General features: G+C 34.4%; 9 protein-coding genes across 19 annotated transcripts; 4 read left to right on the forward strand and 5 right to left on the reverse strand.

The window, feature by feature from the left end:
• Positions 1-663: 663 nt before the first annotated feature.
• LOC112274756 (uncharacterized) lies at positions 664-4,647 on the forward strand. 5 transcript variants are annotated; one of them, XM_090246071.1, is made up of 4 exons: positions 664-1,079; positions 1,261-3,674; positions 3,959-4,007; positions 4,282-4,647. In XM_090246071.1, the coding sequence occupies exon 2, from the start codon at positions 1,376-1,378 to the stop codon at positions 3,464-3,466; it is 2,091 nt and encodes a 696-aa protein (XP_090102197.1). In that variant the 5' UTR covers positions 664-1,079; positions 1,261-1,375; the 3' UTR covers positions 3,467-3,674; positions 3,959-4,007; positions 4,282-4,647. The 5 variants fall into 5 exon arrangements, with proteins under 5 accessions (XP_090102197.1, XP_090102196.1, XP_090102198.1 ...); XM_090246072.1 differs by having other exon boundaries at positions 939-1,079; positions 3,944-4,007; XM_024504487.3 differs by having other exon boundaries at positions 939-1,079; positions 4,399-4,647.
• Positions 4,648-18,344: 13,697 nt separating this feature from the next.
• Positions 18,345-25,528, forward strand: LOC112275047 (protein fluG). Of its 2 annotated transcripts, XM_073530123.2 has the most exons (18): positions 18,345-18,623; positions 18,758-18,811; positions 19,374-19,636; positions 20,017-20,274; positions 20,451-20,517; positions 20,813-20,926; positions 21,070-21,187; positions 21,289-21,445; positions 21,715-21,810; positions 22,078-22,126; positions 22,311-22,861; positions 23,061-23,233; positions 23,389-23,509; positions 23,691-23,867; positions 24,036-24,181; positions 24,365-24,553; positions 24,745-24,959; positions 25,117-25,528. In XM_073530123.2, exons 3-18 carry the CDS (start codon positions 19,454-19,456, stop codon positions 25,317-25,319), a joined length of 2,817 nt encoding a protein of 938 aa, XP_073386224.1. In that variant the 5' UTR covers positions 18,345-18,623; positions 18,758-18,811; positions 19,374-19,453; the 3' UTR covers positions 25,320-25,528. The 2 variants fall into 2 exon arrangements, with proteins under 2 accessions (XP_073386224.1, XP_073386225.1); XM_073530124.2 differs by lacking the exons at positions 18,345-18,623; positions 18,758-18,811; positions 19,374-19,636 and adding an exon at positions 19,811-19,860.
• A 576-nt stretch (positions 25,529-26,104) lies between these two features.
• Positions 26,105-29,340, reverse strand: LOC112275351 (uncharacterized). 3 transcript variants are annotated; one of them, XR_016500175.1, is made up of 7 exons: positions 28,713-29,340; positions 27,867-28,059; positions 27,563-27,694; positions 27,331-27,431; positions 27,032-27,170; positions 26,734-26,795; positions 26,105-26,475 (listed from the first exon to the last, which is right to left on the reverse strand). XR_016500175.1 is itself a non-coding variant. In XM_090246382.1 (5 exons), the coding sequence occupies exons 1-5, from the start codon at positions 29,327-29,329 to the stop codon at positions 27,152-27,154; spliced, it is 1,062 nt and encodes a 353-aa protein (XP_090102508.1). In that variant the 5' UTR covers positions 29,330-29,340; the 3' UTR covers positions 26,922-27,151. The 3 variants fall into 3 exon arrangements, 1 of the variants encoding a protein (XP_090102508.1); XR_016500176.1 differs by having other exon boundaries at positions 26,734-26,800; XM_090246382.1 differs by lacking the exons at positions 26,105-26,475; positions 26,734-26,795 and having other exon boundaries at positions 26,922-27,170.
• A 29,864-nt stretch (positions 29,341-59,204) lies between these two features.
• Positions 59,205-62,049, reverse strand: LOC112274814 (uncharacterized). 2 transcript variants are annotated; one of them, XM_024504586.3, is made up of 6 exons: positions 61,528-62,049; positions 61,012-61,073; positions 60,512-60,647; positions 60,226-60,298; positions 59,910-59,975; positions 59,205-59,809 (listed from the first exon to the last, which is right to left on the reverse strand). In XM_024504586.3, exons 1-6 carry the CDS (start codon positions 61,815-61,817, stop codon positions 59,600-59,602), a joined length of 837 nt encoding a protein of 278 aa, XP_024360354.1. In that variant the 5' UTR covers positions 61,818-62,049; the 3' UTR covers positions 59,205-59,599. The 2 variants fall into 2 exon arrangements, with proteins under 2 accessions (XP_024360354.1, XP_073386454.1); XM_073530353.2 differs by having other exon boundaries at positions 60,250-60,298; positions 61,528-61,968.
• A 6,520-nt stretch (positions 62,050-68,569) lies between these two features.
• On the reverse strand, positions 68,570-72,620 carry LOC112275132 (S-locus-specific glycoprotein BS29-2). The gene is made up of 2 exons (XM_024505190.3): positions 71,167-72,620; positions 68,570-70,843 (listed from the first exon to the last, which is right to left on the reverse strand). The coding sequence occupies exons 1-2, from the start codon at positions 71,521-71,523 to the stop codon at positions 69,545-69,547; spliced, it is 1,656 nt and encodes a 551-aa protein (XP_024360958.1). The 5' UTR covers positions 71,524-72,620; the 3' UTR covers positions 68,570-69,544.
• A 13,300-nt stretch (positions 72,621-85,920) lies between these two features.
• Positions 85,921-89,891, reverse strand: LOC112275232 (protein SUPPRESSOR OF FRI 4). Its single transcript, XM_024505413.3, has 7 exons — positions 89,524-89,891; positions 88,801-88,907; positions 87,950-88,079; positions 87,054-87,538; positions 86,713-86,882; positions 86,446-86,499; positions 85,921-86,325 (listed from the first exon to the last, which is right to left on the reverse strand). Exons 1-7 carry the CDS (start codon positions 89,712-89,714, stop codon positions 86,248-86,250), a joined length of 1,215 nt encoding a protein of 404 aa, XP_024361181.1. The 5' UTR covers positions 89,715-89,891; the 3' UTR covers positions 85,921-86,247.
• A 1,573-nt stretch (positions 89,892-91,464) lies between these two features.
• On the forward strand, positions 91,465-93,388 carry LOC112274719 (SEC12-like protein 2). The gene is made up of 3 exons (XM_024504423.3): positions 91,465-92,180; positions 92,377-92,708; positions 92,969-93,388. The coding sequence occupies exons 1-3, from the start codon at positions 91,668-91,670 to the stop codon at positions 93,345-93,347; spliced, it is 1,224 nt and encodes a 407-aa protein (XP_024360191.1). The 5' UTR covers positions 91,465-91,667; the 3' UTR covers positions 93,348-93,388.
• A 4,774-nt stretch (positions 93,389-98,162) lies between these two features.
• Positions 98,163-103,418, forward strand: LOC112275154 (putative xyloglucan glycosyltransferase 5). 3 transcript variants are annotated; one of them, XM_090246094.1, is made up of 6 exons: positions 98,163-98,215; positions 99,110-100,318; positions 100,674-100,982; positions 101,387-101,677; positions 101,947-102,060; positions 102,179-103,418. In XM_090246094.1, the coding sequence occupies exons 2-6, from the start codon at positions 99,611-99,613 to the stop codon at positions 102,836-102,838; spliced, it is 2,082 nt and encodes a 693-aa protein (XP_090102220.1). In that variant the 5' UTR covers positions 98,163-98,215; positions 99,110-99,610; the 3' UTR covers positions 102,839-103,418. The 3 variants fall into 3 exon arrangements, with proteins under 3 accessions (XP_090102220.1, XP_024361017.1, XP_090102219.1); XM_024505249.3 differs by lacking the exon at positions 98,163-98,215 and adding an exon at positions 98,283-98,450; XM_090246093.1 differs by lacking the exon at positions 98,163-98,215 and having other exon boundaries at positions 98,505-100,318.
• Positions 103,419-104,467: 1,049 nt separating this feature from the next.
• On the reverse strand, positions 104,468-105,440 carry LOC112275156 (uncharacterized). Its single transcript, XM_024505251.3, has 2 exons — positions 104,971-105,440; positions 104,468-104,803 (listed from the first exon to the last, which is right to left on the reverse strand). The coding sequence occupies exons 1-2, from the start codon at positions 105,209-105,211 to the stop codon at positions 104,649-104,651; spliced, it is 396 nt and encodes a 131-aa protein (XP_024361019.1). The 5' UTR covers positions 105,212-105,440; the 3' UTR covers positions 104,468-104,648.
• Positions 105,441-144,179: the final 38,739 nt, after the last annotated feature.

The following is a 144,179-nucleotide window of genomic DNA, read 5'->3' on the forward strand; positions in this document are numbered from 1 at the left end:
GCAAAGGAATGATCACAAACTCAAAACCTCCGAAAGTGGGATAATATTACAGGTGTTCCGCACCTACTTGAGTCATTCGCATTCACCTTCCACGTTGACACTTGGGAACTGATTGACTGCTTCGAAATGCTCGAGTGCCGTAATCGAAAAGCGACTGCGATCGGTGCAGCTTTTCATCACATTACTATAACATCCTCTTCCTGGAACTGTTTTTGACTGAGATGAACTTCTGTACTGCACGCACTGAAAGGAGGATTTTGTCGTAGGTTTTGGAGCTGGTGCGGTGTGTGTCTTGCAGTACAAAACGCAATGCTTCTGCCCGCACTGCGATGCATGTGCATTGCGTGAAATCTTCAAAAGTTCGTTACTGCACTGTATGCCTGCCGTTTCCTCACCTAAAAATAATCCACCTACAATTTATCGTCTAGGTGCATATTTCTGAAGAGAATGGGATTCGAATCAGTGACTCCCAATCATGCATGTCACTCAGAACGTTATAATAACTCTGGCAATCTTCCATGTTTCAAATGCACCAACCCTGCCCGCATCAGGCGCAGAAAAGAACTCACGAAAGTGGATATTGAACTGGGTCGAACAATTACTCTCTGTTCCAAGACTCATATAAATTTGACCTAGAAGTCTAATAAAAGGAAGAGATCGCTGGTTTGGACAGGCTCGAAGCGTCCATTGCCGCAGGCAGTAACATGTCTTTGCAAGTCTTGACACTTCGAACCCCAAATTGCAGCATGATGCATCCAGAGTGAAGTCGATGAAGATCTCAACATGATGCACAATCAGAGAGGATGAGTTCCCATCAGTCACGGCGGGCGAGACTCGAGGAGAGCATATATTTTCAAATATTGGACGGTTAAAGGACGATCTTGACGGAGATACTCAGTGTTGAGGGGATGGGGGTAATATTAGAATGATTGAATTGAAGGGGACAGGCTCGACTGGGGCTCATCTTCTAACGAAAGCGGTTGTTCTTATAGACGTCAAAGTCGCGGATGAGGGATTCTGCGTGTCCCTGTTCTGGGAATTTGAACGTGTGCTTCGTCAACTGCACTAAAGCATTGGAGGTAGGTGTGGGTCGAGAGCTTGAAATTTTACGCGTTTGTGTTTGGCATTCGTGGTTGGGAGTTGCTTTCGTGGGTGTTGTAGATGTCGCAGCTTTTAGGAAGTGGGGTTGTGAGAGTGGGTTAACTTTTGACGGAGATGGTACGCAGTAAGGGATGCGGTGTGCCTTTTGTATGCTTTTAGGAGTTCGAATGAAAGTCAGTCTGAGACGCGAACAACTTGCTTCACTCGGAAGGTCAAGAACTTGGTAGGAATTGTTCTCTGAAGAAGCAATAGGAGGGAATTTCGTGCTGCAGCGATGGCTGTTTCGGCGTTCAAGTCGACGACTCGTAAGCAATATGACATTCGAGGGGTGGAAATTGAAGATCCAAGTGGAGGGCGATTGGGGAATCGAAGCCCCTCACGCCGCCGCTCCATGTCGCGTGCTCCTAGCCCTACCCGTCGCGCGACGTCCCGCCAACCTCCTCCCACGCGCCGCTCAATGTCCAAAGCGCCCAGCCCTACTCGCAGGCGTTCAATGTCTAAAGCTCCTAGTCCCACTCGCGGTCGCCGTGGAGTGTCGCGCAATCCGAGCCCTTCTCGTCGCGCAATGTCCAAAGCTCCCAGCCCCACACGCCAGTCCACAGCGAGAGCTGCTAGCCCGGTCAGAACTAGGAGACTTTCGCCATCGCGAAATCCTAGTCCCACTCGTGGACGCAGAGGAGTATCGCGAAATCCAAGTCCCACTCGTGGACGCAGAGGAGTATCGCGAGGTCCAAGCCCAACTCGAGGTGCTCGTCTAACCCCAGCCTCTCCGGCAAGAATTCAAACTCGTCCCACTAGCCCTACAAGAGGGCGAGAGGCCTCTGTAGGGCCTCGTCCCCGAGTCTCTTCTCCTCCAAGAGGAAGTACCGCTAGGGCATTCGGGCATGTGCACAGAAGATCTCAAAGTACTGCAGATGTGGCTCTCGCTCAGTTCCAACCTGATTCTCCTGTCGCCTCTGATTCTCCGACGATTATCACTACCCGTCAGAGTGGCATCGGGCTAAGGGCTTCGTCTCGGATGCTTCCGAGCGACTCTGAGAGCGAGGTTGAGCCACGTTATGCGCGGAGATTAGACAGAAGTGGAAGTTTCAGCACCCACCGTGACAGCTCTGATAATGAGAGCGTTCAGTCGTCTAGGTCGACGAGCAGAAGGCATCCGAATGGATTGCGAGAGAGGATCTCGCGGAGAACCTCAAGCACGCAACTGGAGATGCGTAGGTCATTGACAAATCTTGAGATTTCGGACACATCTACACCGGTTTACTATCAGAAGCCTAAAACTGCTGGTGCGGAGGATCATCATCGCAACGTTGGAAAAATTGATGTAGACACTCAAGTGGAGGGCAGAGTTGAAGAGAAGACTATCCAGGAGGTGCACACACAAACCAAAGTGCATACATTATGTTACAATTGTCTGTATGATGTGTCTGCTTCTACGGACGTTCCCGCAGATGCCACATCCCCGATCGGACCTTTAAAGCTGAAAGTGGCCGGAAATTCGACGGAAGCTCCAGCACCTGGAGACGTAGATTTCGTGGCCTTGTACAATGCTAGATGTGCTGAACTTCGGAGAGCCGTGTCTGATGCGAGGAATGAGCTGGGGAATGTGAAGGAGGAGGAGCTTCGAAAAGTGATCGAAGCAAAGCTGGAGTTATCAGAGAGGAAGGTTTCGGAGTTGTGGTCACAGTTCGCAACGGAGGAACAAAGATGTCTACATCTGGTGAAGTCTGTGAAGGACATCAAGGAAGGTTCTGTGGATCCCGTAGACGTGGAAGCAGACGACATTGACCTCAAAGTGACAGTCTTGAAGAAGGAGGATTTAAGGCCTCAGCAGCCTCATCGGTACTCCATGGAGGATATGGATGAGTCTGACTTTATTAGACAATCGTTAGATGAGGAGGCAGCGCGGTACTTCGAGGAATGCGCCATCATCGCTAATTTCGATGCGAATGTGGTAGATGTAGACGACATATCATTGTGCAGTGACGGAGTAAGTGACGGCGAAACGACGGTGTGTGACGACCCAAGACCGTCGTCCAGGAGGCAGAGCTCGGAGAGTCAGGAAATAGTGTCAGTGAGGAAGGAGATAAAACCCCTCGATAACGAGGGAATTGCGCTGCCATGGTTGGATTGGGAGCCGGAAGTTGATCTTGGAAGGAAGGAACGGATTGAGAAAGCTGTGTGTGACTTCCGGGAGTGGAAAAGTGCGTGGGCTCGGAAATCAGTGCAGTGGGGAAAAAGCTCCAACCGGGAGCGAGGGAAAGATGAAGGTGTCGTTAATGTTGACGAGTTCTTGTTCGAGAGAACTCGATTGCAGCCTCGCATTTCGCAAGGCAGAATGCTTGTCTGTGGTGGAAAGCGGTGACTTTAGTGAATGTTGAGCTGAGAAAAAGGAGAAGGGACTGGATCATCTAGAGAACTCGTGTGTATTATATTGATAGCGAAACCTTGTGATGCCTATCAGCTAATGATCCCTTTGGTTTTGTTTCCCTGTTGGTTTATAAGGAGTGTGCAACATCTGTTAGAGAAGCATCCGTGGCAGCTGCTGTCAATCGATTTCACACTTTCGCTAGGTATACATTCTCAGGTTTAAGTGTTTTCGGGTCTCTTCCTTTTCTCCCTTAATGATTCTTTGTAGCAGTTCTAAGGAGGCCTGTAACTGTGCAGAGGGCGTGACGTTGAATTATGTGAGAGATCCTCTCCCGCTTGAGAGTCTGTTTAGGAATATGCATCACTCGTATCTAGAGACCATGACCTGAGAACGGCAGTTCCGTGTCTTCCGTTATCGAGGTTTATGACCAGTTTTCCGAGAGCAATTGATCAAACTTACGTGGGTTTGTAGCGTTGTCTTGTGAAGGTCGAGTTTTTGAACGTTTCAGGAGAAGTGGGGATCTGTCCATGAGTAGGTACAATACCATCTTTGGACTACTATGTGTCTTATTGCCGAGTCTGAACATCTGGTGTGTGTGTGGAAGATACTGCAAACCCAGCTTCAGTCGTTCGTAACCAATATATTTTACTTGTAGCGAGTACATTATCTGGCGGTGTGTGGGCCTCTTTTGTTAGTTCCTTCGTTTGTTAGTTTATGATTGTTATTATTATTAGTATTATTAGTGTTAGTATTGATCGCCTCCTTTTCTGCTAAACTAATCTAACCACATTTGTGCCTGAGAAAAACAGGTGAAGATGTCGAGAAAGTTCAGCATATACACCACGCTGTGCTTTGATTACACTGGTGTATGCGTTTAGACGATGGGGCTTGAAACCAACTAAGCCTCGTTGGTTTCTTTCATGCAGTGTCTTGTGGAGATACATCCTCATTACGAGTTCTTGTCAATTTCAAAGAGAGGAAATGGTAGAGTGGGATCATGAAAGACCGGCTAGAATTGCTTGATGGAGCAAGCAGCAGGCAGACTACATGCAAGTTGTGTTGATGACCTTGCTCTTTGCCTTACCCTGTAAGAGATCAACTATGTAATTTATTGTACCACTAGCCAGCTGGCAACTACATAGCATTCTGAATTGGAAGGCTATTCATTTGTGCAAGTTGTTTTGAAGCTCGACTTCATTCCCTCCTTGTCATGCAAATAGCCATATTTCATTAATGGTTGTACAAAATATTTTCATAATTGATTATGACCTCCACAATGTGATATGTAGGCTAATTCACATCGTTTTCTTAATAAGAACCAGCTGTGTGCTAAACTCTTGACAAATTGCATACTAAGTGTATAGAATGTCGCATCCTGAAACTTGACTCCATGTTTTGATTTATTAATCTATTATTATTATATTATTATTATAAAATGATGTAAATGGTGTTACACACATGTGTACTTTACGACCTACATGTTGGTTACACGATTAATTCCTAACTTCAGAAATACAGTGGCAATTTGAAGTTGGATACGGAGGAAACCTAATAAAATTGCAAATTTTGTGGCACGTTTGATCTTGAATGAGGTTACTAAAAAATGGCTGCATGTTTGCGTGCCATGCTGCATAGTTGAAAATCAAGCCAAGTTCCCGATGGTTGGTGAATAATCAGCACCCCCGGGACGTAGTTACAGGAGCTTGCCTTCCGGTTCCTTGATCCTTTCCACCGACAGTATGAAACCCCTGGAATTGAATCGTGCAGACTTCCACTCTAGTGTCCAGCGCGGTACTTTGCGATGCGACTTAGCCAATGAGATCGACAAATTTAAGCATGAGCACATATCCCCACGAGCATGTCGCCATCGCAATATGTCGACATTTCTGGCATTGAGAGACGCTTGGATTGGACCAACGAGTAGGCCATGGCATCACTCCCTGATTCTACGACCATCTATAAATTGAGCATGGACCCGCTGTAGTTTTCAGACAATACTTCTTAATCGAATGCTACAGCTGTGGTCTCCATCGTTCAGTGTCTACCTCCCCGTCCTGTACTCCACACAAATCCTACAGCTCATCGGCTCTTTAGATCAACAGATCAGTGTCACTCGCAGTTTAGCCGAGTTTTGCATTCTCATTCCGCGATGGAGCACAGTGCAAAGTTTGACCTTACTGGTGGATATGCAGTCATTGGTTGCGGCACCGAAGTTGGGTGGAGGTAGGGTGTTCTCAAAATGGCCTGCGATTGATTCTGGACGCGATAGATCCATGGCCACAACGGCTCTTGTGAGATTGTTTCTGTCTCGATACCGTGATTGTATATCGATTAGTTTGTTTCTATGCGTTTCGGAGACGCGACCAATGATTACGTTTCCACCGCTAAGCACATGAATCGAGGTCCACTGTCGCCTCCTCACAGTTTAACATCAGAGCTCGCGGATCTCGCATATCTTGCAAATTTGTCGACGCAGAAATGGTTCCAACGATCTTGGATCTGTTGTCACTTTGACGGCGTCTTCTTCCACTGTTTGCCTGGTCAACTGCGGCTGAAAGACGAATGAACAAGCGAACGAACGAAAAAGTGAACGAATATGTGAGTGGATGAATTAGTGCGTCTGAGTAACTAAATGAATATATCAACCCATGGATGTATTGATGAATTTGCGGAGTCTGTTGTGAGGTGTAGTTACAGTATGTAGTATTCTTCATTACATTACGAATTGGAACTACTATGATAAAATTTTAATTAATTGATAACTAATAATTAAATTTTATGGTAACCATATACTTGAAATTACATGCTACTAACAAAAATGATAAGGCTGCCACGTCTTTGCTTCTGCCCCTTCGAGCAGAACTGACGGCTTATTTGGAAGAGTCCAGAGTGTGGAGGAAAAATCCAGAATGTGGGACCATCAACCAATGACATAAAATTGTATTTATATCTATTGATCTCTCTATCAATCTCGTTTTTGGAAAACCTGAGATAAAGCTGCTGAATCCAGTCAAAACAGTGTACATTGTTAACAGACTGAATGTGAACCTTATTACACTCTTCCTCATCCACTGAGAGCTTTCAACATGCGTAGGCTTCAGGCCCACTCGGTGCTGCAGTGATGCTGAAGTCTTGCCACTTGCACATTCGTTGTCGTAGTTGTGCATGTGAAAATTCTCGCCTGTCGTGGTTAATGTTCAATCTGAAACGCCACGAGACCCACAAAGGACATTTGAAGCTTGGAGCTTGTGAAGTGAGTTCTCCGCTCAGCCTCCTAGTTCATCAGAAGTGGAAAACCCAGAGATCCCAATTAATTGAGTGTTCCAAATCATAGCAAAACATTCAAAATATGTGTGTATGTACATGTCCCCATTCGCAAACCTGAAAAAGCAGCTGAGAGTTGTGTGGTTACAGTCAACATCATTATACTTATGCCGAGGCACACGATACGGAAATAGAACCTCGTGTCCGTAGCGGAAGGCTGATAGGTGGTTACAATCTAAATGCCAGAAAACTTGGGAAGCTTTCGAGGTCGGTATCATTTGATGATCCATCAACATCTCAGTAAGGAGCTGGAGACCATTTTGGAATGCATAGAACTGTCCTAACAACTCTTTGTCGGGTTCGAGGAGATGCCTGTATACATGAACGAATTCATCTTGTGCAGCAGGTGCAAGTTCAAGCCATCTGTTTGAACCAAAAAACGGTCTTGGAAGTCCCACGGATTGTTCATGCATGTATCAGTATGATGGAAGAAAAAGTTCGGGTGCACAGATGAGAAACAGTTCTCTGTCCGACCATCACTTGGCCTTCACCTGATACGATTTATCTCCATGGGATGAACCCATAAATTCATTGAGACACATCTCCGAAACCGTTTAAAATAATAACTTCGATGAGGAAGGACTTCGAATCTGCCAAGATGATCAGGAATGAGTTAAAACGTCCACTTGAATGTATGCTAAAATAATTCCATCTGGCACTCAAGATATACTGAAGCTTCTGCTGTAAGGAGATCCGACCGTGTGTGCCTGTGAGTGTAAACGTAATACTTTTTCTTCTTCCTCGCTGGCCAGGAGAAGCAGAAGCTCACAAGCCTTGAGAAATCAAGATTTTACAAATGTTGAAGAGACTAGAAGAAGGAATCTGATACATGGAAATGTTCGTAGAAGTCGACGTATAATCCTGATTTGTACCTAATCGACCCAATACATCAATGATGATTTAGAACTACAAACTCCAAACTACACGTCAACCTATTAATCAGAGTTACACAAGCTGCTTCTTTCCCGACAGACGTTGCAGCCAATTTAGATATTGATATGACTTTGTGTGCACAATCTATTTCACAAAAGTCTTTGCAATTAGTGAAATAGACTTTGTGTGCACAGTCAGTTTTTGCACACAAAGTCTATTTTGGAGACTATTTCACAAAAGTCTTTGCAATTAGTGAAATAGACCCTGCAACCAATTTTAGATTTTGGAGACTTTGTGGTTTTGTAAATTATTTAGAAATTATGACATTTTTGAGCTAAGAAATATTTTTATTTATGAAAATAATTAGAATGCCATTACTATTGCAAAGAATCCAACACACTATAGTTGTACAAAGCATTGGAATATAGAACATTATTTTATTAGGCAATGTATGAAACAAGGACAAATTGGTTTGAAATATTGTTCCATAGAAGAGTCTCAAGGACATGAACCGGAAGATGTATAAACCTGAAAAACCTATGTTAAAAGAAAAATGATAAAATAGCAATAAAACAGTATGTATATTAAAAGAAAACTGGAATGGCTATTGCCAAAAGTTAAGAAAATCAGAAATTCTTAACTCTAGACTAAAAGCAAGAAAAGAGTTGACAAGAATGAAGAAGGCTTCATTCTTGCCTATATATATATATATATATATATATATAATCTAACTAGGAGCTATACGGCAATGTTCTATAGGACCTTTAATATGTATTGACTTTGTAGGACACATGCCTTAGCTTACAAGACAAGTTTTTTATGTGTGGGCTATATAGTTAACTTGTTCTTCAAGCTACCAATATATGTAGGACATGGCCAACTTGTTGACCACGTTTTTAACCTAAAAAGTCAATTAAAGATACCTATAAAATCAAAGCAGCATCTATGAAGCTTCTAGGAAGTTTTTATAAAAGATATTATGGAATTAATATACTTTTATCTATTATTATCTAAATCATATAGATAATTATTGATTTACATGTGTATGATCGTGACATTACCTCTCTTCTAGGGACAAGTTCCACGGGAAGCACTCTTCATATATTGAGGAAATCCAAGATGTGACAAATTGTATTTGCTACATACTTCGATCTTTATTCTCTTCAAAGATAGTTGATAGATCCTCTCAACTATAGATAGTATTCCATAGTAGGGCAAAAAGACCATCCTATTATTTGGTCATTGTTAAGACTTTCATAATTTTCTTCAAATATAACATTTGAAACATCGTCAAGAGTTGTTCTTACTTCCAATAAAATGTCAAGGACAAGAACTCGATGAAAAAGTAATTCAGACAAGTGAGCCTTCACTCAAAGAAAGGTAACAAAATATATATAAACAAGTATGTATATTGAAAGAGAAACTAGAATGGCTATTGTTAAAAGACAAGAAAACTAGAGATCCTTGAAACTAGATTGGAAGCAAAAAAGTAGTTGACAAGAGTGAAGAAGGCTTCACTCTTGTCTCCATATATACTATCTAACTAGGGACTACATGGCAACGTTCTATAGGACCTCCAATATGTGTTGACTTTGTAGGACACATGCCTTGACTTACAAGGCAAGTTTTTCTACGTGTGGGCCACATAGTTAGCTTGATCTTCAAGCTAACAACATGTATGGCACATGGCTAACTTGTTGACCACGTTTCTAATCCAAAAAATCAATTAAAGATACCTATAAAGTCAAAGCAACGTCTATAAAGCTTCTAGGAAGCTTTCATATTAAATACTATAGAATTAACTTATTTTTATCTACTTTTACTTACTTCCACCTATTTATATATGTAATTACTAGCTTACATGAATATGTCCGTGATATAAAATTATCAAACATCAGGAGTCTCTTCCAAGGTCGTGATAACAAATACGTTGTAGCTTGCCATCTATTTGAGGAAGGACATGTCGTTTTTGAAGATCTTCATCTCGATTTTGTCATCTTGAAGGTTGTAACAATCACAATGTCTAATCAAGTAAGTCTGCAAATAAAAGCTCTTAAGTTGAATCTACTGGTTATTGGTTCTCCATCTCCTTAGTATCACAAATACACAAAAGCTACAAAGAAAGATAGAAGGTAGAATGTAATCTTTCTTAGACCTTGTTTCTTTTATAGAAAAGATTTACTATTCTTCATCTTGATTTAAATGGATGTCATCAATGAAAAGCCTCTACCACCTTTGCTACATTTGCAAGATTCTTTACTAGTTCTTATGTGCATTTACTAATATCATATTTGCTCCAATGAACAAGATATTTCAATTTATATCAGCGCCACTTTGAATTTAGAACTTCTTCTACTTCAATCTCTTCATTATTGTCAACTTCTATAAGAGGAAGTGGAGCTTGTCTTCTTCTTAGTATGTTCATAGTCTTGTATGGTTCAAGAAAAGACACGTAGAAGACAATATGGATCTTTATTGCCTCTGGTAGATGTAATCAATAAGCAACTGGATTGATTTGTCCACAAATAGAAAAAGGTCCAAGCTTCTGGTACTCCAACTTATCACAATAATGAGTAGTCTTGATATTACAATAAAGCAAACATACCTTGTCACCTACATTGAATTGTGATTATTTCTTTCAATAGGCATTTGTGTCGATCTTTTATCGTTCTTGATCTTCTTTTAATTACACCTTCATTGTTGCATGTAACTTTGATAAATGATTTGCCAAACCTTCTGTCGTATGATTATCAACTTTTAAAAAGTTTTAAAGTATCAAATCATGGATGGTAACCATAACTAGCAAAGAAAGGTGTTTATTGTGTAGAAGAATGCATGATATTATTATAAGTAAATTTTGCCAATGGCAAGAGGGTTCTCCAATCATCTCATTAATAATTGATAGTACACCTTAAGTATTGCTCTAAAACTTGGTTTACGTGCTCTATCTATCAATCAATTTGAGGATGAAAGGTTGAAGAAAGTTTTATGTCTATTTATAAAATCTTAAAAAGAGTTCTCCAAAATCTTCATACAAATTGAATCCCTTTATTTGATATAATATCTTTCGATAATCCATGATATCAATAGATATTGTCAAGGAAAAACTTGGCAATTTCTTCACTTGTGATTGATTTTATACATAGTACAAAATGTGCCATTTTGGTAAAATAATCTACTATCACAAGTATAGAATCACACGATCTTGAGAGTGGAAGATTTGTCATAAAATCCATAGAAATAGAAGACCATGGTTGTTTTGGAATAAGTAATGGTTGAAGAAGTTCATAAGGTCGATGTCGAGGAGTTTTTGACCTTGAACAAATATCACATGATTGAACAAAGTCTTTTATAGCCTTTTATATTTGCAGCCACCAAAAAACTCTAGATATTAGCTCCAGAGTCTTGTTGTATCCAAAATGTCATACTGTAAGAAAGTCGTGATGAGCTTGAAGAACATGTAAATATGCTTCTCTTTCTAGCACATATAAGCATCCTTCGAAATAAAGTAGGTTGTTTTTAAACTCAAATTTAAAAGTATCTTAAGATTTAAAAGAAATATTCTTAATATTATGAATAAGAAGATCAGAAGACATACTTGATTCAATTTTTTTGACAAAAGTTGAATCAATAGTCAATGCTGATTTCAGTACTCAAAGATGAAATTATTTTGGTTTCAATAAGATTGTCTTCTATTGAAAAGTTGCATTTCCTTCTTTAAGTGCAAGATAAGAACGTTTGGAAAGGATATCAGACAAACCTTGTTGTTTTACTAGCCGATAAGTGATATTGAACTCAAATCTTGACAAAGACATGCTCGAACGAGCCTGGCCACGATTCAAAACACGAGCAGCCATGAAATACTCAAGGTTCTTGTGCTCTATATATACTATGATTGGATTGGAAGTGACTTCTAGATAATGATGCTATTCTTGGAAAGAATCCATAATTTCAAGAAGTTCTTTGTCGTAGATTTTGTAGTTAATCTTGGTTATTAAAAATTTCTTGAAATGGAAAGCTATTAGGTGAAGTTTATCATATATTTCGATTTGTGATTATACAACACCTAAAGCAAAGTCCAATGCGTTTGTTTTTATAAAGAATTCCTTAAAAAAGTCAATACAATATAAGATTGATGTAGAATCAAAGGCTGTCTTTAAAGCTTCAAATCCTTCTTCAGCTTCTTGATTCCATTGAAGTTTATCTTTATAAGTCAAACATATAAGTGGAACTGCAGTTCGAGAAATGTTCTTGATGAAGATCTAATAGTAATTAGCAAAGCTCAAAAAACATTGAACATCTTAGACCGTTTTTGAGATCTTCCAATCCGTAATAGTTTGAATATTTTCAGGATCCATCATAAGTCTATCGTTTGAAATGATGTAACCAAAGAAGTCAACTTGAGTAGTGTAGAATATACATTTTTCTATCTTGGCATAGAGTCCCCTATCTCTTAATTTTTGTTATACACGACAAACATGAAGTTTATGTTCTTTTATATTCTTAGAATAAATCAAAATGTCGTCTAGATAACAGACAATAAAAACATTCAAAAACTCTCAAAAAACATCATTCATAAGATGTTGAAAAGCTGTTGGTGCATTTGTAAGTCCAAAAGGCATGACATTATATTCAAAATGTCTATACTTGATTCGAAATGCATTCTTCCATTCATCTCCTTCTTTGATGAATACTAGATTGTATGCTCTTCTTAGATCTATTTTTGTATAGATTTGATTTTTTATTCAACTGATCAAGAAGTCCAGATATTAAAGATAATGAGTACCTATTCTTGATGGTGAACTTGTTGAGTCCTTGATAATCAACACATATCTACAATGATCTATCTCTTTTCTTCACAAATAGAATTGAAGCTCCTGGTCGAGATTTGGAATGGCATATGAAGTTCTTGGCTAGATTTTCTTCAATATATTCTTTGAGTTTGGCCAATTCATTTTGTGATAAATTGTAGATTGGTCCAAATAGTGGTTGTGCTCTTTCTTGAAGGTCAATTAGATAGTCATAGGGACGATGTTCTAGAAAAGTATCCACATTTTTTTTCTCAAATATGTCTTGAAAATCCTAATATTGGCTTAGAATACGACTTAAAGTCTTTATATCATTCGAGACGGATGTGGCATAAATGACACAAAGTGATCCTTCTCTTGCAGCATCCAACAAAGCTCTTGCACCTACAAACATAGGTTTATTAGTATTAGACTTGTGATTTTTTACTTGATTAACTACACTCTCATTTATACTTTTAGAAAAGTCAAGAGTATAAGAAATCTAATCTATTTAAGGGTTGTATTTTTTATAACCACGATAAATCTAAAAACATAGGATTAAAAGAAGATCTAATGATATTAAATACCACAAAGCTATCATGAATATTAGATATTACTTCTATAGGAACTATTTCATGAGTAACATTTCCAAAAGACAATGGGCAACAATCTATGACTTCTATGTGAATACATTTAGTTTTCTTTAATAAAGATATGTTAAGTCTTTTAGCAAATTCTTTATCTAAGAAACATGTTGAGGCTCTTGAATCTAACAAGGCAGAGGCTTTGTAATGTATAGGTCCTAAAATAATATTTAATATAAAACAAGGAGAGGATTTTGAAGAGAGAATAAGACTTTGATTAGGTATTATACAAGGTTCCAGCCACACAGTTCCTATTGTAGTTGGATAAACTTGTTTTCTGATATATTATCTTCTTTGACATTCATACTCTTCATTTTATAATTGCATCGCTTCTTTGGACAATGTTAGGCAGTATGCTTAGATTCTCCACAATATAAGTACAATCCTTCTTCATGGCAATGAGTCTTTTCTTGCTTAGCAAGAGGTTTGAAACATACCACATCAATTTGTATATCCTCTACTTTTGAATATATGTATTGAAGAGGCATTGGTGTTGCCATTGAATTATAGTAATGTTGAGGCCTACTTGTCTATCTCTCAGATTGAAATTCAAACATTTAATTGTCACACTTCATATCAAAATCAATTGCTTGATTCAATGTTTGAAGATCAAGTAAGTTGAGTATCAATTTCTTTACCTTATATTATAATCCATAAAGAAATTGGCTAATAAGTGCAACATCATCCTACTTGATATCAGTTGTAAGTTCTCAAAATTGTGAAACATATAATGTTATGGATTGATTGTCTTATTGTAAAATACGGATCTTATTGCTTGCAATACGAGTTGTATTATGTTCTCCATATATAGATTGAAATTCCACTAAAAAAGCCTCCAAATTATCCAATATTAAATTTTGTCGTTCAAGAAAAGATAAAAATCATGATAATATTGAACCTGAAAGAAGTGTACTAATGAATCTAACTTGTGATCTTAAAGTTGAATAGCTTTGGGATAGAAGTTCAATCACAAGTTGTACTTGATTGATAAGTCATTGAAATTTGGATCTTGTATCATCAAACTTCTCAGACAAGTCAACTCATGGTTCTTTAGTAATGGAAGGATATTCTATCGTAGGAAAAGAGATAAATTTGGATACATATATTGAAGCAGCTCCAATCATATCTATATCATCACTTCTTACCATTCTTGTTGATACTTGTGGTGGTAAACTAAGTTGATGCATTGCAAGCATTAACTCCTTCAATTACTCTTGCATTTGTACCATTGTACTCTTCATTTCAACAAGCTCTGCCATGATAATACTTAAAAAATAAATATCTAATATTGCTCAAGACAAGCAGAAGAGGGGACTTGAGAACAAAGAAGATACTAAGAACAATATTAATTTAAAAGACGATAATCTATAACTTTTGATATACTTATGTCTTATCAAGAAAAAAAGATAATCCATTTTAAATCAAGAAAAGACAAAGCTCTAATATTATAAGTGTATTCTTATCAATTTGTCAAAGACATGAACTAGAAGAAGATGCATAAATCTAGAAAACCTGTGTTAAAAGAAAAGTGAAAAAATAACAATAAAATAATATATATATATATATATATATATATATATTAAAAAAAAATTGAAATGGCTATTGTCAAAAGACAAGAAAATTAGAGACTCTTAAATCTAGACTAGAAGCAAGAAAGGAATTTACAAGAGTGAAGAGGGCTTCATTTTTGCTTATATATATACTATCTAACTAGGAACTACATGGTGATGTTCTATAGGACCTCTAATATATATTGACTTTGTAAAACACATGCCTTAGCTTACAAGACAAATTTTCTATGTGTAGACCACATGGTTAGCTTGTTTTTCAAGCTACCAATATATGTGGGACATGGCCAACTTGTTGACCACATTTCTAATCTAAAAAGTCAATTAAAGTCACCTATAAAATCAAACCAGCATCTATGAAGCTTCTAGAAAGCTTCTATAGAATATATTATGGAATTAACCTACTTTTATATATTATTATCTAAATCATATAGATAATTATTGATTTATATGTGTATGTTCATGACAAGTAGATTGAAATAGATATCTCTACAAAATCTCTCTTTAAAAATAAATTTTTAGCTTTGAGAGATATGCTAGTTCTTATTTTAGTAGAAAACCAAGTCTTATTTTTAGAAAAAGAATATTGAATATCTCATATTTTATATACCAAAAGTTGTGATTTATCCAATATATAACAAAGACTTGAGAGGTATTCACTTTCTAGTTTCTATTAGATTCTTGTTTATAATAGAATAATATTCATCTAGTTTTTATAACACGTCTTAATAACCTATTCAGCAATTTGATCAAACAATTCCTACAACAAAAGTTATTACATTTCTTAGATTATTGTGTAAATCAACACATAACTTTTCCAAAAAATATCCACCTCAAGTCACTAATCTATCAAACTATCTTCATTTGTGGCTCTAGAAAAATAATCTAGCTATATATGAGAGGTAAATTTGTACCTACATAAGAACCAACATCAATTCACTATCTACTACAAATAATAAGCTCAACATTGAAAGCCTTAAATCACATCCAACAAAGACCATGGAAAGCCCCTCCTTGGTCATTAACATAGATTCAAAATTGAGAAGTGAATGATGCAATGCAAATGCCGATCTTGATTGATTTGCATGCAAGGCATGGTGGTATTGCCTTCTTGGTCCAACCAAGGAGCACTAAAGCTTGCAATATCCCCAAAGCTTTGATATTCATACATGAATTGGAATTGTGTCAAGTAACATGATTTGATTTAATAAAACAAATAATCTTTTTTTTGTTATTATATATTTGGAAATATTTAGATATTTTATTTATTTATATTTTAAAATTCATTTTTTTTTGAGCATGGAATAATTTTATCCAATAGCAATTATATGGTCATTTCTCATTAAGAGTCATTTTTCATTTTGTAGTGACTATGTAAGTAAACATGGATTTTAAATTATTTCTCTCCACTTCTTGGTTTGAATATAATAGTACAGAGAAAAACAAAATTGAGATTTTTTTTAGCAAAGTCAAAGAATAATTTTAAAAAAAATATATAATTGTTCTATAAGAAGAATAGTGTATGGCATAAATTCATTCCATACTTGCGCTAAAACATAAAACTTTTTCTATAAATAAAAAATATATAAATGATTTCATTGATTTAAAAAAAAATGGATAGAATCCATATTTAAAGCATTTAACATAATATAGGATATAGATTGATTAGCATATTTTAATAATAGTAATAAAATAATTTATGATACTTTATGCTTTTTATAATAATTTTATTAGTAATAAATAAATAATATGAAATGATAATTATTGACTTAAAAAGCTATTTTTTTAATATAAATAAATTATATTTATATGCACACACAATTTGATTTATTACATTCATATTTGATTTTTAAAATATATATGAAAAAATGTTATAATTCTTGGTTTTGAAAATGCTGTGCTTGATACATGGTATTAGTTTTCAGTATTATAACACAATAGACCACAAAAACATGTCATAAAAATTAACATTTTACAACTTGTGATAATTTTACTTAGAGTTTTTATTTTTTATTTTTTATTATTATTATAATTTTTTTTTTAAAAGTACATCTACTTTATTGAATCTAAGTGTTATCAATGGTGTCACCATCTCTCTGTTTCTTATTTTAAAAAAATAATTTAGTTATCCAAATGATGCAAGTTTTGATATAAAATCAATAATTTAATTAATATCAATTGTTATTTAAATTGAATTTAATTCTATTATAGATACATATAAATATACAACTATTTTTTTATAAATAGATAAATGTTATAATACTTTTAAAGCTTCTTTTTAATAATGCTATAAAATTTTAGTAATTCTATTATTCTATAAATATTTATAATATTAATAATAAAATCCTAAAATATTTATAATATATATATAATAGCACAATATATATTTTTTAGACAAAAGAATGTTTATTATGGGATACAACTTTGACTCCTATTATTTTAATTTAAGTATATTATATTTAATAGAAATAAATATTTGTTGCATACATTGATCTCAAATATTATGTCAATCTATTCTAGTTTTAATTTCACAAATTTTTGATTATTATTATTACAATAAACATTCTATTGTAATTTATCTGAAATATTTGTTCACTCACAAACAATCACTCATAAATAAGATATCTATATAATTTGAGTTATTTAGAAAACAACTTATTGAATATAGTTGTTTTTATCATGGTTGAATTTTTTCAAATAAATTGTATTTTTTATATATTATATTAGTTTCAAAATTAAAATTAAACACAAAAATTTAGTTTTTATACAAAATAAATGTTTAATATAATATCTTTTATAATAAACTCTTTAAATAGATATTTATAATAGATGGAAGACATGAAACAAGACATAAGGATGGATGGAATTGATCATAAGATGGTAATGTAGGGTGTGGCTTTAACAACTCCTTATATATATAGAGAGAGATATATAATACTACTATTATATTTATTAATTACTAATTTATTTAATTTTTTTTCTTCAAATGCTTGTTTAAATTAAGAAAAAAATTAGAATCTTAAGTGACAAGTTATTAAAACTCAACAAAAGAAATTTAAAATTGTAATTGAAAGTATAATTAGAATCAAAATTAGAGCCATTTTTTATTTGTAAATTCCTTTGTCAGGTTATACTTGTTTAGTAGTTGTGGGTTTTATTTTTATTTTCTATATTTAAATATTTATTACATGATTTTATTATATAATATAAATATTTATTTCATTATATTTTTATTAATAAAAAAAACTCAAGTGATCTATTAAAGATTTATTTATTTATTAATTAACAATAATTAGCATACACTCATCAATATATAATTTAAAACTGTGCACACCAGAAAACTCAAAATCATGTACAAAAGCATATTGTATAGAACAAGATTCAAACAGTTTCTAGATAGGCAGCGTGAAAAAATCCCAGCATTAGAGAAAAATCGGAATCTGAAAGACAACCATGAAAAGTAATTTAAAACGTTACTAGGTTTGTGTGAAAAGGGATCCGCGAACCCTTTACCCCCCCCCCCCCCCACAACCCAGATTCAGCTCCTGCTGAGCGGGAACCGCGGCAGCGTCAGGACGATGGAATGGATCATTTCGGATTGGGATGAGCAACAGCGATGACGATCGACGAAATGGGTTTGGTCCGGCAGGGGTCGTAGAGAAAGATGCAGTACCAAAGGTGTAAGCTTAGGGAAAGAAAAAGCAGGCAGGCAGGCAGGCAAGCAGGGGAGGGGAGAGGAGGGGAGGTTGCGACGGAGGCGGAGGAGACTGAACCAGGGGCGTCAATTTCTTGTCTGTTTCGAGCCCACCCGAGTCGTCGGGGTAAATGCGTGGTATCGCATGCACGGTTGTGCGAATCGTTCGTGCGGGACCGACCTATCAGAGCTCCACCTCTGGCACGGGGAGAGCAGTAAATGCAAGGCATCGGCCGACTGGGGCTCTGTTCCGCTCCCCAGGTGAGGTTTATTTTGGCCTCCTTCGCATGAGCTAGCCCCCGCAGCGGTATTTGCGATGCTGGTGACGTGAGGGGGTGACTTCCATTGATAGATCGCTCCATTGATTCCTTCTCACAGGTGGCTTGCACTGTCAGGAGCTGATGTGTTGCCATGATCTCAACCAGCAGCAGCAGCAGCAGGAAGTGCAGGTAGGTCGATGCCACAGCAGGCGCGCCGAGGTTGGCAGGTTGATTTGGCTCTGGGCTGAGTTGGGTTTCGTGATCGTCTCTTCCCGATCCGTGGAGTGCTTTCTTATTAGTCTCCTTGTGTTGTTTGGGTTTGCCCAACAATCTTTCTGTTGCTGGAACTCTTATTTCCTAGCTTGGGTGCGGCTGCTAAATCAACATTGAGTGGTTAGTAGTCAAATGGTTCCTCGAGGAGGAGTAGGAGGAGGAGAGAAATTAGGTGTGCGCAAGGTGATTGAGGAGAATTGTGAGATAGTATTGCTGAGGAAATCTTGAGATTAGGTGTTTGACGAGCGTTTAGGGGGTCTCATTGGTGTCTCTGGCTTGGATCGCAGGAGAGGAATCTCGAGCTCCTCTCAAGACATCCAATCTGTTTTCAACTAAAAGTTCGTTGCATCTGTACAATATAATCAAGCCTGGAAACGACACGAATCACACTGCATCTAAAAACGATCCAGACCTAGCTCAAGGAGTTTGTTGTTTAGGAGATTCGTGACTTTTCCAACATTTGTGAGAGTCTGCGCAGATTCGCGGAAATCGTCATCTCTTGGTGAGTAGCAGATCTTGTCCTCGGCGATTACTGGGTGGGAAAAGAAGTGTAGGAAGATGGCGAGCACACTGGAGCAAGATCACGAGAATATCCGGCAGACATGCCTGCAGGTGCCCCTTGTGGACTCGCATGCACACAACGTGGTGGCTCTCGATTCCCACTTGCCCTTCTTGCGATGCCTTTCTGACGAACGTGGCCATGAAACTCTCTCCGGTGTGCCCCTCAGCCTCGCCTACCAGGTTTATTCCCCACCCATTCATTGCCGATCCCTACTCTTGCACATCTCTAGAGCTTGGCAAACATCTCTAGCATGCAGAAAAGGGGTAAACGTATCGAATTTCATAAGATATTGTGTTTCTCACAGTGGATTATGTCTTGCATTCTCTAGGGATCAAGAGATCTAACTTATACAGCTTCACATTTATCACGAGGCTTTTGGTCTACAGACGTGGAACTATAGCTGGTTAATTATCTCGTTCAGGCTCAACACTGAACATTTACCCCCCCCCCCCCCCCCCCCTTTTTTTTTTTTTTTTTTTTGTGGGTGTTGAATCGGAGCATCAGTATCTTTCAAATTAATCAGATTTCTCATCCCTTTCATGTATATTGGTGTTGACAGAGGAGCCTGGAAGAACTAGGAGACATGTACGGCGTTGAGCCAAACGAGGCTTCTCTTAAGGCGCACAGGGAATCTATAGGCCTCGAAGCTGTGAGTGAGAGATGCTTCGGTGGTGCAAACATCGACTATGTCCTTCTGGACGATGGCTTGACTATGGATCGAATGCTGGGGTTGGGTTGGCATCGCAAGTATATTCGTAGTGTGCATAGGGTTCTGCGAATTGAAACTGTTGCGGAGGCCGTGCTCAACCAGCCCGTGGTAAGCAGTTCTGTTCTCTGCAGTGTGTGCTACAATGTGGTTGAGGCTAAGTGGAGCAGGTCGTCATCTTTAACCCCGAGAAATCCAGATTTAGTCCGAAGTTTCATGAATTCTTCATTACACCTGGAAAATTTCGTCACCTAATTTCTCATTATGCTGTTGCTTGATGCTGACAGAGCCAAGGTGGATTTGCAACTTGGACGCTGAGTAGCTTTGACCACCGATTTGTGTCGACACTAGAGTCATATCCTTCATAACTTTCGTTGTTTGTTTGTGTGTTTCTTTTGTTTATTTTTGTTGTTTTTCTTTTTGTTTTCCCCTAATGTTTTTGTACTCATGGAGTGGTTTGTTGAGGAGATGACATATGCTTTTTCTTCCTTGAAACACAGCATTGCTAGTTATAACCACGTGAAGTGCCATATAGGGGTAGTCAGTGATAGCTCGCTACAATTCCTAAGAATCTCCTGCCGAAAGTTTCTTTGGTGAATGAACTCCTTCTTTTGCCCGAAGTTTCATTTTCTTTAACTGGAAGGATTCACACTTGCGGAGAAGGTAGTTGCGTTCAAGAGCATATGTGCGTATCGAAGTGGACTTCGTATCAACCCCTTGGTCTCTGCGCAAGCTGCTGAGACTGGCCTCCATGAAAATCTCCGTACGTGTTGTCTTCCTGGACCTTAAAAATTAACTCTCTGCTTGTAGAGATTTCTGTTCGCTGCGTGTGGGCTACAATTTGATATACTGTTTATGATTAGTCAGCTGAATCAGATACCAAGTACTTTAGTGTTGGATATGCAGAAAACCATCAGGCAGGGCAGTCTGTCATAGTTTCCAACAAAGCGTTTATTGACTTCATGTTTGTCCGCGCACTTGAGGTTGCTACGGAGCGTAACATTCCCATGCAAATTCATACTGGGTACTATTTCTTCTCTTGCACTTTGGGATGGTTTGTTGCCGCATTTACGATATTTGTAAGCCAAAAGGTGAAGCTCACACACGTCGTTGTGCGTGTTCTAGCTTTGGCGACAAGGACTTGCAGCTGGAGCTGGCAAATCCTCTACATCTTCGTGCTATTTTAGAAGATCCGTTGTTTGCAAAAAGCCGCATCGTGCTCTTACATGGGTCCTATCCGTTCATGCGTGAGGCGTCGTATCTTGCGAGCGTCTACCCCCAGGTTTTGTTTCAATTCTTCATTTTGAAAAGTACTGTCGAATGCACGTTGGTATTCGTAGGCATTCAAGAACTCTGTATTTGTACGATTGTGTGCATTTTCCGAAGCATAATTAATCTTAGCATCCGAAGCAAGACAACATGCACTAATGCAGTAGTTCCTCCAGTGGCAGAAAGTTTCTGGTTGAAGATATTTGCAAATTGCAATTTGTACATGTGGGATGAAGTATTTGTACCCGGAGTGATTCTGGCTTAGACACCATGGATTGACAGGTGCACATCGATTTTGGCCTTGTTGTGCCTATGTTAAGCGTTCGAGGGATGCGGTGTGCTCTCAGTGATCTACTTGATCTGGCACCTGTGAACAAGGTGAGTTTCTCCACAAACCATGCTAATAAATAGCTCGAAAATTAGAATTACGGTAATCCTCATGCAGAGTGATGCGTGGTCCTAACGAAGAAATCCCTGGACTTGCAACTTTTTGGTTGTAAATGAGTTGGTCTGATTTTTCACGAGAGTTTGCTTCGGCTTTTTATTGAGCTCTAATTTATGCAGCTCAAATAAAAATTGGGTCAACTCTCAAGTGGCGAATTACCGGTATTTGATTTGTTGAACTGGTTCCAACTTGTGTTGCAGATAATGTTCAGCAGTGATGGATACGCCTTTCCGGAGACGTTTTATTTAGGTGTGGACAAATGTGCATGCTTGTCAAGCTTTTGATACAAGACCGTGATTTCGTTTTACCGAGTGGGAAATTGAAGCTTTAATACATTGATTACAGTGGTTAAATCATTATAGGCTCTTGCATTCTTCTGTTGTGTTGCCCGTCTTTGGATATCTAATAACCTGTGTAATGTGCCGACTTGTAGGGGCAAAGTGGTCACGCGACATACTAGCTCGTGTGCTCTGTGAGTCGTATGATAACGGCGACTTGACGCTCGAAGAAGCAATTGCAGCTGCTGAGCTGATCTTGAACCGCAATGCAATTGAATTTTACAAGCTAGAAGGAAATTCTCGTGCACCGTTTTCTTCTTTAGCTCGCTCACATTCAACTGAAAGCCTTCTGAGACTGCAGGAGAGTCTCGCTCCTCCTTTAACAATTGAAAAACCTCCGTCCTCTTTTGAGTTTAGATTACCGGGGAGGTCGCCGCATCCTAATGGCTCCGCTCACCCAAACTCAAAAGATGTTTATAACGAGGCGAATCCAACTCCCAAATTTGGCCCAGCTCCCCAGTTCGTACCTAGAGCTACGGCAGCGACTTCGTTGGCTCCAGTGGCTCCCGTAGCTCCCGTGGCTTTAGTGACAGCCGTGCCTGAAGTTGTTGTACCTGTTGCTGTAATAGCAGTTGACGAGAAACCTCTTGAAGTTAAACGTGTTCGGTTGCTTTATGCGGACACATCAGGGCAACTTCGTTGTCGGGTATGTTTACCGCTCTTAGTCAATCAAAACCTACGTATTAATCAGATGCGTGTGGGTATCAGCAACATAAAATATGGTTAAAAGCAAAGCATGTCTCCAACACGTAGAGGTCGCATTGGTTAATCCATTCTTGATCTGTTTGCTGCGAGTTAATGAAATGTTCAAGCATGTTAAATTGAAGTCTTATATTGTGATGTAGGTTGTTCCCAGGAGGAGGTTCGAGGAGGTGGTGGTGGAGCATGGGGTGGGGATTCCGTCATGCATCATGGGCATGACGGCTCACTCAGATTTTGCTGCTCTTGGTTCTGGATTATCATCAGTAGGTGAAGTTCGTCTAATGCCAGATCTTAGCACAAAGATCACGGTTCCCTGGTGAGTTGTACTGAGGTCCTTGCTTTCCCGTAGATAGTAGTTCTTCATTGTTCCATCTGTTTTTGAGGTATGCATAGTTTTATTACTAGGCAATCTGTTGCTCAGACAAATGCCAGAGTTCCATGCGTCTAGTTTTAACCCTAGTGTTGGTGCAGGTGTTCAGAGGATGCATTGGTCTTTGTGAACATACATGAAAAGCCTGGACTTCCATGGAAGTGTGACCCTCGCAACACGCTGCAACGCCTCTCGCAAACGCTTCGCATGAGCTACAATCTAGTGAAAATGCTTTCTCTTTCTCTCTTTTCTTTCCTTTATTTTATTTTTGTTTTTTGCTCTTCTTCTTTGGTTTTGCTTTTTACAGCATATTTGAGTTTGGAATGGTAGTGTTATGAAGTTAGCCGTTTTTGACACTGACACTGAGACTTCCGAACACTCCTGTTTGGTGATGTTGCTGTAGGTGATGCGGGCAGGCTTTGACATTGGATTCTACCTTATCAAACAATCTTCTGGATTCCAAAACTTTGAATTTCTGACCGCAAGCCCATTTTCATCTGCAGCTGGTGTTCATGCAGCTTCGTCCATTTTGGCCGAGATTTACGATATATTATCATCTCTCAACATCCACATTGAAGAGGTAACTGAAAGAGTCGCTACTGGTCAACAATTCTAGATTTGAATGTGCTCTAGTCTCTTTAGGGCGCCGAAAATCTGCATCCTGCTGATTTCGAAAACAGAGCGATCAAATTTGCTGTTGAAAAGATGAATGGATAACTTCCACTCCTAACTTTGAGGTTTTTGGCAGATGCACTGTGAAGGAGGAGGTCAATTTGTGGTGACTGTTGGAAATACCCACGTTCTTACTGCTGCAGACAATTTCCTGCTTGTCAGAGAGACTGTGAATGCAGTTGCTAGCAAGCACTCCTTGCGTGCTACGTTTGTACCAAACTTGTATGCAGTGCTCATCGTTTTCTTTGTCGACTGATTTATGTACTGTATCTACCAACTATGAATGCGTAGATTTACCACAGTATTTTAGGACTTGAACCGTGAATCTATCAGCATTTTGCAATCTTCAGTGCATTGCAGTCAAGTGTATTATAGTGGACTGGTTTGTTTGACTTCTGTTGCTAGGCAAGAGGCTTCAGGCATTGGCAGTTCACGCGTCCGGTTAAGCCTGTGGCAAGAAGATTTAAATGTGGTCGGATCCATGGATACTACGAACGACAAGTATGGGTTATCTCAATTCGGGCAAAGGTTCCTTGGAGGAATTTTCCATCATTTGCCTGCCCTTCTTGCGTTCACTGCGCCACTCCCAATTTGGTAACTTATTTCTTCCGTTTGGTGCATTTTGTGTTCTGGAACGAATATATTTTACTGTGTTAGAAAAAATAGGTCACGAGCATGGTCTTCTAGAAGAAAGTACATCTTGCTGCTAGTCCTAATTAAGGAACATACTTTTCATGCTCACTGTTAGCTAAAGGAGTGACCCTGAACAATTTGGGCATCTACAGCTATGATTCAAACAATGGTGCTGGCTACCACTTCTGGGGACAAGGCAATTTGCTAGCACCTCTTCGAACGACTTATGGTGCTAGCCCCAACGAAGTGAGCAGCCTAGAGTTGAGACAATTCAACGGATGTGTCAACCCCCATTTGGGCTTAGCTGCCATCCTCGCTGCAGGAATCGATGGCTTACGCAAGCACATTCATGTCCCCAAGCCCATAGGTATAAGCCTTCTCAAACTCAACTTCAAATTCCGAGTTTCATTGAAACGATGTAGAAACTGGTATGCATGGATTTGTTTCAAATTTAATCACATGATTTAGTTTACGCCGTTTGATTCGCTAACCGATTGATTTGTGCATTGATTGGTCAAATACAGACATTGAAGAGTTGGATAAAGAATCAGTCAGGCTGTTGCCAGCGGTACTGGAGGAGGCCGTTGCAGCGTTGGAGAGCAACAAGGTGATGCAGGAGAGCCTAGGAGCTGCACTAGTGGTTGCCATCTCTGCTGTGCGGAAGGACGAAGCATCATTCCACAACAACAACAATGAGTCCAAAAAGTTGTTGGCTGCGCGCTATTAGTACGAAACTTTTTACGACATTTTAGGCATGTATTTTTGAGCTGCGGATCAGAGATTACTTACAATTGATGGACTATTCCTATCTCCTGGTGATGGTTTTTGACCTTACATGAGCTCCCAGTGGGGACGATAAACCTTGTATGTTTGGCTCATGGAGGAATTGAATGACATTGAAGCCCAGTATCAAAGAGAGCTTTTGCTATGCTTCTACTTTTATGTGTTTTTCTAACAAATCTTCTAAATTCTTCTTCTAACTTCTTTGACTTCGCTTGCCATGTTGGCTTGTTGGTAGATTTTGGTAGAAGTCAAGAGAAAAGATCAGTTGATTTTTTGGAAACAAAACACTGTTCCAAAAAACTAGTATGAGCAGCTTGCTTTTCTAATGAAGTACGTTTAGGGTGTAAATAGCCTACTTGATCCCCTAATTTTTTTCATTGGGACTATACTAAATAGAGTTTTTAAAATTTTAATTTTTTCTTGCAATTTTTGTCTCTTCTTGTAATTACTTCTTCTCAATGTGCTATTCATTCTTACATTTCCATTATAGAAGCAATCCAAGATTTGGCTTTTTTTTAAGTGTCTATTCTGGTACTTGGTTATAAGACACTCCTAAATAATAACACATAATCTAACCAAAGTTTGGAATTCTACTCAAATTTTTACCTATCATTTATTAAAGTCTACATCCCACTCTAATGTTGTGCTTCATCATCTGTGCTTAAGTTTAATATATACGGTTGAAATTCTAGCAGTCAGATCTTTGTAGAATGAATATTGTGAGCCTCATTTATGAACATTCAACGGTAAACCTTTTATTTTAAAATTAATTATATCACCAAAGGCAACTGGAACTTGCGAGCAAAAATTATTCATTGTTCACCTGCTGAGAAGGCAAGAAATGCGCTACCCCATTTTCAAAAGATCTAAATAAAAAATAAACAAGTTCTTTGAAATTGAATAAAATAATATCGAACGCTGGTGCAGGAAGCAGGGGCTTGGGAACGAGAAGCATACGCTGTGATACAGCTTCAAACTCAGGGCATGAGGCGAATGCGGTAAGAAACACAGCAGGATTGAACGGCCATCTAGACTGAAAGTATTGCTATGTGCAACGTGAGAACCCAGTTGTTGTGGCACCGTTCTCTGTAGTCTGGGCACTGCAACGACGAACATACGAAAGTTCTCTGAAGCCTCAACTTTTGCATTAATTACATGAACCAAATACTCATTGATTTCAAACGAAGCATCCTTGCGTGCAGAGTGCTCAATTATACACAATATTAAACAGATGATAGAGTTTCCAATCACAACCGGTAACATGAAGCGAATGTACATGGATTCTATTGCTGCTAATATTACACAATCGTTTAATGCACTCATGGTCTTACGACTGTTCAACCAAATAGGTCTCGTACCTTGATAAGGGATAGTATCCGACTGTTCAAACCAGAGAATCCATCGCTTGTAACGCTTCAAGCTGCTCTAGCAGACACAAGATTATAAAGAAACATAGAAGGTGAGGGCAAGAACAATCGTCCCGCAGTACATGAACTTTGATCTAGATATAGCGGCCTCATTGAAAATATGCCAGCAGAAATCAATGATGGACAATATAGAAATTCATTAACAGCCGGAAATATCAGGTGGTTGAGGATTGAAGCATAAAACATTGTGCTGCATCTTCGCTTAGACTTAAGAATCATTCCATAATACCTGCAACAAAAATGCTTAAGAAATGTCCAGACTCCAAAGCCACCATTGCGATGGAATCCAATGCACCAGATGGAACTAACATCATCTTCTCGTTTTCACACATCGAGTCTCACAAAAACGTTACTTTTTATTTTTTTTCCTGCGAACATTCAGTTCACATGCACGTTTCAATTTCCAACGGAACTTTTGGAGATACATATATATATATATATATATATATATATAAACTTATCAAATAATGAATTGAACTACGTGAATTAACCATAATGAACTACCGTAGTAATAATGGTGATAACTACCTCGTCACGATTTCCACGCTGGGACCATAAACAATTTTACATCGCTCTTCAAATGAGTCGACAAGGCGAGCTTGCACTTCACTGAAAAAAATATTGGCCACCTACATGGACATACGTAGATCAGTCCATAGTATACGTACAAAAATTTGTTAACAAAATGCCTGATAAATCATATCATATTAGATCTGAATAAGCTCCTAGAGAATAGTCTAAAAAAGCAGAGAGTACATACCTTTCGATACAAAGCTGACTTGAACTGGAAATCAACCACAAAAAAGAGATGGCAAGAATCGGGAGTTGGACCAGGCTTGAAATGCCACTCGTTATTTAAGAAGTCGAATAGAGTACTTTGTGAAACTGTTGTCTGGTTTACAAGACAGTTAAATCACGTTTCAAAAGGATCCATCAATGTTTGAACCAATTTTAGACATGTTCGGAAATCAGAAATACTTCGCAGACTTGACGAAAGTGACATTCTAATTTGAGCAACAGTCTTTGTGTCACGTACAACAGGTAGGAAGGGTATGCGAGAGCACCTTAATCAGGTCGGGAGGCTTAAGTTCGACATGAGAGATGTAATTTTCAACAAAAACCTTGAATCCAATCTCTAACTCTGCGTCCATTTTGTTGTCTTTGCGACACAAGACCTTTGATTTCAGGCACCAAGGTACGAAATCCGCATACGTATCAACGCCTGCCACCACATCGAACACCTGCTGCGGTGTGTGCCTACAGACAATCCCTTTTTTCTTTCAGAACGCAAGAGTAGTGCATAACAATAAAATGGCTGCCGTGCTCCAAATTTCGACATCCCAGGATACAAACATCATTGGTACACCTGGGCGCTGCAACGAAACTCTACGAAATTCTAACAGAAATCTATGAACAGTGCATCAGCCTAACCGCGCATTTTTTTTTCTTTTTACCCCTATTAGGTCAGTAATAGCAAACAAACACACATTCTCTCCACTTCAGTCGGTGCGAATTTGCCTTGCCATAAACCGTGTAGACAGAGCCTTCAAAGAAAAAACTGTGTCTAAATGCATTTCATTGCCATGACTCATACTGGCATTCTATCTGCGTCACAACTCAACAGATTTGTGACGGTATGAGTCATGACGGAAAGATGCAGACCGTATCAGAACGAATATGGTGTGTCGCGGTTATGCAACAAATGAGGAGGTGATGCAGCTATTGCTCTCATGCCATGAGAAAGCGAGATTAAATCCCGAATGTGGACCATAACAAAACAACCAGTAAAAGCTCCATACGTGCTCTAATTGCCGAGATATTTGCAACGAATGCGTCCCTAAACGTCCAAGTGATATGGATTGCATTACACACATCAATCAATCAATCAATCGGGCCAAAATAAAATGTACCCAATAACACGATCCTCTTCGAAATGCTTAGCCAATCCACTCTCCTCATCCCCATCGCCAGCACTCAAAAATCCACGCTCGGGTGGCGCTCGACAACCCCAAGGCACCCCACCAGGCAACGCCCTTGGCAGCATTGGGACCACCTGCCGCAACCGCTGGTCAGGTCTCGTCACCCTCAACTGCATGCCGGAAAGTCTGAGCCCCCGAGGGGAATCAGACCCGCGAAGGCTACGCTCCAGCAGCCTTCCCACAGATCGCACCAGTGCCCCGCCCCGTCCAGGCGGCGCGGCCATTGTGGCTGCGACACAGCCCCGCCTTGTGTACTGCACTGCAGCAGCACTGTCACTTTCACTCACGATGACGATGACAGCAGCAATGGCAATCCCACAGCAGAGCAGAACAGGGTGGTTGGTTGGTTGTTCTGCAACAAGTGCCCACACCCAACAACTCCACACTCTCTCGCTCCACCCTAAACTACTATCCCACTCTAATAATCTACACACCAGTTGACAGGGGGTGAACACACTAAACAGCCTACCAGCCCGCCTCCACCCAAAGCTGCATTCTGTAGAATCTCTACGGATGATGGGCGTAATGTGATCCTTACAATTGTCCATTTTATTCTCCAAATAATAACCTTGCCGATGTAATTCAATCAATTAGTTGCATAATGACTAAACATAAACCATTGCAAAGTATTTCATGTAGAGCAATATTTTGTAAAAACATAATAGGACATCCAACCTTGGTCTCTAAGCTAAATGGTAGCAATCTTAATGGAATTTAGTTATTTAAATACTCGATTAGATAACGATTATCATTGTTGGTACCATCTTCCATAATTACTATATTTGTGTTCAAATAGACACATGAAACATCAAAAAATCTCTCCATAGCATGCTTTTTTAGATCATCAATATCATAATTTTGTGTAGATAAAATAGACATATTGGTAAAATATTCATCTTCAAGATTTCCATCTTTATTTAATCTCAAATTGACATCTTGAATCAAATCATTTGATATTGGACTTACTTTCATAGATTTTCGAGGAATCACTATACTTCTAGATCTACAATAATTGATCCATTTCTAACCTACAAATGGAAACCATCCTTAAACATATTAAACAAAAACATTGTATCATAAAGAACTTTTCAAATATAACAATCTTATATAATGTATATCTTTAAAAGTTCTTCAACAAATATACTTTTCAAATGCATATTTTTGATCAACTTGTACACTTTAATATGAGACCAAATATATGATTGTTGCAAAGAATAATATAAATAATTTATCAAAAATCTCTTTTAAAGACTATAGTAATTCCACCAAATAATTTATTAGTGATATTTATGTAATAGAGAATTTTATCAATTGCTTCAATACAATAGCAATGTTATGTTGGCACTTTATTCCAAATGATAAGAATTATCTTATTTAGCACGTCTACATATGCTATAATAAGGTAATGATAAGATAATTGTATTGTTGACACATATGAATAGATAATTGGAACCATGTTTAAAAAGTTGTGGAAGTATCTAGAATTGGAGTTAGGTTAGTAGACTATATAGGATCCATTGTGGAACCTTCTAGAAATGGCTTAGGACGATTATTTAGGTAGGACCTACTATAAAACCTTCTAGATGGATTTTAGGACGGTTATCTAAGTGGGGTCTATCATTTAGGAACATTCTAGAAAGTCTAGGATGGTAGAACAAAGTATAAATAGGACTAGCTAGGACCTTTTGAGGCAGCTTGTCAAATATGGCTTTGGACCCTTTTTCTTAATAAAATTTGAGTTTATATCTTTCTATTCTCTTCTATTTTGTTCTAATTCCGGTTCCTCAGTTTTGTCCTTTATGTCCTATTTTGTTTAGGTTTGTTTAGTTCTATTTAGTTTTATTCTGGCCCATTTTGTCTTACTTTGTGAGGAGGTTTTATGTTGCTATGAATTAGAAGGATCTTCAACACTTAAGATAGATTGGTCCTATTTTATTGATAACATAGCAAGTATTAGACTATTCTTTGGTAGTGTATCGATAGTCATCGTCTAGTTTAAAGTCAGTTGTTGTAGTCACATTAGGTACTATATTGAGGCTATTGTGAGTTACTCTTAAAAAGTCAACCAAGAAGTGAGAAGGCATACAAAAGTGAAGTCTAGCGGGGAATTATAGCATGGAAGATATCATCGAATAATCTCAAATGGAGGTTAAATACAATACTTCTTAGGCCAAATAGCTACTTTGCAAGGACAAATAGAAGCCTTTAGAACAAGGGAGTTGACATCTACTAGGCTGAAATTTAGTAAGCTTAATATATACTCTAGGGCTTCAAAATAAGAAAATGTATGTTAATAGCTCTTTAACATACAACAATACCTTCAACTATTTGGGATAAATACTATTAAAGGAATTTATTTAGAATAGGAATAAATAAGGATTTTATTTAGAATTTGATTAAAAATTTGATTAATATTTCATTAGAATTTCTTTAGGATTTATCTATGATTTATTTAGAATTTTTTTTTTAATTTTTTTAAAATAATTTTTATTTTGATATTTCTTTAGATTTTTTTATTATTTCTTTAAATTTTTTATAGAATAATTTATGAATTATTTAGAATTTCTTTAAAAAATTCTTAAAAATCTAAATTTAATTTGATCAAGATTTGATTAAGATTTTTTAGCTTTAATTGAGGTTTATTTAGGATTCTATTAGAGTTGTTAGGACCTTGTTGTTGCAATTCCAATTTTACCTTCTATAGTCAAGTGTCCAATTTATTCTTAAGCAAGACTTAATATAATACGACATATTTGGTGAATCCAATATAAAAAGCTTAAAGCAAAAGGTGTTTATTTTATTTTATTTTATTTTATTTATTTAAATTATAGAGAAGAAAGATAAGAAAGTTGAAGAAGGAGCTATGGATAGTACTTCAATTTGAACTTTTAATAGAGTTGCAAGTGGAGGTATAAGTAGAGGTATGAATGTAAGATAAGATATATATTTTGATTCTAATTTTGAAGCATATTTGAAGCCTTTGCTTTATTTATGCAAGAACTATAGGTTAAATATTGTAAAAAGGGTATGAAAAATAAAGCTTTATAGGCGGTTGCAGATAAGATTGATTAGTTTGAAGAGAATGAAATTACAAAATATTTCAAGTATTATTTTAAAGAAATAAAATTGAAGCATGTTTCTAAGAAAGAAATGGTTTAATTATTTAAATTAGCTTTTTCTCCAAAAATAAGAAATCATAACAAGTCTGTTATAGGATATTTTAGAGGTTTATGAGAGATTTTTTTTCAAGTATTGAAAGATGAATTGTTTTTAAAAGATAGTGACTAGGTTACAAAGAAGTCATTTTTGAATTGATTGAGAGTCCAAAAAAGGATCTTCAAGCAATAAAATAATTGAAGAAGCTTGAAAGACAAAATTTTGGTTTATTAAATAAAGAGAAGAAATTATTAGATTCAAGTAAAGAAGAATTTTTTCTTCATGTAGTTAATAGGAAGTTGCAAGAGAAGTTAAAACATTTGCTTAAAAATAAAGTAGAAGATGAAATATAGACAATAAATTAGAAGCAAGTAGAAGACATAATAGTTTGCTTGAAAAACAATATATAAAAAAGAACATGATAGATATTCAAAGATCATTGCAAGCATCTAAGATAAAAATACCTACTATCTATCATATTTCTATGATTTAACCTTCAATGGCTTCATCAAAGAAAGAAAAAATGAGCATCAATGTAGAATCATATAAAAAAATAAAATCATATGTAGAATGAAAGATTTACAAATAAAATTTTCAAAACTTAAAAAAAAAATGATTATTCATTAAGAATATCAATAAGTGTCAAGGAAAATAATTCAATGAAAGCTAAAAAACAAGTGAGACTTTTTCAAAGAAGTATGAAAAAAGAAAAATAAGAAAGTACGTATATTAAAAGGAAACTGAAATGACTATTGTTAAAAAATAAAAAAACTATAGACTCTTAAAACTAGACTAGAAGCAAAAAATAAGTTGATAAGAATGAAGAGGGCTTTACTATTACCTCTATATATACAATCTACTTACAAGCTATATGGTGACATTCTATACGACCTTCAAAACATGTTGACTTTATACAATATATACCTTAACTTACAAAACAAGTTTTCTATATGATGTCGAAGTAAAAAGAATTTGCCTTAAGAAAGTATTGGACTTCTAGCTATTACTAATTGTTCAACCAAGCTTCAAGATAAAAAAATAAAAATAAAAAATACCAAGTTTATATATGAAATTATCTCTATAGAGATAATTACATCAATACATAAGCCCTAAGTACCAAAGTTCACCAAAAATATAATAAAAATATTATAAAACCTTGTATATCCTTAAGGTGAATTTTTTTCAAACTACAACAATTCATATCTCACGATTGGACCATCCAAACAAACAAAAATTTTACATGAAGTACTAATATAATTTTAAAAACTACTGCAACAAATTTCAACTGTAAATTCATTGTAAAACTTGAGATATTGACAAAATCCTAATAATAGCTTCAAATCCTTGCTTACATACACTTGTGTGAAAATTTCTTCATATCTCACAAAATAAGTACTCAAACACCATAAAATTTTTACCTATAGCTTTTTAACCTAATAATACTCACTTTTAAAAATTTTGAGCCAAAAATTCATCCAAAAACTCAAGATATGGGTCCAACCATTACTATCAATAAAATGACTCACTTACTACCTGTGAATTACATATATTGTCTTCAATGTTCTATAACTTCTTCATATAAACTCCAAATACATAAATTCTTTCATAAGAGATATAGATTTTAAAATCATCCTTGCAGACACTTCTCTTGATCTCCAAAATCTATCATAAAACTCCTTGTATCCTCAAAATAGCAATAGTATGTCTTAAAAAGATACCTTAACTTCAAATGACTATAACTTCATCATTTTAATTCTCTAAAATTTTTATACAAATTTTAGCTCAAATCCTAAACTTTACAATTTTTACTTTTTATTCTCAAATTCTCCTTTTGAAGTTGCAAAAATCCTTATTATAGTCGTAGATAGCTTGCTGAATATCTATTAGGCATGGGCTTTGACTAATAGAGATAAAGATCTTTACTTTTAGCCTTCATCCATCCATGCCTTGCTTTCATCCTTCTAAATAAGCTTCTTAAAGGTTTGAATCTTCATCTTAGAGGTCCAATCTTTTCCTTGAATTTTATACTAAATATTTAAATTCTATATATTTTAAATATTATAATCAACTTAAGTAAATCTCAAAATAAATTTTTTTATATCAAATCTCCTTAAATTAACCTACTAACTATTCTAAAGTACATCAATACTTATAAATATATTATTTATTTTAGTTAACTTTTATGTACTATAAATAATTACAATATATCAATAAGCACGATATAGTTAGCTTATTCTACAAGCTATCAACATTTGTGGCATATACTTAACTTGTTGACTAAGTTTCTAATCTACTAAATTATTATAAATATATGTAAAGTCAATGTAGCATCTATGAATCTTCTAAGAAGCTTTTTAAAAGATATTATAAAATTAATCTATTATTATTTACTTTTATCTATTAATATCAGCTATGTAATAATTATAATCAATATATATCTATGACATTACTCCTCCTTCTAGAGACAATTTCTTTGAGGATCGGTAATCACATATTAAAGAAGTTTAAGGTGCAAAAAATTATATTTGCTATGTATTCTAATCTTTGTTTTCTTTGAAGGTAGTTGATAGGTCTTCTCAATTATTGGTAATGTCTCATTTTAGGATGGAAAGACCACCCTATTATTTGATCATTGTTGAGACCTTCATAACTTCCTTTAAACAAAATATTTTTAGTATCACCAAGAGTCATTCCTACCTCTAATAATATCACCAAATATCAAGATTCTCTTCTTAGGTTGTAATACTAAATACATTGTATCTTGCTATCTATTTAAGGAAGAACATATTGCTCTCAAAGGTCTTCATCCCTAATATATCGTCTTGAAGGCTATGATAATTATAATATCTCATCTAATAAGTCAACAAATAATGGATCTTAAATTGAAACTATTGGCTATTGTTTCTTCATCTCTTTAATGCAATAAATACATAAAAACTACAAACAAAGATAGAAAGTAGAATGCAATCTTAAATACTTGCATGGCAATCCAAAGGTTTTTGGTTGATTAGAAAACAAGATTTATAAGAAAACTAGAAAGAAATTCTTTAATCATAATTTTTAATGATTTGAATTTATAATAACTTTGTAAAGATTTTACAATGTTAGGATTTTTTTGAGGTGACTTTAGATTTTTTATAAGTATAAAAAATCTATACTTTAGAAAATTTTGTGAGATTGATAGATAATCTATAAGTGAAATTTTATGATTAGATGATTATTATTATATTGAATATAAGTTATATATTTGAGCATAATCAAATAACTTATATAAAGATCATTAAATTTTTAAAATGTTAGAATCTTACGAATTAGAGTTAAGAGAATTAGTGAAGATTTCTAAAATTTGCAATAACTTGCAAGTGAAATTGAGATAAAATTTTGCATATTAAAAGTAGACATAATTTCTAATAATTGTAAAAAGTTTGAGAGCTATTAGAAAATAAAATTAAGAGATATTGGCATTGAGAGATTGGAAAAAGTAGCTAGTTGATATTTAAGTAGATTATAAGGTTTATTTTGTATTTACTAAGTTCAATCTTCTTCAAATTTTTTAAGTTTATTTTGAATTAAATTATTGAAGGATGTACAAATTTTTAGTCAAAATCTACAATTAAATTATTAATTATTAAGGATTTAATTTTTTATAGGATTGATTAAAAATTTAATTAGGATTTAAATTAGGATTTGATTAAATTAGAATTTAAATTAAGATTTAGAATTTAAGATTTGATTAGGATTTTGTTAGGAATTTTTGGATTATATTAAGATTTAATTAAAATTTACTTAGGATTCATTTAGAATTTCTATTTTTAATATTTAAAAAGATTTTTTTATTATTTTTTAAGGTTTTTTGTTTTTATGCAAAATTCTTTGTGATTTCATTACAAATTCTTTAGAATATTTTTATAATTTTGTTAAGAATTCTTTTGGATTTGATTCAAATTTCAATAAAATTATTAAGCTTTAATTAGATTTTATTTGAGATTCTATTAGAATTCTTAAAATCCTATTATTACAACTTCTAATTTATTTTCTATAACCAGATGCAATGTACATTTTCAAGCAAGATATTCAAATCTAATTATCGTATATACAAATCACAAGAACCTTAAGTATTTTGTATACTATAATGAATATTTAATAGTTGAGAGTTTATTATAACTCATTAGAATTGATTATCTTATGTTTTTATTATAATTATTTTATTGAATACTTATTAAATGATATATTAAGCTCTCTCAATCAATCCTATATAATCGCTACAACTTTCACATTACCATATATGCAATACTAATCAATTCAAAAGTTTTTACAAATCAAGAAATTCTATATTATTTTATATTATTATTCATCTTTCAACAAAATTTTATCTAATAATAGTAATTTATTTATAAATAAAATTGCATCCACATCCTAAATTCATTCAAATTCAATTATTTGTTTATCTATTTAATATAATTTCATCTATATCTTATATTCATTCAAATTCAATTATCCAGCTATTTAACCTGATTTCATTCAAACCCTAACATCATCCAATATTAACCTAACTTCATTTGAAGTAAAAGTTTATCCTAGTCTACTTCATCCGTTTTGAATTTTTTCACCTAAGGTAGAAGACTTTGAAGTTGAGTTAGAATGGAATAGGAATTCCGAACTGCTTGCACTCAACTCCACATGATCCTTTGACTCCATGTGCAATTCTAGTTCAAAGTGTATAGAGCATCCTTGGCTAGCCATTCGAGTTCATTATTCAATCAGTGAACCTCGCTTCATAGCAACAAGATGGAATGAACAACCATGTGCATAGGAAGACAAAGTGAACACGGCTGGTATGACATGAGAATAGCGTGACATGGATGAGTATTTATCAAATACTAGAAGCCTTCACATCCCTCTGATACTGAGTATGTTAAAGTAAATGGAAGATAAGTTATAAGGTAAAATATATTATCTTAGATAAGTTACTAATGATCAAAGGGTAGCAAAAGGATGAAGAAAAGTTATGAAGGTGGCAGCTAGGATTTTAAGTGGCGGCTAGGATTATAGATGGCAGCTAGGTTAAGAGGAATCTAGGATTTAGTTGGATAAAATTAAAATGAATACTAGCCAAAAAGGATGTAACCTCTACTTATAAGTAAAGGGTGTTGGAAGTGAGAAGTATCTCATTCCACACTTCTCTTAAATCTAACCTTGCTGATTTCTACTTACTTGTGTCTTGCTTATTGTGTTTCTTCAAAAGGTTATGGACCTACACACACTTTGTTGTGCTATTCAAGTAAGTTGAAGTCATTTGCTGGTTGTTCTTCTTGTATGGAATAGATCTTATGGTGTTTACTGATGTTAGAGATTGTATGATCTAATCTGGTGTTTTGACTTGTGGAGGTTCTGATTTGGGCCTTATAGATCTCTTATATCAGATTGAAGGTTCTTAATTCCTAGGATTGAGTGATTAAGACCTTATACAAAGACCTTGATAGTGTCTTTGATTTTGTGGTGAAAAAGTGAGTTTTAAGAGTGGAAGAACTAGATGGTGAAATTGATTGGAGTTCACATACTTGTTAGAAGCTTCAAAAGTTGATTTGGGAGTGTTTGGAGTGAAGAAACATTCATTTATTCACAAGAGGGCATTTTGAGATTTTGCTAGTACAAAATTATTTTAGTGATTTTAAACACATAGAGACTCTTTTTTTTGATATTTTTTGATAGACCTCTTCTAAGATATGGCTTCAAGTGAGGGTAAAGATTTGAGAGTGATTGAGAAGTTTAGAGGTGACAATTTCTACCATTGGAAGGTCAAAATGAAGCTTTTGTTGGCAACTTTGGACCTTTGGGGCATTATAGATGAAAGTAAAGAGCCTCCAAGCACACATGCTAATACTAAAGAGAGGAAGGTCTTCACAAAACGTGAAAAGAAGGCTTTTGGCATGATTGTCACTAATTTGGATAAAGCCAACTTTTCTCACATCATCACTTGCAAAGGACTAGCAGAAGCATGGAAGACTCTTTGCAACATATATGAGAGCAAGAACTTGTCTAATATTATCTTCACAAGGAGGAAATTCTTCACTTACAAGATGGAAGAACGTGAAGACCTCATGGCTCATGTCAACAAGGTAAAGGCCTTTGCTAATCAACTTGCTATTATTGACAAGCCTTTAAAAGAGAGTGATATTGTCATGACCTTACTTATGAGCCTTCTTGAGTCCTACAACTACCTCATTGTGGCATTGAAATCCATCAAAGTAAAAGAACTCACAATGGATTATGTGACGGCAAGACTTGCCCATGAAGTGATCAAGAAAAAAGATAAAGAGCCCCAAAGTAAGAATTCGGCTCTCTTTTCAAGGCAAGGCAAGGGGAGTCATCTCAACCAATGTGGCAATGTGAGAACTTGCTTCATTTGTAGAAAACCAGGTCACTTTGGTCGAAATTGCTACAAGGCTAAGAAAGGAGATAGAAAAAGTATAAACAATACTCGTGATGAATATGGAGGTGATGATTATGCATTCATGGCAAGTGAAGGTACTTCCATTGCTTCCATGTCCAAGTAGATCATTGATTCTGGTGCCACCAAGCACGTGACTCCATACAAATATTTATTTGACACTTATGAAGAGATTTCAACAACAAATATCCTCATAGGAGACAATGGTATAGTATAAGCTATTGGAATAGGCTCCATTGTTATAGAGATTTTTGTGAAAGGCCAAACCAAGAGGATCAGATTGAAGGATGTCTTACATGTACTAGAGATGAAGAAAAACCTCCTCTTGGTGAGTAAACTTGTTTCACATGGTTGTAAAGTACAATTTGATAAGAATGGATGTTTTGTGAAATCATTGAAAGAAGATCATATTGCAAAGGGCTTTAGAGATAGCAACCTCTATTTCATCAAGTGTAAGAAAGTGAATAGAGTTGAAGTGGTAGCATTTGTTGAATTTCTTCAAGGTTAAGATAAGTTTGGCATTTGGCATCGAGGCCTTGATCATTTGAATGCCAAAAGCATGAAAGAGCTCCAATCTATGGTAAGTGGCTTATATCTTCATCATATAAGCTACAATGCTATGACACTTTTCTTCTGAAGGTTGTATTCAAGACAAACAATAAAGGGCCTCATTTCCAAGTAGAGTTGCAACACGTGCAACCAAGTTATTGGAGATTGTCCATTCTCGTGTTTGTGGACCTATGGAGATGCCATCAATAGGAGGTGCAAGGTATTTTGTCACATTCATTGATGACTTTTCAAGGAAAGTATGGATTTTCATTCTCAAAGCAAAGAGTGAGTGTTTCACAAGGTTTAAGGAGTTTAAGGCACTTGTAGAGAAGCAATATGAATGCAATATCAAGGTATTACATACAGACAATGGAGGTGAATATATATCAAAGCAATTCAATGATTTCTTAAAGTTGCATGGTATTGTAAGACAAACCTCTACTCCTTACACTCTACAACAAAATGGAGTTGTTGAAAGAGCAAATCGGACCATTGTGGAAATGGTAAGGAGTATGCTTCATGCACAACACCTTGGACACGAATTTTGGGCGGAAGTAGTGGTGAATATAGTATACACAAGAAATAGGTGTCCTACAAGTGCACTTACATCAATGACGTCAGAAGAAGCTTTGAGTGGCAGAAAACCTTGTGTTTCTCAAATGAAGACCTTTGGATGTATAGCATATGTAAAGATACCAGATTGTATGAGATCAAAATTTGATGCAAAAGGTACAAAATGTGTATTCGTTGGATATTGTGAAGGTACAAAGGCTTATAGGCTCATGTGTTTGGAGACTAAAAAGATCATCAAAAGTCATAATGTTGAGTTTTTGGAGCACAAGAGTGCTTATGAGCACTTGGAGATGTATCCAAGTGGGAGTAATGGTGTGTTTGTGGATATATCTTGAAATTCAGCAAAGAAAGAAGAAGACAAAGACAATGATGGTTGTAAAGGTGGAAATGAAGATAAAGAGGCAAAGAAGGTGGACAAGAAGTCCTCTACAATTGCTAAGACCAGTAATTGTAGAGCATGAAGATGTTGATGATGATGGTGATGAGGATTATGAACCTTTTAGTGAAAAAAGACTATCTTCAAAAGAAAAGAAGATTGGAGGTGACTATGGAGTGTAACAAATTGAATCTTCTTCAAATGAAAGGAGATAACCTTTGAGAAATAGAAAAAAATGTGATGAATGGTGGAAGGACCATATTTTTCGTCAAGTAAGTAAAAAACATGCCAATGTTACACTTCTTGCTGATCTGTTGAATTTTTATGATGCAATGAAGTCCACGGATGCTATGAAGTCGGAGAATGCTATGGAAGAAGAGTACAAATCACTCATGGACAATGGAACATGGGAATTGACTCAACTTCCACGAAATCGAGTTTCAATTGGTTGTAAGTGGGTGTTTAGAACCAAAAGAGATGCAATGGGAAATATTGTGAGGTATAAGACAAGATTGGTTGCCAAATGCTATTCATAAGTTGCTGGTGTTGATTTCAATGAGACATTTTCTCCCATGGCCAAATTCACCACCATTAGAATCATTGTGGCAATTGGAATAGCAATGGACTTGGAGATGCACCAAATGAATGTGAAGACGGCTTTCTTCAATAGAGAATTGGAAGAACACATCTACATGGATTAACCTCAAGGATTTATTGAAGAAGGCAAACAAAACCTTGTGTGTAAGTTGAAGAAATTCTTGTATGGGCTTAAGCAATTATCAAGGGCATGGTACCAACGTATCGACACCTTCTTTGTGAATGAAGGATTTGTGAGGAGTGAAGCTGATCATTCCATATATGTGATGCAATCAAAAGCCTTCTAGTTGATTGTTATTCTTTATGTTAATGATTTGATCATTTTGACCAATACTTTGAAAAAGATGGATTGGTTGAAGATAAAGTTAGCAAAAGAATTTGAAATGAATAATTTGAGAGAGCTCCAGTATTGCTTAGGAGTAGAATTTGTGAGAGATCGAGCTAAAAAGATCATTATATTGAGCCAAAAGAAGTACATTGAAGAAGTATTGAAATGGTTCAACATAGAGGAGTACAAATCGATTAGAACACCTTTGGAGGCAAATTTGAAGTTAATGAAGCTCATGAATGAGGAATTTACTGAAGTTGAAGAAGAAATGAAAGATGTTCCATACAAGGTAGCAATAGGCTCACTTATGTATGCAATGGTTGGTATAAGGATGGATCTTGCATATGCGGTGAGTGTTGTAAGTCAACACATGTCTAAAGCTGGACCAATTCATTGGGCAACCATTAAGAGGATCTTGAGGTACTTAAAAGGTATTTTGAACTTCAAATTAAGTCTTGGAGGTGATAGTATTATATTGCATGGATATTGTGATGCAAATTGGATTGGAGATGCAAATGATAGAAGGTCAATAATGGGATATGTATTCTTTGTTGGAGTGGGAGCAATTTCATGGAATTGTAAGAGACAACCAACAATAGCAAGGTCTACAATGGAGGCAGAATACATGGCAACAAGTCATGGTGCAATAGAGACAATATGACTAAGACAAGTTTTAGAAGACATTGGACTTGTACAATTCGAAGAAACTCCAATGAAAAGTGACAATCAAGGATGCCTTGCTTTTCTCAAGAATCCAAAGCATCATTCAAGGACGAAGTACATTGAAATTCAATATCACTTCATACAGGAGAAGATTGAGATGGGAGTAATTGACATAAAATATTATACAATGGAAGACATGCTTGCTGATTTATTCACAAAAGTATTAGTGAAGGATAGACATTACAAATTGACAAAGGGATTAGATTTATTAATCTTTGACCAATAGCAAAGTGGAAGTCTTAAAGTAAATGGAGGATAAGTTAGAAGGTAAAAGATATTATCTTAGATAAGTTGCTAATGGTCAAAAGGCAACAAAAGGATGAAAGAAAGTTACGAAGGTGGTGGCTAGGGTTTTAAGGGGCGGCTAAGGTTATAGGTGGTAACTAGATTAAGAAGAATCTAGGGTTTAGTTGGATGAAAGTAACATAAATACTAGCTAAAATAGATGTAACCTCTATCTATAAGTAAAGGATGTTGGAAGTGAGAGGTATCTCATTCCACACTTCTCTTGTGTCTAACCTTGTTGATTTCTACTTACTTGTGTCTTGCTTATTGTCTTTCTTCAAAAAAGTAGCTATATGCAATCAAGCTTTGGCTGTAAATATCACGTCCCTTGATACTTGGATATTAAGTCGAGATAAAACACACTTGTACTTATCACTTCACCACATCTTACTTTCACAAATCCAGCAGCTCGTGATAACAAGGAAGGAAGAAATAAACACCGGACTGAATAGCTCAAGGGAACAAAGCTCGGTCAACATCCAATCGATGCTTAGAAAAATGACAAGAAAAGGGGACACAGTAATGAATTAATTAGATTAAGACACAACTAGTGAAAAAAAATGACAGAATCTCAAATGCCAAAAATAATCTAGCCACAAAACTAAAACACATAACTTGATCTAGAGCTAAAACAGCTTCCTATCAAATGTGCACTCCACAACTACCACCAACGTCCACCAAACATCAAAACAAAGAAGAAGCAAGGTGAGTAGAACACAATGTTGCTGTAAAAGATGACCACGCTTCTACAGCAGAATCCTACAAGTTTAGAAGATCGATGGATCCACCCACAATAAAGATTTTTTTAGTGGTGTCGCAATTCTACCTTGAATAGAAATAGAGAAAAAAATGGCCGCTAGCACCAAGATGGGAAGAAAGCCAAGCTCCAAATACCAATACTGCAGCCGAACTAGAGCTCAAAAACTCAGGGATTGATTTGCAGCACAAGTAGAAGAGGACAAAACAATGCTCAAGTGACCCTCTCTAGATCCAAGAATGAAGAAAAAGTATGCCATTTTTTGAAAATATTTAAAAATACACAATAGTAAATAATACACACACAAGACTAATAGTAAGTAATACACACAAGAAGGTTTCTAAGGAGGGAGAGCTTCACACATAAAAATCACTTGATTTGATTGTATCTAGTATATAAAAGGAGAAGGGGAGAGGATAAACACTCCCTCTCTACTATATTCCAAATATTATAGCTATAGTATTTATTGTAGACTACAATAAATATTATAGAGAAAGTCGGCTACATTTAATGCTCTCAATATTCCTCCTTGCTCATCATAATATTTACATAATATAAAATTTGTATAGAATTATGATCTATACTTTTTTGTAATCTTACAAGATCAAAAATTGTTGCCTTATTAAAACCTTATCTAGGAAAACCTTATTGTATTTAAGGGCAAAACCACAGATGAAGGAAAAAGAGTACAACATCATTTTTTTCATTATTTAAAGAGTTCATTAACTTTCTTATTTTAAAAAAGTAAGTCACCGCATACCAATGCTATAAGTAAGTTGATGATGGTTATACAATGGGAGAGCTTTGGTGAAGAGATCAGTAAGATTATTTACACATTCAATTTTCTTAATTATAAGTGCTTGATCAGTAATCAAGTCATAGATATAACTAAAATACTTTGGATCAATATGCTTTGTCCTATCACCTTTAATGAAACCAACTTATATTTGTACAATACAAGCACTATTGTCTTCATGCAATATAGTTGGAGAATCATCATATGAAAATCCACAAGTTGTTTGAATGAATTTATCAATTGATCTCAACCAAATACATTCTCAAGATGCTTCATGTAAGACAATAATTTCTACATGGTTGGATGAAGTTGTAGTTATTTTTTATTTCTATGATACTGCAACTCCATGTCTTAAAAATACATATCATGTTTGAGATTTAGCTGTTGCAATATCAGATTTATATTTCACATCACAATATCCAACCAATTTTGGATCTGTGGATTGTGTGTAGTATAATGCCAAGTCTTCAGTATCTTTTAAATAACGTAATAAATATTTGATGCTATTTCAATGTCATAGTATTGGACATGCACTATGTCTTGCAAGAACACTAACTGCAAATGCAATATCTAGTTTTGTAGATGTAGCCAAATATAAAAGTGATCTAACTACTATAAGGTATGGATATTAATCTCCTAATATTTCCTCTTCTTCCTCACATGAACGGTATGGATCATGACCATCACGACCACATCCAACCATTGGTGTGGATAATAGATAAGCATCAATCATATTGAATCTTTGTAAGATTCATCTAATACACGTTAGTTGATAGAAAAAAATGCTACCATCTGTGAGATGCATAATCTGAAGACCAATGCAGAAAGTTATTTTTCCTAGCATTTTCATCTCAAATTCACATATAAATAGGTTAATAGGTACAACACATGCAGATGTACTGTCAACTAGGTTGAGATCATTAACATATATAGCGATGATCACAAAATCAGTTTTATCTCGTTTGATAAATAAACAAGGGATTAGTGGATCACTTACAAACTTATATGTAATTAAATAATCTCGAAGATGTTGATATTATATGTGTCCGGATTGTTTTAAACTATACAAGGCCTCACATAAATTAATAATACAATATTGTCTTGGAACAGGTGCATTTTGAATGTCATTAATGGGAACTTTTGTAATTCCTAGTGCATCATTGAAACCATCAGGTATTTCATCTGCAATCTGTTTTAGATGCAAAATCTTAGTAACTTCAATTTCAACTAAAGATGTCTTGAGATTGGAATTCATTGTAAATATTTTTGATGCTTCAAATATAAGTACTTTATTTCTTTGTTGATTTGATAGACCTCCTTGAAGAGATAATGTGCTAGTTAATAAATCAAAAATATGAATAATACTTGGTAAATCAAAACCAATATATATGTCTTCTTGTTGATGAGTTTCAATGGTATGCCATTGAGGTTTTGGTACTAGAATCCAAGCACGACAACCAAATACTCGTAAGTGAGATACATTTGAAACATGATCCAAAATAAGCTCATGTAATGAAACAATTTCAAAAAAAGAAAGGCAAAGGTGTATTAATGCTGTAACATATAAAATTGCATGACTCCACATAGATGTAGGTAAATTTGCGTGAAGGAGGAGTGGCCAAGTAATGATTTGTATACGCTATTGGGATAGAGAGAATTTACCTCAAGAAAATGTTGGGCTTCTGGTTGTCACTAATTATTCAATCAAGCTTGAAAATAAGGAAAGCCCTAAGTTTATATATAAATTTTCCCTTTTTGAGCAATTGCACCAAATACACAAGCCTCAAGTAACCAACAACATCCAAAATATGATAAAATCCTCTAAAACCTTGTATATTCTTATGTGGAGATTTTTCCGAACTTCAATGCTTCATATCTCCTAATCCGACTGTCCAAACAAATTCAAATTTTACATGAGGTACTAATGTATTCTTATAAACTTCTACAACAATTTTTAACTACAAATTCATTACGAAACTTGAGATATCTTGAAAATCCTAATAGTCACTTCAAATCCTTGTCTTTATATACCTATGTGCAATTTTTTTCATATCTCACAAAATATAAGCTCAAATTCCACGAAATTTGTATGTATAGCTTTTTAACACAAAAATTTATATTCTCCAAAAATTTTGAGCCAAAAATTTGTTTGAATACTCAAGTTATGGCTCCAACCATTACTACAAATAAAACCGCTTACTTACTACCTTTGATTTGGAAGCACCGCCTTCAATTCCTTTGAACTCTTTTATATGAACTCCAAAAGTAATAATTCTTTTATAAAGAATGTAGGCCTTAAAATCGCCGTTCTAGTTGCACCTTCCAATCTTCAAAAGCTGCTATAAAACTCCTCGTAGCCCCAAAAGAGTAACAGTATGTCTTAAATTAACATCTTAATTTCAAACGGCTATAACTTCTTCATCCTAACTCCAAATCTTCTTATTTTTGCACAAAAATTGTACCCCAAATCCTAAACTTTACAATCTTAGCTTGTAATCTCCAAATGCCCTCTTTGAAGTCGCCAAAATCCTTCTTAAGGTCGCAGACAGCTTCCTCAAAGCCCTTTGGGCATGGTATTTGATCAATAGGGTTGAAGTTCCCCATTCCTTGCCTTCATCCGACCATGCCTTGCTTTCATCCCTCCCAATTAGTCTCCTACTAGTTTAAATTTTCATCCTTAGGCTTCCACCTTCTCCCAAGGCTTCATACTAAACATTTAGGTCCTATATATATATATATATATATATATATATCAAAATCAAAACAAATAAAGAAATAAAGTAAAGTTTCTTATACCAACTCTTTTTAATTTAATCTACTAGCCACTCTAAGATACATCTAGATTTATTAACATATAATATGTTTTAACTAATTTTTACATATTGTAAGCATTTACAATACGACAATACTTTATAAATGACTCTGTAAGTCCATTTTGAGCATGTTCATATAGAAAAAAATATGTCAACTCAATTCCTGTTGTAGTACAATAGTCTTAAAAAGACTTTGATGTAAATTCTTTTACATTATTCATATGCAATGTTTTTATAGGATAATCAAGAAAATGTATATAAAAACGAATAATCATAGATATAATATTGGCAAACATCATGTTTCGAGTTGATAATAATGAGATATGTAATTGTTTACCTGATGCATCAACAAGGACCAAAAAATAACAAAATGGTCTCGATATTTGATTAATAGGACCACAAATATCACCATACAATCTTTCAAGTATGGATAGTAATTCTTATAGGAGTTTCCAAATTGAAAGACCGAGTAATCATCTTACCTTGCATGCATGCATGATATAATTCCATAGAGTCTACATCCTCAAGCTTTAAATTGTGCCTAGTTATATATGAAATGATTTTTTTAAATAATGTAGATCTTGGATGTCCCAATCATCCATACCAAAGAGAAGCACGACTCTCTATGATAGATGATGCAAAATTAAATGTAATCGGTGGCCGAATCGCAATTCAGTATAAACCATTTTCTGTAGCAAAAGCTTTTTCAACAACTTTATGGTTCTTTGCAAGAACCAAAATCTCTTTACAATTTAAAATGGCGATCGAGAGGTGATAACCATTGATACGCACATCTCTGTAGCTGATTAGACTCCGAGGTACTAAGGGTGTAAATATCACATATTTACATTTTATGATGGAACTCGTAGGTAATTTTACCATTGTTGTGCCCTCTTAGAAACAAAATGCATTTGTTCCAGCTATGGTCATCATATTTTTAGTTTGCCAAGTTGAAGTTTTTTCAATATAAAATCAATATGCAAAATCAATGAGTGCATCATTTGATTCATCATTAGAGGTTTTGTCATTCATACAAGCCTTTAAGTCATGAGTATCAATTGAATCCATGGATTTATCCATGGTGTGAATTTCACAAGCCTTAACTTATAGTTTCTTATTTTCTTAGAATATTTTAATAAAATATTTTGAAATACAACACGCATGTGCTAAATGTCCAATCATTCTATACTTATGGTAAGAATGCATCTCTAATTTTTATTTTCTACTATAATTAATAGTAGAATATTTATTCTTTCTATGTGGATAGAAATAGTCATGATTATGACTATTCTGATACTTATGAGCATGTTTTCCATGTTTATATAATTTTTTCTTAGACTTTGAAATATTAAGTGCATGAGATTCTCGAACTATGTTTCTAATAGGACGAGCTTTCGCATTGCATAAGAGTAGCTCATTTTACTTCTCTGCAAGAAATAAATAAGACATGATATTAGAATGACTCTAAAATTTCATGTTCCTATATTATTGTACAAGCACAACAGATACAGGAAGAAATATAGAGAGAATTTTTTCAATCATTTCTTCTTCAAAGATGCTTTGTTCACATAATCATAATTGTGAGATAATACTATACATTTCACTATTGAAAGCATTTAAATTTGAAAAATCCAAAACACATAAATGTATCCTATTATGACATGTACGTGGAAGGAAAATGGTCTTTTGATGATCAAATCTAGATTTAAGATTCTTCCAAAGTTTTGCACAATCTTCCATTTCTAAATATTGATGTTGTAATGTAGGTATAAGGTAACAACGAAAGAGAAGAAGTGCTTTCCAATAAGTAGCAAGAAGAATAGAAATACTTATTATAGGAGATTCTTCAAACATAATAGCATCCAAGAGTTGTTCTATAAATAAATTTATTTTTGTCATTTTTTTCCATAATAGATAATTGTTTCTATCTACAATCAATGGTGGAAATAAAAAAAGCTTGAAAATATTGGGATACAGTGGTAATAGTTGGAACCATAGTAGAAGTAATTGAAGATGTTGAAGCTCTCATTATAAATAAATCTGTAAAGAAAATACAAGATCAAGAAGAAAAGTTAAGTAAAATGTACCTTAAAATATAAAGTCAAATAAAATAATAAATTTGAATTTGAAAATCAAAAATATTAATTTATTTTTATTTTATTTTTTTAATAATATTATGGATTGTGGCAGCAGAGTAGTAGTAGGACGGTGGCAGCAGTTAGCAGTGGCGACAACAGTAGAATGGTGAGGCGACGATAGTAGGGCAATAGTAGCAAGTGGCAGCGATAGCGGCAGCAGGGCATTGGTGGCAATGGCAGTAGGATGGCAGTGGTAGCGATAACAGCGGTAGTGGCAATGGTGGTAGGGCGGTAGTGGCAGCAGCAACAGCAAAGCCGGTGACAGTTGGCAGTTAGCAACAGTGGCAAGGTCAGCGGTTGTTTGGCAGCAAGTAGGAGGCAGAGTAGGGAGGCTGCGCTGGAACAAGTATTTTAAGCAAACAAGGTAGAGAGTAGAGCAAGTACTCTAAGCAAGTAGCTAATGTGTGACGGGCCAGCAAGAAGTGCAATAAGATCATGAATTAGACAGGGAGCAGGAGTAGCAACAAGTTTGAAGACTAAAGCAAAAACAAATGTGATAGTATGTAGAAGAAATTCGTACTAATAACGTGTTGAAAATGTTTAAAAAGATACAAGAATAATAGTAAGTAATACATACAAGAGGGTTTCTAAAAAGAGAGAGCTTCACACATAAAAATCACTTGATTTGGTTGTGTCTTGTATATAAGAGTGGAAGGAGAGAAGATAAATTGTTCCTCTCTACTACATTGCAAATATTGTAGCTATAGTATTTATTGTAGACTATAGTAAATATCATAGAGAGCGCTGGCTACATTTAATACTCTCAACACTATTGAAGGCAATGAAGCCTTTTTTAGACTAGTTCTTCTTGAAAGAAATAGATTTTCTCTCTTTTGATGGTGCCAATCAACAAAAGATCTAATAGTTCTTGTGCTTGATTGTTAAGTGTTGTGATCTAATACATCTTCTCTTGCATACTTTTTAGTGCCAAGTTGAAATACAATCAACCTTAATTTATTCTGAAAAGGTTTAGTGACAATATGTCAAGTACAAGAATTTTATGAATATAAATAAATAAGTGAAAATTTTTTCAAAAAAAGATAATAAAATGAAAATGAAAAAATATACATATTAAAAAAAAACTAAAATGGCTATTGTCAAAAACAAGCAATTAGAGATCCTTGAAATTAGATTAGAAATAAAAAAAGAAATTGATAAGAATAAAGAAGGCTTTACTTTTATCCTCATATATATTATTTAAATAAGAGATATGTGGCAATGTTCTATAAGACCTCCAATATGTGTTCAACTTACAAAACATATGTCTTAACTTACAAAGAAAGTTTTATATATGTGTACCATATAATTAGCTTGTATTACAAACTACCAACATGTGCAATATGTGGCTAACTTGTTGGCGAAGTTTCTAATTTATCAATCAACTACAAACATGCATAAAGTCAAAGTGGTATTTATGAAGCTTCTCAAAAGCTTTTCTATAAGATATTATCAAATTTATCTACTTTAATCTACTTGTACATATTCATATTATCTAGATAATTATTAGAATAATTTTATATATTTCCAAAATAATAATATTTAATTATTAATCAAAGGTATTTTTACCTTCTTTTAGCAATTTTTTCTTCAATATTCTTTACTTAATTGATCAAATACTCAATAATTTGCTATAAATATATATAACGATAAGATAACTCAAAGTCCAACTCAACTTGTAATTATCCTAGAAAACTATATGAAAATTCTTACAATGAGGCATATTTCTACAACAAGCTTAGTTTCTCCACTAATTTAAGATTTCTACATTGACTATCCTTAAATTATTGATTTTGGCACTGCGAGTGTATTTTTTTGTTCTAAAGATTGTACAAAGTTTTTAATATGTCTTTGTTAAGATTTGAATTCAAATTCACTTACTAGTCAAAAAAAAAAAAAAAAAAAAAAAATTATTAGATGCTCTTTTTAGATGTTTTTGTCCTACATCAAAAGAAGAAGATATAACTTTTGATCAATAATGAATAATTATTTTAAAGTTAGAGCTATATATCTTTAAATAATGAATCAATATTGATTGTTGATTCAAATTTTTTTAATCAAATTCAATCATGTATGTTTTTTGATAATCTTATTCAAGATATTAAAAATAATCTATATAAATTTTATAAAATTTCTAAATTTTAACTTAAAAAATAATCTACTTTATGTCAAGAGATACTAATATATTCTAGAAAGTAAAGCTCAATTTTTTGCTCTTTACGCTCCTCACAATTTTCTAGCTAGAAGACATTTTGGATACAATAAAACCTTAGAGTTATTATTTGAAGATTTTTTGTGGTTTTAAATGTAAAAGATAATTAAAAACTTTGTACAATCATGTAGTATTTGTTTAAAATCAAAAACTTTTTATCATCAATTTTATGGACTTCTTCAACCATTATCTATAACAAAATAAATATGGTCTAGTGTTTATATAGACAACTTCTAGTAGAAATCGAAGCATAATTTAATAATATTTAATTTAATTTTTAATATATTTTTAAAATAATAAAATTCTATTAAAACTAATATATTTTTTTCCATAATTATTTATTATAATGCACTTTAATATATTTTTAACATAATAATCTTTTTTAAATAGTGATGTAGACTTTTTTGTGCAAGTAAATCTAATATGCTAAACAACAAACCTATGATTTCTTCTCCTTATGGATCATTACATTGACTAATTGAGAGCTAATAAAATAGTTGATATTAACTATTTGTGAAAAATCTATTGTTTTTCAAATGACAATATATGAGTACATTTTGTAAAGACATATTTTATTCCATGCACATTGTTGTATTTTTCAAATTAAAAAATTATATTAAAGTATTTAATATGTTAATGTTAAATTTAACACATATTTCTTTACTTCAAATTAGTTATGTTATATATGCTCATTTAAAATAAAAGTATTATATACATTGATTGAAACATAAAATAATCATATAAATTTATAAATATTATAAATAATTAGTATATATTATTTATTACAATTATAGAATCAATACGAATACCATTATAGATTAATGGCTTAAAATTCTAATTTCATAGTTTGTTTGTACATAATCTTAATATCCTTGAACACATCCTACAATACAATGAAAAATATCCCTACCATATTCTGCCATAATATAGATTAGTAAAAATTACAATTTCTTTGTTGATCTAAATAATTTGTTGGATAGTTTTTTCAAATTTTCAAATTGTAATACAAATCTGTAAAACAAAATATCTCATATCTTTCTTAATATTAGAGACATGAAAACTCCTTAAATCAAGTTTTAGACACCACACAAAGTATTAAAAGAATTTCATAATATTTTATAGGCATGACATAGGAAAGTTTGGATTACTTAAAGAATAATATTGGTAAAAAAATAAGTATTGAGATGTATTTTTATTTATAAAATTGTATAAATTTTGTCAAATGTATTTTAATATACAACTTTGAGATGGTCTATAATCAATATATCCTTTCACTATTTATTTTAAATGGATTCTTGGTTTAATTATTATATTAATTGGCTTATGTCAAATGAGATATTTAGTCTTGACTTAAGAAGATTTATCAAACCAAGTAGAAGGTAGAACATTGAAAAAAAAAATTCTATAGAAAGAATTTGTAGATTTTTACTTAAAGGTATTATATACTTTTATAGATGTATAGGAAAGATCACTATTGATTGTTGAAAATTAAATACACAAGAAACTCGTGATTTCTTTGAAAGATGTGGAATTAAGTTATCAATGACTACTATTTATAATCTTGAAGGAATTGCAAAAAATAAATGTGATCATCTACCAATTATAAAAGTATTACTTAAAGCTTGTAATGAGAAGGTTATAAAATAGCCTTGAATTTTTTCATATTTATTATGGACTAATTGAACAACTCATAGTTAAATAACAAGATATATATATCTATTGAACAAATGACAGTTCAAAAACCAATTATGCCAATTGAAGAAAAAGTACCTACTTGAAGTGTGTTATCATCGAAAGATGAATTGACAAGAGAAGGACTTTTAGCTATTAGGATTCAACAACTTGAGGAAAGACCAAAAGATGTGTAAATAGCATTAAAAAGGTTAAAAAGGATAAGGTTACAAAATAAGGCATAATTTGATAAACAACTTTGATTAAGACCTAAAACAATTGAAAAAGGTGATTGGATTTTGGTCTATTATAATAACTTAGACAATTAACATAATAGTTTTAAAAAAAATTCTAAATAATAGTTTGGACCATATATAGTAATAACTATTCATGATAATACATCCTATTTATTATAAGAACTAGATGGAATGAGGTTGAAAATACCAATTGCAAGGAAGCAAGTGAAGATATTCAAATAACATGTAGAAATAAATATAAAAGACCTTATTGAAGATATAAATCTTCCAAGACAAGAAGATGATTTTGATATAGAGAGAAAATATGATAAAGTAGATTAAGATGAAGATATAGAGAAAAAAATTAAATAAGATTTAGAATAATTGGTGCATATCACATGATGCACATATTCAAAGAGAGTGGATGTTGTATGGTAATACAATCATATGGTAAAAAATAAAAATATAGATGTTATTATAGAAGAGCCTAGTAAAAAGATATAATAAAAAAATAAGAATAAATAATAAGAAGGTAGTAAAAAATTTAAAATTAATGATGTCTTTTTATTTTTTAAAAAAAATCTATTTATTATATAGAGATATAAATAAACCAAATCAAAGTAAATGAGATGAGAAATTGACATAAGCATGCTTAAAAGAGACCTTAAAGCACTTAAAAGTAAAAATTACTTCAAATTACTAAGAATTAATACTCCAAAAAGACCAATTGTGAATTAGGATCAAAATCAAACCTTGAGGTACAAAATTATGCATCTACAATAATTCTAGGATTTTTTGATTGATTAGAAAATAAAATTGGAGAGTAGATAAGAAAGAGGTTCTTTAAGCATTAGTTTTAAGTGATTTGAAAGGATAACAACTTTTTAAAGGCTTTACAAAGTTAAGGTTGTTTTTGAAAGTTTTTAGATTTTAAAATATTCAAAGAATTTATACCTTGGACATTTGTGTAAAATTTTTAAGTGATTTCTAAGTAAATTTTTGTGATTATATAATAATTATTGTATTTAATTTGTATTGGAAGTTTGAGCTTGATCTAATAGTTTGTGCAAAGTTTATTGAAGCTCTAATATATTAAGGTCTGAAGAATTGGGATTTAAAGGACAAGATAAGGTTTTTAAGATATTTATTAATCTGTTAATTGGATTAAAATAAAATTTTGTGCATAAGTATTAAACTTAACTTCTAAAAATTGTACAAAGTTTGAAGCCTATTAAATGGTAAAATTAAGAGATTTAGGCTTTGGAATATTAGCATCAAGGTTGGAGAAGAAGGCCGGCCAACACTTAAGCAGATTTTAGGAATTACCTTCTATTTGGTATATTTGATCTCCTTCAAATTTTTTGTACTTGTTGCCAATTGAATTATCAAAAAGTTTAAAAACTTTGAATCAAAATCAATTGTTCAATTATCAATTATTAAGATTTCAATTTGCTATAGGATTTGTTAAGAATTTATTTAAGAATTAAGTTTTGGATTAAGAATTTATTAGGTTTTGATTAAGATTCAAGATTTCATTAGGATTTGATTTAGGATTGAATTAGGACTTGGTTTAGAATTTGGTTAGGATTTAGTTAGGATTTATTAGGATTTTATTAGAGTTGATTTAAGAATTTATTAAGATTTAATCTAGGATTTGATTAGGATTCATTAAGATTTTATTAGAGTTGGTCTAAGATTTGATTAAGATTCATTAGAATTTCATTAGGATTGGTTTAAGGTTTAAGATTTGATTAAATTTTAATTAGGTTTTGATTAGGATTTACTTAAAATTTATTTAGAATTTCTGTTTTTGATATTTCTTTAGAATTCTTTATTATTTCTTTAAAAAAACTATTTTTAATATTTTTAAGATTATTATTATTTCTTTAAGGTTTTATTTTTGTATTTCTTTAGGATTTCTTTATTATTTTTCTTTGAGATTAATTATGATTTCTTTATGTTTTTTTGTAACTTCTTTTTAATAAAAAATATTGGCTAAAATTTGATTAGGATTGTTGAAGATTATTTAAGGTTTATTTGAGATTCTATTAGCCTTGGTAGAATTTTGTTGTTGCATTTAAGAAAGTTGATCCAAATCATCCAAACATACTACATGTTACTTCAGATGTTATCATAAATTTGTATTTTCTCCAATTTTGATGTCTTTAAGCTTGTTAGAGAGCAACCATCAAGCAGCTGCTATTTAGGAGATTCCAACCCAAAAATTGTTAATCGAACAAAATAAACAAAGACAATCCAAGACCTCCAATAATGAGTAGACTCACAACCAATGATGTATTCTAATTGTATTGGATCCATGCAAAGCGCCCTATCAAAGCTCTAGAAAACAATTAGCAGCATCTACATCCAAGACCTAGAAGGCAGTAAGTTCATGGAACATTTTTAGATATTCAAATCGCAATATTTAACTTGCACATAGTATAGTATACATTCCACTTGTGCATAATATAGTATATAATCAACTTGTACATAGTATAATATATATTCAACTTGTGCATGGTATAATATACATTCAACTTGTGCATTGTATAGTATACATTCAATGCTAATCTGATGAGTGCACAGTAGTACAACTAGAATCATGAGTGTCGGGACTTTGAACGACACAAGAACCGCTGCTGCTCCAAACCAGATCTCAAAGATTTCGGAGCCACTGCTTCGTCCTCGCCTACCCACCTGCTCAACTTTGTGATCTATCCGTTTGTTCTAATCTTGCGCTAACAAGAAAGCCCAAAACTAATTTTGATGGACGCCCTCCGCTCACCTCTTCCTGCGAAATCTGCTTCCTCTCCGCCTTCTCCCAGAAACATGCCTCTTGTCAAAAGAGCTCCCCACCGCTTTTGCTGTGGATTTTGCACCCCTGCAGTGGATGACGATGTTAATACCCTTGCAATCGCGCTGCACCGTCCGCCACTCTCAATTTATCATCTACACCCCTCACAGACCTTGTTGGGCTGAGCTATCGAACTCCATCGTCTACCGCTCCGCTGTATCATCGATATCCCATGACAGACGTGGTTGTCGTGATTAGCTGTCGAGTTGCATCGTCCAAGTGGGATAGTGGTGTTAAATTGATAAAGTGGGGAAGGAAGGGATAGATATTAGGAAATACATTATCTGAACCTTTAGAATTAGAAAAATATACTAAAAATAGTAAAAATTGGACATACTATTTCTAAGCAAAAATAGAGTAAGAAAGACTTCTAGAAGGGTCCCTAACAATCTCTCTTAAGGATGTGTCAAACTTAAAAAAAAAAAAAAAAAAAAAAAAAAAAACCACAAACTTGGAACTTACTTTGTTGGATCAGTTTGGGTTGCATAAGTTCCGGTTAAGATGGTTTTGAATCAGGTAGGTTATGTCAACAGTATTAGGTGGACAAGGTATGGAGCAAGGCAAAGCGGCAAAAGGTGTGGTATGCAATAGACAAGGAAGTTGAGGAGTGGCAGATCTGATGAGGGACATGTATGCTACTTAGAGAGTTCTTTTTCTTTTTTCTTTTTTCTTATTTTTGCTCAAAGAAGAAGTAGAGATTACAAAGAAAGTAGCAATTTGTGCTGGAATTGCATAGAAGATCAAATTGTGATTTAGTTTTAGAGGGTGAATGGGAGAATTTAAGAAAAAGAAGGTGAGGGTTATGGCAAAAAAAATTGTTTGTCATAGGCATAGGAGTAGATCCAGATCAATAGAGAAGATTGCCGATTAGGAAGAGAAGGGGGTGCTAATTTAGATGAGCTTAAGTTGACTAAAAAAGAACCAATGGCAGTGCTATGATGGGTTGGTGTTGACAAATCTAAGTTATACGGCTGTTTCAAAGGACTCAGTGAGGTGAAGGCATACATATCAAAGGAAATTAGAGCGGTTGTGTTGCGGGGACATAGAAATGATCTGATAGCAACAAGGGCAAGATATGACTTGGAAGTTGATGATTATAGCAAATCCACCATGATTTGCCATGTTACAAGGTGATAGTTGATTTCCAGTAGTGATTAGACAGCAAGTTTTGAAGGATTCTTGTACATATTTTTGGTGTGAGAATAAGCAATGATGGTGTTGTGATCAATGTTATAATATGGTTTTTTTTCTAAAAAAAGTAATGTATTTAAAAACTCTCATGACCTAATTATTGGGTAGTTTAAATAATTTATTAATTAATTAAGATAATATATATAATAAATAAATAAATAAATTATAATTAAATAAATAATTATATAAATAAATATATATATAATATATATAAAAATATATAAAATTTTGATAAAAAAAACCATAGGTAAATAATGGTTAAGAAATAGAAGACATCTAGTCTTATGTAAGTGAAGTTACTCCATCGAACTACCAAACGCAATTAAGATGGGTTGATTTTGCTGACATATATATATATATATATATTAAAATTTAAAAAATTAATATATTTTAAAGAATAAATTTTATTTTTTTAATCTTGAATAAGTTATATATAATTTAATTTAGCATAAATATTATCATACAAATAAAGTATTAGATTTTAATTTTTTTTAGTTGTAAAATAAAGACTTAAATATTTTTCTAGATTTTTGATGTCAAACATTTTTTTATCATAAAGCTTTTACAAACTTAAATTTTATATAACAAAATTGTAGTTTCTTTTATATGTTTACTTTTTCTATCTAATTATTTTGCATGTAAATTTTTTTTAATACTTATATATATATATATATATATATATAATTATTTTCATTAGTTTTTTATTTTTAAAAAAATATTTTATAGATACTAATTCAACTTCTCATTGCCAAAAAACTTCTTTTGGATGATCTTTAGAATTCTCTTTGAGCTTTAATGAATTTCTCATTTACTTACAGGTTTGATAATTAGCCAAGTTTCATTGTAAAGTTCATAATACTTTTGATGCTAATTAAGTTAAAATTTAAATGCACAAAAATAAAAAATTTTATCTTCTATTGATACAATAATACAATAGGTGTATTAATTCACATTAGATATAAATATAAATATATATTTATACAATCTTTAAGATGTAGTTTGATCTAATTCAATTATATTTTGATACTTAATTTAAATTTATATATATATATATAGTAATGTTACATAAAATATAATTATTTGAAATAATTATCATTTAAGTTAATTTAATGATATAAATTTTTTTAATTTAATCTACTCAAAACTCTTTGATTTGATTGAGATGAAGATTTTTGCATCTTGCTCTTATTATTAATTAGTTGACTTTCATACATTACTATTGTATATTTGATGCCCTTGGTAGCTTTTGCTGAGATTTTATTGATTTTTATCTATTGTTCTTATCAATGATTATTTGTTCTTATACAAATGCAACTAATTAATAAATCAATGGGATTAATATTTTTTTATAAAGATATTTATATTACAAGATTAACTTTAAAATACTATGATTTTTTTTAAATCACAATTTCATCTCATTTTGAACTTACAAATTATTTCAATAAAATTCATATTAAATACACTTATTTGTTTAAGAAAAAATACATACCTATATATATATATATATATATATACACACACACACACACACACACACAAGGAATTTAATATAGACTTATAATTTTTTTAGTTAAAAATATTATTAAAAAAATTGTATCAAAAATATTCAAAAGTTTATTCAAAAGTTTATTCAAAAGTTTCTCTTTGAGACTTATCTTATTCATGATACGATATGTTATAGTAAACAAATAAGTACATAGAACTATATTATTTCATTGAATATTCAATCACAAAATAAATTTAATTACAACATTTAGAGTAATTATTATACATATATTACATGCATTTGATATTGCACAATTGCATACTATCCTTTAATACAAAATTAGGAAACCACTAGGTCAACACCCCTTGTGCCACTTACACACAATAAATCTCTTATTTATACTAAAAAATTAAGAATATATTTTGTAATAAAAGATTTGTGAACTTTGGCTTATGGTATTCTTTTATTATATATTGTTATAAAACTTATTAAAAAGTCATAATATATTTTTTATAATACTTTTATTTACATTAAAAAGCTTATTGTATAGCTGTCCTAAAATGTTTTAGTATAAATTCAAGTATTTTTTTTTTTTGTATGTATGTGGAGGCCCATGGCACACAAAGTGTCTATACAATGAAAATGAAATAACTACCTAATAATTTCCTAAAATCATCATATAAATCAATTTATAGTATTATCTCAAAATCAAAATATAAAAAGATTTAATAATACAATTAATTCATGTTTAAAATTTGATTTTGTATAACCGAAAATTATAAAATTTGACTCTTTTCATTAACAAAGAAACACGTAAAGTTTGCAATTAATTTATTTTTTGATTCTTTACAAAATTAAAAAATTAAAAAAATGTAACAATAATGTTTGCAAAATATAACCAAATCTAATCCAGTATCTTTTGTTCATATATTCACATTCAAAGTTTGTTTTGAATTTGTTATATAAACACCAAAAATTCTTAAAATTATACGTAATAAATTCTAACCTAATTTTAAAATTCCAACAATTGTCAAATCTGCATCCATAAGATTTGTCTTATACTCATTTCTTTAGGTGAAATTTATTGCTCATGAAATTGTTGTAAAACTACAAATTAGAAATATGAGTAGGACTTGAATGATCAAATAAGCAATGGATAACTTCTACTTGTAGAGAAAGCAAGAGACAAAAACATACAATAATGACAGCATTTACTCTGAAGGGACCAGTAACATAGATTTAACTGCAGATGAAACACTTAAATTGCCACATACCAAAATCCAAAATGTGCATCATTTTAGATCCAAGCAACTCATCATCTTTGTTGCACAAGGTCAATCCTGTTAGAACTGATGTCCTAAATGGCAAAATGTCAAAACAATTGGCACGCTCCGAAGTGTCGAGACAAAGTCATTAAGTGATTACAGATCCTGTAAAGAAACAGAAACGAACTACAATCCTGCCATTACTTGAGATAGCCAACAAATTCCACTGCTTCTGTAGCTCAATAAAAGGAGCTAGAAGTTAATGAGTAGGTGACATTCAACTCCAAGACAAGACAAGCAGCCAAACTATGAAACATGATATTCAGCAAAACCAACATTAGACAAGATGGGTCGGCTTAACTCTTCACTTGGTATTAGTAAGGGCTTTGGTGATGAATGCATTGATGTGTTCTAGTGCCTTTTGATCCTCTTCCTCTTGGCTTAGTCCTCCAGCACGTTTGCCTTTCTTAAGGGAGTGGTCACCGCCCTCCACCACATGCACCTCGTTCATCACAGATAGATTCTTCAGCACTTTCTCAAGCTCCGTTAACGGGCACATTGAGTCCTTGCTTCCCTACAGCGCAATCCATCATTGAAAAGGGGTAAGATGGATTTTACTTTCACTTGAGTAAAAACTGTGCTTGCCAAAGCATTGTCCATGCAATAAGCTGCACCTGAACAAATAAGACCGGGGTTTGGAGCTCCAACAGAGTTTGGTCACGAAGCGCGCCGTTCGCTCCCTGCAGAGCAGACAAAGCAAAGCGCACTCCGTGTTATGCAAAGCATTCAACAATGCATTCAATCCATTCCCCAGTCACACCACTATCAATGCAATGTCAGATCGAACCTTGGAAAAGAAAGCGCTCGGTTCACTCAACAGCACCAAAGAAGATTGAAGCTGATAATGATAATCATACATAGCCTCAGTTGACTTCTGTTACGGCACAATGTATTAGCCATGCTTTTAAGTGAAGTATTGCAGATATATACCTTGAGGGGATAGCCTAGACATACCACAGCAGCCACGTCGGTGCCCTCCGTTCCTGCTATTATGCAACTCACCCTGTCCATCATGACGTTGAAGGTTAGCAGACATCGCGGGACCAGGAATGTCCGACTAATTCCGTTGCTAAACAACAGGAATTCGAAGTTTCCTCATTCGAAGACCAAAGCATACTCGATCGAAGCATAAACCACCCTCTGAAACAGCAATTGCAGTCATGTGCATGACATTCCCAAGATAAACGCTCAGTATAATAGCACCCCCTGAAAGTACCTTGAACCCATTGATTTCCCAACGAGCACCAACGGGTGGCCAGGATGCTGTGAGACTGCCCTGCTGATTTCTTCCCTGTGACTCTCCACTAGCTTCTCGGCCTTGGGAGGAGCCCCTTTCTTGCCATTTGCACAATCTGTAAAATGAATCCAGTCAGCGCTGGGTTATGCCAACTGCACCGAGAATCTTCAGTCAACATAATTAAAATTACCCTATTGTGGATACAAAATTCCCAAATCAACTTGCATCTCAGATTTTGAGTAAAGCTTGAGCTGAAAGGTTTGTTTTCAGTCAGACATTTGTCAATGACAGTAAGAAAGTCTTTTCGAGCAATTGAAAGAACGGTAATCGGACCAAACAATAGGTGGAGGCAGATACAGAAGTATGGTCGTGTTGCATGAAGATTAATGTATGCACATACGACTAACAAATCGTATAGTCTCCAAACACGCAGAGGAGAGTTTACTTAAAGCCAAATGGTTGTCAAATAAGCAACTTACACGGGTAGTCGAAGGTGACGACCTCAACCGCGTTAGTTGCCTCGGCTAACAGCTTCTTCCATCTGCCATAGATTCACCACTGAATTCATCAAAGTTTAGCTTGAACCCTAAACTCGAAATAGAACAAGTCGCGTTCTATTCTGCCTCTTAGCAAACATCGCTTATCTGCTCAGTGCTTAAGCTAGATAATGTGTTGACACACATTGACATCACCCGCTTTGAGAGGCAAACAAAGGCATCGGTACAGGCCAACTATCGAGTAACTACATCGTTTTCTCTATTGCAAATCTGTTGGCAGAGGTAGAACACCAGAATGGGAGCAACAGGAACCACTGCATGGAATGTCATAACTCAGATACTCCGAGTGAAAGCTTGCGTCCAAGAAAAGGTTGCTTCTGCTCCTCTAATTCTGAGGGACATTTACGAAGGCCACTATTGGTGATCGGCAAGCGCGTTGTCTGTTCGAAGGCATGGAAACGCATCAAGACGAGCATGGCGATCACAGACCACGCGCACCTGACCATCCATTCGTGAGAGGAATTGGCTCCTGCACCGTGCGCGAATACGACGAGAGGGGCAGCTAATTTATGTGGGTTACTCTTCAGCTCCGCTACGCTCCCGGATGGCTCTCCCTCACCCTGCTTCAGTCCATCCTTCTGGTTCCTTTTGCTCTTTTTACTTGGCTGTTGAACTACACTCTTCATGAGCGCCTCCTTTCTATTGCTTCGGCTCTTCGACGGTGCTGCTACTGCTGCAGCTTCTTCCGGAGGAGGAGATGCAGCTCTACGACGCTTGGGTCTCGCCATTGGGCTTCAAAGCACTGCACAGTGGGTCCACATTTGAAAAAAGGAGCCTCAATTAACGAGCGCAACCGGGACGTACTCGGTCGATGTTTCCTCCGTCTGCTACTATACTCCGAAAGTTGGTAACTGAATCATTTCCGGAGAACCTCAACGCGCGATCGCACACTAAATCTTCAAGCTTTATTCTACATTTCTACCGAAGCTGCAAGAGCCTTCAACTTCAAGTCTTCCACTCCACCGCCATAAATGCGCAAGTCCCACTACGAAGAAGGACTTCTTTGTCCATTGGATGTCACGTGGATGAACTTTTCAAAATCATTACTTTATGGGTGACTAATGGATGAACTGTCTAATAGAACTGGGAGATTTGCAATTCAATGTGAGAATCAGTATACGACATGATCTCTATTGGTTAAACTTTGATTATCTTGGTTATGAATAAATGTGGTGGATCTAAAAATGTGCTAGAATTTATTATAGTTAATAGTATAGATAAATCCCTAATAACTGTCTCATAAAAGAAGGTAAATGACTACAACTATCTAATTGTTTCGATTGACTGAAATTGAGATGAAGCTCAATTTCAGTCATTTCAGGGATTTCAAAGTTGAGGCCTTACACCTGCTCCCTTGACTAGAAAGACCCACTTAGTTTTTGTGCATTTTTTTTAATTTTTTTAATTAAAGATAATAAATTTATAGAAAGACCCACTAAGTTTTTGTGCATTTTTTTAATTTTTTTAATTTTTTTAATTAAAGATAGTAAATTTATAGAGGATCAAACAATTGGCAATAATTCTAAAAAAAAAATTATTTCATTCAATATTTTTTTAAGTTTAAGAATTATAATTTTACTGTTTATTTATTTTTTCAAAAACAATAATTAATTTACATTACATATATATATATATATATATATATTATAATTAAATATTCTATTTGTTTATAGCCTTAAGAATCAAGTTAATTTCTTAAAATGTGCTCATAAGTTTCAAATTATATTTTTTATTTCAAAGTAACACAACAATTTTTTGTAATGACTTGTGGTAAGAAATGTTAATCATTTAAGGCTTTGAAAATATTCTATCAAAAAAATTTTAAAAAAAAAAAAACATATTTTTTTACAATAAAATATTCAAAAAATTCTACATTCTTATGTTTATAAATGCAAGGATGTCTATTTATGAGACAACTTTACTACACAAGTAACAAGGATATTTTACCAAAGCACTCACCAAGCAATTCTTCTAATCTAAATTCACCAACTAAATCATATTTTAAATTTTAAAAAATTCTTTAGAAATTACTTAGTCATATTTGTTTTACAATCTAAATAAATATTATAACTATCTTTTCTAATCCTTATATTCTCTACAAAAATTATATTTTATTTTCTTTCATATATTATAAAACAAATTGACCATCCATTATATTAAACTTCTAAATTATTATTATTATTTAATGATAATATAACATGCAAGATATGGCAATATAAATAAAATCTCACTTTCTTCACATTCAAATAATATTTTCTAATTTTTTTTAAAAAATTAAATGACTTTAATAGTTCTATTACTAAAAAGTTCCTATTTAAATGTTAAAAGATAATAATAATAAGCTACAAGTAATAGAGATAAATATAATTCTATAATTAAAACGTGTTAAAAAAATAAAATTACAATCTACATCTTTACGAAGAAAAAAATCTATAAAATAGCAATTAATAAAGTAAAATATTTGTTGAATATTAGTTGTTCTAAATCTTAAAATATTTTTACTATGAATGAAGTTAAAACTTCTTATACCATTGGTAATATTTTACATCCAAGAAAGAAAACCATCTAGTTATTTGTTATAATTAAATTATATATACCTAATTCTTAAAAATATAATTAGTATACTATTTTAAAAAATATAAATCCAAATAAACTTTGCTAAAGAAAATATATTTCCGTACTACTAATATATATATATAAGATTAATATAAACTAAAGTTGTTATTGTCAAACTCATAGAAATCAGATAATCTTCAATTCAGATTATTATCTAATAAAAAAATCAATAAGATTAAAAGTAAGCTCAATTTTATTTCTATGCAATCTTGCTAACAAGAAGGCCATAAAATAGAAAAATATTAGAAACAAGCTTTTATAAAACAATGACATATCTAAAAGATACATTGAATCTAAATTTTTTGTAAAGATTTTTTTATATTTCTAAAAAAAGATATTATTTACCAAATATGATTCCATCTAAATCTACTCCTTTATAATTACTTCGATTTATTCAAATAGTATAGGCATTTGTTATGCTACCTCTTTTCCTTTAAAAAAAAGTTCTACAAAATAAGGTCTAGTAGATTTATAAGTTGATGAAGTCTAAGATCTATAGAATTGTGTCTGTTGCAAAATTAAACCTATACTCTATACAAAGATGGTTGATAGGTTTTTAAATTGTTCATATTATCTTGCATAAAGTTAATATACCAACTGGTTAATTTATGACTATAGAAGTCATTAAACTAATTTAAATTAATATATTTAGAGGGTTATCAAATATTCTATATACTTCTAATAGTATTTTTAAACACCAAGACTCTCTATTAAGGTTGTGGTATTACATATTTTATAACTTGCTAGCTATTGTTTGAGGGATTTGTTATTTTTAAAATTCTACATATTACTATTAAAATATAAAAAATTGAAACAACTAAAGTGCTCAATTTTATACTTAGCTAACACATAATTCTAAAAATAAATCTATTGTATTTTTTTCTTCTATCTAATCAATATAAAATCTATTAATGAAGTTTTTATGAAATGAAACTAATTTATAAGTAATATAATTAGTCCTTTTCTAACAAATATTTCAAACCTTTGATAATTCAAAATATCACAAGATTAATCGATTTTGATATTACAACAAAGTAACCATACTTTGGTATATATATATATATATATATATATATAATTTTGGTATTTTTACACTTCTGTAAGCTATATTATTGTAAAGTTAAACCTTCATATTATACTTGTAAAATCCTTTCTTCTTTGATTATTAATATATAAAATTAAAAATGATCTAGTTGTAAAGAATAACCATAATTGCCAAAAAATAATATCTATAAAAGAGAAGAATATATTATAATAGTATATATAAATAAATTTGATAACAAATAATAATTTATCATATTTAAATAATGATAGATAGTATATTATAATTACTTGTTTAATATATTATTTATATATTACATTTTTTATTTTTTAAGATTATTTTTTTAATAAAAATTTATATTTATTTATAATATCTATAAATAATTTTCTAAAATCTTTATACAAATTTAAAACTTTTAATAAAATAATATGCAAATCATAATTCTATAGTAATGATAGATATTAATAATATATGTATATACATATATATTATCTACTAATATATTTTTTAAAATTTTAAAATATATTATTTTAGTTATTAAATTATCATTATAAAATAGAGTTATAACAAAAAAAAAATTAAATAAAAAATTATATTGAAAATAAATTCTTATTATTTTAGAAGAGTTTAAATATTAGAAAAGTACATACAATCAGTGTTGTAAAACCCTTGTTGACAAATAAGTACCATAAGATCTTACAAATATTTTAATAAATTTCAAAATTTAAAACAACTAAAAATCTTGTCAAAAAAAATATATATTTTTATTTTATCTAAAGAAATTGTTTGTATAGAGCCATGTTATACTTAGAAGTTATATAATCAAAATTAATTTTTTATAAATATTTTTAAAATAAAAAATAATCTTTAAAATTAATTTTATTATAATAATATTGATGGCTATTTGTGATATTAATTAAAAAAATATTTGTTGAAATATTTGGAAAATAATAATGAAAATTATAAAATAAATTGAAATTCTTGACTTAATAACTTATAGATGTAATTTTTCAAGTTTCAAAGTAAGAGATTTGATATTAGTTACACACACTATATCTTTCTTTTGATGTAGGATAAAAATACCTATATAGAACATTCTACAAATATATACATTGTTTTTGGAGACGAAATATAGTATCGAATTAAAGTTGTGACAAAGATATAATTCAAAGTACTAAGTAATGATTTTAGATATTTATTGATACAAAATACCTAAGGCATTGATAATTAAGATTAACTATAATTATAATAAAAATAAAAATAGATACAAATATCATTTTAAATATGAATCTATAATATTATATATATATATATATATATATCATAATTAGTCTTGATTATTAAGAATTTTCTTAATTAATAATCAATAGAACAACGTCTTTAATTTATATTTATTTGTATTAAAACTATACAAATATAAAAAAAATATTTAAGAGTCTAATAAGATAAGGATAGAAAATATATGGTTTTTAATTTTCAAACAAATCTTTTACCAAAATATCAAAAAAAATAATTAAAAAGATGATACACAATCATTATTAAATGGTGTTATACAAACATGTAGCCACAAAGTCTTTTTTTAGTTGAGCAACCTTGGTTTTTATATATTGTCTTCTTTTATAAATATATTCCTTGTTTTCTTTTCTTCTTTTTTTTCTTTATTTTAGATGATATTAGATATTATGTTTGGTTTTCTAAAACATAAGAATACTCTTTCTTCTAGATTTAAAGTTTTGTTTTTTATTTTAAGAAATTTAAATTTTATAACATTAATTTGCATACTTTCCACATTTAATTATTTTCTTACTTGCTAGAAGTATTTATTGCAAAAGTATAAAAGTTTTTGAGGTGTTAATATGCAACTTTATGTTCAAAACTCAATAATCAATTGTTTGATTTAATCTTAAAGAATCAAACAAGTTGAATAATATTTTCTTTATATTATGTAATAATTTATATATAAAAATTATAAAAATAATAAAAAACTAATATACATCATTTCACTGGACATTCATTCTAAGTATCAAAATTGTGATACATATACAAATAAAAATCACTTTTTCTGTTATAATATTTTTATTTTTACCAATTGTGCTATAAGTATAATAACTTAAGAATTTGATATAAGTACAAAAAGCTTTAAATAAATAAATCAATCAACTACATTGTAGAACCGATTCATTTTAGAATAAGATAATTCAAAATCTCTAATGTAATTTGATACTTTCATAAATATATAATTAATCTCTTCTTTATTAAGAAAAATTGAATTTAATATTATGTTTGTTAGTTGTATCAAAATGTCAAGATCATAAATCCAGATATACTTCTAAAAAGACAAAGTATTCATATATCATCAAGAAAGAAGAGAATAAATTAAATAAGATGTTTAATTATAAGATAAAAAAAAATTTGAGTGGCTATTGCAAAATACAAAGTAATACAAGAATCTTGAACGAAGACTAGTCTACTTTGGTCAACTATATATACTAACTAATAAGAATGTCATGTTGAAGTTGCTTAAGAACCATCAAGCTTGTATGTCAAGCATCCATTTTGTTGGTTGTTTTAATAATAATTTTCTCAAAATAAAAAATATTTAAAAAAATTCATAATTACAAGACATGTCTAAAATAAAAATAAAAATAAAAAATAATCAATTTTATTAGTGTCGGAGAAGCATCTTCAATGTGTTCTTAAATAAAATATAACCTACCTAACATATTTCTGCAAACTTATTTATATAATTTATATAAATTTATATTATGTAAAAAATTGTTATACCAAACACTATAGGTATTGGTTATCATTCTAAAAAGTAAAAAAATATATATCAAAAGTGATTACTTTGGTCTTCTCTTATTCCAAAAACAATGTTGTTAGATCCCATCTTAATGCTTTAAAAACTTAAAATCCTATCCCAAATAATGGATCCTTATGAAGTAAGCACAAAAGAATATTCTACAATAACACTTATATACCAACTATGACAAGTCTTATATTCCTTCCCTTGTTTGAGTTGTGATCTTTTTCTTCCCAAAAAAAATCACACAAGTTATTTTATATGTATATTCTTCTTCTACTTTTTACATGTAAAAGACAATTAATTCATTTTGTAATTATATTCTCCAACTTTGATATTCTCAATTAAAGCACAAGTTAATAATTACAATTCTAGGTGCCGGGGCAGGTGATGGCTCTCCCATCCACTCCATTGCCACCTCGTATTGAAGTGCCCATGGGCATAGGTCACATCTTTACTTTTAGGTCGCCCTTTCTCCCAAAAGCTCACAAAGCACGGTGAGGGTTGAGTTTTGACCCTCACACCAAACAATTTAAAAAATATATATCATACATAAGTATGATTATTAAAACTCAATTACGATTTTTACATGACCATATTCAAAACATACCATTTTACAAACTACTTATGGAGTAATGGTACAGAGTTGTACAATATTGCTAACACTTTTTGAAACAGGCATGCAACCAATTACCAACAACTTGAGTAAGCATATCGTTTTGTTCTTTTATACAAAGTGACTAATGAAGTAACCAAATTTCACATACATGAAATCAAATCAACACAACTTTCCACATCAATTTCAAAAATGATTAATATCAGAAAACAACTAACTGGAAATTTTATATCACTGTGCTAATAGAGTTTGAGTTAGGTAGAAATAATTCTTGAAAGCTCAACTAATCAATATAAGCATATTCCCCTACAGTCTATCGTCTGTTATGACTCCTGCACTCTCCCACAGCATGCAAGAGCTCCACAAGATTCAGCCAATAAAGCCTATATCCAGCGAAGTCAGGTTAAGGAGAATGATGTAACTCTGCATTCTTTCAGAATTATTACACTTTCTAATCCTCCAACAATCAGTGTTGTGACATAACTCATGGATATTCTTGAGAATGGTCCCATCTGCTGCGAATCTACTCAATTCCTCTTACAATCACTAAATGCATGATCCCTAGACTAAACCTGTCCACCTTTGTTCATGGTGGACTAAAAGAATGCAGCCAGAACACATTTCACCTCCAGGGAGGTAACCAGCAACGTACCCATTTCGCCTATCCTGACTGACGGATCTACACGAGGCTCCAGGGACGAACTACTATCTCATGCAATGTCCATGGTCGTCCTGTCTTTGCCGTGGTCCAACAGAAGACCTGCGTTGAAGATGTGGAGACTGGTGTGCAGTGCTCCCTTGCGCTTTCAATCGTCAGTACAGGGAGTCTCATGCGGTGGATCACCAGCATCAGACGTCCGGATTCCCAAGCAAACAGACCGAGTGCATGAGAAGACTACTACCGGATTCGCATTCCAGCATCATGACCTCGGTCATCAAGGCCGAAAGGATAGAAGTCTACTTGCTTGCACCACAATACCACATATCATAATCCGGAGCACCTGCTTATGAGATTCTGATAAGGCTTTTTATATCTAAACACAGATTCACAAGCTTTCGCATATGGGATATGGATTCAAATCCGGATCACCGTCACCACGACGGAGAGAAAATCTCAAAGTGGGCAACAAAGACTACAGGGAACGGGCACCTCCATTCGTGTCTCTCTAGCCATGAGCATTCTATGCTTGTACTTCTCGCAGAGCCCCCACAGAAGCACCATATTCGCACAAGAGATGACTTCCGCAGTCGCCACAGCTACCGAAAAATCCTTTCCTTCATGCACGATGTGATGTCATTCAGCTTCTTGACAGCGATCTTAGTATTTCCGAACAGGGTACCAACCTAGACAGGGCCCGGTCGGGACATAGCCGAGCATCTAGGCGAAGTTGCTGGGACTCTCAACTAGTTGTTTGTACGTGAATTGAGGCGGGCCTAATTGAGGGGGTATTAAATCAAACTCCTCTCTCCCAGCTTCCTCGAATAACTTTTTACGCAAATAGTATAACCACCACGCTGAACCTACAAAAAGCAGAAAAACTAAGGCCCCGAAGACACCTGCGAATGCTATTGCCACACTTCGCCGCGAGGATTTAGCATCAGGCCTACCCCCTGATCCTGTTCCTGATCCGGGACTAGGCACAAATCCGGGGTTCAAACCAGTAGTACTAATTCTTAAAAACAACGTTTGGAGGTCGTCCTTACTACCCGTCTGGTGGATCGTCTGCACCGCATCGTCAAGGTTGACAAAGCAAGCTCCCAGATCAGTCGTCGCATTCCTTCTCACATGTAAGGCCATCGTGCAATTGCAGCTATTTTTACAACGAATTTCACATTCCCACTCTTTCAAATCACTTGCGGTGGTATCGTTTAATATATCCAAAAACGTTTGGCCAGTAACTTTGACGAGCCTGTCCCCCGAGCATCCATTTATATCATTGGCAGGTAAAGCATGTGCACGTTGACAGCTGAAGCTACCTGTGATGATATCAAAACCTTCAGGGCATGAACACTTGCCGTTTCCAGTACATATACCATAAGATCCACACTTTCCAGGAAGAGAGCAACTATCATCGCTCTCGGGGTACAGCAGTTTCGTGTCTGCACTATTGTATTTTTTCAACCTCAAGCCTCCGTCGGAACCCAACCTCGCATAATCCCATTGTGCGTTATCCAAGTTTGCGATGCTTCCATTGGAAAGCAAAAACAATTTATTATCATTCTCACCATAGGCATCAAGTCCATTCCACATTGCAATATACTGTATGCTCTCCCCGTTACTGGAATGCTGTGGTAACGATGGGAAAGTTCGATACGGAACACGTCGAGTGCCGTTGATTTTAAAATCGTGAGCTAGGACCACAGTCTCCGGGGTCACTTGCATATAGAAAATGTCTCCACTAGAATACTCCCGATCCAATTGTGCCGCAGTCATCCATGAGTTGACTGTGAGTTTCTGTCCAGAGACGAGGGTATCGGTTGGGTAGTCAAAACTTTTCCATACTATGGCATCTTTCTCCTCAACATAACGATTGGATATCGAGAGGCATCCCCTGCTGTCTAGTTGTAGGTCGCTGAAATAACCCTTGCTGAGAACATCTTTTGAGTTGCTCCATATCTCCCGGTCGCTTGCAGTCAGCACTAACCCACCCTTCTCCGAGAATCGAAGGATACATACCTGAAGAATTCGTCAAATCACAGACAGTTCAAAACTAAGAACCGCATAAGACCAGCATCAATCACCGTAAAGATCCTCGTCTCCTCCCAATCCACAACACATTCGAAAACATGTGGCGCAAAGTTCACAAGACACGATCCTGACTCAACAACTCGACAAAACATGTAAGCAGAGACAGATCCCCAGAAAGAAAACTAAGAGCAGGCTCTCTCTCCAGCAAGAGCAGAGCATCGACGAACAACGTCGGTCGAAAAAAGGAATTAAGTTATGTATTACAGAGCCGGAGCCGATTTGATGATAATAGTGAAAGAACGGAGGCTTACCAATGGTTGATTATTCAAATTTCCTCCCACACCATCCGTGCTGCCATCGAAGCTTCCATTGAAGTTGGCAACCCAGACGGTTAAGTTTGAGGGAGAATGCTGCACTGCAGCCACACATGGAAACCTTGAATGGCTTGTAATCATAAGATTGAAGGAAAAGGTCCCATTCACGAGAATAGTTTTCTTTCTAATACGTTCTTCGGGACTTTCAACTACGCTCCATTCACCATATGCAGAACTCGAGCCCGGTAGCACAGGGCTCGTTGGAGTAGTTGTCCCTTGAGCCCGAACCTCGAGCGTGCGCCCCAAAAACATGCAAGATAGCAGAAGCAGTACCAGCGGATCCTTGAAACCCATTCTGCTCGACCAATTAAAACTTTTTAAAAAATAAAATAAAATAGTGATCTTCGTTTCACTCGATAGTAGTTGTGAATGTAAAGATCTTGAATGCTGCCTTTCCCGGATCTTTCATCTCCACGGCTGCACGACAGACTCTGTTGTCCCGAGTATTATCTACCTCGAATGCTGCTAAGATCGCAAACCCATAAACATTCAGGGATGCCTCCCGATCCACATATACGACCTCCGACAGAGAGAAACCTGTTCCCTCGTGAATTGACAGGATAAGGAATCAATGCACTCCTCGCGCTACCAGGAAATGCAACACAGTAAATCAATCCACCTTCTTCACATAATCCGGTTGGTACCAGCCTTGTGTGCTGCTATCACGGCAAGGCACCATAGATGGTGAAATGAGACGCAGGTAGGCCAAGTAAAATCCAGGCGTGGACAAGAAAACGGCGCGACCACTTAGAAGGAGACTATCCCGAGAACAGCTGCTTCTTAACAAAACAGAGACATCATTTCATGGCATGAGAATAAACCTCCCAATCTGATCCATAACAACAACAACAACCTCCTGCGCCGTTGATTCTTCCTAGCGAAACACAAGCGCCACACGCTGCAAGCTCCTTCCGACTCGAAGTGAAACGACAAAGATATTGCAACAAACCTACGCGCAAGTAAACGCAGACCAATGCCTCTTCACACACCGGGCACAGCGCGCAACCCTGTGTTCTTCCTCACACGCTGCGCGTCACTCCAGGATCTAAGCACTGTCGCGGGGCATCCAAACACACCGACCGCATTCCTCGACCCCAAGGCTACAAATATGCCCGAGTCATCACTACTCTGAACCTAACGCGTTGCTTGCTGCGACGCTCTTCAACGCAACTCCCTGTCGCAACATGAGATCCTTAGTCAGCAGTGGTGTTGAGCCCTAGCGCCCTCCCCGTATGAAGCGCCAGCAGCGTCTTCTGCTGCTACTGCTCCTGCTAATAGTGCTTCTGCAGCATACCTCCACCTCCATGGCCACACACACACAAACACACACACACACACACTCAGCGTCACGCTGCTTGCGGCCTTGTCCGTCACCCTGCTCGCCGAGAGTGACGCCGGGATCACAGCAGCCGACCTCACCTTGCCGGCCCCTCTATTCGCAACCTCCACCCGGTAGAAAAAACCAGTGATCGCGTTTTACACTGGTAATACCGGGAGCCCGGTAACCGCGATTGGGGGATTGACGTGGCATTCCACGATAAGGCGGGATGCATCTAAAGGTCCCAGCTGGCACCCCTTCGCGCCATAGTTGACAATCGTGCCTCACAACATTACACTGTTCAGTGAATCTACATTTCCGGGTCTCTTTCAGATAGCATTGCTTTTTGCAACACCATTGCATTTATTGTGTTGTGTTTGTGCAGCAACGCCGTTGTATTTTCAAAATACCATACAACCAATGGCGAAAACTTCACCTCAAATTCTCTGCCGGAATTTGTTCCAAACTCCCATCTGCTGAAAAGCTTCAGAAACTGAAAATTCAATGTGCCATCCATTCTATCGTTGGATTTGTGAAGAACGTAGCGGTAACACTTGTTCCGGGTGTGTCAAAAATGAGTAAACTGTTGGGAAACATTCGTATGTCGCGAGTCTGAGCCAAAACTCACCACGGAGAACGAACCCACCTGATAAAGTTTCTAGTGACTGTAGCTATTTTTGTCTGTTGGTGAGTGTGTTGGAAACTTCGGATGGATTCTACAGGAAACTTTGTAGATTTCAAACCATTAATTCTGGATTCAAAGCGACGTTGCCGATCTAGACATATATATATATATATATATATATATATATTTATTTATTTATAATGTGTGTGTATTTGGGCTGCCTCCGGAGATGATTTTGAACAGAGCGGCAGAGATTCTGCTGATTCTACACAATGGAATTATACACATCCGTGTATAAATAAATAAAATTGCGTGTCTTTCGAGATGATCGTCGAATCTGACCACACCCTCATCATCTTAAAAAGGCGACATGGGTCCCAACGCAGGGACCGAAAGAGCGGCAGATTTGCATTCGGCTGGCAGTAAAATTCAAGTGCATGCGATCGCCGGATGCGGAGTCGCCGATGGTGCACAAACGGACGGGATTGCGTCGCCCTGTACCAACAACTCCTGGCAGTGTCTGGATATGTCGATGAGTCCTGGATTTGAGGGAGAGGGGAAAAGAGGAATGGTAACAACCAGGACCAGCACCGAGTAATATAGCTCTTATGGTGACATAGCCATAGACTTAGGTACGCGAAGGCGGGGGGCCGAGACGAGCGGCTTCGAGCCCGAGGGAGGTGCAGGATTGAACTGTGTGAAGATGCGCGCCAGGCAGCATTGTCGGAGCGACAGGCGATGCAGGGATGTGGTCACGGCGTGCTGCCCATCTCTAAGCGAACCTCATTAACAATCCCGTTGCCAGTACAAACTCCTCCTTCTTCCTCTTCTTCTTTCAGCCTTTGCTGTGCGTTGCTTCGCTGATGCGTTGCTTTACGGTGACGAGGAATGCTCCATCGAGGCTGCTGCAGGATCTGCGTGCAGACGCGACGGGCCCTCGCCATCGCGCGTTCGGTATTTGGAAACTCGACTGAAAAAAAACTGGGGGTGAGTAGGAAAAATGTAGTAAAAAGTGGAGTGAAGCAAAACAAAAAAAATAAAGAAAAAGATAATCAATGGCGCAAAATTGAAATTTCGACACTCAAACCCACTCGCTGGTAGACACAAAATGTTGCGTTGTTTGTTCAGTGAAAAATGCCCAATTTATAAAATTCTTGCTTTCAGCGTATATGTATTTGTAAAATACCTAGATTATACTTAAGTAATTTTGCAAAACAGCTTCATAGCCAAACTTTGTAGTATTCAAAAAGGTCCAATGCCAGCTCTTTTTAATTCAAACACAATATTTTTATCACATATTTTTCTTCTGATTGTACATAATGGATTGGGCAAATTAGTTTCACATTAATTTTATTTTATAGTATACACGTATAAATACAAGCTCATTAACATTGTTTTTTCTTTTTCTTTTTCTTTTTTTCTTTCTCTTTCCCCCGTGGTCTATTTTTGCATATATGCAATCAAAGCCTACTTGCACACTATGTGTGAAGATTGTGCCATTGTTACCATCCAACCTAAAGAACTATTAGATGCAACTAATTGTACATAAATTATGGATATATATAAATATATATATATATATATATATATATACATATACAAGGGAATGTTAAAGCAATCCTATGTTTTACTAAAGCAACCCACCTCCTTTGTTCCTAGCCATGCTTCCTAAGTTCCCATCTTTTTTTCATTTCAACCTCATTCCTTCATTCTTGTCTTGACACCCAGTTTCTAGTTCTCAATCCAAACTCCATTCCTAGCTTTCATCACAATGATATGAGGGGCTGCAAGTGCGGTGTGGCATTTATTGGGCAAACAAAGGCTACAATGAGGATTGGCAACTCCTACTGAATAGCAATAATGACACTTCTTGCCCATAAAACCTAATGAAAAGACAAATACTAGAGGCCTTCCCTCTATGGATATTAGTGTTGGATCCACACTTTTGTCTATGTTTGAATAATATCTATCATAATTTTGCAATTGCTTAAAGGAAACTTGCAGAAAGTGAGTTATTGCAAGGTATGTAGATGGAAATGTGTCAAGGACACAAATTGGAAGAAGATGCATAAAATCATGGAATTTGTGTCAAAATGAAAGTAACAAAATAGAGGAAAGTATGTATATTCAAGGAAGAACTGGAATGACTATGTCATGGACATACATTGGAAGATTCTTCGAATATTCTTCTAGAATATTCTCTAAAGATTCTCTAAAGATTCCTTTAGAAGATTCTAGAAGAGTCTTAGAATATTCCCTAAAGATTCTCTTAGAAGGTTTTAGAATATTCTTAGAAGGTTCTAGAATATTTTGATAGATTCTAGGAAGTTGCTCGAGAAGTTTCCTAATTAGTAGAAGTTGTTGGAGAAGCGTCCTAGTTAGCGGAAGTAGCTCGAGAAGCTTCCTATTCAGTAGTATATATAGGAGTCGAGGCTGAAGGGTTCTTCAGTCTCGACAACACATCTCTTGGAGTTCTAGCTCACCTTTCTGGTGTTGTTCTTGTACTCATCTGTTTAATCTAGTTCTGCCACTTCTTCTTGAACTTCTTGTTAGATTTCAAGTCTGTATTTTGTGTCCGTGACAGTTTGTCGAGACTGCATTTTCACTGGTATCAGAGCTAGTTCCTTCTTGTTAGAGAGTGGATTACCCCTCTTCTTGAAGGTGTGCTAGTGTTTTAGAGGTTGCGGATTACCCTCCTCTAAACTGATATCTCTTCTTTCTCAATATTGGAGCCTTATTCTTCTTGGAGAGAGTGGATTACCCCTCATCTTGGAGTCTTAAGGCGTTTTAGAGGTTGCGGAGTACTCTCCTCTGAACCAATATTGTCCTCTTGTCAAAACTCTTTTTTCTTCTTTCTGAAGGTTAGCCGAAGGTTAAGACGTTAAAATGGCTGAAAGTTTGGAATCCAAACTAGACACCATCATAAATGCTCTTGCCTCGTTGTCACATAGGACAACAGAGATCGAAGGAGTCATGGTAGGACTCCATAATAATGGAGCATCTGGGATAGCGCCATCTAAAGCATATCAGCCTCAAACTTCTGCGCCAGAAGAAGCAGTTCTACCTTCAGTTCAACAAGATCGAGTAGTCCTACAACGAAAGGAGCCTCGAGTTAGTCTTCCGGATAAGTTTGATGGAACTCGTTCCAAGTTTCGAGGTTTTGTCAACCAAATCAGGTTGATAACAATTTTACAGCCCGAACGTTATCCGACGGAGGAAGCGCGTGTTGGGCTTGTTGGAACCTTGCTTACAGCACAAGCTCTGTCTTGGTTTACTCCCTTGTTCGAGAAGCGATCGCCAATCCTGAGCAACTTTGAAACGTTCTTGGAGGCGTTTGCAGAAGCATTTGGCGAGCATGATAAAGTTCGATGGGCTACAACAAAGATCCGATCGCTACGACAAGGAACACACTCTGCATCAGTCTATGCCTCGGATTTCAGACAATTGGCAAGTGACATTAATTGGGGTGAAGAGGCGTTGGTGAGTCAGTTTTATTGGGGCTTGAAGGATGATGTGAAGGACTTGCTGTTATCTCTTCCTGATCCTCAAACGCTCAACGAAGCTATTAGCCAAGCTGTAAAGTGTGACAACCGCCTATTCCAACGTCGCCAAGACCAACGTCCAAGACACCAAATGACTCGTTACGACGTGACTATGTCTGCAAATAGCTTAAACTCACATTCGGAGGCAACAGACATGCAAATTGACACGGCGCGTGCCCGATCTCTTACTCCAACAGAGAAGAAACGGCGTATGAAGGAAGGGTTATGTTTGTACTGTGGAGAAGAAGGTCACAAGGTTGGAAATTGCCCAAAGAAGCAAAATTGGCACCCTGTCAAGACTAGAAGTGCGATGATTCCGGAAAACGACGACGCCCAGCCACAGTAGGAACCGTGCGGCTGGACAATCTAATATCACGACAACAATCAGGTTCCTCCTTCTCTGTCCAACCTGCCCGTTGCTTTACAATTCTTTTGTTTTTAGGCCCTCAAAAACAAAAAACTTTAGCTTTATTGGATTCGGGGGCATCTACTTGTTTTTTAGATGAAGAGTTTGCTAAACGCCACAAGATCCGTTTAGTACAGAAGTCCAAACCTGTTCACGTAGAGGTCATAGATGGACGACCCTTATTGTCAGGCAACGTTACCCACGAATCAGAACCTATAGAAGTGGTGTTTAAGGACCATAGTAGTCACGTTGTTTTTAATATTATTAGAACCCCATCAAGCCCTGTTATCCTTGGTCTTTCTTGGTTAGAAGATCATAATCCGTCCATTGATTGGAGGCTACGAAGGATAACATTTCCTGAAAAAAATAATAATAAACCTATTGGTAGAACCTACATGAAGAAATCCATGTTTATTGGAGCGAGAGCGTTCCTAAGATTGTCCAAGGAAGGCGCACCATTTGTCATTTATGCAGCTCCAACTAGCGGCGAGAATATCTCAACATCGAATATACCAGAGCAATATAGGGATTTTGAAGACGTGTTTCAGAAGAAGAACGCCGATATACTGCCGGAACATCGACCATATGATTGCGCCATAGACTTAGAGGAAGGAGCGCAACCACCTTTTGGTCCAATATACAACCTATCGCAGACGGAGTTGGCAGAATTGCGGAAGTACATCGATGAGAATCTAGCCAAGAATTTTATTCGACATTCAAAGTCGCCAGCTGGAGCACCAATCCTATTCGTGAAGAAAAAGGATGGCTCACTGTGGATGTGCGTGGACTACCGAGGACTCAACAAGGTGACCAAGAAAAATCGCTATCCCTTACCTTTGATCTCCGGCCTCTTAGATCAACTTGGACGTGCAAGGATTTTTACAAAGATTGATTTAAGAGGAGCCTACAACCTTGTGCGAATCAAAGAAGGAGATGAATGGAAGACAACCTTTCGTACAAGGTATGGCCATTTTGAGTACAATGTCATGCCTTTTGGTCTTACCAATGCTCCAGCGGTCTTTCAACATATGATGAATGACATCTTTCGGGAGTACCTCGATGACTTTGTTGTCATCTATCTGGATGATATTTTGATATTTTCCAAGAATGAAGAAGAACATGAGAAGCACGTTTGTTTGGTTCTTGAAAAACTACGCGAACGAGGACTCTACGCCAAGTTGGAGAAGTGTCAATTTCACCAAAATGAGATGGAATTTTTGGGCTTCATTGCGACTACAGAGGGCTTGAAGATGGATCCAAAAAAGGTAGAAGCAATTATATCTTGGGAAGTTCCGAAGACAATTAGAGATGTTCAGTGTTTTCTTGGATTTGCTAACTTCTATCGGATCTTCATCAAGAATTATTCTCAAGTTGCTGCACCACTCACGCGTCTAACAAGCAAAGACAAGCTCGAATGGGGATCACAAGCAGCAAAAGCATTTCAAGATCTCAAGACGGCATTCACTACGGCTCCAATCTTAGTACACCCTGACTTTGCAAAGGCTTTCTATTTAGAGACCGATGCTTCAGATTTTGCTTTGGGAGCTGTGCTTTCACAGATGGGCATAGATAAGAAGCTTCACCCAGTTGCGTTCTATTCACGGAAGTTCTCTACTGCTGAGATCAACTACGAGATCCACGACAAAGAGCTGCTTGCTATAGTGGATGCCTTCCAAGAGTGGTGTCACTTCCTCGAAGGAGCTGCACATCCAGTGACTGTTTATACGGACCACAAGAATTTGGAGTACTTCATGACAGCTCGAATTTTGAATCGTCGTCAAGCTCGATGGAATATGTCTCTATCACGATTTGACTTTATTATCATCTACCGCCCTGGAAAATAGCAAGGATTATCTGACGCATTATCGAGGAGATCGTATCTTGCGCCAAAGGCTGGAGAAGCAGCGTTTGATCAACAATGTACAACATTGTTGAAACCAGAAAAATTCAGGATTTTTGCTACTGTTGCAACTATCGATGACGGCTTCCTAAGCGAGGTACGTACTGCGACCATTGAGGATTCTATAGCTCTTGACATCAAACAACATGTCGATAATGACAAGTTTAAGGTGGAGGGAGATCTTCTGTATTTTGAAGAGCGGTTGTATATCCCGAAAGGACCAACTCGACTCCGAGTACTTCAATCTCGCCACGACTTTCCAGCTGCAGGACATTTTGGATTCAACAAGACTTTGGAGCTCATTTCACGAGATTTTTGGTGGCCCCAAATGTGGAAGGATGTGAAGGAATTTGTCCTTTCTTGTGATGTTTGTTCAAGATCCAAGATCCCTCAACATCGTCCGTATGGACTTCTCCAGCCATTGCCTATTCCGCACCGACCATGGTCTTCAGTTTCTATGGACTTCATTACGGACCTACCGCCATCGAATTCATTTGACAGCATCTTTGTTGTGGTAGATCGATTTACCAAGATGGCGCATTTCGTGCCTTGCAAGAAAACATCGTCAAGTGAAGACACCGCAAGACTCTTTCTTAATAACATATATCGTTATCATGGCCTACCAGATGATATCGTGTCGGATCGAGGTACTCAGTTTGTATCCAAGTTTTGGAGGTCCCTCTTTGAGATATTGAAGGTGGATATTAAGCTCTCTTCGGCTTTTCATCCTCAAACTGACGGTCAAACGGAGCGGGTGAATCAAGTTTTGGAGCAATATTTACGATGCACCATCAACTATCAACAAGATGATTGGACTGCATATCTACCGCTTGCTGAGTTCGCATACAACAACACTCTTCATGCGTCAACTCAACAAACACCATTCTTCTCCAACTACGGATACCACCCCAAGCTCGATTTATTGAGTTCTTCAGCAAATAACAACCCAGCAGCTGAAGGATTTGTGAAGCAACTATCGGAGCTTCAAGCGACGTTGAAGCTTCAATTGCAATCTGCCCAAGAGAGTTACAAGGCATCTGCAGATCAATATCAAAATGAGGCGCCTACTTTTAAAGTTGGAAGTAAAGTATGGCTTCTTCGACGGAATATCAAGACCAAGCGGCCATGTGACAAATTGGACTATCGGAGATTAGGGCCATTTGTTATCGGGAAGCAGATCAATCCGGTGGCATATCGTCTGGAGTTACCAGCTACTATGAAGGTACATCCAGTCTTTCACGTGTCTTTGTTGGAACCTTATCGAGAGTCAGCTTTTCCCCAAAGAGTACAAAGTCCGCCACCAAGTATCGAAATTGAAAACCATGAGGAATACGAGGTGGAAAAGGTACTAGATTCACGGCGTAATAGAAGAAAATTGGAGTATTTAGTGCATTGGAGTGGATACGACATCAATGAACGAACGTGGGAGCGTGCCGAAAATCTTGCCAATGCGCCAAAAAAGGTACAAGAATTTCATCAACGATATCCTCATAAACCTAAGCCGATTCAACGATAGCTTCTTGCTGAAGCTTGCTCATCAAGTAGCATAAAAAAAGAGGAGGGCACCTCCAAAACCCATAGTTCGATAGTGTAGAACTTTTTTAGCAACTATAGTTTGCTCTCATCATTTTAGCCTTTAGACATGGATAGTCAAGATACTACACTTGTTATGTCATCTCAAGCGACTAGCTCACGAAGACGACCGCGAGATGAAGAACCGCCTGCACCACGACGACGTCGGAGGATACCGAGCAACAGATCGCTAGTAATTGTATTTGAGGTCGAGCCTGCCTACGACGGTCAGCCAGAAGGTGTGTTTGGAGGACAGTTTCAGAATGAAGACACAGAAGTCCACACTTGGTCAGAGGTTGAAGGTGTTGGTCACTACCGTTGGCTCCAAGGGCCGATGAATCATTTGCCTCGCAAACAACAATTGGAATTCATAGCGGATGTGATGCGACAGATTTTCATTTTCTTGCGTTGGTATTGACTGATAACAACATTGCTTCTCGGAGACCTCGAAGTTAGAAGAGGAGGTGATGTCATGGACATACATTGGAAGATTCTTCGAATATTCTTCTAGAATATTCTCTAAAGATTCTCTAAAGATTCCTTTAGAAGGTTCTAGAAGATTCTTAGAATATTCCCTAAAGATTCTCTTAGAAGGTTCTAGAATATTCTGATAGATTCTAGGAAGTTGCTCGAGAAGTTTCCTAATTAGTAGAAGTTGTTGGAGAAGCGTCCTAGTTAGCGGAAGTAGCTCGAGAAGCTTCCTATTCAGTAGTATATATAGGAGTCGAGGCTGAAGGGTTCTTCAGTCTCGACAACACATCTCTTGGAGTTCTAGCTCACCTTTCTGGTGTTGTTCTTGTACTCATCTGTTTAATCTAGTTCTGCCACTTCTTCTTGAACTTCTTGTTAGATTTCAAGTCTGTATTTTGTGTCCGTGACAGACTATTGCCAAAGACTAGAAAACATAAGACTCTTGAAACTAGACTAAAAACCAAAAAAAGAATTGACAAGAGTGAAGAAGGCCTCACTTTTGCCTCTATATATACTTCTTAACTAAGGAATATGTAGCGACATATTATAGGACCTCTAATATGAGTCTAACTTACAGGACACATGTCTAATTTGCAAGGCAAGTTTCCTAAGCGTGTGCCATATGTCCAACTTACAATACAAGTGGTTAACATGTCGACACGTGGTCTCCTTGTTGGCCAAGTTTTCAATCTATCAATCACCTATAGACATGTATAAAGGCAAAGTAGCGTCTATGAAGCTTCTATGAAGCTTTCTACAAGCTATTATCATATTTATTTATTTTGACTTACTTCTACATATTCTTATTATCTAGATAATTATCAGGATAAATATGTATGTCCGTGATAATATGTTCAAAGATCAAAACTCTCATCACATTTCTTTTTGTAATTTTTAGACTGAGTAATTTTTTACAGAATATGTCAAAATTTCTAGTGTCATCAAGTTTGAAGTTACTTTAGAAGGTGACTTCTTTCATTTGTCATTCTTCCTCCTCTCCATCATATCTCCTTCTCTTTGTTCCTTCTAGTAAAGATCTCCAATGGAAGCCTCATACTTGTGTTGGTTTAAATGCTCAAAGCCAATAGAATTTGACAATTTATTTGATTGTTTTGAGAGAGTCTTCTCAGTATTGCTACTCTTGACCATGCTATGCAAACTAGAGTTTTTGGAACTTTTTTCAACTATGTCACTAGCATAGAGTTCCAACATGGTCAGGTCTTTTGTACCTTGGACTTCATGACAATGCACATCATTCAAAGATTTAATTAATTCTAGCCTTTTTAGACCAACTTTTATGAATGCATAATAGAACAAAAATTGAGCCAACTACATATATAATAGCTACAAAAACAATCAGATTATGTTAGAAACATAACTTTAGAAATACTCATTTGAATTTTTTTCATTCAAAATCAGAAGTAGCAACAAAAGTGAAAATTGGTAGTTATGGCTAAGCAATGTCCTTATTGCTATTCAGTAGAGGGAACTACCAATCCTCACCATAGCCTCTGTTTGTCCAATAAATACCACACCACATCATTGGGATGAGAATGGAGAATGGGGTCGAGATGAAAAAAGACAAGAATAAAGGAAGCATGGCTAGGAATGAGGGAGGTACGTTGCTTTATTAAAACATTAGGTGACTTTAACATTTTTTTATCTATATATAGAACCCTAAAGTTCAATCAACTCACCTAAAAATAATTTTATATCTAACACATTACAAAGTTCTAACCTTTTAATGCCACCAACTCACTTATTTAGCATAAGGTGTAATATTCTACTTATTATGTGATCAAATCACACTTAACTGTATTACTATTGTGGTGTTTATATAGTTGTTTTTAGTATAGAGTTGAAAGATGCATATAGTTCTTTAATAACATTACTTACTTTAATAGAAGACCTTATTAGACTCTTCCATGCAAATATGTGTTTTTAATTAAAAACATAAATATATGAAAAAGATACTAATCATAATATCCAAACATTATGAATTCTTCAGAAATCTCTTAATAATCCTAAAGAGTGAAGAAAAGATAATATTAAAAATGTATTAGACATAATATTGTTGGATTATTTTAAAAAAAAAATACATTATGATTATTTGATATTACATATGAGAATTTGTTCAATAATTTCATTAAAAAATGCAATAATAATTCAAAAAATTATCATCACATGGATTTGGCTCTTATCAAAATTCTTGTACATGCCTCAATTATAAATGAATTAAAGGATTGTTAAGCCAACTTGGATCTCCAAAAGCGCAACTTGCCTACTTGCCAATTTACGTATTTATAAATGTTTGTCTATAAACAAGAATGGACAATAAAACAAAGATGGATTTTGGAGGGTTTTTGTAGCAATTCATAATTATCTAAACATACAGTATTGCACAAAAATTTCAATAATCAAAGATAAACTGTTAATAAAAATAAAGTTTATTTATCTCTTGTAACCTGCAACTTCTATTGTATCATTATACTCTTTTCCAAATTAGGCTTGGCATCTACAAACCTAGTTTTTGTTAAATGTAAAAACCATAAGTGTTGTCAAATCAGTAAAAAACTATCAATTTATCAAATTGAATATTAAATGGAAAGACAGCATTTTTCACAACATATAATATTTACATCTTATAATAGATAGTATAATAAGTAAAGATTTATGTGTTTAAGTCAATTTATTTTCATATTTCGAAATGTTTGACAAGATGGACTCATGGTTAAACATTCAACCACTTCTGAATTGTTCTTAAAAATCTCTACAGCGTTTCAGCAAAGAGAACACCCTATTAATGTTTTTTCCAACAAAAACTTTAATCAAATTTTCTTTTGTATAGTGTATGCAAATGGATAGATAAAATCAAAATCATTTAAAAAATATTCAATAGACAAGTTAATCCAAAAAGTATTATTTCTTTAGTTTTTTTAAAGTCAGTATTAATTTCTTCTTAAATTGATTGATGTGTATATTTAGTTCTATAAACAGATTATAATCGATTCAATATCAACCTAGTTTTAATTTTAAAATAGTATAAAATCGAGGGTTTTTAAATTACATATTGACAGTTCAATAAAAAAAAAAAGAAAAAAGATACAAAATCTTTAGCTGTAACATAAAAAAAAAGATACAAGATATTCATTTATAATTTAGAATTCATTTTTAAAGTGCCATTAAAAAGAAAAAAGAAAAAAATGTAAATATATAGATATATTGTTTGAATTAACTCAAGATTGTTTCAAAATATGATCTATGATGTATTTACCAAATCAATGTTCAACATAACATTGCTAATAATCTATGCTAATGTTTTAGTATCTTGTCTAAATGTAGCAGTTAGATAACAGAGTAGAATACAGTGGATATTTTTTCAAAAAATTCCAGTGAAGAAAATACTAAAAGGTATTTATTAGGAGTTTCTGAACTTCTACTATTTGTTCACATAAAATTTAAAACATACCACCAATTGTTACCACAAGTCGTATAAGTCAAACTTTATTTTATTTTTAAACACATTCTTCTAATTATACATGAGAGTTTGTATTCATGTATATATGTAAGTTTGTATGTATGTTTTGCAAGTGTATCTTCATTCTTGTATTTAGATTCTCTGTAGTTTGAAACAAAATACGACATTGTGGTTCCGAGTTACAGTGTTTGTATTGTGATTCGATATTATAATTTATTTTGTTATAAATCACTAGGTTTCTTTAACATACTACTGCGAAAGCAAGAGCCCCCCAAGTTTAGTTATAAGTAGAGTTATAATGAGACAATATTACATCCTCCTCTTCAAGAAAACTGCAATTCAATTGTTCACAAGACTACTGACTGATTGGATACCTAAAGCATGAAATCCCGTACCAAGGTGAATTCCTAACCATTACCGACCTACACCACCTTCGTTGACTTTAAAAACTAATTTCAATAACGAGTTCAAAAACTAGAAAGAATACCAGATTTAGAGCGTGAAGCTACACGAACTGCTGAGAAATGAAGGATATGAATGCCGATCCGCTATCCACACTTCTAACTGATTTCAAGTTCGAGATCAGGATAGCGAATTCGAGCTAAAACCTGCAGTCCATTAATTTGAAACTGTTCAACACTTACCACCACCATCTCATGAAGCTAGTCGAGAATGATGAATAAAATGACGAAGTGGACGGAGTACAGCGGGCCCACACAGACAGCTTTCACTACCTTGCAAAATCAAGTTGTTGGCACATCAGGGACTTGCTTGTGGTCTACTAGCTAAGCTCTGGCAGCCTGGCATTGCACAACAGCAGATGAAACCCCTTCGGTAATCATGAGAAAATAAACACTTCGGGTGACAGCGGGATAGCAACACTAACTAGTCATATTTAACTATCAATTTTTATTTTCTTCCTATTATCAAGATAATCGAATGCTTTGATATCATCGCGTTGCTTTCAAAGATACAAATATTATCATCAGAAAACCAATCAAATGGTTCTGAGCTCCGAAAACGTCTGATGATTAATCCACCAATACTACGACAGAAGCAAGACGCGTTTGGCGATCTAAATGGAATAACATAACCTGAGAGCAATCTATCACATAGGAACTCGTAAGAGTCCCTGCACCTAAAACCAATGCTGCATAAGACAACCACATTGGAATAGTAAAATTACTTTAAAACATTAAACTAAAGAAATGAATCGGAAGAGGAAAACCTAAACCTAAATATATTTATTAGCCACTGTCAAAGTCCACCACTATTATTCGCTCAATCAATAGAAGGTATATTCGTCCTAAATTCCTTAGTGACAGGCAGATTCAAGAAAAACCAAAACAAAAAAAACAAACCCTTTTCACAAATAGGTCTGAAGGTAAAACAAAGAAGAAAGTGTTACGCTTACGTAGCAATCGACTTAGCCGAACATATTTTTTCATAGAAGGTAATCTGCTTCAGCTTGATACGACTAAGTTCTACTCTCAAAAATTAAAATACATCTTGGGTTGAACACAGGGGTGTAAAAATCAGTGGCAGCTGACCTAAGCAGCTCATGCTGCAGTGACACACAAATTTCATTGCTTCAAGCCAAGAGAACTGGTCCCATGATAAGAGAAAGACTAATTTTCTATCTGTCACCACAAATCAACTGTACCTGAGCCTCCAAATCGAGGAACGAATGCTAAGAAACAAAAATCTTAAACATGAAAACTCATGCGACCAGCCAGCCTGCCTTCTAAAATCCTCTTATCAATTGCAGCATCAACAGAACTCATCTGTAGACAACAGCAACACGTGTAAGTTACAGCTCAAGGTCCGTTTAAAGAATACAACATAAATCCAAGACAGTTTTTGTTTAAATATCAAGGAATTTCAAAAACGTGGGATTCACTTACCTGAATTGTTTCGTCATGAACCTGGTACTTCTGCAAAGACAATCTCCGCTCCTCCTGCAAACAATTAAGAAAAGAGTAAGGAAACTCAGAGCACATGATAGTCTCTATTGTAAATTACGAAAAGGTCAATTTACAGGAGACCTCTAAGCGAAACCAGGTTATGTACCACACAATCGAATCTACATAGACTATGCTGCTGTCATTACACTATATCGTCGATGGGTCTGCAACATTCAATATTAGTATTAGAAATAGAATAGAAAATACCATGGAGAAAAACTCGTCGTCCCAAACAAGATAGACTTCATTTGTGCCACCTGCGACCCCTGGTGGTTTGTTTGAGATAACAGGTGGGGGCCCTATCGATGGTCCGCCAGTGTTGGGGCCAGATGAGTACATATGACTGCAGGGTGGTGGAGGGGGTGGTCCACTCAAAGCTGCATATTGTCGCCAAACATATCACTACCAACGTTTAGTACTAAAGTTACATAACATGAACAATAGAAATATCAACTTCTGCTTTAGAACTCGATTTGTTGAACGGATTAAGTCTAATAGACATGGGTACAAAAAGACCTCATCAACAAGAAACGAAATAAGAATCTCACCTCCATAAGGTGGAGGAGGCAACCGAGCATTGGATCCTGGACCCATGTTCATTCCAGAGGATGCTCCTGGTGATGGCAATGGAGGAGCTATGCCAGGACTTCCATTAATACTTGATTGATTGCTACCTGGGCTAGGCTGAGGTGGCTTCACGAGAGAACCAGCAGGACTGAGTGGTGGAGCTGAAGGTGGTGGTGGAGGAGGGGGTCCATTTGGCGGCTGCGTAACAGGGAACAAGGGTCGAGGAGGAGCGAGAGACGAACCCGGAGGGAGAGGGGGCCGAATAGGAAAAAGAGGTTGGGAGGGAGGTTGAGAGGGAGTGGGAGGTCGTTGGCCTTGTATAGGAAACAGAGGCTGTGGAGGTTGGGGCATGCGGGGTGGGCCTGGTTGGCCAGGAAGAGGAGGACCGTTCCATCCTTGGGGAGGTGGAGGTTGTGGCTGCCAATTTGGGGGTGGACGTGGACCCAACCCTGGTGATGGCCTGTACCTGTAAACATAGAAACAGGTAGCAAAATTCCATGTAATAGATACGTCCACAGAAGTGATCAGCTATGTTTAACCACAACTTTACTATGAGGATCTCAGTATAGTAGATCTTGACGCAGGCACTGTACAACTATGAAACAGATAGATTAGGAGATTAGATTTTTTCCTATGAAAAAACCAAAATTAACAGATTACTTGGTCTGTAACCAAATAAAATCTCATCCGACCTGTTTTCTCGAACAAAAAACTGCTACGAGCTAGAATTCATTTTCGAAGGAGAAAACAATTATTGTCCATCAAAACCTAGACTCGACAAAGAAATGACCTACGCACCTTGCATGTAAGCATGCATCCATTAATACCTGGCAAAACAGACAAGCACCGCAATGTAAGGGTTCGAAGAAAGACTTACATAGGTTGCATTGCAGTATACATTGGTTGTGGGGCCATACCAATTGCATTCGACCCCATCAATCCCCCTCCAACAAAGGGTAATAACGGTGGAACCTCCACTCTTGCAACTTTTGATGGGTTCTCATCCTCTGCGTGAGCCGAAGCTCCCAATAAACATTAACATTGGCACTCTCTTGCAAACAAATCAGCATAGACTCTACACAACTGTAAATCGTACCAGGACCTGTTCCAATGCAGATTCTGAGTACGCCATGACTCAGTCCCTTTAATTATTCGTGCGGCTATTTCACATGAACTACTCAGCAAATTACTAAATCAAGAATACAAACAAGTTCCTGTACTACTCTTACAATGTAAACATTCTCCACATTTGTCACTTACTGATTACGCAGACTCTTCAAGCCAGCCCAGGCTCCAGCCAAGAAGATTGTATGACAGCAATCCGTCTCAGGATAAAGCTTGCATCAGCAAAAATGTGGTATTTTCGAACTTGTTGTAGGCAGATACTTGTAGTTAAACACTAGCTTTTCATAAGAACCAATCAAACTAATTTCTTTCGATCACATTTATAGATGAACTATGGATCACTGAATTGGATGATTCCGGGGAATGATTGCACACACCGTTTTGGTAAGTCAAAGAAAGACTAAGCGGTCACTAAAATACCAAAACGGGGACACAATTCTGGCTGCGCGTTTATCGATTTCTTTCACCTACTTCAGGTCATGTTTTGGAAATGATACATTGACATCATGCATGTTCCATGGAATTCACCTCCCAGCCCAATCCTACAAACCTGGCGAAGGAAATTCAAGGTGTAAACATAAGACACATGATTGATGAACGCACCATCATAATCCCCGTCATGGGCTGCTAGAATTTCGGCTGGAATACCCTCCATGCCATATATTTCAAGATCGGTCAAGGCTTCTCTTTCAGGCTTGGCATTAGGTATCCTGCAGACAACCAAGGAAATGTCAGGATCAACAAATTAACTATGTCAGGTGCTGAACCAACAGAAACCCGGTACTGACTACATCACACTAACTACTCAGGAGAAACGCGGGCTGACATGGAAGTAAATCCTCTAAACAACAAAGCGTGGTATAATTTAAAGAAGACGCGGCAGCGGAAAGTAAAAAAGACTCGATTTCTATGATTAGGCTCAAGCTCCTCATAGCGTACGGAGTGCGCTTCAGTTGCTGCAACTGCTCTCTCCCACAAGACGAAAACCTTAAAAGCGGAAGTCAACAAGTCATCGTGCTCAATTCCACCACTGGTCTTCTCTACCAGCACGAACAATGGCTGCGCACACTGAAACCCTAATGCTATTAATGAGTCACCTTCGAGGGTTATAGAGCCTTCAGAGGCATTTGGCGGTTAAGGAATAGCGATGAAAGGTACTCCATGCGCAGCGCCCATGAAAATACAGTATCGAAGCCAGACCAATCACAACAACGAAATCCCCAAAGAAAACATGCTCATCATAACTGTTTTGGAAAAAAAAAAAAAAAGGACTTGGAAAAAAAACTTGGAAAAAATCGAAACGAGAGGCAGGTCACAGGAAAGTACTTCGACACAGACTCCTTGTGCACTTGCAGTACATGAATGACCATGCCGCTGGCAGACGAAAGCTTCTTATGACACACATGGCACTTGAAATGCTTGGCTTTCTGGTGTTGGATCAAGATCTTCTCGTCCTCGAACTCACGCTCGCAGTAAAAACACCACACCTTGTACGTTTTCTTCTTCTTCTTCCCCATGGCTACGCCCGCTCGCAGGTCCTCTCTCTCTCTCTCTCTCCCCTCTACAGAATTGCGATCACCTCCTTTCCGTGCCTCTAATCTCAACCCTAATTGTGTCTGGGATGGGACGAAAGCATCGGCTTCACCTCGCCCCTCCCGAGACAACTTGCTGTGCGGAATAACTTCCTGCTTGCTTCACCTTCAACCTCCACCCGCGATACCCAGCGAGCGATACCCTTTTCAGCCGTGTCTCTCAGGTTCTCAATATCCAAGATACCCGCCCCCACGTCCCAGAGCTTTACCACGGTATTTCATGTGCTTCACCATGGTAGACTACAAACCTCAACTTCTAATGAGGTTTTCCACTTCTTCTGGATGGTACCTACTTTTTTTTTGTATTGCAACATACAGGAAATAAACAAAATGTCATGTTTTTATTTTATAATATTTTTTATTTATATTTTTGTTTAATAATGTATCGTTCTGTGTCATATCTAAGGAGGGAAAAAAATGTATAAAATGAATTAAATTTGAAATTGATGGATTCATCACTAAATCTATTGAAAGATTTTAAATTTTTTAAAAAAAAAACATATTATTTTGATGCTATGTTGAACAGTTACCTACAGAAAGCGAATCTCATGGTTGTCTTAAAATTATAATTAAAATTTATTATAAAGACTTCATCACCATGTGTTCCAGAGGATGATTTAGAAAGACCGTCTATTATTGTGACAAGGTTTTGTAATTGTTTTATTCAAAAATATATATGCAGTTTTAATTCAAAAATGATGAAAATATAATTTAAAATGATAATAGTAAAATGGGAAAATGAATTAGTACTCATAATGTTACGACTTGGGAATATTCAGAAGGATAATGAGATACTTTAAAACGTAATCTTTGGTGTATTTATATGGGTTAGTTTAATAAACAGATTTATGTTGTTCTTGCTACGTTGATGATGCAGAAGCGTCATATTCAAGTGATTTGAAACGTCGCCAAAAAATGATAAAATCGCAGAAAGTTATGGATTTGTTTCATCGATAATTCCCACCACTATTTAGTAACTTTCCTGTAATTGATTAGTACAAATCGTGTTGTTTTGTAAAAGCCTTACATATGTTCTTGCTCAATTTATTGCTGAAAATGGAATAAAGTTTAAAACTGAAGACAATGCTTAATATTTGCATAGCTTGAGAAAGTTTTAGATCATCAATTAATTTGGTTTCATACTTCTTCTTTTCTTTTCTTTTTTTCCTTTTTTAATATATATATATATATATATATATCCTGATAATAATTTTTTTGAATTTATTGTTCAGGCTACTTAGTAAATTTTGCATTGCTAGAAAAATTAGACTATTAAGTTTTTTTATTCTGACGTTCTCAAGTAGATAAGCTATATATGAATATAATTAATTCCGTTAAAAGGTATTAATATACCACCGCATAAAACCGTGGATCATGAACGTAATTTATTTTTATTTTTTATAGTGAATGCTATTTTGAGAAAGGTTATCAAAGTACAGAAGACTGTTCGCAATAGTTAATTGAAAAATTCAAAATTAAATAGAATACTTACATAATAAACCCCATCACCACCTAATGGGCTTTCTTAGGTCACCTTGCAATTGTCGCAGTGTGAACAGAGTCAAGCTTTGGTCAGGGAGTAGAAACCCGCCTACCGAAGTCAAACCTAAATACCCTGATATGGGTCACATGTCCTCCACAGATACCCTGGTTAATAATCGTGCCCGCAACCAAGGGCAGCTATTCTAAACCTGGTAGGGTATCGGGGGTCGGTCGCCTTCTTCCATCATGCAGAAGAGCAAGGCACAGCGCAGAGCGAGCGAGCGAGCGAGGCCAGAGGAGGGAGGTGTTTGATGATCTCGCACGAAGTGAGAGTTTGGATTTTTCCACCGCAAGGGAAGAGGAGGAGCATTGCGATCGGTGGAGCCATTGATTAGCATGAGTAAGAAAGGGCGCTACTTGCTGTGCTCGAAGAAGTATGGACAGCCTTTGTTCGCAGGGGCGTGGGTGAAGGGGAAGAAGAAGGGCGATGGCGATGGCGATGGGAAAGAGGAAGCGGAGGAGGAAGGTTTGGTGCTGTTAGCGGGAGGCGGCGGGAACCAGCGGAGTGGTGTGCCGAATAGCTTGCTGCTTGCGGAGTATGATTTCGAGTCCACCGTCTTGACGGATGCGCTGGACACATTCACCACGGCCGATGACCCGCCCTACCGCATGGCCGCGCATCCGGCTGGGGAGGGAGTGGTCTGCAGCTTTGAGAAGGATTGTAGATTGTTTGAAGTGTGCCGAGATGATGCCAGTGGGAAAGTGAAAGTGGGGGTGGCAGAGCGGGAGATCCAGGGTTTGCAGGGAGTTGGGGAGCAGAACTGTCTGGTGTTTAGTCCTGATGGTACCTGTCTCGCGGCTGGTGGTGACGACGGACACTTGCGTGTGATCGAGTGGGGGACATTTAAGGTGCCATTGCTTAATCCTCCCTGAAGGAACGAGAGGGTGTGATTTTAGGGGTTTTCCATGAGCGTCGTGTTTTCCCCCCCCCCTCTTTCTCTCTTTTTTCTTTTTTCGACATAAATGGGTTACTTTTTATGGTATGTTGTCGTTGTTACTGCATTTGGGCGAGCTTGGTGGTCGAATTTGACATTATTTTTTTCAGGTACTACTTGACAAAGCCGAAGCTCACAAGTCAATTAAGGATCTGGACTTTAGCTTGGACGGTTCATTGGTAGCCTCGACATCCGATGATAGCGCTTGTCGAATTTGGGACATGTCGGGAAATTGTGTCTCTTCACTTCCTTCCGTGAGAGGGGAAGGTATTGGGTTTGTGAGGTTCTCTCGAGATGGTAGAAAGCCCTTACTGTATGTAGCTGTGCGAAAATATGGGGCCGGTTTTGTGTCAGCATTCGATACCACCACTTGGAAGTTGACGACCTCGCACAAGCTACAAGAAGATCCTATCTCTGCCTTTTCTATTTCTCGAGATGGGAGGTAATTGGAAACAAGTATCTCTTATTTTGCAGCTGTTTTCATCTCCTGCCAGTATTTGTATATCTGCCGTGCTAAGAAGGCTGCAGTAATTTTCTCAATGGTTGCATCGTCAATCACACGTGTTTCTCGGGTTTCGATTTTGTTGGTACAGCTTGAACTTGCAAAGTGTGGGAGGTTTTAGGAAATGAAGGCGGACCTTCATGGAATACCGAGTGCTCACCATCATTTTTTTGATCGATCTCTATGCCACTTGTGCGCAGGTTTCTTGCTATTGGAAGCAGTGAGGGAGCTATATCGATTGTCGATGCTGCCAGTTTGTCAGTGTGTCAAACGTTGAAGCGTGCACATATGATCTTTGTGACATCCATGGACTTTTCTCCAAGTGGTCGAGCTATTTTGTCCGTATCAGCAGATTCTAGTGCACGCGTCACCCCAGTTGAACCGACCAACAGCGGCTCACGGCAGGGATCTCTGCTCTTGCTTGTCATATTCTTTCTTTCTATGTTAGTAGTTGTTTTAGGTAGAGATGTGCTCCCTGATTGGCATCATGATCAGTCTCTAGCTGGTGTGCTTTCGGGTTTTCTTGCACGCTTAACTTCGTCCTCCAAGTTGAATGTAACTAGCCATGGCAATTCTTGAATAATTTAGATGCTCAACATTGTGTTGATTTAAACGTACAATTGTAAACTTGCGGGATTACGGTATTAGTTGATGAGGTCGCACTCCAGGTTTTTTGTTATGTAAATAAATCTAAATTCGGAAGGTTTCATGTTTCGATGTTTTCAGGGCCTTTCCTCCAACAGTCTGTGCCTGCCCTATCGGGTGCTAGGATGGACGAAGTGTTTTCCTGGCGGTGCATGTGCACCAGGTTTAGAATATAAATGGGTCTCAAACTGGCCCGGAAGAATTCGTAAACGTTCAGAGAATTAGTTCCCCCAATTTCCTTCCCACAGTTACACTAGTAAATTTTCTAATTTAAGTCTCGGAATCAAGCAGTGTCACAGCATGGTCGTCGGCTCCTCTAGAAATGCGTTGGTGGGTTTTACTCACTTACTCTTGAATCGGCACATCGGACCGGTGTTGCAACTACTGTCATCAAAACTTCTGTTTCGTTCTCGATGTTAACCACCCTTACATCAGTAACGCTGTAATTGGTGATTTTCTCTGCTAATGCACCCCAAATGAGAACACGTGACAAGGATATAGGTAGCAGCGCAGTAAAAATGGTTCGTCAGGCGGAAATTCCACGTGGACCTCCAACCAGTGGGCGAAATCTCACATGAGCACGTCATCCCTTGTACCCTACCAAATGATACACTCGAAAACCAGCCTGACGATCAAACTGCCGATCGGAAAGAACAGGCTCCAGGTTGCTACATGAAGAAGCTCATCTTCCCACGGATATCGAGCTGTTGTGACCACAGCATGAATGCTCTTTGCGTGATGATAAAACCAATCCTCAGCGACATCGAACAGGTGAGGAGATGCACATCGTTGCACTCTTCACAAGTGGTTCAGTAGCAAACGAAATCAATGTTTCAGCCGACGGTTTCGAAACTGGTATCCCGCAGGTTCCCGAAGCGTGGTCGACGAGATCGCCGGAACCAGCGACAAGTTCCGATGTCCAATCTGTACAAATAACGGCCAAATTTTGCTTTAATGAATGATTTGTGGGGAGTGGGGAGTTCAGTTTCAGCCTTCGTAGAAGATTTTATTGGGAACCACCGATTGAATGATGTCTTGCAAGTCGCACTCTCGTCTCGGTGCCGGTTTTCTTGCCAGTCCTTGTCGGTGATGATTGGTTCGTGATACCGACACTGCTGTCGGTATTCTTTGCTTGGATTCGGCTTCAAGACTGTGATCGACTAGTTGCTGTGAAGCTTCCTTGGTTTAAATATTTTCGTAACGGACATCTACATTCTAAATGATATAAAATAATTTCAATATATATATATATATGTGTGTATTTCTTGATTTGAGCATGTAGAAATTTCGGTTTATCTATATTCAAATTTAATATTTTTTAATATATGTATATACACTCCATCTTTTCCAAAGGTATATGTAGGCTATGTTGACTCACATTCTTAAACTAGGGTGAACAACAAGTTTTACTAAATTTTGATGATCTCCAAAGATATTTTTAGAATGAATAGTCATGTTTATTTTACCTATTGTATTGAATGTGATTGCAAACATCCATCTAAATTTAGTTCAGCCAATATGATTCATTAATAACAAAAATCTGTCCAAGCCAAATGTTTAGCCATGTAAAGATCATCAATAAATAGTCATAATCTTGTTTAGTATTATATATTGCTTTGAGTGGCTGAAATTTTCACCAACTTCTATTTTTCATGGACATCAAAAGGAATTGGCATAACTATTCTAGGCTCTTTGGATTTCATGTTTGTATTTTATAAAATTTTACAAGGTTTTGCTGCAAGAAATTAATTTATTTTGTGACTTCAACCAGTTCACAAAAAACAAACACTTTTCCTCAATTTTACCCTTCATTGGTTTATGATTTTTTTTAATAGATAAATTTTAAATATATAAAACATATGATGAAAAAGTGGACACTTAGTTTGCATATATATATATATATATATATATCAACATTGACTTGATTGATTTACTCCGATGCAAGTTTTGTCATTGTTATTTTGTACTTTAATTGTTTCTCAGATTCTTATTGGGATGCATCATGGTTGGTAATTTAATGTCTGAAATGCTATTTTTAATGCTTCACAAAGATAATTTTAGAATGTTACTATTACATTGTGTATGTGGTTTAGAACTTTGTTTTCTTTGTAATCAACTAAGCCGTGTCATGGTTTGAATTTTCAAAGTGGTAGATACCACCATCACTTTGGAAATATTAAATTTTCTTTTCTTTTTGTTAATAACAATAGAACCAAAGTTATGTTGAAAATTCTATTTAAAAGTACAAAAAATGATGACATTATTAATAATCTTATTGTAAGTCACTTTTGTTAATGAGGTATGTTATTGAAGGTACTTACAGTTGAGAAAGCATCAATTATGTGCTTTACTTGTACACTTCAATCTTGGTACATTTAATAATAATCAAAGCTTAATATTTTTATTTCACATTATAAAAAATAAAATCAAGCAATACAACCAATCTTGTAAATTTTCTTTAGAGATATATCACATTGTTTCTGTTTAGTATTGTATTTACCTTTGATACTACAGAATAGTCATTTTACAACAAAAAATTAAGTGCTCAAATACATATTTTTTGTAATCTATTGTTTCCTCATCTTCTACACAAATTGTTCCAAGGTTCTGGACCCACAAGCTTGAAGTAGTGAACTCAGAGTAGAGGTACACAAATGTTGACTGATTTTGCTACCAAAACCCACAAATCAATGTGTGAAGTTTTGTAGAACATGATGCATAAAATAAAATAAAAAACTGCCAAGCATGAAAAAAATTAGATTCGTTCTTCAACATAAAATAAAAATAAACAAAAACACAAGTAAAAAAATCTCTTTCAAAAACCTTGAAACCACTCTTAAAATGTCTTTTCCTTAAAGCTTAAGTTGCAGAATGCATGGATGGAACTTGTGTTTGAGAATTCACAATTTCCAATAAATTCATACCATTAATAACTTCCAGTATTGTATAAGAAAGAATATCAAAATGTAACTGAGCTTATCTACAAGAGAAAGGGAAAAGCTTCAGAACCTCTCTTGTTTTTCCAGAGACACCCACGTCTGTGTGTCCTTTTTTGCTCCACTTTTACTTTATTTTACTTTTTAATTGCTTTATTTATTTTCTTTTATATCTTTCCGTTGTCAGTGTTGGTACTACACTTAGGCTTTTTGTTTGTTGAGCAAGCTCCAGCTGGGTATTAAATTGTGCCACTGCAGAAGAAGAAGAAGCTTCTGGACCCTTCCTCAAAAAGTCCACAATGACTCTCTCATTTTCTTTTTCTTTCTATCAGTTAGTGCTTTGTAAAGCATTGCTGCTCAAAGCTGGAGCTACTGTGGGGGAACACTGTGCTTGGCAGGGGATGTACTTTTTCTTATTTCTCTTTATCTTTTATCGTTTTTTTTTTTGCCTTGACAAGGTCTCAGGTGGGGTGTTCTGCCCCAACCCAATACCCATACTGCTGCTTAGACAAATATAATAATAAAATAATAGGGCTTGCACATGTAGTCATGTGGGAACCCCACTGTTTTCTTCTACTTGAGGTCAATTCCACAGCAGCCTTTTCTCTCCCGACCCCCCCTCGCAAACCCCTAAATTAATGAACGATGAATGAATGAATAATACTACCACATTTAGTGATGGATGAAAATATACAAAATGAATTAATTAATTAATAAGGAACCTTCGAGATTATATCAAAGGGAAAAGATACCAAGTGATGGGGAGCATGTGCTCAGCCAGAGATTCTGCAACCAATGGGTGGGAATTGAGAGCCCTGTGGGAACCTGTGGGGAACCCATTCCTCCTCCTCCTCAGCCCAGTCAAGCCCAGCCACAGCATATGCCCTTCGAGTGAATTATTTGATACAGTGGGAGGGGGGGGGGTACCAATTGGCCCCCCCTTCATAAAACTTTTGACTACTACACATGTATGTGCATGGGTTATTATGTGGGTTTAAAAAACTTTAATCCTCATCATATGATTCCATTTTCTGCCTTTCTTGAAACATTAGAAAACAATTAGTATTGTGGTTTTTGCCACGTTTTACAAGACTCTTCCATGGTCAGCACACTTAATTCCCACAGTAAATTTTTTTTAATGAACAAATAGTGTTTGTTTTGTTTTTTTTCCTCTTGCAACTTAATATGGAAATTGGTAGGATTAGGGTTTGATCACTGAGGCACATGCATTGACAATTTACTTATTTGTGGGTTGGCTGTTGTTGTTGTGTGCAGAATCTATTGTAGAATTGGCCTTGTGCAGAGAATTCCACCTAGAGTACTATTCCCCACCTGGAAAGAAAAGCAGGAATGCTGCTGCTGACTGAGGTGGTGGTGGTGGTGGTGGTGAATCAGGTATCAGCTTAGAAAGCAGTCTGTAAGCTTACTGTTTATCATTAAATTATTTTTATTTTTATGATCATTATTGTTTAGTCGATAACATGTAATAATAATAATAATAATAATAGTAAGATGCATTACGAATCTTATATATCTATCTATCTATATATATATATATATATATATGTGAAGTGTATAATAATGCAATCATGCCCTAGATGTCTACCAATCATGTTGTTTTGCAGCATTTCTTCAAACATGATTATGATAATGAGGTCTTGTATCGAGTCCTATTAGAACCAGGAGGAGGTAAAATCGGTAGCGTGCTCAAAGCTACTGACGAGCAGAGGCCAGGTGGTGGTGGCTGTCGCTGGGGGGGATCGAACCCTGCGTTCATTGAAACTATAAATTAGGGCAGCAAGGGGTACCGCCCGGGCCGGGTGCAGGAGGTTGGACATTTCGCTTGGGAACCCGGGCGGGGGTCAGGTGACCCTTTCTCTCTCTTTCTGTGTGTGTCTCACCTACAACTGGAGGATTAACGCGCAGTCTTGCCGATTGTCAGACTGCCTGTCTCGCCATCGCCAGAAATAAAACGCACGAGGACGATGCTACTCGTTGCTGCTCCTTGGGGGAGGGAAGGAGGTGCACAGTCTAGTGTGAGGATGTTAGCAAGCAAGCGAGTGAGAGGTTTTCCAGGGGAGGAGGTTGCCGGACGCGGGAGGTAGACGGGTTTAGTTATTTGTTGTGTTGTGTTGTTGTGGTGTTTTTTTTTTTTTTTTTTTTTTTTTTTTGAGATTAGAGTTGTTTGAGGTGTATGGCAACGTAGAGTGGGAAATGGCGGGCAAGAATGCGGAGGCGAGAATAATTTAGATAATTTGGAGGTGGTGATTTAGCTGGAGAGGGAGTGGTTTAGGACCGCGATTAGTAGTGAAGATTTTTTGAAGTAGAGAGACAATGGTGGTTGATTGTGAGGAGACGAAGCGGAGTGGAATGTGGTGGTGTTGAATGTGAGCGCAGTCGGAGATTTGTGCGATTTGTACTTTTTATATATATTTTTTTCTTTCTTGGGGTTGCTTTGTAGGGGGGAAAGTTGTTTGACGAGTGTTGATGTGAAAGAGGGGAAGCTTTGATACAGTGAGTGAAACGGAGAGAGTGTTTTTTGAGGTGCTACGATTTATTTATTTATTCTTTATGCGGGATTGAGGTTGTAGCAACGGTTTTCCGAGCTGGAAAATGGTTTCTGATCACTGCATTATGATTTTCTTCGGAGGAAATTCGTACTTGGCACGTGCATGTTAGATGTGTGCATGGCGGAGTTTGGACGATTAGCATTGATTTGACGATTTAGTGAAGTTTGTTGTGGCCGATTTTTTTTTGAAGGTGATCGGACTGAATGTCGCCGGGTACAAATCGTGGGGAACACGCTTGGCGGCAAACAAGCGCAGTTGTGGAACTGGTTCTGTGTCATCAGTGCGCACACTGTTTTTGAGCGAGGCCTTGAATCAGAAGTTATTTGGGTGGCTAGTAAGGACCGACACTGCAATGTGCGCTTGTGGCTCTATTTCTGAGTGTCAACTGTATTTTAAACCCCCCCTCCATAGGTAATCCAAACAACTCATGGTAGGCGTTTCCAAAAGACGTTGTTCACGTCTGTTGCGTTTAGAAATCATCTGGAGAAGCGGTTAAAGTGGAAGATTGGAATTGATACGAATGCGCTCGATGCTGTTTGTGGACTCGATCGCCTGCAGACAACTGTTGTATCATCGAGCCCAGCAGGACTAGCACACCATCTAAAACAAGCCCTGAGGTTGGCTCCAAGAACTTGATAGAAATAAGCGGGCATCAAGAGTGTTCGAATCTTGGCAACGAAAGGTTGTCGAAATGGCTCCCCAGAAGTTCGATTTTGTTGATTGGTGGAGCAAGGAGGTCCGCCGTGGGACTCCCGTGGTCGTCAAGATGGAGAACCCAAACTATTCCATGCTGGAGATTGAGAGCCCTAAGTCCAGTTTTGAGGACCAGAAAGATAAAGAGAAGAACGCCAAACAGTTAACATGGGTGCTTCTTCTCAAAGCACACAGGGCCGCGGGTTGTGTCGCTTGGGTTTGGTCCGGTGTAATGATATTGCTTGCCGCCATTAAGAAACGCCTCATCCTGGGACAAGGATTAGCTCAGCAAGACAAGCCTCACAAAGGAAAGTTGTTTAAGGCAATTACAGGTTTCTTGGTTTTTGCCGTGATGATGTTGTGTGTGGAAGTTGCAGCTCATGCTTTGAGTTGGCACTTCTCAACGCCACACTGGCCTTCCTCTTTCCGGATTCAGGACCTTCCGCACGTGGTGTATGTTGGGTGGATGTACTTTCGTGCCAGCTACATTGCGCCTACGCTTCAAAAATTGACAGATTTCTGTATCTGGTTGTTCCTCATCCAGTCAGTAGATCGAATTGTGTTGTTTCTCGGCTGTGTGTACATCAGATGGAAGGGCCTCAAGCCTGTTCCCATCAATCCATCCCTGGAGTCTGACGACGCCGAGAACCCAGATAGCGGGCATCCCATGGTTCTTGTTCAGATTCCTATGTGCAACGAGCGAGAGGTTTGTACTGGCCCAAGATCTTAATGCATTTTAGCGGAGATAGTCTATATTTGGGCATTTATAGGCGGACGTTCTGATCTTCATATGGAATTTCTGAGAATTGTAGAGCGCGCTCCTGTGGTTGCTACGTGTAGGATTCGTCAAGGGTCGTAAGCATTACTTGTTGGATCAACTGGACGTAAGAGCCGAATTGTGGTTACATGAACCCATAGGTGTTCAGTTTGTTATATGAATTGTCTTACAGAACTGTTCCACTGCAGTGAAGTGTTCAGCGTACGTCAAGGCGGATGCATTTTTTCTTGTGAGCTAAATTGATAATTCACTCTGCTTTTCGTATTGCTTTGGTTGTATATAGGTATACGAGCAATCCATATCAGCTGTTTGTCAGCTTGATTGGCCCAAGAGCCGTATCCTGATTCAGGTTTTGGACGATTCGTCAGATGTTGAGACACGTTTTCTAATTAAAAGTGAGGTTTCTAAATGGCAACAGAAGGGAGTGAATATAGTGTACAGACACCGGGTTAACCGCACAGGATACAAGGCCGGGAACATGAAGTCAGCCATGCAGTGTGATTACGTAAAGAAGTATGAATTTGTGGCCATTTTTGACGCAGACTTTCAGCCCAAGTCTGACTTCCTCAAACGCACAGTTCCTCACTTTAGAGTAAGCTCTTGAATTTCCTAATGAATGGATTAATTCTGCAGGCATTGTGAAGTGACCACTTTCTATTGTCTTCGAGCCTGTGCGTGTCTGGCGGTCATGCTTCTGTTGTGCATTGTGAATCACTCACAGTGTAGTTGTGAGTTGTAGATATGGCTTGCTGCGCAAATTTCAGTGCATTCGTTTCTCTTCAAATGGGGTTCCTGTTAGCTGGCAGGAAGAGTTTCAAGAGAAACTGTGGAGTTCTTTTTCTAAGATAGTTTGCATTAAGATTTCGAGTGCCCACTTTGATCAGTTTTACGGAATTTGTGCTTTTCATGTGTACTGAGCTAAACTATTCTATTTTTGATTTGTTCTTTATTTATTAATTCTTTCTCGCTTATGAACATTGGTATCGTCGATTGTAGGACAATCCTGAGCTTGCACTCGTGCAGACCCGTTGGTCTTTTGTCAACAAGGATGAGAATCTACTCACACGCCTTCAAAACATCAATTTGTCCTTTCATTTCGAGGTGGAGCAGCAAGTGAATGGTATATTCATCAACTTCTTCGGCTTCAACGGCACAGCAGGGGTGTGGAGAATTACAGCACTGGAGGAGTCAGGTGGCTGGTTGGAAAGGACTACTGTGGAGGACATGGACATTGCTGTCAGAGCTCATCTTCAAGGCTGGAAGTTCATCTTTCTCAACGATGTTCGGGTTAATGTTCTCACTAGTTTTCTTTCGTTTAGTTTAATGAAATATTGAAGTAAATCATATATATATATATATATATATATATATATATATATATATATATCAGAAGCTTCTATTTGTCTCTGCACATTTTGATAAATCTTAGTTTTCATTTTACCAATTCACCGTGTGAATCGCATTTTCTGCTGGAGCTCGTTGAAAGCCTTCCATTGTTAGTGCTTGATATCCGTAGCATGTAACTTATGGTTGATATGTGCGGTTCCCTGTTGCAGTGCCTTTGTGAATTGCCCGAGTCGTACGAGGCATATCGTAAGCAGCAACATCGATGGCACTCTGGCCCTATGCAGCTTTTCCGCCTTTGTTTTCCAGACATCATAAAAGCTAAGGTGTGTAACAGCTTTGCCATTGCAGAGTTATCTTGCAAACGCACATTATTCTTTTGTTATTATTCTTATGGTACATGAATATGTAACTGAAATTTTTTAGGACTCTTGAATTGTGCAGATCTCCTGGATGAAGAAGGCAAACATGATCTTTCTCTTCTTCCTTCTGAGGAAACTCATTCTCCCATTCTATTCATTCACACTCTTCTGTATTATTCTACCATTGACCATGTTTGTTCCGGAAGCGACTCTGCCAGTTTGGGTTGTGTGCTACATTCCGGCACTTATGTCAATCTTGAATGTCATCCCTTCACCCAAGTCATTTCCTTTCCTAGTCCCCTACCTCCTCTTTGAGAATACCATGTCAGTGACCAAGTTCAATGCCATGATTTCTGGCCTCTTCCAACTTAGCAGTGCGCACGAGTGGGTAGTGACCAAAAAAACTGGGCGAGCTTCTGAGGGAGACGTATTGGAGAAAGACACGGCTAGATCTACCGTGGCTCTGGACAAAACCATGTCCGAGTCCGGTATAGATGCATTGAAGACGCTTGATGTGAAGCTGGATCCTCTTGTACCCCCTTCAGTTCATGATGCATTGCAACCGCCAATGAAAAAGAAGAATCGACTGTATCGTAAGGAGTTGCTACTTTCTTTTCTGCTACTTACAGCTGCCGCACGGAGTTTGCTCTCTGCGCAGGGAATTCATTTCTATTTTCTGCTCTTTCAAGGTATCTCATTCTTGGTGGTTGGACTTGATCTAATTGGGGAGCAAGTGAGTTGATACTCTTCCTTGAAGTTGAAAACACTCTCATTTTGAAGTCTCCAAGACTAAGCATTTACATGCTAGAAAATCATGTAACCTTAGAACGTCAACGTGTTGAAGGAGATTTAATTCAATCTGCCGTATTCTTCTCCATTCGTGGTCACGGACAACACGAGGGCAGCCAGGCGTGCCACCTTCCGTTTAAGGATTGTATTGCCGATTACTGCTATGTATCAATTTTGGGGCTTTGGCGGGAACCGTATGATTAAATGTGATCTGGTGAAAGGTGCAAAGCACGAGTGTAACAAGACATCCGAAATATTTCTGGATGTGGAGGTTGAAGAGTATCTCATCAAGAACTGCACACTTTTTCCAGAGGAAGCAAAAGGCCTGGAATGTGAAAGGATTTGCCGGTAGTAAAAGGGGTGTACTCAATAGGTATGTCGGATAACAAAATGCTGCGAAATATTTGCTCTTCATTGTGATTGGGACATTCTTTGAGCCTGTATCATTATTTTAGATGCCTACATTTAGAAGCAATCGTACTGTACGAAATTGTCTTTATAGCTCATGTGAATAAATCTTCAGTTTCATTGCACATGACCAAATGGTGGGATGTAATTTATGATATAGAAAAGAATTACCATGTTTGTGACCATTCTTCCTAATGATGTGAATGGGACCTCATTGGCTTCTTCGGATGACCATTCATTCAAATGGGGTGTAACGTGCCAGTATTATTGTAGGTGAATGTCAGGAAGATTGGTACTCCATTCGTGTCCATTCGACGACTTAATTACTTCTTGATTGTGTCCAGGATTCGCAGTTGGTCTGTTTCTTTTACTGAGAATAAGGGGGAATATACTTGTTGAATTTCCACGATTGCACAGCACGTCTTCCAAAAGTTATTCAAGGACCAGGATGAAGCGAATTTTCTAATAAGTAACTTCTAATCAAACAAGGTTTTAGTTCAAAAATTATAATGTGACCAACCTAATTAGATGTGGCATGTGTTGTCATGTAATAGTAACATAAAAGGACAATCAATTCAATCTACTGTTGTACGTGAAGTTCAGACCCGATTTTTGTCAATTGCTCACTGTCATTGAACTATTGGAAGTCACACACGACCTGTCACAGCAGTAGATTAAAGACAATAAATTGATATCTACATTGAGGGAAAGATTCCTGGTCACATACTGTCCCAAATATACCGCTTAGTGAGAAACAACAAATATATGCTGGATAGATACTGATATGGGAGAGAGATATGTCAGATGATGGGGCATATATTATTCATTCTTCCATCACCTGGAAATGTTTTACTACTTGCGAAGAAGATACAACTTCGGTAAGGTATTGAAAAGACCTTGGTGAAAGTCTATGAGACCCATTCTTCTCAAAGAGTACACAAGGTCAGAAAGTTCCAGCTGTGCGTGCACAGGACGCAGGAGTTGTTTCTAAGCTAGCGAAATAGAAGCATACCAGATCAACTAGACGTGTAAAGCAAGAGAGCCACCGACAAGATTTAAATTAAAATGACCACTCGGGAACTGATACACGATTACAATGAAGAATGATCAAACAAACAAGCAGAACAGGTGAAGAATCAGAGTGCGAATAATGTTTTAGCTTTCAACACGGTACTTAGAGGCGATCAATATGACGGTCAAATTAATGAATTGAGAAAGACATACAAGATTTATGATCCCTAATATCCACTTCCCTAAGTTCGCATAACCATCAGCAGCGATGCATTCGACAGAATGCGTTACTCCTAAACAAAAATGGGGTTATTCACCGGAAGTCTTGTACTACAGTACTGAATTTAATATAAGAATGCGGCAGCTGCAACACCCATGAAGATAATCACGCTTGAGGCAACGTTGGTGGAGGCGGCGGATTCAGGTGCACTGGGTCCTGGAGCGTCAGCGACAGGGCCCTCGGAGGCAGTGGGCGCATTGACAGGGCTAGACTCCGGAACTGGTAGAGCAAAACCACACCGAAAGATCAGATATTGATAGATCCAAATCAAGCACTGAAGGTAGCTTCGGATCAAAAGAGAGACACAAACAAAATAACAATCAGAAAAGCTCAACCAGCAGAAACGGGTTCAGCAAACCCGATGGCGAAAAGAAGAGCGATCTAACCTGGAGAAGCCACGGGGGCCGTCGATGGAGGAGACATGGGCGAGCCTTGGGGACTGTGCTCGGGAGCATAAGTGGGTGCATGAGCCGGAGCATACACGGGCGCGCCGGGGGTCATCTCAGGGGCGTACGTAGGAGCCATTTCCGGTGCCATTTGTCCATTTGATTGTACAAACACTGAAGCGAAGAGCGCCACCAAACAGATAGCCACTGACATGGTGTTGCGGCGAGCAGAAATGGCCATTGCGAGCCTAAGGTTTTTCCAAATCAACGAAAGATGGAAGGAATCGAACAAATAGTGTCAAAACGACACTGAAGTTCCACACAAACGATTACAATAACACAAAATAAACCAAAAAACCAAAAAAATCAAAACGCAACACCCTCGACACAAGTTTGATCAGAGCCGGTGATACACCAGGCGAAATCAGATTCAAAACTGGTCATGAAGGGATATCGTGAACAATGATCAAGCAGAACCTGATGAAATTGAGGGAGCAAGTGACTGCATATGTAGGCACACTGGGACGCGGAACGCGGAGGTGGGGGACATCGAAATGGAAGGTTCTCATGCGCAGTCTGCACCGAACACGGCGCAGCACCGCAGAGATAGCGACGTTCGCAAGCTAAATCTAGTTGTTTCCACGATCCAGGCAGTTTCTTGCCAGTCGAGCCACCGAAATCGGTGCCATTCCACAGTCTGTAAACAGGTGCTCTTGTGTGTCGTGAACCTTGTTCGATGGAATGCACCCACCTGGACTCTTGATCGAGGGTCCTGAAGCAGGCAACGAACTCCACCATTTGTGCAAGCTTCTTCGGCGATCGCCGATCACTACTCCCATCTGATCCGATCTCACAATATCAACCCCCACCCCGCTGCTCCGATGCCTGTTTCGTCGACACCCGGACCGCGACGCATCGAAGATTGTCCAGCTTCCGGGTGACGTCTCATCGCTCTAAATATAAAGTTTATGAATGCGATGAAACTCCACTTGTTGCTTCACTCATTCACGCCGACCAGGTATTGCTAAATTCAGAACGACTCCATCGTTCTGGACCCTGTCTCGCAGGTTCAGGTGGTAGCTCCATTTCCGTTGCTGACAACCTCATGTAATGATGCATTTGCATGTTGTTGTCTCGCAGGTTCAGGAGGTGGCTCCATTGCCGATGCTGACAACCTCATGTGATGATGCATTTGCATGTTGTTGTTGTGGTTGCTGTCGCTGCCAGTTCTGCGTTTCTCTGCTGCCAGTTCTGTGTTTGTATTATATGAAAAATACATATCATGTAAGAAAACATTGTTGTTGATAAAAAATAGTGAAATATGGTTGAAGAAAGATCAATAGAGATTAGATAGTTAAAAAATGTACTTATAACAGCTTTGTGGATTACAAAGAAAATATCACGCCAAAAACGCATTTGTATCAACTGAGTATGTTTACATATTCGTTTTTATTTATTAATTACTACTATTATTAGATTTAAACATTTGAATATATTGCAACTATTCTATGTATTAGAATTATATATATATATTTTTTTGTAAAATCAATATTTTTTATTTTTTATCAAATAATAATTTAATTTTAGTTGAGTGGTAATTACAATTTTTGGAGTAAAGAAACATGTGATGTACAAAACATCAACTCTGAAAAAAAAGAAAAAGAAAAAGAAAAATCACCATATATACTTGTATTATTTTTTAGGTAACAAATATTGATAATTTTTATTCAATCAAAATATGAAAAATTCAATCAGTATGAAATAAAAATATATAATTATATGAACTAGTAAAGAATCTCAAAATTGAGTTTATATATATACATAAAAAGATTATGAAAATTTATGGATACATAGATGCAAATTGCTTAGTTGAGATTGTTAACAACAACATTTAAGCACATGTTACAAACCAAATTTTATAATTAAATTGAACATGTAAACTATAAAAAAATTGGTTAATAGTAAGCTACATAGATTGATAAGAATGTATTATTGAAAAGATTTTATTTATCTTTATTTTCCTATTTTTATATAGATTAATTTTGATTAAGTATTTTAAAACTATGACTTTTTCTATTGTTCTTAAATTTCTTTAGTTTGTCTTTAACATATATTTTAGGTGTAATTAAAACCTGTATAACTATATTAAATTATTGTGAGATTTTATCTTTAAAGATTTTTATTTCAAACTTATTTTAAAAAACAAACTAGTTCCATAAGACAACAAATTTAACAATTATAAATATTAAAGTAATATAATTTTGATAAAAAATATATATATATATATATATATATATATATATATATATATATATATATATATATATTTAAAAATCTCACAATTGATCTCACTATTTACATCAAATACTTTTCTTGTTATATTAATTTATCAATTATGAATTTTTTAAATTAGTTGATTCATCATAAAAATAATTTCAAAAAAAATTTCTTTAAAAACTATCATTGCAATTTTGCTAATTTTGTCTAAAATAGATAAGATGAAATTTTTTCAGTATTATATTTTTTTATGTCATTTATTTGATATGGCCTAAGAACACTTACTAAAGTATCAAAAAATATGTAAAACATAAAGATTGTAGATTCTTCTAGTTTTGTTGTTATTATGAATATAGTTACAATTTTATTCTAATACTATATAAAGTCAACTTATGAGATTTTTTAAAATTTCAAAATTTTGTTTTAATATTTTTTTAATAATAATTAAAATTTAATTACAATTTGTTTACATTTATACCCTATGAACTTTTTTAGTACCTTTAGACACTTTTAGTAAGAATATACTAATACTGTCAATAATAATTATATCTATTGATTTAAAATTAAAAAAATATCAGATTATTACTAAAATATCACAAATTCATATATCTTTAGATTTTTAAAATAGATCTAATGAAATATAATAATATAATTAAATTTAAATATTTAAATATTATTTTTTTTTGGTCTTAAATTAAGATTCTTTAGAAAAATTACAATAGCTTAATCAAATTAATTACTTCTACACTATCATTATTAAAAAATAAAATATCAATTCTATGCAACCAAAATAAGAAATAATATAATTATAAAAAATAAAAAATAAAATATACATACATAATTAAAAAATAAAAGAATCTCCTTTATTATTGTTAATTTTATTATTTTTTAGTAATAATACTTATATAAAATCAAAATATGAATATAAAATATATCAACATATAATAGTTTATTAAAAAATATTAGATGTAAAAATAACTATTATTAAAAAACTTCTTATATTAATGATCTTCAAATTATCTTAATATAAGTTTTATCAATAGATTTTAATTGATGGAATTGTTAAAAATATAGATTTTAGTTATTTAAATATAAAAATATTAAAATCAAAGAGTCTTTTTGATGATATAATTATTTATTAGAATTTAACAATATTTATAGGATACAAGAGACTTATTAGATTTTTTTATAAAAATAGAATCTTAATAAGTTTTGGAGGCAATTATCTTAGTTGGTTTATTATTTATTATTTTTAAATATTAAAGATTAGTTATTAAGACCAATTTCTATATTTTCCTTCTATCTATATTTATTATTTATTAAAAAATCTATAAATATTAATTAATAATTATAAGAAGCACAAGAAAGAACTTCATGTCTTTTTAATTATTTATATTAGAAATACGATTTTTTATTGATTTAAATTTATTTTATTATTATAAAAAATAAGAAAATAAGAAAACATGATTTTAATTTGATATTACTATTATAAAAATATTATAAAATTTTTTAGAATTTATTTATAACCTTTAAGAATTTTTAGAGAAAATTTCAAGACTTTAGTAAAATTAAATTTGTATCACCTTAGGAGCCTTTATGAAGAAATGAAGCAAGATTTAAAGACCACACTAGGTTCTTAGGCTAATTGGATTTTTTTTGAATACTATGGGGAAGTCAAAAATGCAAAAATAAAAATTTTACTAGTAAAAAATAGGAAGATGAGCAGCTAGTTTAGTCCTTACAGGAAGGGAGGTACACAAGTTCCATATAGATTATATCACCTTAAATGTAGTTAAGAAGGTAAGAGTAAGGCCTTGTGGCCTTTCTTAAAAATCCAAAATATACTACATGTGAGTCTTGGTGAAGGTGGAATCTTTGATCTATAAACATGTTACTTTTAAGGTAAAATAATTTTATTTAACTTTTTATGTATTTACTTGCTATCTTTAAACCTTTTAAAATTATTTATAATAATATTAATTCACATATTTCTTATATTATTAGAAAGCTATTTTTTATTTTTTTATTTTTTTATTTTAAAAAGAAATTAATTTTATTTTTTATTAGGTAAAATTTAGTAAATAGATTGTAACTTAATTTTGGATTGTATAATTGCTTGATTTCATTTATTTTACTTATTTTTTGTTTGTTTTTCTTTTGTTTTTGTTATTTGCTTCTTTTACTTCAGACTACCAATTAGAAGCAACTCTTAATTGAGACCATATTGTAATTTAGATTAAAGGGTGGAATTTATCTTTGTACTTAATATTATATTAAACATGGTCATTAAAATTATTTTTATATTATGTAATTTTTTATAACTTAAATTAAAGTAGAAAATTATTTATTGATTTGATAATATTTAAATATTATTATGATATAGATATCAATATCTATTTTTTTGTATTTTTAAAATAAACAAATAAAAAAATAAAAAAGTATATATTTTATTAAATCATTATAATCTTAATATTATAACTTTTTTTAACTATTTGTACAATTAAGCTTGGTATAAATATGTATAATTATTTAGATAAGAGTTATTAGATAGAAAATAAATATAGATAAATTCAATAATATCTTATGGAGTAGCTTCTTAGATGGTTCATAGATGCAAATTTTACTTTATATGTATTTATAGTTGATTTATAGCTTGAAATCTTGATCAACAAGTTGGCCTTGTATTGCACATATTGTCACGGACATACATATAATTACCTATATGAATAGATAAAAGTATGTAAAAGTAGGTTAATTGTGTAATATCTTCTAGAGAAGCTTCTTAGAAGCTTCATAGACGCTGCTTTGACTTTATAGGAGTCTATAGTTGACTTTTAGGTTAGAAACTTGGTCAACAAGTTAGCCATGTGCCACGCATGTTGGAAGCTTAAAGAACAAGCTAACTACGTGGTCTATCCATAGAAAACTTGCCTTGCAAGCAAAGGCATGTGGCCTAGAAAGTCAACATATATTGGAGGTCTTATAGAACATCGCCACGTGGCTTCTAGTTAGATAGTATATATAGAGGCAAGAGTGAAGCCCTCTTCACTCTTGTCAACTCCTTTCTTGCTTCTAGTCTAGTTTCAAGGGTCTCTAGTTTTCTTGTATTTTGGCAATAGCCATTCCAGTTTCTTTCTTAATATACATATTTCTATTTTGTCCTATTTCTTTTTGAGAAAAGTCTCACTTACTCTTTAGCTTTCATCGAGTTCTTGTCCCTGACACATATTGGCAATTTATTGTATAAGTTGGCTATATAGCACACATTTAGGAAATTTTTCTTATAAGCTAACCATGTATTTTGCAAGTTAAACATATATTATACGTCTTATAGAACGTCACTACATAGCTCTTAATTAGATAGTATATATGGAAGAAAGAATGAAACCTTATTCATTCTTGTCAACACCTTTGGTGTTCTTAGTCTTATTTAAAGAAATTCTAGTTTTCTTATCTTTAGCAATATCAATTTTAGTTCAATACTATATTAGCTTTGAATGATTATCTATTTTTTTTAAAGTAATATAAGAATATACTCACCATTTAATTTTTTGAAATTTATGTCCTTTAAATTTTGACAAAATTACTAATTTATTGTTTTTGTTTTGTTTAAAAATTAGTAGATTATTCTTTTTTGTGAAAATTTTCATTTATCAATAGTGGTTACAAATTATCCTTCTCTAATTTGAATTATGGATTTATTAAAACCTTTTGGTATAGAAATCAAAGAAAAAATTATTGAAGGTACAATCAATAGAAATGAAAATAGATTTGTAACTATTGCAAATCTTTACAAGCTTGTAAAAACTCTTAGGATAGGAATTTCACATAATTCTATTGTCAACTATGGAAATACTATTCTTGTGCCTATAGAAAATATCAACAATAAAGTTCAAATTTTACACCAAGAAGTTATATAATTGAAAGAAGCAAGTACATCAATATTATAATTGAATCCAAAAAATCTTGCTACTACAAGTATGAAGAAAGCAAGTATAAGTAAGTTAGAGAAGTTTGATGGAAGAAGATCAAAACTTTATGGATTTCAACATGTAAAGTTCTATCTAAAGTTACATCTTTTTGTCATAGATATGCATATATACTCTAATAATTATCAATATGATTAGGTAGAAATAAATAAAATTATATAAAAATAGGTTAATTTTATAATAACTTATAGAGAAGATTTTTAGAAGCTTCATAGATATTATTTGACTTTATATGTTTTTATAGTTGATTGATAGATTAGAAACTTGGTCAATAAATTAATCATATGTTGATATCTTGCAGAACAAGTTAACTATGTGGTATATATATAGAAAACTTATCTTGTAAGTTAAAGATATATGTCTTGCAAAGTCAACACATTTTGAAGGTTCTATAGGACATTGCTACCTAGTTCTTAATTGAGAATATATATTGAAACAAGAGTAAAGCCTTCTTTATTCTTGTCAATGCCTTTCTAGTTTTTAATCTTATTTCAAGACTTTCTAGTCTTTTTATTTTTGGCAATAGCTATATATAATATTAAAGTTGTAGATTATCTTGCTCTAATTTAACTTTTTGAGATTGTTTGAATTATCTATGGAAAGAAAGATTATGGATGCTACTCTCAACAAAAGTGAGAATAAATTTATAATTATTGTAGATTTTTATGAGCTTGTCAATACTCTAAGAGTAGAAATGTTACATATTTTCAACGTGAATCATAGAAGTATTATTCTTATACTTATGGAAGAAATTTAGACTCTACATCAAAAAATTGTGCAGTTGAAGGAAGCAAGTAGATAGACGTCACAACCAAATCTTAAGAGTTTTTGCTTCTACAAGTATGATAAGGATAAAGATTGATATGCCTAAGAAGTTTGATGGAACAAGGTCAAAATTTCAAGGATTTTTATAATAAGTCAAGCTTTATATAAGATTCCATGCCTTTGAATATTTTGATGGATTTACTCAAGTCAAATTCATAGGCACATTTCTATAAGAAAGTACTCTATCTTAGTTTGCACCTTTAATGTAAAAAGATTTGCAAGTCCTTTATAATTGGAATTCATTCTTAAAAGTGTTTATAGCCACATTTGGAGAAATTGATCTAAAAAGAGTAGCAAAAATTAAGTTCTTATTTATATGGCAAGGATCATGGTCAACCACCATATATGCTATTGAATTCCAAAACCTTCCTTGTAATGTGGACTGGAATAACAAAGTCCTTATCAATCAATTTCAATATGGATTGAAGGACAATGTTAAAGATTTATTATTGATAATGCCAAAGGCAAAATCTTTGAAATAGTTTATTGCTCAAGCTATTGCATGCAACAATTGATTATTTGAAAGACATCAAGAATAAAGACTTAGTTGGAGAAGAACAAGTCAAATAATGATGGTATTAGGGTAGAGAGAGTTTGTTTCAAGAAAGCACTAGGATCCTGGGTGTCACTAATTACTTAATCAAGCTTCAAAATAAGGGAAGCCCTAAGTTTATATATAAAATTTCCCTTTTGGAGTAATTACACCAAATACATAAGCCTCAAGTAATCAAAAATATCCAAAATATGATAAAATCTTCTAAATCCTTGTATATCCTTATCTGAATTTTTTTCCAAATTTCAATACCTCATAACTCGTGATCCAACCATCCAAACGTACTCAAATTTTATATGAAATATTTATATATTTTTATCAACTTTCACAACAAATTTCAATTGCAAATTTGTTGCGGATCTTGAGATATCTTAAAAACCCTAACAATCACTTCAAATCCTTGTCTTTATACACATGTATGTATTTTTCTTTATATCTCACAAAATAAAAGCTCAAATGCCACAAAATTTTTATTTTTAGCTTTATAACAAAAAAATTTTATTTTCCAAAAGTTTGAGTCAAAATTTTGTCCGAAAACTCAAGTTATGGCTCCAACTATTACTATAAACAAAATTGCTTACTTACTACCTTTGAATTAGAAGCGTCGCCTTCAATTCCTTATATCTCCTTCATATGAACTTCAAAAATAATAATTCTTTTTTAAAAGCTGTAGGACTTGAAATCGTTGTTTCAGCCACACCTTCCGATCTTCAAAAACTACCGCGCAACTCCTCATATTCACAAAAGAGTAACAGTATAACTTATATTAAAATCTTAACTTCAAACGTCTATAACTTCTTCACCCTAACTCCAAATCCTCTAATTTTTGCACACAAATTGTAGCCAAAATCCTAAATCTTACAACCTTAGCTTCTAATTTCCAAATGCCTTCTTTGAAGTCGCCAAAATCCTTGTTAAGGTCATAGACAGCCTCCTCAAAGCCTATTGGGCATGATATTCGACCAATAGGGATGAAGTTCTCCATTCCTTGCCTTCATCCAACCATGCCTTGCTTTCATCCCTCTCAATTAGCCTCCCATTAGTTTGGATTTTTTTTCTTAGGCTTCCACCTTCTTTCAAGGCTTCATACTAAATATTTAGGTTATATATATATATATATATATATATATATATATACCAAAATCAAAATAAGTAAAAAAAATAAAGTAAGGTTTTTTTATACCAACTCCTTTTAATTTAATCTATTGACAACTCTAACATACATCTAGATTTATCAACACATAATATGTTTTAACTATTTTTTATATACTATAAGCATTTATAGTATGACAACAGAAACTTCTAATTTTTGAAAAACTTATTGATCAAGGCCAGAACCAATGGAAATTGATATGATATATTTTAAATCCCTCACAGAGCAAAAAAAGTCTTGACAATGCAATAAAGGCTTATGCTTATATTATAGAGAAGCTAAATATATTGCTCAATATTATCCAAAGAAACAATGCAACCTCAAAATAAGAAGCATGGTTGCCAAAAAAGACAATATGTCAAAAAACAAGTTTTTCTAGTTACAATAGCAACAATTTGGCTAGAATCTTGCATAACTTCCAATAAAGGTTCTATTCTCTCCTCAAATCTCTCATCTTATTTTACAATAGAAATTTATTTAGGATCTAAAAATCACAAAGTCTTAGCTTTGTTAGATTCTAGAACCTGAATCTATTTTATAGACAAAGATTTTGTCAAAAAATAAGAAATATCGTTAGTCAAAAAAACTAAACCTATACATATAGAAGTCATAAATGGTTATTTGCTATCTTCTAGAAATATTATGTATGAGATTGTTCCTTTAGATATAGCAATTAAAGATTATAATATCATAATTATATTTAATATAATATATTTTCTATTCAATTCAATTATTTTAGGATTATCTTGATTAAAAAAGTATAATCCTTAAATGCATTAGATTTCTTATAATCCTAGTTTTTTTATAAATTAATCTAAAATTCCGTTAGTTAAGTAGAAATACATAAGTTTAGTGCATCTAAACTCTTATTAGTAGATGCAAGAGCTTTCATATATGCTACAATAAAAAGATTATCTTTTGCTATACATGCCACGCCCATTTTTGATGGTAAAAAGATGACAAGGAGTATTCTTAATGAGTATCATGATTTTTAGGATATTTTTTTAAAAAATAATATAGATATTCTATTAAAGTATTATTCTTATGATTGTTCCATCAATCTTTATGGAAGAGCTCAACCTTCATTTGGACCAATCTATAACTTATCATAAAACAAGTTAAATGTACTTTAAGAATATATTAATGAAAACTTGGCTAAAAATTTCATACGTCATTTTAAATCTTTAGTTGGAGCTCCTATCTTATTTATGAAGAAAAAAGTCAAATCTCTGTGGATGTATATTAACTATCAAGGATTCAATAAGATGAACATCAAAAATAGATTTCTTCTATCTTTGATTTCAAAATTTTCTAATCAATTCAATCAAGCAAAGATCTATATAAAAATAAATCAATGAAGAGCATATAATTTGATATGCATTAAAAAAGGAGATAAATAAAAAATTATGCTTTAAACCAGATATGAACATTTTGAATATAATGTCTTACTTTTTGGACTTATAAATGCATCAGCTGCTTTTCAATACCTAATGAATGATGTCTTTTGCGAGTTTCTTGATAATTTTGTCATTTGTTATTTGAATGACATCTTAATCTACTCTAAGAATTCATAAGCATATGAAGTTCATGTTTGTTAAGTATTACAAAAACTTAGAAATTATATGAGATTATATGCCAAGTTAGAAAAGTGTATATTCTACACTATTCAAGTTGATTTTTTAGGATACATTATTACTAATGAAAAGCTAATGATGGATTTGAAGAAAGTCTAGAATATAATAGATTGGAAGTTTTTAAGAACAATAAGAAATGTGCAATGCTTTTTGGCCTTTGCCAGTTACTATCAGATCTTTATGAAGATTTTTTTTCAAGTTATAATTCTACTTATATATTTGACTTGTAAAGACAAATTTAAATAGAAGAAAGAAGCCAAAGCATTGTTTGATGCTTTAAAAAGGGAGTTTACTTCTATACCAATCTTATATTATATTAAATTTTTAAAGAAATTTTTCATATAAATAAATACATCAAAATTTACCTTAGGTATAATATTATCATAAATAGAAGTAGATGACAAAGTCCATCTAGTAGCTTATTATTCTAATTTTTTTCAGCAATGAAGATTAATGATGAGATTAACAATAAAGATCTCTTTGCAATTATAGATTCATTTTAAGAATTGCATCATTAGCTGGAAGGTGCTTTGAGTCTAATCATTAAGTATACAAGTCATAGGAATCTTGAGTATTTTATATTGGCACATATTTTGAATTATTGTCAAGCTCATTGGAGCATATCTTCATCAAGATTTGATTTCAAGATCTCTTATTGATCTAAAAAATAATAAGATTTGGTTGATGTCATTTTTAGACATTCTTATCTTGCACCAAAAAAAAGAGATGCATCTTTTGATCAACAAAGAATAATTTTCTTGAAGCTAGAGCATTTTCAATTTTGAGTAAAAAAATCAACATTGATTGTTGATTCAACCTTTGCCAAGCAAATTCAACAAGTATAGTGACTCAAAAAAAATATTTGAATGTTGACATGTTTTGGAAAGAATTGTTGAAGATGAGGAAGTACTTACTTAGTTACAACCGCATAGAGATTAAACATAGTATGTTGCTAATAGTAAAAAGGCAACAAAGAGTTAAAGTAAGTTATTGTGGTGGCATCAAGGATTTAGTTGGATGAGGTAGAAATGGATGTAATATCAAAAGAATGGAAGTTACCTTGATGGTGAGAAAACCACCACCTATAAGTAAAGAGTGTTGGAAGTAAGAGTCATCTTTTTCCACACTTCTCTTAGATTACAATCCTTGCTAATGCTAAGTGTTTGTAGTTTTTAGACTTCTTTTTTTCAATAGGTTATGGACCCACTCACATTTGCTTGAATATTTTTTGAAGTTCTTTGAAGTGGTTTTGTAAGTGTGGAGTAGATCAAGTTGTTGTTGCTGATGTTAGGCTTTGGAAGAACCTAACTTTCAGATTCAAATCTAGATCTAGATTATGGTTTGCTCTTACTTATGGTTAAGAGCATTTTGATGTTAGTGTCTTGTTTTTCACCTATAGACAAAGTTTGCATTGTACTTTTGCTGAGATAGATCTTTGGTAATCTAACTTTATGATTTCATGTCTTAAAGTTGTTGATTGTGCTTAAAAGGTGTCTTATGGTGTATAGAGGTGATTTGTGAGCATAAGAAAGATATTAGAGTGGCAAATCAGATTTGAGACACTTAGATAAGTCATCAGACTTGTGACAAGTTTTAGAAGTGAAGTTGATAGAGTTTTTTGAGAGTTAAAACACTAGTTTGTTTACAAAGAAGGATTCTGTGATTCTAAGGCAACAAAACCTTCTTGCTGATTTTTGAGAGCATTAGGACTTCTTCTTACAATCTTTTTTGATACAACTCTTCCTTAGACATGGCTTCAAGTGAGGGTGAAGGATTGAGAGTTATTGAGAAGTTTAGAGGTAACAATTTCTACCATTGGAAGGTAAAAATAGAGCTTTTGTTGGCATCCTTCGATCTTTGGAATATTGTGGATGAAAGTGAAGAGGCTTTAAGCAAAGATGCTGATATAAAGGAGAAGAAGGAGTTCAAACATCGTGAAAAAAAAACTTTTGGATTGATTGCAAGTAATGTGGATGAAGCCAACTTCTCCCACATTATCTCTTGCAAAGGACCACCGGAAGCATGGAAGACTCTTTGCAACATCTATCAGAGCAAAAACTTATCCAACATCATCTATACAAGGAGGAAGTTCTTCACTTGTAAGATGGAAGAAAGTGAAGACCTCATGGCTCATATCAATAAGGTAAAGGCTCTTGCAAACCAACTAGCAATTGTTGACAAGCCTTTAGAAGAAAGTGATATTCTCATGACCTTGATAATGAGCCTTCCAAAATCCTACAACTACCTTATTATGGCATTGGAGTCCATCAAGCTAAAAGAGCTTACAATGGATTGTGTGATGACAAGACTTATCGATGAATTAACCAAGAAGAAAAAAAAGAGCTTCAAAGTGAAGATTCAGCATTCTACTCACGTTAAGGCAAGGGCAACTATTCAAATCAATGAGGTAATGTCAAATCTTGCTTCATTTGTGGCAAAGTAGGCCATTTTGCTCGAAATTGCTACAAAAGAAAAAAGATGAAGAAGGAGAATGCAAATAGTGTGCAAGATGAGTTTGGAGGATAAGATTAAGCATTCATGGCAACAAATGGGACTTCTATGACTGCCATTTCAAGATGGATTGTGGATTCAGGTTGTTCCAAGCATATGACATCTTATAAATGTTCATTTGACACTTATGAGGCTATTCCAACATCAAACGTGGTGTTAAGAGATAGTGATAGATGTGAAGCTATTGAAATTGGCTCTATTATGGTGGTAGTGGTTGTGAATGGACAAACCAATAGGATCAGACTCAAAAACGTCCTTCATGTGCCTAAGATGAAGCAAAACCAACTTTCCATGAATAAACTTGTAATGGAAGGTTTTAAAATTCAATTTGACATGAATGGATGTTTTGTAAGAACATTGAGTGGAGACAAGGTCTTCAAAGGCTTGAAAGAGGGAAATTTGTACTACGTCATTTATAAGAAGGTGAATAGAGTGGAGGTAGCCGCATTTGCTGAGTTGACATCAAACCAAGACAAATTGAATATATGACATCGTTACTTAGCCATTTGAATGTGAAGAGCATGAGAGAGCTTAAGACCATGGTAACTGACTTAGATCCTGGAAATACAAGCCATAATGCAAAACAACTTATATGTGAAGGATTCATACAAGGTAAAGAATAAAGGGCCTCATTTCCAAAGAGTGTAGCAACACGTGCTACGAAGTAGGTGGAGATTGTCCATTTGGATGTATGTAGACCTACGAAGAATACAAGTATTAGAGGATCAAGGTATTTTCTTACTTTCATTGATGATTATTCAAGAAAGATTTGGATCTACATTCTTAAAGCCAAGAGTGAATGCTTTTGGAGGTTTAAGGAGTTTAAAGCACTTATTGAGAAATAAAGTGAATAAAAGATCAAGGTGCTGTGTATGGACAATGGAGGTGAGTACATGTCTAAGTAATTTGATGTTTATTTGAAGAATGAAGGAATTGCTAGACAAATCATAATTCTATACACTCTACAACAAAATGGTGTTGGTGAAAGAGTATATCAAACCATTGTAGAGATGGCAAGGAGCATGCTTCATGCTCAAAACCTTGGCTATGAATTTTGGACGGAAGCTGTGGTGAATGCAGTGCATACAAGAAATAGGTATCCAAAAAGTGCTCTTGTATCAATGACACCACAAGAAGCTTAAAGTGGAAGACAACCTTGCATTTTCTATATGAGGACCTTTGGTTGCATTGCATATGCAAAAACACCAGATTGTATGAGGTCCAAACTTGATCCAAAAGGTACATTGTGTGTGTTTCTTAGTTATTATGAAGGTACTAAGGCATACAGGCTAATGTGCTTGGAAACCAAGAAGATCATCAAAAGTGGTAATGTTGAGTTTTTGGAGTATAAGAGTACTTGTGAGCACTTAGAGATGTGTCAAAGTAGGAGTAATGGTGTGTTTGTGGATACATCTTTGAATTCAACAAAGAAACAAGAAGATAAAGATAATGAAGATGATGAAGATGAAAAGCCAAAGAAGATTGAAAAGATGAAGGCTCCTATAATTGCTAGGACCAGCAATAAAAGAAATGAAGATGTTGAAGATTGGAATGATGATAATGATAAAGAGTACCAACCATTGAGTGAAAAACGACAAGGTTTAAGAGTTGGAAAAGAGCAAGGAGTGCAAGAAGGTGAATGTTCTTCTACAAGTCAAAGGAGATATCCTTTGAGAGAAAGAAGGCAATATGGCGAATGGTGGAAGGATCACATCTTTCCTCAAGTAAGTAAAGAACATGCAAATGTTGCTCTTCTTGCTGATCCATTATCTTTGTGTGATGATGCAATCCAGTGGGAGAAGGCTATGGAAGAAGAGTATCAATTTCTTATAGACAATGGTACATGGGAATTGACACGTCTTTGAACAAATCGATCTATTGTTGGTTATAAGTGGGTGTTTAGGACTAAAAGAGATGCAATGGGTGTGGTGGTGAGGAACAAGGCAAGATTAGTTGAAAAAGGATAGTCACAAGTTGTTGGAATTGATTTCAATGAGACTTATGCACCCGTTGTCGTATGGCATGATTTGCTATCTGGAAATACATTGGATATCTAGCTATAGAGAGTGTACCTTAAACCTTTATGTGATTCTTTTCTTGGCTTCCAAAACTCCTTTATTTTTGTATAAAACTCCAAATATAACAAAATCCCTTCAAAACATATTTTTTCTGTGAAGGATTTTCTCGCCGCAAACTTTAGAAAATCATAACTATTGATCTAATCGTTCAGTTTGTTTCAAATTTATAATATAGGTAGAATTTACCCTTAAATTTTACTACAAAAAAAACCAATTGCAAATTCACTACCGATCTTTTGGCATCTAAGAAACCCTAGCAGACACTCCAAACCCTAATTTACAAGCACCCGAAAAACTATTTTCCTTATATCTCAAAAACCCGAACTCCAAATGTCATAAAACTTATGCATAAAGTTTACTAACATGAAATTACACATTCTTTAAAAATTTTGAGCAAAAAATTTGTCAAATTGCTCAAGATATAGCTCAAGAGACAAATACTAGTAAATCGGTTTACTTACTACCCTTAGATTGCATGTGCTGACTTCAAAATCCAATAACTCCTTTACCTTAACTTAGAATCCAGTAAAAAGTATGTAAAAAGTATAGCCGCAAAAATGTTCTCTCCAGTCACGGTTGCCGATCCTCAATTGCCATCCGTACAGGTGCGTTATGCCCAAAAGAGTGACAGTAGGTCCAAAACTAACATCTTAACTTTGAGCACCTATAAATTCTTCATAAAAACCCCAAATGACACAAAACTTGCACCAAAATCTTAACCAAAAACCTAAACCTTCTGACCCTAGTCTTCAATGTTCGAATGGCTTCAAGAAACTAACCCTAATCCCTAATATGGCCTCGGGCAGCTTCCTCAAAGCCCATTGGTCATGATTTTTGACCAATAGGAATGGAGATTTTTATTTTTCATCTCCATTCATCTATATTGGTGCCTTAATTACTCCCTTTGCTACCAAAATCCTTCTTCAATCCTTTTTCTTATAAGATTTACATAATGTATGCTCTAAACACCAAATAAAAGAACCAAAATAAGTTTTCAAATGTCACCAATGTCTAACAAAGGTGACTCTAAATATTTAGAAGTTACTATCAACCAAAACCAATCTTAAAAGCTACTATCAAAAGGAAATTAAAGTTATAAAAATTCTATAGTAATCTTTTTAAATACCTTCTTCTCAAAGTAATAATCAAATTATATTCTACAACCAACTAAAATCTACTAACATGGCTCTCACCATGTTACTTAATAAATTATATATTAAGTACATAATTACATTATTTTCATATAGTAGCCGAACCACAACACGACACCATTACAAAATTAACCACCATTACGACCATTGTAGCAATTGGGGCAACAATGGATTTAGAAATACACCAAATGGATGTGAAGACGGCCTTTTTGAATGGATAATTACAAGAAGACATCTACATGGACCAACCTCAAGGTTTTGTACAACAAGGCAAAGAACGACTTGTGTGAAAATTGAAGAAATCCTTGTATGGATTGAAACAATTACCAAGGGCATGGTACCAACAAATTGACACCTTCTTTATCAATGAAGGATTTGTGAGGAGTGAAGCTGATCATTCATTGTATGTGATGCAATCTAGAGAGTTCTTGCTGATTGTAATCCTTTATGTTGATGATTTGATCATCTTGGCTAACAATATGGAAAAGATTGATCGGATGAAGGCCAAATTAGAGAAGGAATATGAGATGAGTGATTTAGGAGAATTGCACTATTACTTGAGAGTGGAATTTGTAAGAGATCGTGGTAACAAGACCATTACAATGAGCCAAATCAAGTACATTGAAGAAGTGTTGAAACGATTCAACATGGAGGAATGCAAGCCTATTGGAATACTCTTGGAGGTAAATTTGAAGTTGATGAAGCTCACAGATGAAGAGTTTACAGAAGTTGAAGGTGAGATGCAAAGTGTTCCATAGAAGGCAGTAGTAGGCTCACTCATGTATGCAATGGTGGCCACAAGAGTGGATCTTGCATATGCAGTGAGTGTTGTAAGCCAATACATGTCTAAGGCTGAACCAATGTATTGAAAAACAGTAAAGATGATATTGAGGTATTTAAAAGGTACAAAAGACTTCAAATTATGCCTTGGTGGTAAGAACATTGACTTGCAAGATTATTGTGATACAAATTGGGCTGGAGATGCAAATGATAGAAGATCCACAATAGGATATGTGTTCTTCATTGGAGTGGGAGCCATTTCATGGAATTATAAGAGACAACCTACCATTACAAGATCAACGATGGAAGCAGAGTACATGGGAGCAAGTCATTGTGCAATGGAGGCGTGTTGAATAAGGCAATTCTTAGAAGACATTGGTCTAATGCAATTAGAAGCAACTCTAATTATGTGTGATAATCAAGGATGTCTTGTATTTGCCAAGAATCCAAAACACCACTCAAGGACCAAGCACATTGATGTTCAACATCATTTTATACGAGAGAAGATTGAAGATGGAATAATAGGTATGAAGTATTGTGCTACAAATGACATGCTTGCTGATGTCTTTACAAAGGCATTAGTGAAGGATAGACATCATGACTTGATTCAGAGATTAGGATTAAAAGCCTTTTGAATATTAGCAAAGTGGGAGTGTTGAAGATCAGCAAGTACTTTCTTAGTTACAACTACATAGAGATTAAACATAGTATGTTGTTAATAGTAAAAAAATAGCAAAGAGTTAAAGTAAGTTATTGTGGTGGCATCAAGGATTTATTTGGATGAGGTAGAAATGGATGTAATATCAAAAAGATGGAAGTTGCCTCGATGGTGAGAAAACCACCACCTATAAGTAAAGAGTGTTGGAAGTAAGAGTCATCTTTTTCCACACTTCTCTTAGACTACAATCCTTGCTGATGCTAAGTGTTTGTAGCTTTTAAACTTCTTTTCTACAATAAGAATTGTGTATTATAGATGAATTATAATAAATAATAACATGTAGTTTATATAGAAAATAAAGTATTATTTAACAACTATCAAATAAGTCCAAGTTAAAAAGAATCCATTAGATAATTGTTAAACTATGGCTAATCAAATTTGAAATAGTATTGAATTATTTTTTTGAATGTGGTATCCAATTACATATCAATACTTTGTAAGACCTCTTTTGGCCTTGATAATTGCTTCTAATCTCCTAGGCATACTTTTTATTAACTTTTGGTACAAAACTTCTTTAATATTATTCTATTCTACAACTATTCTTTTCTATAATTCTCAAATTTCATTTGATTTTATCTTCTAAGAATTGAGCTGGCATTTGAAGTATTGCCAAAGATGTTCAATGGAATTAAGATTAAAAGATTGAGCAAGCCAATTCATTACTTCAATTCTATGATGATCAAATCACTTTCATATTAATTTTGAGTTATGCTTGGGATCATTATCTTGCTGAAAAATCACCTCCTCCTTAGAAATTGCAACTTCTTCAATTCTAAGGAGCAAGATTTTTTCAAGAATTTCCACAAATTGCTTGGCATCCATCTTCTCCTCAACCTATGCCTTTCTCCCAATTCCATTCTATCCCATACAATCTTATACGATTATATTTTTACCTCCATGCTTAACTATTTCTTAGATCTTCTTGTTAAGCAAGGACTGACTCTTTTGTTTTCACACCTGCTTTTTGCCATTTAATCCAAACCTATTGATTTTTATCTCATTTGACCAAATAACCATCTTCCTAACTTTCATAGTCCATTCTTTATACTTCAAAGTAAAATCCAAGCATTTTTTCTAATGGCAAGTAGATAATAGTGTTTTTTTTTTTTTTTTTTTTTTTTTTTTTTCCTTCACCACAGCTTTCATATTCAATTTCTTGAGAATATTTTGAATGATTTGGGTTGATTTGGATTCTTAAGATTTTTAGCAATATCAATAGTGTTTTCACCCTTCTCAATGTTGATTTGGAAAATGATTATTTTTTCAATTACTACAATGAGTTTCTTTGATTTGCCTAATTTAAGATTTTTTTTTTTTTTTTTTTTTTTTTTTTTTTTTAAATTAAAAATGATCTTTTTTGCTAGCCTAGAGATAGTAGCTTTAGTGCAGCCAAGTTCAAAAATAATTTGGCCATAAGATTTTTGAAAATGAAGAAGAGTAAAAAAGATATTGTCTTAGACAGAGCAAAAAATGGATCTCATAGTTGCTCAAAGAATTATCAAGGATACAAGAATCTTACAAAGAAATATATCAAGATTAAAGACAAAGAATGAGATTGATAAAAAAAAAGTAGTTCAAAAGACTCCTATTTATACTATATTGAAGGTTATAAAAGTCTATGGTACTTTCTATGGAAGTTTCTAGGAATCTAAAGAGGCTTTTAGAAGCCTATAGAACTTTCTAAAAGATTGTAGAAGATTCTATAAGTATCTAAAAGATTCTAAAAATTTATAAAAGATTCTAAAAGATCTTAAAATGAGATAATTTTGAATATGTATATATCAAGAATTGTGATTAAAAATGGTACTTTTATAGCTATTAGTAAGCATCAATGATGGCATTAAATTAGTAATAATATTTTTATAATAATTTTTATGATGATAGAATGTTAAAATGTTGAGTAATTGATAGAATCCAAAAATTAGACACCATACTCAAAAAATTGTTTTAATATTACTTCAAATTAGATTGGTCATAGCTCTGCAATTACTTAATGGATTTTTTTCAACTTGGGCTCGTTTGATAGTTGTAAAAGAATACTTTATTTTCTATATAAATAACGTGTCTTTATTCACTACAATTCATCTATAATATACTATTCTTTCTAAAATATGTCAACATTCAAATAATTTTTTAAGTCATTATATATCTTCTAATCTTTTTGTCCATGATATCAAGAATAATTCTTTTAAATGTCACAATACTTCTAAGTTTAAGTTCAAGAATAATCTATTCTATTTGAAGGGGCAATTATACATTTCAAAGGTAGGACATGATTATATATTCTTCAAACTTGTCATGACTTTCTAATAGCTGAATATTTTGGATGCAACAAGACTTTGGACCTAATATTAAGAAATTATTGGTGGCCTCAAATGTAGAAGGTAGTAAAAGACTTAATACAATTAAGTGATATTTTTTCAAGATCCAAAACTCCTTCCTATCAATCATATGGACTTCTTTGGCCATTACCTATTCTAAAACAACCATGGTCTTCTGTTTCTATGGATTTTATCACTGATCATCTGGTCTTAGGTTTGTATAATTTTATATTTGTGATAATAGATGTTTTGTATCATATATAAAATCTATCATATGTGAAGAAATGGATAAGTTTTTTTTTAACAACATTTATTGCTATCATGAATTGCCTAAAGATATTATATCGATAAATAGACTCAATTTATATGAAGATTTTGAAGATCCCTTTTCAAGATTTTGAAGGTGGATATTATGTTTTTTTGGCTTTTCATCTTCAAACTGATAAGCAAATAAAACAAGTGAATTAAGTTTTAAAAAAATACTTGAGGTGTACCATCAACTATCATGAAAATGATTGGACAACTCTTAAACCATTGATAGAGTTTGTATACAATAATTTGGTAAATTTTACCATTGATTTTTTTTTTTTTTTTTTTTTTTTTTTTTTTTTTTTTTATTAATTATGGTTATCATCTATGACTTGATATTTTTGCTTTTTCAAAAGTTGATAATCTTGCGATGAAAGTTTTGACAAATCATTTGTCAAAGCTATATGCAACAATAAAGGTACAATTAAAAGAAGCTCAAGAACAATAAAAGATTAATACAAATGCCTATTCTAAGAAACAACTACAATTCAATGTAGGTAATAAGATATGATTACTTTGTTACAATACTAAGACTACTCACCCTTGTGACAAGGTAGACTGTTGTAGGATTGGACCTTTTCTTATTAATAAACAAATCAATTTTGTTGCTTATTAATTATATCTATCCAAATCTATGAAGATCCTTAAGAAAAACATATCCTTCCTTGAATACATGGCTAGATACAAGATGTTTGGTATCACGATCTTAGAAGAGACTCCCAATGTTTGGTGATTTTATTAGAAATAGAAAAAATTCTTGACAGTGTTCCAAATATTTTATTTGAAGGAAGTTACAAAGATCTCAATAATATTCAAATAACAAGGTGGTCTTCTCATCCTAATATAAGATACTATCAATGGCTGAAAGGACCTATCAACCATCTTCAAAAAGAACAGAGTTCAAAGTATGTAGCAAATATAATTTATCGCATCTTGGATTTCATCAATATATGATAATTACTTTTTATTGAATTCGTCACTAGAAAGAGGGATAATTTCACAAATATACATATGTATTCTAATAAATATCTATATAATTAGGTAGAAATATATAAAAATAAATAAAAGTAAGTTAATTTCATAATACCTTCTAAACAAGCTTTTTAAAAGCTTTATAAACATTGATTTGACTTTATAGGTATTTGTAGTTGATTGATAGGTTAGAAACTTGGTCATTAAGTTAATCACGTATTGGTAGCTTATAAAACAAGTTAATTATGTGGCATACATATGAAAAACTTGCTTTGCAAATTAAGATGCATTTTTTACAGAGTCAACATGTTTTGGAGGTACTATAGGACATTGCCATGTAGTTCTTAATTAAGAGTATATATGGAGGCAAGAGTGAAGCCTTCTTTACTCTTATCAATGCCTTTTTAGTCCTCAGTTTTGTTTCAAGACTTTCTAGTCTTCTTTTTTTTAGCAAAAGCCATTATAATTTAATATTATATCATCTTAGAGTGACTTTTTAGTTCTTTTAAATTACATAAGAGTGTATTAAAGATTTATTTTTTTAAGATTCATGACTTTAATACTTTTTCAATACCATGATGGATTTATTTAAGTTGAATTTATAGATGCACTTCTATTTGGAAGTGTTCTCTTTTAGTTTGCACCTTTAATGAAAAAAAGATTTATGACTCTTCTACAAATTAAATTTTGTGAGTCATTAAGTTGACTTATTAGTTGTTGTAAAAAAAAATATATTGTGAGTACCAATATTGTAATTATTAAGTAAAGATTAATTAAAAGAAGTTATATATAAGTAAAATAGTATTAATGAAAAAATATAATTATTATAAATAATCTATTTGAATTTTTTATATAAAAAATATCTTTAAGACATCAAATAGATTCTTTTCTTTTGAGTCCTATTCTGTTTAGTTCTATTCAATTTTGGTTTTGGTCGATTTTGTCCTAATTCATGATTAGGTTTTATATTATTGTGGATTACAATGATTTTAGACTCTTGAGATAGACTGGTCTTATTTCATTGGTAACAAAGTAAATATTAAACTATTCTTTGGTAGTATGTCATCTAGTTCAAAATGAGTTGTTGTAGTCACACTAGATACTGTATTGAAGCTATCATGAGTTATTCTTAAAAAATTATTCAAAAGATAAAAAGACATTATAATAGTATAATCTAGTGAAGAAATTACAACATGGAAGATATGTCACAGTAATCTTAGATAGAAGTTCAAATACAGCATCTCTTAGGCCAGATAGCTACTTTGCAAGGTCAAATAGAAATCTCTAAGATAAGAGAGTCAAGATCTATTAGGCTGAAATTGAGTAAGCTTAGTACATATTTTAGAACTTCAAGACAAGAAGATGTATGTCAATGGCTCTTCAACATGTGACAATACTTCCAACTATGTGGGACAAATGCCATTGAAGGAATTATATATACAATTAGCTATTTAAAAAATATGGTAATTATTTGGTGATAACTTCAAGTTCAAAGCTATATAGCTCAAGGTGGATTTTGTAATTAAGAGGAGTTTGAGATCAAGTTTAGGAATCAATTTTGGGCCATCAATGCGAAAAAGATAGCATGCAATCTGTTGATAAATCTTACACAATTTAGGTCAATGTAAGATTATGTCTCTCGATTCAAGTCCCTATATCTCTAAATTGACAATATTTTAGAGGCAAAGATGATGGATTAATTTCAATGAGGTTTGAAACTTGGGATCCAACAAGAAGTGGAACTAAAGAATCAACAAGTATTTGAAGAGGCAATTAGAATTGTAGAGAGGGTCAATGCTATAGATTTCAAAAATTGTGGAGCACAACATCAACATAAAGTTCTATGCTGCTATCTAATATTATAGTACAACAACCAATGCCAATGGAAATTGATGTCATATAAAGAATTATTGATACCACAAAGATAACAAATATTGGCACAAAATGAATTATATTTCTATGTTGGGAGCGAAGCCATCAGATTGGAGGTTATTCAAAATGTCAAAATTCAAGCACCAACAAAATAAGGTAGATTTATAGTTTCAAGATTCACCAAGTTGATAATGAATCAAAGCAGGAAAATAAAGCTCCTTAATAAAAGATGAGGGCTAATATTGGACATAACTATTATCTCTCAAAGACAAATAGCCTAGCCTTGGATAACTATAAAAAGGCATAGCTTTAGATGCATTAGTTGATTAGTACATCTAACACAACTATTAAGAAGACAACCATATCAAATTCTTGTAAATTGTGGTTTTATGAAAAATTACATCTTAATTGAAATTACTAAGCAACTTAGGATTAAAACTAAGGTAATTAAAGGAGGGAATATATATCTTATACATGACTGGGAGAATGTATTGAGTGACATGTGTGAAAAATAAACCTTGAGGTTGACGGACACCTACGTCTTAAGAAAGAGGTTTAAGGAAACAAAGCTAAGATATGATATCTTTGGTATGCCATGGCTAAAGGCAATAAGCAAGTTGATTGGGTAGCAAAGATAATCTCTTTTAAAGATGGTAGACACAAGGTGACTCTTTGTAAGCCTATTATCCACCATTCTATGGAATTACTACTACACAACAAGCTTAAGAGGTAGAATACAAAAACTCCCAATTATGAAATTGTTAAGTTAATTTAAATGCTTGTGTTGGTAATTCAATTAAAATTAACTCCTTCTAAGCAATGGTTATCAATATTAAATTAAAATATTAAATAAAATTTATTATGAAAAAATAATAAAAATAATAAATTAAGTTATTACTATTAATTCATAGTAAGAATAAAAAAAGTTTAATGTTAAATTTAAAATTTAAGTTAAAATTTAAATTTTAAAAATTAAAGTTAAAAATTTAATTTAAAATTTTAAGTTAAAAAATAAAGTTAAAAGTTAAAGTGAGAATATTAAAGGTTAAAAGTTAAAAGTTAAAATTTATTAGCCAAAAGTTGAAATGTAGAGATTACAAGTCACTATGAAGATAAAAGTAAAAATAAAACAAGAGAGGTACAACCAAAGGTACCTTGACAACATCCAAAGATTGAAGGCAGCAACCCCCATCTACTTCAAAATTTGCCAAAAATTTTAATCAGCTCCAAATTAAATGATTATTAATTTTTTGCAAGATTAACTTAAAGGTGCTTCTATTTTAATAAATTTCATTGCAATATAGTGATTCAATCGTGAGAATTTCTCTTTTTAAGTTGAGTGATCCAAACTGCCGTGGTGACCAACCCCTTTCACTTAGAAATTTGCTAAAACTCCAAATTGTCTTCAAATCCAGAAAAACTAATGCCTTTAAAAGCTTAGCTTATAAGGCTCAATTTTTCTAAAATTTCAATTGAATCCAATCGCAAAGCACTAAGAAATGCCTTCCCAAACTTGATTAATCTAAACTGCAAAGGCATTCGATTTCCTCACACTCAAGATTTCACCAAAAATTCAATTCAACTCTAAATTGAGCATGCCTTATTTTTTTAGAAAAATAACAATAAAAGCTACAAACATAAGGAATTTCACATGGAAACTAAAAAAATTGAATCTCTGATAGAGAAAAATCTAAGGCTCTTAAAACCATTGGAGTACTTGGGAGGCCAAGAGAGCTATCTACCACAATGAAGCATGTTTTAAAATCCAATGACTATCATTTACAACTAAAAATCCATGCATATCTATCCACAAAGTTTAAAATGAGATTTAAAAATCTAAATGAAATTAAAATTAGGGCATGGCTTTGTCCTTCATCAAAAAAAAGAGAGAGAGGGCTTAGAAAATCAAGCCTCTCTTTTATAATTGAATGGAGGCTTATAGAAGCATGGCTGCATCTTCACCCTTGATTTCTAAGATCCCTAATCTAGATCTACAGCCTTCATTCATCCAAAAGTTAATTTCATTATCAAAGCTGATCGCTACTGTAAGTAGTGATTTTTTTTTTTTTGACAAATCTAACTTTATCTTTGTATTTAAAGTACCTTTTTATACCAAGATTGACTACTCACATGCCTTTATCTATGTTTATTTTCAGTTTTTATGAAATTTTTTACTTCTGAAGATTTTAGCAATTATTGTAAAATTCTTCAAAAATAAAAATTTTAATGTTCCACTTGTATGTTGGAAGAAAAGATGATGATCTTGTTTTCTTCATTCCATGAGGTGAATCCAATGCTCCCATTGCATTTGAAAGCCTCCATCAAATGAAAAAAATCTACTTTGTTACTTGGATTTGTTAAAGTTGAAGGAAAAGCTTCAAAATCGTCATTTCTAAACTTCACTAAATCTTTTAGAAAGTTCTAATTCTAATTCACTCTAAATCATATGAGATGATAGTAGGTGAATTCATAGGCTCTCAATCAATCCTTATAGCAATGACTAATAACCTCTAAATTATTAAAATTAACCAAATTATTATTTTAATTTTTTAATCCTTATCATTTTGGTCTTAATTAATCTAAATCAAGGAATCAAGCTAGGATTTATACCATCAAAGGTTACAATCTTAAAAATTTAATAAAACCAAATTCTACTTATATAAATCCTAATCTAATATGTTCAATTATCATAAAATAATAAAAAAATAAAAAATAAAATTTTGGAGCATAAATGAGAATTCACACTCTTTATACCTCCCCATCAAGTCAAGAAGAAAAATAATTTGTAATTAAAGACTAATTTGTAGAAATGAATTTTATAAAGAAATAAATATAACATAAATAATTAATATATATGGTGGTTCCAAATCTTGCATCAGTGGTAGAAACAACAATTGAAGGAATAGAATGGATAGAGCAACTCATACGGGATGTCTTTCCAATTGACCTATCCAGTAGCATGCCTCTTAATTGAGGTTCCTTCTTTCAAATAGAACTACTCTTTTGAGCTAAATCAAAAAGTCGACTAAGTTATTACCTAATACTAAATAAACTTAAAGTGCTGTAAAAGACATTGAACGAACTCTTAGAGAAGGATCTCATTGAAGAAAGCACATCACCATGGAGAGCACCTATACTCTTTGCACCAAAGAAGGATAGTAGACTTTGGCTTTGCATTGACTATTGAGGCTTCAATAAGCAAACTGTTAAGAATGTCTATCCACTTCCACGCTATCGTGTTGTAACATGAGTATACCGTGAAAATATAAAGAAAGGGGACTTTTATTAATGTTCAGTTACCTCGAATATTGGGAGCAATGACCGATTCCAGTGCCAATATTCTGGGGCCAGTTCAAAGACCCCGTCACAGTCGGTCAGGGCATAGTTACCAGTAACAAAATACTCTGTTCAAGTCTAATAGTGGGAGTCAACAGAATTGAAAGGACTAAATCGATGTCTGAGTGAGCCTGATGCGAAGGACCAATTTGACCCAATTACGGGAACATCCAGGTCTTACTATGGGCCTCTTAGCCAATATGAGACCTGAATTGGTCGGGCGACTCAATGTGGTCCCGATTACGGGGGTTTTGATTCCGTTTAAAGCAGTCTTGTTCTCTGTGCCATTTCAAGGAACGTTATTTCCAGAAAAAGAATCTTTTAAAAGGCAAAAAATGGAGGAGAAAGCTCTGACGACGGAGCCAATTCCGGATCCAAGACAGAAGATTGAAGAAATTCAGAGGCTAAGGTTTGAAAGAGGGGAGAATCAGGGTTAAAGGAGAGGATAGGTTAAGAAATGAAGGGAGGAGAATCAGGGTTTTAAAAAGGGTCGGAAAGCTAGCTTCATGCTTCGGGAAGGAGGGGAGGAAGAAAAGACAAAGAATTGGATTTTTTTTCTTCATAGGGTTTTGGGAAGACTGAGGCAATAATTGCTGAAGTCAGTGTTGTACTCGTGAATCAGGATTTTAATGAAGTGGGTGTGATTACTCTTGAATGTTTTGTGAAATCGAAGTTACGTCTGAGATTGAAGAATTAAAAGGGTGTTTATAGGATTGAGTATGCGGAGTGAATGAAATTTTTTGGGTTAATCTAACAAGACAATCAGTGGATACAAGGTCGTGAGTATAAAGCGGTAGCGGAGATTAGCAGATTGGGTTGTTTGGGATTCTCTGTAACGTCTAGAGACCTACTGACTGGGGCAAAAAGGATTTCAGCGAGTAGTCGAAAGACATCTATATAGATTTACAGTACATTCTTGTAATTGTTTATATTCTAACAGTCAAAAATCGATAGACTACTTGAATATTAGCGAATCTCCATACTACCTTCTACAGCCAGACGTTCGGTACGTTCTCGAGCAGGAAAGCACGTAATATGACATAAGTGGTGAATCCGATGTGAAAGCTTAAGGTGGAAGGTATTAGATTTTGTTTGATTTTATTTTTATTTTTATGGAGAAAAAAAATAAAAATTTTGAAGAATCTTTGGGAGGAGTTTCTAGTGGGGGTTCTACTAAAGGATAAGATATGCACATGGATCTGTCTATTGCTATTATGTTTCAAGCCTTCTCATTATTAATGCAACAATAACAAAGCAATGATAAAAAAAAAGCTTTGACAACTAAAGCATTGCAAGCAGTGGTCAATAAAATTGATCAATTTGATGGAAGGAATATTTCAAGGTATTTAAGATGTTATGTTCATGAAATGGAATTAAATCGGGTTTCTGAGAAGAAAATGGTGGAATTATTTGGACTTGCCACGATAACGAAGTTAAGAGACCATATTACATCGATTACGGATCGTTATGGGAATTCATGGGAGGTTTTTTCACATGCATTGAAAGACAAATATTTCTTGGAAGATGTTGATCGCGTTACTAAGAAGCTGTTTTTGGAATGGATTGAATGGCCTAATAAGAATTTGCAAGCAACAGAGCTACTAAGGAAATTTGAGAGGCAGTACTCTCAATTATCGAAGGTAGAAAAATTGACATTGGAGCCAAACAAAGTTGATCTATTTCTTCAAGCTGCTGATAGAAAATTGCAAGGGAAATTAGAACTCCTTCTTGAAGATAAAGGATTGACAACAAAGTGGAAGAACGTTGAAGATGCGGTGGGATTGCTTACAAAAAGACAAAGGAGGAAGGATAGGAGCAATATTTTGAAAACAGTACAAGCACCCAAAGCTCCAATACGTACAACACCACCAACAATGCCTACAGTTCAACCTTCGACATTCTTATCAAAGAAAGTAGATATGGAGATGGAAGAAATTATACGAGGAATGCGAGATCTTCAAATCAAATTGGCAAGACTTGAAGAGAATACTTCTACAAATAATTTGAAGAATGTTTCAAAACAAGGATATGTACAAAGGTGCATTTGGTGTGATGATGCTTCACACACTAGGAAAGATTACAATGAATTTAATAATATGATACGGCAAAGAATTATTTGCTGGAAAGATGGGAAGATAGCATTAAAAGATAGGGAGGATCTTCTTCAAACCAATTTTGGCAAGGGAGGAATGAGAGCATTAGTTCAAGATTACTTAAAAGAGCATGAAACAGCAGCATAAGAAAGTGCAAGTTATGGTGCTAGAATAGATGATGACCTTGGTGGAAGTACGGAAATTAGTGAGTTTTGGGCTTCTGCCATTTCTACAATACAAGAAAAAAATTACCTCGAGAAGCATTATTCAGGACTGCAGCTACAATACGAGGTGCAACAGGTTGGGAGGATCTTGTTGAGTCTCTTTCAGTTTATGCATATATTGCTAAGAGCCAATATGAAGCTTTGATGGAAGAAAAGAGACGAGGAAATTTTGATGATACGAGAGAAGGAAATTCTTCTAAGAGGCAAACTCGAGGAGACAAGGCTCGAGAGGCAGCTTCACAAGATTTGTTTGTAAATGATACCTCAGCATCATTAGAAGAAAAAACAAGGGAGACAAAAGATAAGGGCAAATCAATTGCTTATAAGCTACTTTCTGACATTGAAGCGGCAACAAATTTGAAAGGGGTGTTGGAAGAACGTATATTAAATGCCAAGGTAGAATTCACATTGAAAGAAGTTTTCGAAATTACAAAGAAGGAGTTTCATGATGTTATCATTGACAGCATTAAGCAAAAGAGGCAATTAATGGGCGAAACTGAAATGAGTCATGCTATTGATACAAGAATATATAAAGATGAAGAAGAGGTTGATATTGGATACAAGCAACCAACAAATGAAAAGAATGGGTATAATCAACGAGTACGTTTCGAAGATTATAGTGATAAGGAAATGGAAACTTTGAGTCATTATACTCGAAAGCATTGGGCAAGGGCAACTACTGAGGTATTGGTGAAAGTAGGAGATATAGAAGAACCAATTGTTGCTTTAGTCGACCATGGTTCTGAAATAAATCTCATGTCTAAAGATCTTTATAAGAAGCAAAAATGGCCAATTGATATGGAACATGGATGGGCAATACGAGCAGCTAATAACACACGGGGCAAATTATATGGAGCTTGTTCAGATGTCAAAATTTGGATTGGGGATGTTGTGACGAAGCAACATTTCTTTGTTCAAGATACAACGTCTTATCCGTTGATTTTAAGACAACCTTATATTACGGCAACACGGATAGAAACAAAGGTACTTGATGATGGTTCTGCTTATGTAAGAGTACATAGCGAAGATGGGAGGAAAGCTGTATAATTTCTAACAGTACCTCCTAACCATGAACAAAATCGAGATAGGTTGAGGGAGAAACCATTGCCAAAGATTGTTGAAGGATTTAAGGATTTTGGGGAGGTACCACTATAAAGCGAGATTATAGAGGTACAAAAGAGGAGGTACTCTCGCGAGATGAAGGTGCCTTTAATGCAAGTTTTATTGGTATTTTGGAGAATGGAAATGTTATGTATAAGAAAGTTGATGATTTTAAAAGAAAAGAAAGAAAAAGATTATATAATATTGAAGGAGAATTATGCAAGTTAGGTATGCAGCAAGAAGATGAAAGTGATTTAGATAATGAAGGTGACAAAGACGAATTGGATAAAGACGTAGAGAATATATTATAAATCAAATAGCAATTGGATAAATTAGTGCATGCCTGAGGATGCACAGGTTCAGAGGGAGTGGATATCGTGTTGTAACACGAATATATCATAAAAATATTAAAAAAAAGGACTTTTATTAATATTTAGTTACCTCAAATATTGAAAGCAACAACCGATTCCAATGCCAATATTCAGGGGCCAGTTCAAACACCCCGTCATAGTCGGTCAGGGCATACTTACTAGTAATGAAATGCTCCGTTCGAGTCTAATAGTGAGAGTCAACAGAATTGAAAGGACTAAATCGATGACTGAGTGAGCCTGATGCGAAGGACCAATTTGACCCAATTATGGGAACATCCAGGTCTTACTACGGGCCTCTTAGCCAATATGAGACCTGAATTGGTCGGGCGACTCAATGTGGTTCCGATTACGGGGGTTTCGATTCCGTTTCAAGCAGTCCTGTTCTCTATGCTATTTCAGAGAACGTTGTTTTTGAAAAAAGAACCTTTTAAAAGGCAAAAAATGGAAGAGAAAGCTCTGACGGCGGAGCCAATTCCGGATCCAAGACAGAAGATTGAAGAAATTCAGAGGCTAAGGTTTGAAAGAGGGAAGAATTAGGGTTAAAGGGGTTGATAGGTTAAGAATTGAAGGGAGGAGAATCAGGGTTTTAAAATGGGTCGGAGAGCTAGCTTCATGCTTCGGAGGGGGGGGGGGGGAAAAAAAAGACAAAGAATTGGGTTTTTTTTTCTTCATAGGGTTTTGGGAAGACTGAGACAATCGTTGCTGAAGTCAGTGTTGTACTCGTGAATCAGGATTTTAATGAAGTGGGTGTGATTACTCTTGACTGTTTTGTAAAATCGAAGTTATGTCTGTGATTGAAGAATTAAAAGGGTGTTTATAAGATTGAGTATGCGGAGTGAATGAAAATTTTTGGGTTAATCTAACAAGACAGTCAATGGATACAAGATCGTGAGTATAAAGTAGTATCGGAGATTAACAGATTGGGTTGTTTGGGATTCTCTGTAATGTCTAGAGACCTACCAAGTGGGGCAAAAAGGATTTCGGCGAGCAGTCGAAGGACATCCATATAGATTTATGGTATATTCTTGCAATTGTTTATATTCCAACAGTCAAAAACCGATAGACTGCTTGAATATTAGCAAATCTCCATACTACCTTCTACAGCCAGACGTCCGATGCATTCTCGAGCAAGAAAGCACGTAATACAACAACGTATGGATGATCTTCTTCATCAATTTTGAGGTGTAATCATTTTTAGCAAATTAGATCTTTGAAGTGGCTATTGGCAGATACCTATTGCAAGAAAGGATATAGAAAAGATGGCATTTTGTATGTGCTATGGACATTTTGAATGACTTCTTTTATCTTTTGGCCTCACCAATAGTCCAGCTTCTTTCATAGATTATATGAATAGATTGTTTTGGAAACTTTTCGATAAGTATGTAATTATTTTCATTGATGATATCCTCGCATATAGTAAAAATCTTGAACTACATAAGCAATACTTATGAAAAGTATAATGCGGACTACAAGTTAGTTGCTTCTATTGTGAGTAATCAAAATATTAATTTTAGAAGTCAAAAGTTATTTTTTTAGAACATGTGGTATCTTTCAAAGTCATGCATATGGAACAAGATAAGATAAAAGTAGTGGAAGATTGGCCAACCTCTAAGGATGCAAAGAGCTCTCAATTATATTCTAAAATTTAAATTTTTGTTATTTTCCTATTTTATGATAATTAAACATATTAGATGAGGATTTATATAAGTAGAATTTAGTTTTATAGAATTTTTAGGATTATAATCCTTCATGGTATAAATTATAGCCTAATTCCTTGAATTAGGTTAATTAAGACTAAAGTGATAAGTGTTAGAAAATTAGAATGGCAACTTAGTTAGTTTGATAATTTAGATATTGTTAGTCATTACTCTAAGGATTGACTAAAAGTCTATGAGTACATCTATAATCATTCACATAATTTAGGGATTGAAATTATAATTCTCTAAACGAATTAGGGAAGTTAGCAATGATAATTTTGGATTTTCTTCCAAATTCAACAAATTCAAGTGGCATGGTGGTTCTTCTACTTAATGGGAGTCTTTTTAATGCAATGGTGGTACCGGATTTACCTCGTAGAATGAAGAAAACAAGATCAGCAACCTCTCCTTCAAAATACAAGAGAAGCAATGAAATTCTCATTTTGAAGAATTTCACAAAAATTGCCAAGATCCTTGTAAGTAAAAACTTCCATGAAAATTATAATTGAGTATGGATTGAGGCATGTGAGTAGTCGATCTTAGCTTAAAAAGGTGTTTTGAACACAATAGTGAAGTTAGATTTTCAAAAAAAATGCTTTCTTGACCACTTACAAGAGCCATCAGCCTTAGTAACGAGATTGGTTCTTGGATGAATGAAGGCCGTAGATCTAGATTAAGGATCTTAAAAATCAAGGGTGAAGATGTAGCCACCCTTCTACGAACATCACTCAATTGTATAAGAGAGGCTTGGTTTTCCAAGCCCTCTCTCTCTCCTCTTTTGGGTGAAGGGCGAAGCTATGCTAAAATTTGGCCAAAATCCTAATCTTAATTTCATTTAGGTTTTAATTCTCATTGTGAATCTTGTTATTGTGTATGTATGGATTTTGCATTGTGAAGGGTGGTTATTAAGTTTTAAAATATGTTTCATTCGGTAGATATCTCCTCGGCCTTTCAAATACCCAAGGGTTTCAAGGGCCTCGGATTTTCTTCAATCAGTCATTCAATTTCTGTTGTTTCAATGTGAGATTCTGAATAGTTGTAGCTTTTGTTGTTAGCTTTTCAACAAGATAAGAATTTCTTGATTTAGAATGAGAAGGAATTTTTGGTGAATTTTTGAGTTTGAGGGAGTCAACTGCCTTTGCAGTTTTAATCAATCGAGTCTGGAAAAACATTTCTCAGTGCTTGATGATTGGCTTTATTTGAAATTTTGGGAACATCAAGCTTTATAAGCTAAGTTCTATAAGGCTTAAGATTTGTTGAATTTTAAGACAAAATGAATTTTTAGTGAATTTCCAAGTGAAGAGGGTTGGTCACCGCGGCAGTTTGGATCACTCAACTTCAAAAGAGGAATTCTCACGACTGGATCATTAGATTGCAACGAAGATTGTTGGATCAAAAGCGTCTTCAAGTCAGCCTTGCAATAAGCTAAGAATCATTCAAATTGAAGCCAATTAAAAATTTTGGCAAATTTTGGAGTAGAAGGGAGTCGATACCTTCAATCCTTACATGTTGTCAAGATACCTTTGCTTTCACCTCTCTCACTTTATTTTTACTATCATCTTCACAGTGACTTGTAAGCTCCACATTTCACTTTTTGGCTATTAAATTTTAAGTTTAACTTTTAATATTTAATATTCTTACTTTAACTTTTCACTTTAACTTTTAATTTTAACTTTTCACTTAACCTTTAATCTTATCTTTTAAGTTAATTTTTTTTACTTAACCTTTTAATTTTAACTTTTTACTTAACTTTTTAATCTTAATTTTTAACTTTTAACTTTTTTTTAACTTAATTATTAAATTAGCTTTTAATTCAAACTTAAGTTTTTATTCTTATGGTCAATTAATAGTAATAACTTAGTTAATTATTTTTATTGTGTTTGCATAGTAAATTTTATTTAACATGTGAATTTCATATTGGTAACCATTGCTTGGAAGGCCTAAAATTAATTAAATTTTTAATATAAAGATTTAAGTTAATCTAACAATTATACAATTGAGAGCTCTCCAATTCCACCTTTTAGACTTGTTGTGTGGCATAGGTTTCATGAAGTGGTGAAATTTGGCCTCACATTTTGGTACATTTGCCGGAAGGTGGAAATTGTATTATTGTTTGTTTTTATCTTATCTATTTGATCTTGATTGATTTTTATGTGCAAAGTTTTTTTAAGTCGATGGTAGTTGGTTTTGACTTATTGTGAGTGATACACATTAGTCAAATGTGGTTGTTTTAGTTGTCCTTGTTCTAATTGTTCTTGTTCTAGTTCCATTGGATGTCTTGTGTTACATTTTTGGTATTATCAAGGTGCATTGAAGTGGAGTAAATGGTGGTCTTTGATCTTTGTCAAGGTATGTTTCAAATAATTCATCTTATTTAATTCACTTATAGATGTTTAATTTTATTTTTTATTAAAAAAAATAATAATTATTATTATTATTATTATTATTATTATTATTATTATCTAGTTGATTTTTCATTTTATTACGCTTATGAAAGTGGGGAAATCAAGAAAAGTGCAAGTTATTCTATCATCAAGTGGGCTAGTATAAAGTCTTTGGTAAACTTCTTTTATTCTTTGGACATTATCAAGTATGCAATGAAGAAGGCTTAGTTGATTACATATGGGACAAAGTTGAGCCTTTTTTCTCTTATAAAGTGGTTTATCACTAAAGATCAAGGAAGGCCTTAATCTTCACTATCTTTTATGTTACCTCAATTCATCCAAGTCCAACCTTGATGAATAGATAGGCCTCAAATGCCAAAGACAAATCCAGCTACTTTGGCAATAAGATCAATAGGAAGGCTCACTAAATCAAGAGTAAGTTTACAACAAAAAAATCAAGACTTAATGGAATTAGAATAAGGACTTGGAATAGATTCATCAAGAATGGCAAGTGGAGAAGTGCAACTTCATATATCTACACAACTACCTATCCCAACTTTTATACAACAAGTTGGATCATCACATATATTTACAATTCCACTAATGAATGTGGTAATTAACTCGAGGTAAGCTTCAGCTTCTCTACCAATGGTATCAACTACTCTACCATCTTGACTTTCTCAACTAAGGATGCTACCACGAGGACTACCTATAGTAGTGCCTCGAGGACTTCCTAAGAGCATAATGCCTCCTAATTTATCACAATTCACGAGCTCTAGAGATGAAGATCCTACAGCCTATGTAGAAAGATTTTTGAAATTAATGACATCTTATATGGTATTCAACGATGGCTATTATTTGATTTGGTTCCCTACCACATTAATAGAAGGTGCATATGAGTGGTATAGGTCCCACAATGCATAAAAATTTAAGACATGGGATGAGTTGTTAGTTGCATTTTTAGGTCAAGTCCTGCCTCGGACAGGACAACAACAAGCAGTTGCTGCTTTAACAAGTACATGCCAACATCCCAAAGAAAAAATTTCGGCATATGTAAGGCATTTTAAAGAAGTCTGTAGTAGCTTTGTAGGTGATTTGTTCCATAATACTACTATTAGAGATTACTTTCTTAAAGAACTAGACCGGTCCTCAGTATCTCTAGAAATTTGGATGCATAGGCCACAAACATTGGATCATGCAATCCAAGTTGCTCTATTCATTGAAGAGACTGAACAAGAAAATGAAAGGGCTAGGGGTCAAAGAAAAGATCTAATTCCTAGCTACCTTCCAATAAGATATGACCCTCATCCAGTCTACGCACAAAATCTCATGAAAGATTCAAGATATAGTCAATATGCATATTAAGCAAATTTCATACTTGATGAAGGATGTAGGAAGGCCTCCATCATTTTAATATCAATCAGGAACTCATACAACATGATTATGGTGTCCAAGTTGTAGACAACAAAATCATTCAATGTAAAATTGTCCCTATGCTCGACAATCTTAAGATGTAAGACAAGTTGGTCAATTACTACAACCTTGTAGGCCTCCACATCTTCACCAAGGTAAAGAGGCTTCTCAGCTACAAAAACAAAGATATCCATCATATAGAATATATGAAAAATTCCATATTCTTGGTACATGCTGGATAGAAAATGGAGTTAAGTACTCTAATTGTGAAGGAATTCATCCATCAGACTGATGCACAAAACGTGATAAGGTCATTCCATTGCAACCACCAATGGGAGATTATATGAGGCAAGTGGCAGAAAATTTACACAATATAAGGCAATTGGAGCCTGAATTACAACCAAAAAGGCCACCTAGTCTATATTATGATAGAAAAAATGATAAACAAACACATCATCCACCAATGGCTATCCAAACTTTACAAAGTGTGGTCTCTTTATCATATGGACAAAAATCTCAAGATAATTGTTATATGGAGCCTCAAAAATTGCCAATACAAGGTACCAACTTGATATCTATAGTACCAATTTAGAACTTATTACCAAAGTTGCACTTACCAACTTTGGTGGTTACATGTGGAGATACTAGAACCACTACTTTAGAACCGAAGAAAGAAGAATTAGAAGATGTGGAATTTCCATCTTCATCAGAAGAATCACTTTACTTCCAAGAATTTAATAACACCACTAAAGAAATAGTCAAAGATGTACAATTTGAAGATGCATATGATATGGAACTATCTGATGATGATGAATTCTAATTTGTGAATAACAATGATTTCCAAGCATCCCTTCAATCAAAGACTAAAGTCAAGAAATTCAAGGTGAATAATCCAGCAGATCCTTATGATTTGTGGAAAGACCTAGCTTGTGTAAAGGCAAATATATCTTTTGGACAACTCATCCAGCTAACGCCTTCATTGCAAAAATAATTGAAGGAAGGTGCCACAATACCAAGGCAATCTAAGAAGTTTGAAGAAAGGTGCCTCATTTGAATGGAAAGTGGAGTAAAAAAACATCTTTAATAGGTTGAAGGAGGCACTCATTACTGCTTGAATATTGTAATTGTATGATCTCAATCTTCTTTATATACTTGATATTGATACTTCTGACTTTGTTATTAGAGCATTCTTTCAAGAAGACTTTGATAGGGACCTTCAACTTGTGGCATATGAATCATGCAAGCTCAAAAGGATAGAGCATAATTACTTAAGATGCAATTGAAAGCAATTAGCAATTATACATGCCACAAAGATGTGGCGACACTGTCTCTTGAGGAAGCCAGTAGTTGCTCAGACTGACCATCGATCCTTGGTACATGATTTGCATCTAGAATATGTAACAATATATTATTGCATATTACATGTTTCTGCAGACGTCATATAATCATATCATAGTTACCGTCTTTGTAGACCAATTCTTGAAGCAACTTCACTTGGTTGCAATGCAATTAGATATTAATGCCAAGGACTTGCATAGATTTTCTTTGATACTATCTTTCATCATTATCAATTACTTCATGTCATTGTTTTAGATCAAGATCTATGCTTTAGGAGAAATTTTTGGCAAGCCTTGTTTAAACTACTAGATACACGATTTGCCATGTCTATGGCATTTTATCTCCAAATAAATGAACAAATAGAACATGTAAATCAGACCTTTGAAGATATGTTGTAAATATTTGTCATAGTTCATCATAATAATTGAGATGAATATTTGATGCCCTTGGAGTTTGCTTACAATGATAATATTGAAGCAAGTACAGATCATTCACTATTTTTTTTTTAATATCAATCAGCATTCAATTATGCCAAAAACTCTTTATTGTCTCATTAATACTAACAATTTGATAAAGGAGAAGTTTATACAACGGTTTCCAATAGCCTTATAGGAGGTACAATATTGCCTCCTTATCCCATAGAATTAATAGAAGCAATATGTGGATAACCATTGGCAACACAAGACCTTTCGAGAGAGTGATTAAGTGTTACTTTTTAATGCCAACTTGACACTTGTTACATCAATCTAAATTTGTAAACTAGCACCTTGGTGGCTTAAACCTTTTCACATTTCTGACGTGATTTTTGATGTTACATATCACCTTGAGCTTCTGCCACATATTTGGATCCATCTAGTCTTTTATATTTTGTAACTCAAGAAATTTCATACCAAGCCAAAGCACTCTCTGGATTGATACCAACTACCACTACCACCAATTGTAATTAATAACAAATAAGAATATGAAGTGGACAGTGTTATGGAGCATTGCTATCTTTGCTATGGCAGTGGACGTCCACAATTTCAATACAAAGTTTTTTGGAAAGGTTATTTCATATTTAATGCAATATAAAAACTTGTATGGAATTTCATTGATTGCCAAGAGACAATTTAGAGATACCATCCAGAAAAAAATAAAGATTTTCTGCATTAATGGAAGGAGATTAATTGTAATGGAATATAAATAAAATATTTGTACTATTGACACATAGAGATAGATAGTTGGAACCATGTTTGAAAAGTTATAGAAGTTTCTAGAATTGGAACTATATTAATAGACTATGTAAGATCCACTATGGAACTTTTTAGAAAAAATCTAAATTAGTTATCTAAGTGAAATCCATTATTAAAAATATTCTAAAAAGTTCTAAGATGGTTGGATAAAGTATGAATAAGACTAGCCAGAAGTATGGCTTTGAACCTTTTCTTTTAGTAAAGTTTGATTTTGCATCTTTCTATTTAGTCTTGTTTTGTTCTATTTCTATTTACTTAATTTTATATTTTATGTCTTATTCTATTTAATTTTTTTTGGTTTTGGTTTTGGTCCATTTTGTCCTACTTTGTGATTAGATTTTATATTGTTGTAGATTAAAAGGATCTTAAACTTTGGAGATAGACCAGTCCAGTTTTATAGGAACTATAATATATTAGATATGGTATAAATATATTCAAAGTATTAATTGAATATAGTATTGATATAATACTATATGGTATAAATATAATATAATATCATAGAATTATTTTGTATTGGATATAGAAATAAATATCTAATTGGATATAATATCAATTATAATATAGATTTAGTATTAATAGATTTATAAATAAAATATTAATAATAGTACCAAGTGATTATTGATACCAAATAAGATTATTCCATTATTAATGCTAAATATTGGAATTTAGGTACTGTTGGCCTCTTCCATTGGAATAGAGGAGGTTAATGTGATAAAGGTCTAACTTGGATCTTGATTTGTGCTCTTTCTTTTTTTTTCTTCTTGTATTTTGTATTGAAAGAGCTCATAGCTCTTAAGGTGGTGGCAATTGATTAAAGTCAAGCAATGGTATCATTCAAGGTTTTTTCCTTCTTGCTATTTTTTTTTTATTGCTACTC

This window comes from Physcomitrium patens, chromosome 22 (assembly GCF_059467195.1).
Source record: "Physcomitrium patens ecotype Gransden chromosome 22, ASM5946719v1, whole genome shotgun sequence".
Taxonomy (NCBI): domain Eukaryota; kingdom Viridiplantae; phylum Streptophyta; class Bryopsida; order Funariales; family Funariaceae; genus Physcomitrium; species Physcomitrium patens.

Bases quoted from the DNA above. Each gene is read 5' to 3' on its own strand.
- LOC112275232 (XM_024505413.3), bottom strand. From the start codon at position 89,714: ATGGGGAAGAAGAAGAAGAAAACGTACAAGGTGTGGTGTTTTTACTGC. The intron at 88,908-89,523 runs GTACTTTCCTGT...GGTTGTCTGCAG, and splicing joins CACAAGGAGTCTGTGTCGAA to GATACCTAATGCCAAGCCTG. The intron at 87,539-87,949 runs GTAAGTCTTTCT...CTATGTTTACAG, and splicing joins TATACTGCAATGCAACCTAT to GTACAGGCCATCACCAGGGT.
- LOC112274719 (XM_024504423.3), top strand. From the start codon at position 91,668: ATGAGTAAGAAAGGGCGCTACTTGCTGTGCTCGAAGAAGTATGGACAG. The intron at 92,181-92,376 runs GTGCCATTGCTT...TATTTTTTTCAG, and splicing joins TCGAGTGGGGGACATTTAAG to GTACTACTTGACAAAGCCGA. The intron at 92,709-92,968 runs GTAATTGGAAAC...ACTTGTGCGCAG, and splicing joins TCTATTTCTCGAGATGGGAG to GTTTCTTGCTATTGGAAGCA.
- LOC112275156 (XM_024505251.3), bottom strand. From the start codon at position 105,211: ATGGCCATTTCTGCTCGCCGCAACACCATGTCAGTGGCTATCTGTTTG. The intron at 104,804-104,970 runs GTTAGATCGCTC...TTGCTCTACCAG, and splicing joins GGCCCCCGTGGCTTCTCCAG to TTCCGGAGTCTAGCCCTGTC.
- LOC112275351 (XM_090246382.1), bottom strand. From the start codon at position 29,329: ATGGACAATTGTAAGGATCACATTACGCCCATCATCCGTAGAGATTCT. The intron at 28,060-28,712 runs GTACATTTTATT...GATTGTCTGTAG, and splicing joins GAAGAGGATCGTGTTATTGG to GCACACACCGCAGCAGGTGT. The intron at 27,432-27,562 runs GTATGTACTCTC...ATGTCCATGTAG, and splicing joins AGTCAGCTTTGTATCGAAAG to GTGGCCAATATTTTTTTCAG.
- LOC112274756 (XM_090246071.1), top strand. From the start codon at position 1,376: ATGGCTGTTTCGGCGTTCAAGTCGACGACTCGTAAGCAATATGACATT.
- LOC112275047 (XM_073530123.2), top strand. From the start codon at position 19,454: ATGGCGAGCACACTGGAGCAAGATCACGAGAATATCCGGCAGACATGC. The intron at 19,637-20,016 runs GTTTATTCCCCA...TGGTGTTGACAG, and splicing joins CCCTCAGCCTCGCCTACCAG to AGGAGCCTGGAAGAACTAGG. The intron at 20,275-20,450 runs GTAAGCAGTTCT...TGATGCTGACAG, and splicing joins CCGTGCTCAACCAGCCCGTG to AGCCAAGGTGGATTTGCAAC.
- LOC112275154 (XM_090246094.1), top strand. From the start codon at position 99,611: ATGGCTCCCCAGAAGTTCGATTTTGTTGATTGGTGGAGCAAGGAGGTC. The intron at 101,678-101,946 runs GTTAATGTTCTC...TCCCTGTTGCAG, and splicing joins TCTTTCTCAACGATGTTCGG to TGCCTTTGTGAATTGCCCGA. The intron at 102,061-102,178 runs GTGTGTAACAGC...TGAATTGTGCAG, and splicing joins CAGACATCATAAAAGCTAAG to ATCTCCTGGATGAAGAAGGC.
- LOC112275132 (XM_024505190.3), bottom strand. From the start codon at position 71,523: ATGGGTTTCAAGGATCCGCTGGTACTGCTTCTGCTATCTTGCATGTTT. The intron at 70,844-71,166 runs GTAAGCCTCCGT...CGAATTCTTCAG, and splicing joins ATTTGAATAATCAACCATTG to GTATGTATCCTTCGATTCTC.
- LOC112274814 (XM_024504586.3), bottom strand. From the start codon at position 61,817: ATGGCGAGACCCAAGCGTCGTAGAGCTGCATCTCCTCCTCCGGAAGAA. The intron at 60,648-61,011 runs GTAAGTTGCTTA...TTCATTTTACAG, and splicing joins CGTCACCTTCGACTACCCGT to ATTGTGCAAATGGCAAGAAA. The intron at 60,299-60,511 runs GTACTTTCAGGG...CATGATGGACAG, and splicing joins GGGAAATCAATGGGTTCAAG to GGTGAGTTGCATAATAGCAG.